The sequence below is a fragment of the Ziziphus jujuba genome, chromosome 3, assembly GCF_031755915.1.
Source record: "Ziziphus jujuba cultivar Dongzao chromosome 3, ASM3175591v1".
Taxonomy (NCBI): domain Eukaryota; kingdom Viridiplantae; phylum Streptophyta; class Magnoliopsida; order Rosales; family Rhamnaceae; genus Ziziphus; species Ziziphus jujuba.
In genome coordinates this window covers 33394774-33518547 of record NC_083381.1, presented here as the reverse complement: position 1 = coordinate 33518547, position 123774 = coordinate 33394774, and the positions used below count along the sequence as shown (strand labels likewise).

Sequence of the window (123774 nt, the reverse complement as noted above, 5' to 3'; positions counted from 1 at the left end):
AAAAAAAAAAAAAAAAAAATTCTAAGTTACGCTGGAAAACAGTAGAAAAGTTATAGATTAAAAAAATAAATAATACCAGAACAGAAATGAAGAAGACAGACACTGTACCCCCTTTTATATATATATGTATGTATATATATATATATATATATAATAAATACGTACGAAATATTTACAGTGAGTGAAGTTCCCCACCAAATGGTGGGTGACACCACCTCTTCACATGTAGAGGCATAAAAACCAAAAATTTTCTCAGTTTCTCACTCACTTCAACATTATTTTATATATGCTTATACATATATATGTATATGTATATGTATATATATATATATATATATATATATATAATTTCTGGTATGGGATATCTATAACAAATTTTATCCAGAACATTAATAAAGAAGATTGTTTTTTAAAAAATTGTCTTTTATTACATCTACAAAAGAAGAAGGTTTTTGAAAAAAAATCATCTTTATTATTATCCGGAACGAAATTTGTTTGGGATTTCCTCCATTTAAGAATTTTACTTATATATATATATATTGTAAATTTTTAATTTTCTCTCCTGCCATATGTGGTGAGACATGAGATGCTCATCATAAGGTAAATATACAAATATATTATAGAACTGTTTATATATAAAATGCATATGCATATATCAATACTTTGGAAACAAAAATATATTTTGAGGAAGCTAGGCATTGCACTGCATGGTATTTTGGTTTGATATAATAGATATATATATTGACAAACTATGCAAGCAGCCATAAATGCCACATCGCCAAAGCTACAAATATACCTGCCTATATCCTGCATGATTGGCATTTTACATAGGATTATATGTAATTTGATAATATGTAAGCTGGTTGCCTGTTTTTTATAGTACTTACATGATTCAAGAGAATGTATTTAAGGAAGCTTTCTGAATCTAAATTTTTTTGTAATGATTTTTTTTTTTTGTTTCAATAAATTTTCAGTTTCAAAAAAAAAAAAATAAATAATTTGATAATATATTTTATGAATTATATAAAATTGGGACAAATACTTACCATAATGTCACCCATCATAATAATACTGGAAATATACTTATGTAGTGTAAATTTTATCTCTCTCTCTCTCTCTCTCTCTCTCTCTATATATATATATATATATATATATATATATATATATATATACACTCCATCCTGTGGCATGTGATCGACACAAATAGAAGCCATGCATGAAGCAATGGCTACCCAACATTTATTTATTATTTTTAAATCAGGACAGATTTGTTGGGGGGCCGACTTGTATGCATGAAAGGAAGCTTTGCCATGTCAAAAATGTTTCCAGTCAGATCCAGATTTATAGGAATTTGAGACAAAAGGTACTTTGAATGACTAGCTAGCTACTGTAATCTTTATCATATTTCCACTTAATTATTGTTTGTTATGACAAAAATAATGCTCTCTGATACCAAAAGTAACTCATCTTCGTAAAAGCATAACATCAAATAATATTGTTCTTTCTCATGGTGGCATTCAAAGTCATTGAATTCCAAACACATCAGAAATATGTAAATATATAACGCTGTTTTTATATACAGTTCATAACTCTCTCTCTCTCTCTCTCTCTCTCTCTCTCTCTCTCTCTCTCTCTCTCTCTGTATCTATATATATATATATATCTACATGTAGTGAATACTAGTGTTAAAGGACCGTGAGAATTCTTGTTTATAAGTAGCTGAGGAACTTAAGATGATGGAACAATCACTATATTTTTAAAAGCTTTCCTGGTGATCAAGTTAAGACCTAAATTCAATTTTCATTTTTTTTTTAACAAACCATAAATCTAGCTAATTGGAATTCCACTACTATACAATGTGAAATAAATCACCAAAGAATATATGCTATATATATTCAACAAATTATAAATTAATCTACATGACCCTCCCTCTTTTTTAATTGTATATATTGTTCTCTATCTGTAAGCAAATCCCTTCTCTCTCTCTCTCTCTCTATACACACACACACACACACACACACACACACACACACACATAATTGAAGCAAACCAAAATGATCATATATATATATATATATATATATAAAGCCTCCAATATTAATGGCCACAACCGAAAACTGATGGTCGAAGTTGTGAAAGCTCGAAACCTTTTGCCCAAAGGCCGGCGTAGAACCTCCAGCCCATATTTTCGGGTGGACCGGTGCAGACAGCAAAAGCGAACCCGCACCGCAGTCCGGAACCCGGGGCCCAATGTGGAACCAGGTATTGGAGTTCAACATATGGTTAAAGCCTTCCAATGTTGTAAAGCTGCACCATGCATGGCAGAGTTAGCATTTTTATATATAAATGGGGCTAACCCCACTTGAGAAACAATCAGTTGGTTAAAGAAAGGCAAGGAAGCTCTGATTTATTTTCGTTTGGAGAGGAAGAGCCTTTTCAGTTGAATTAAAGGTGATATCGGTTTGAAAAGTTTAATTTAGATTGATCTGAGCCACAGTTTAAAAAAAAAAAAAAAAAAAAAAAAAAAAAAAAAAAAAAAAAGAGGACCAAAGGCCATGCAACGTTAGCAAATATTTATCAAATAGAACCAAGAAGCCCCAAAACTAAAGAGCTTAACTAAGCTTTTCCTTCTTGTACTTGATTAACCTTTTCAAATCTTCTATAATTTTTCAAACACACACACACACACACACACACACACACACACACACACACACACACACACACACATATATATATATATATAAAATAAACCAATTTTATGTATCTAATAGTGGATTTGAGAATTGGAAAAATGTCTTCATTTAATCATTTTAGTGCACGCCAAAAGTCATAGATTTTCATCTTTTGAAATTGACACGGAAAAGGCTTTATAACAGAACTTTGAAAATGAGGCTCTAAGAAAATTATTAAAAATTTGATAGCTAGAAATTTGTGTTTGAAAAGATTGAGTAAAAAACAAAGTCTTGTAGCTTTTTGTTTTTTTGTTAATTAGGTTTAGTTTTTGAGCGAAAATACCATGGTCTTGGGGTTGTGTGGTTCGCACTCACAATAATAAATGATAACAGCATATGAGACTCATGGATCCCACTTATTTTTGTAAATGAGGGTCATACGATTCCGGAATCATATAATTTTTGGTATTAGTTTTTGGGACTTATCGACCAAGGACTTGGTGTGTACTGTGAATGATAAATGATGAATTCCAGCTGGCATAATAAGGAGTAAACCAATTGACTTGGCCTGCGGCAGGGATACATATAGTTGTATCGATGAGATTGAATTTTAATTTAAAACCATCATATACTATTAATTTGTTTAACTTGGCAAATTTTAATTAATTTCTTTGCCTACCAACTAGGCCCGAATTTGATCACATATAAAAGCTACTTTTTAATTTATCTCTAATGGCAGTTTAAAAGAAAACCTTCAAAGGCAAAAATATAATGGAGCAAAAAACCATCAATAAGGTAAATAACAAGTCTGATAAAATTAAAATGCTGAAAAATTTATTTCAAGGAGTGAGACTTTGATTGGTATTCTTGTCATCACAAGAAATATTGACAAACAATTGGCTCGTACATCATGGGGATGGACATTTCCATAAATTTGGACATCCTCACAGCTAGAGCCACAGAATATATATGGTTAAATTCTTTTATTTATTTTTTCCATATGTGCTATCATATACATATATATACATTCATCCATAAATACATAAGGATGTAATTGCCGAGTTGGCAAATGTCATACTTCTTTATCTTTTTCTGTTTAGATTTGAACTTGTAATAAATCGACGATGCCATTAATTACCAAAAAAATTCATCCATAAATACATAAATACATACATCCATTATTCCATACTAATAATGATTGATCACGCGGCATGTGATATTCAGAAATTAAAGAAGCCATGCATATGTAATGAAATAATGGCTCTAAACACAAAAACACATACATATGTATGACATACATATTTACCCGTTTAGGCGAGTATTACCACAGTTTTTTAAATTAAAGATAAATAAACTTAATCATCTAAAATCAATAAATTATATATTACACCAAATTTATCCTATTAAATACATAAATTTAAAAATTTTAAATAATTAAGATTACTTACTCTCAAATTTAAAGGTTACATATATATATATATATATATTCTCATTAGTTCATACTGAACAGTTGTGGAGTGGAGGGCCATCTTGGTGCATGGAAGCTGTGCCGTATCAAAAAATGTTGTAGTCAGATCCGGAGATTTATCGAAATGTGAGAAAAAGGTAATGTTGAAGATTTAAATACTGTACATGGCTAGCAGAGCCATGTCTCTGTCAAATTTCCATCTTAATTATTGCCGTGTATGACAGAAAATCCGTGGTCGGTGACTCAAAAGTAACTTATCTTTAGAAAAAGCATACCAATCTCTCTTCGATCTGTTCGGTGGCAAACACATAAACTATATTAAAAATAAATAAATACTATTTTCACACATAAATAAATATATAAATATATATATATATATATATATATATATATAGAGAGAGAGAGAGAGAGAGAGAGAGAGATTGGAGTGTTGGAAGGGGTCGGCAAAAAAGCAATTAAAGAAACCGCGACTGTGAGAATCTTCAGTGTGAAAGGAAAGTATTATCCTTAGAATTTAGAAAGCAAAGCAAAGCAAAGCTGATGACATTGATGATGGCCTCTATAGCTTAAGATGATCATCACCATTCACTACCCCTCATTAAGTTTTCTAAAAAGCTTAATTCTTGCTCTTCAAGTTAAGCACCTTTAGTTTTCCCTTTTTCCCTTACCATGCTTACAACTAGGACTTCCACTCCACCACTGCTTTTCTTTTTTCTTCTCTGATTTAATTAAATTCCCATTTTTTACTACTTCATAGTATAAACAAATGAATACACAACAAACTATACAAAAACAAAAATATACATACATATCTTCACATCAAATTAAAGCAAAGCCCTTTCTCTCTCTTTCTTTCTGTGTCAAATTGCTTTAATTCAACAACCCTCCATGTGATTCTTCCACTGCATGCATATGTACTGAGAGAGCTTAATTAACCATGGCCACCACCCGAAAACTTATAGTGGAAGTTGTGGACGCTCGAAACCTTTTGCCAAAAGACGGCCATGGATCCTCCAGCCCATACGTTCAGGTGGACTACTACGGCCAGCGAAAACGGACCAACACTGTCCCCCGGGACATCAACCCAACGTGGAACGAGGTTTTGGAATTCAACGTTGGGAAGCCTTCGAATGTGTTCGAGGATATTGTGGAGCTGCATGTTTACCATGACAAGAATTATGGTCCCACCAGAAGGAACAACTTTCTCGGCCAAATCAGGTTGAGTTCCTCCCAGTTCGTCCATAAAGGCGAGGAGGCTTTGATTTATTTCCCTTTGGAGAAGAAGTACTTGCTCAGTTGGATCTCCGGCGATATTGGCCTCAAAGTTTATTATGTCGATGCAGTTGTGCCTCCTCCTGCACCTCCTGCGCCGCCAGCACCAGCACCACCTCAAGTAGTGGAGGAGGCTAAGCCTTCAGTGCCGCCGGAGACACAGAAGCCTAGTGAGTCTGAGTCGAAGCCGGCAGAGGATGTGTCTAAGGAGGTGGAAAAGGCTGATCAGGAGCCGAAGCCCGAAGAAGCTGCACCGGCAGAACCACCGCCGTCTGAGGGTGAGAAGGCAAGTGAAGAGCCACCCGCTCCGGCGACTGCGGAGACAGAATTACCTTTGCCCAAAGAAACTGAGCCGACTTCAACTGCTGCTGCTGCTGAAGAGACTGAAGAAGCTGTTCTTGAACCCAAAGATAGGATTGAGACAATGTCTGCTGCTGCTTCGGTTTCTAAGCCGTTGCCGGATGTTAGGTTCGCCGGAATCAATGGTCCGCAGCCCATCAAAAGAGGTTTGAGCTTTGCATCTGACGTATCATCGGAAAGTATGACAATCGAAAGGTCCTCGTTTGATCTGGTGGAGAAGATGCACTACCTCTTCGTCCGAGTGGTCAAAGCTCGGGGTCTTCCAACCAATGGCCGTCCAGTTGTCAAAATTTCGGTGTCCAACTACCACGTCAGATCCAAACCCGCAAGGAAGACGGCTTTTTTCGAATGGGACCAGACCTTCGCCTTCAACCGCGAGTCACCGGATTCTTCCTCCATTCTAGAAGTCTCCGTTTGGGACCCACCCAATCAAGATCCCGCATCCGACGTGGCCGGCCTGAACTTCTTGGGCGGGATCTGTTTCGACGTGACTGAAATACCACTTCGGGACCCACCAGACAGCCCTTTGGCCCCACAGTGGTACAGGCTGGAGGAAGGTGGAGCACATAACGGCCACCTCATGCTTGCCACGTGGTTGGGCACCCAAGCCGACGAATCGTTCCCCGACGCGTGGAAGACTGACACTGCGGGAAATCCCAAGTCCAAATCCAAAGTCTACCAGTCCCCGAAACTATGGTATCTCCGAGCAACGGTGGTCGAAGCCCAAGACGTCCTCCCCATTACGACGTCGTTGAAGGAAGTCACTTTCCAAGTCAAAGCCCAGCTCGGGACCCAAATTTTCAAGACTAAAACCTCAGTTACCGGAACAGGCACTCCCTCATGGAACGAAGACTTGCTGTTCGTTGCTGCCGAACCGTTCTCCGACCAGCTGATCTTCACCGTCGATATCCGACAACCCAAGGGCCCACTTTCAATCGGGTTGGCCAGGATACCACTCACTGCCATTGAAAGACGGGTTGACGACCGGAAAGTTGCTTCCCGGTGGGTCAGCTTGGACGATCCGAACGAAAAAAAGAGAGCCTACAGGGGTAGATTACACCTCCAGCTTTGCTTCGATGGTGGATATCACGTGATGGACGAGGCGGCCCATTTGTGCAGTGACTACAGGCCCACAGCCCGACAGCTCTGGAAGCCGCCGGTTGGCACCGTGGAGCTCGGCATTATAGGTTGTAAGAACTTGATACCGCTTAAAACGGTCAACGGTAAAGGGTGTACCGACGCCTACTGCGTCGCCAAATACGGTCCGAAGTGGGTCCGTACGCGCACGGTTACGGACCGTATGGATCCCAAGTGGAACGAGCAGTACACTTTCAAGGTATACGATCCCTGCACGGTGCTGACCATCGGGGTCTTTGATAGCTCCGACGTATTCGAAACGGACGGTTCCAAAGGCGCCACGCATTCTGATCTCAGAATTGGAAAGGTACGGATTCGTATATCTACTCTGGCTACGGGGAAAGTGTACAGAAACACGTATCCGTTGTTTATGCTGTCCAATATGGGTATGAAGAAGATGGGTGAGGTGGAGATTGCTATACGGTTTGTCCGTATGAGTCCCACATTAGATTTGCTCCACGTGTACTCTCAGTCTCTGTTGCCGTTGATGCACCATGTCAAGCCGCTTGGGATGGCCCAACAGGATGTGCTAAGAAAGACGACGGTGAACATCGTAGCCGCACACTTGTCACGATCAGAACCGCCGCTTCGTCGGGAGGTCGTACTTTACATGCTGGATGCGGACTCACAGTCATTCAGTATGCGGAAAGTGCGTGCCAATTGGTGTAGGATCATAAACGTGATCGCCGGTGTGATCGACATCGCACGGTGGGTAGACAATACAAGATCGTGGAAGAATCCAACGGCTACGATCCTCGTTCACGCATTGCTGGTTATGCTTGTGTGGTTTCCGGATCTGATAGTCCCGAGTCTAGCGTTTTATGTGTTTGTGATCGGTGCGTGGAACTACAGGTTTCGATCGAGGGACCCACTTCCGCATTTTGATCCGAAACTCTCTTTGGCGGACACCGTTGATCGAGAAGAGCTTGATGAGGAATTTGATACGGTGCCGAGCAGCAGATCAGCGGATGTGGTGAAGATGAGGTATGACAAGCTACGGGCAGTTGGAATGAGGGTGCAGACAATGCTGGGGTATTTTGCCACGCAAGGCGAGAGGGTGCAGGCGTTGGTGACGTGGCGTGATCCACGTGCGACGGGGATATTCGTTGGATTGTGTTTCATCGTAGCGATGATATTGTACTTGGTCCCATCGAAGATGGTGGCGATGGCATTTGGATTTTATTATCTCCGCCATCCGATCTTCCGAGATCGAATGCCTTCCCCTGCGTTGAATTTCTTCAGAAGACTTCCTTCTCTCACTGACCGTATCATGTAGATTTGAATAATGGAAAGCAAGCAATGCATCAATTCGAATGTTTAAAATTTTTGTTCTTTAATTTTGTAATGGCTTTTTAGTAATTTATCTGCCAAAGATGTAATATTATTTACAAGATAGTTTGCGCTATTATGCAATGACATTGTATATTTTCTCCAATTATCGACCATAGTTTTCTTGGACCATGAAGAAATTGTGCGTTTTAATAATCATATGTTACTGAACCATGTGATAGATCACCAGAAATTGACGATGCTGTGATTTTGCACTTACGAGTTACGACAGGTTTTATTTGTCTGCATCTGCTGCAATTATCGTGAAGATGCTGTTTCGAAGGTGAATCACAACAAGAAAAAAAAAAAAAAAAAAAGAAATTTAGAATGGAATTTTTACATGTGAGAACGATTCAAAACCAATTTTTTAATATGTATTGGCCGAAAAAGTTGGGCAGATTACAATAAGCCCACAACATAGTTTTTATATGTGAACTTGAAAGTACCGAGTCAATAATCAAGGGCTTCAAGGCTGCATCTACACTCTAGTGTTGTCTATGATGATTTAAACGTATAAATTTAAAAAAATTAATCATTTTGGAGAAAAATATCAATATTCAAGAAATTTAATAATCATACAAGGCTTTAGTAGATGACCTTTCTTAAAAGTTAAGTTAATTTTAATTTTTAACGAATACATCAATTTGAATGAGATTTGTGGATAGTCTACTTTTTGGTTTTTACTTAGGAAATTTTCGGCATTGGACGTCAATCACATTGGACAGTATAATTTCCTTCTGCATTATTATATGCAGTAAACCATGACACAATAGCGTATGTATATAGACGTGAAAACGCGTTGAGTTGTATTTATGTTGTGAAATTTAACAAATTTAAATACAATATATTAAGTTTTTTGTGTGAAAATTTATAAAATTTAAATTTATTTGTTAAATTATGCCTAATTTATTATCCAACTTATCAATTCATTAAAAATACATATAAATTTAAAAAATTAAATTTTACTTATGTTTAAATAGTAAAATAATTTTTAATCTTGTAAATAGATTTGGTTGTTTTTAAAATTTTAAAAAAAATCAATTAAAAGAGAATAAATTAATATATGTATAAATAATAAGTATTATAAAACTTATATAATTGCAAAAATATTTCCGTAATGTGTGTATTGTTTGTTACTGTATTGTATATCATGTATTACATATTTTATTCGTTAAAATATGTTAACTTATTAAGTTTTATTGGATAAGATTAATATAGGACTAAAATGAAATGATATCTGTGAAATTTTGTCATATTTATTAGCATTATAAGAACATTAGTTTAGTAAAATTAAAGTATCATGGTACGTCGTCCTTCCCTGAAATGTAACTTTCATGCTGGAGCAAGAACTAGCATGAAAGTCGATCTATTACGACCAGCGCGGTTGTTCGTATTTCATTTTCTTCTTCCAAGCCTTAGAAAGCACTCATTGAGTTACTTACGGAAAATAAAATATCTTTCGACGCCGAGAATTTTTTATGTGTCCAGCTTCTTCGTGAATCTCCGCTATTTGAATATGGAACATCATAACAACGAAAAGGAATGAAACGGCTATAGCTCCTATATGAACTACTGGGAAGATCCAACTAGCGGAGACTCTTGGAACAGCTGGAGTAAGAGGTCCCCAAGTGAGCGTATTATGGGGGACCGTCAAGCACATCCGGTAAGGTTCGATCGCGAAAACAAAGTCGCCGATCTCATCTGCGAATTTCGGAAAGAAGATGGATTGCGACTTCCTGCTGCACACAGATCCGATAGATAGCAACTACCTAACGCGCTTTTAAGCCCTTCACCAATCACGGTCTTTCATCTAGTAAGTCCTAGTATTATGTTCGAACTTCTCAGCCCGCCCGCTTCCATAGAACAATATCGTGGCAACGTAGACCTAAGTGGTCAAATCCTGGTAGCAATCCTGTCTGTGAGAAAGCCAGTCTTGAAGTTCCCAGTGAGAGTGAGGCAAGACAGTATATCACCTCGCTACTGTCAATTTTTTGAATTTCTTTTTATACACTAGCGCAGATGATTGCACCTAAGGCACCGATGGACCAACGCCTTCGTCTATCACCCTCCTTCCTTTCCTACTAGACTCGATCATGACCTGTCGACACACAGGCTGACGCATTGGCTAATAACCGCTCTCACGATCCCTTTTTGAAGGAAAGTAAAGGTGGTCGTGGAAGAAAGGCTTGTTCTTCCACCGATACTCGAACTCCTGCCAGAAAGAGTTGAGGTGATCGTAACACAGTATATAAGACTGAACGTTCCAAGTGCATCTAGCAGGAATCGAACCTACGAATTTGCCCGGTTGGTATAGGTTGGGCGCTTTAACCATTCAGCCATGGATGCAAAGATACTCCGCGAGTGAACTAGGTTTTGGTATTCCTTCTCGAGCTTCTATTTCTTCCGTTAAAGGAGATTCGGGAAAAGATGGAATTTGGGATTGAAATTCTTGGTAGTAGATATTGATGTTTCATCATGAGTAGAACTTTCAGCTTATGGGGTTCTTGCATGACATAGACTCTCATTGGATTGAGTTCCTTCACCAAAATTGTTAGAGGATAATGTGTTTACTTGAGTAGGATTTTTATTGGATGATATTCCTACATGAGATGGAGTTTTCTTGGATGGGGTTCTTGTACCAAAATTGTTAGGGGATGATGTTTCTGTTTGAGTAGGAATTTTACTAGATGATATTTCAGCACAAGAGTTGTTAGTGTAGCAATTAACAATAATAGATGGCAGAGTGTTATTAGAAAAGACAAATGTGACAGTCCAGACCACCCGTGTAACATCCCGTCCCGAAATACATCGGAAATTTCTAAAATTGGGCCAAGGTTGACCATGTTTGACCGTCGTTGACCGAGAAGGGATCAAATGTTGATTTTTTGCTCCTGATGGAATTTCACATTGACCGAGGTACCATTAAAAAGTACACGTTGTCATGAGTCCATAAACTAGTAGCAAGTTGAAAACGGAGCTACAGATTGAAAGTTATGGGCAAAACAAGTTGAGGTCCAAACTGTCCAAGGGGTGCCAGAGTTGATTTTTTGTTCATGGAAAGTTGAGCTTTGACTCATATATGGTTGTGAAGTACTCGTCGATATGAGTTCATAGACTAGCGGTATGTCCGATTTGGACATATGGTTTGAAAGTTATGGACATGCAAAGTTTTCCAAATACCGTAATATTTTAATCGGATAACTCCCAAATGGGTACCCGGGGAGCGAACACAAACGACAACCAAAATTTACGAGTAATATACTGAATCGAAGCTTGTGAAATGAGGATTGCGAATCTGGTCTTACTTTCTGGAAATCGGACCCGAGGTGGTCGGAATCTTGCCGGAAAGCTCTCGGATTTTAGGCCTTCGATTCTCACAATCCGTTAAGAATTGAGAAAGTGGACACCAGATTTGGGTTCAGAGGGTCGGAATTAGTGGGAAATGATGGGCGGTGCAACTAGAAACTCGCCGGAAAGTCGATTTCCCTGCAAGTCGCCGTGGTCATTGGAACCCGTCACCGCCAGCGGCCTGTCCGGTGGCCACTGGTCGTGATTTTTGGTGGAAAGGTAGATCGGGGACTAGGTGACTCAACGGGACCGGCGGTGAGACAAACAGAGGCCGAAATAGGGAGAAATCTGGGTTTGAAGAAATCGGCGCCACCATCGGAAAAAGTCTCGATTCGGGCCCGTTTGGGTCGGTTGGCCTGATTTTTGGCTGGCCGGCCAGTTTTCAAGTGGAATTCAAGGTAGGGTGGCCCGTGTACGAAAAGGGTGGCCAGAAAATGGCAAATCGGCGGTGGCCGATTGGGTTTCTCTCTCTAGCTTTCTCTCTCTCTCTCCTCCCCTCTTTCTCTCTCTTCCCCCGGCTCACATGTTTTGGCCAAAATAAAAGCCACCCGTGGGTGACACTGTTCACTCATGGGATTGGCTGAAAATATGACATGTGGCACATACTATTCACTCAAGTCAAAATATATTAAAATATTATGGTATTTGGAAAACTTTGCATGTCCATAACTTTCAAACCACATGTCCAAATCGGATGTACCACTAATCTATGAACTCGTATCGACGAGTACTTCACAACCATGCATGAGTCAAAGCTCAACTTTGTGTGAACAAAAAGTCAACTCCGGCACCCCTTGGACAGTTTGGACCTCAACTTGTTTTACCCATAACTTTCAATCTATAGCTCCGTTTTCAACGTGCTACTAGTCTATGGTCTCGTAACAACGTGTAATTTTTAACAGTACCTTGGTCAATGTGAAATTCCATCAGGAGCAAAAAGTCAACATTTGACTCCTTCTCGGTTAACGACGGTCAAACCCCATCAACCTTGGTCAAATTTTAGAAATTTCTAATGTACTTCGGGACGGGATGTTACAATCTTTCCCCCTTACAAAATTTCATCCGTGAAATTTTATACGTCACAGAAACGCATAAAAATATTGGTTGCGGATTTGTGCTTCAAACTTCTACGTCGCTTTCTCGACTAGATTAATTCACCACGAGACTTTTGACTTGAGAAAATAGTCTTATTGACCCATACGCATTCTTCATGACTTAAAATCTGAACTGGTCGCTCCTTACATGACAGGTCTTCGATGTCTTTCGCTAATCTTGTAGAAACCAAGATAACAACAACTTAGCTCTCTCTGTCAACCAAAGCATACGACTCTTTTCTACGGAGATAATTTCAAAAAACTCAATCTCGGACTTCAAATTCAAGATCTTTTCCATGCACGTCGGCTTAACTCATTTGTCGATCTTGAGCGGCTTTCAAACTCTCTCGGATGACCTTCACCTTATTCATAGTCATCCATAGGTGTTCGCATCCAATTCATGTTGGTCGTCGTATGGTGCTTCTCCTCACCTACTTCACTGCAATATAGTGGGGTTCGACACTGCCTTCCATATATAATCTTATACGAAAACACCTCGATGCTCGCTTGGTAGCTAATATTACAACGGACCTTATCAACGATAATTACTCATCCCAGCTTCTTTCAACATTGCATAATGCATGGTCTTAGTGTATTTTCCCAAAGTATGAATTATTGCGCTCCACTCGTACAATCTTAGAACCTAGAAGTTTCCTTTCATCCTTCGCATTCCAACATAATGGAGTCCAATATTATTTCTAATACAATGCCTCGTATAAACCTTTAGATTATCATCACCAAGGAGAAGGAATATATATAAGGTCAAGTTTGAATCCTTTCAACATCCTAAATATCATTCTTGAGACAATCTAAATTTTTCCAATTTCAACAGACTCCAAGAATCCATACCTTAAGCAATAAAAAATTTAAACTTAATTCTAATATCACAACCAATACTATGAACTAATTACTAGATCCTTAACCATAGGAAAACATTCAACGCCTTCTTATATTCTAACTGTAACACCCCGTCCCGAAGTACATCAGAAATTTCTAAAATTTGACCAAGGTTGACCGTGTTTGACCGTCGTTGACCGAGAATGGGTCAAATGTTGACTTTTTTCTCCTGATGGAATTTCACATTGACCGAAGTACCGTTAAAAAGTACACATTGTCACGAGTTCATAGACTAGTAACACGTCAAAAAAGGAGCTACGGTTTGAAAGTTATGAGCAAAACAAATTGAGGTCCAAACTGTCCAAGGGGTGCCAAAGTTGACTTTGTGTTCATGCAAAGTTGAGCTTTGACTCATGCATGGTTAAGAAGTACTCATCGATACGAGTTCATAGACTAGCGGCACGCTTAAATTGGACATCTGGTTAAAAAGTTATGGACATGCAAAGTTTTTCGAATACCGTAATATTTTAATATATTTTGACTTGAGTGAAGGTTGTGTGCCACATGTCATATTTTAAGCCAATCCCATGAGTGAATAGTGTCACCCATGGGTGGCTTTTATTTTGGCAAAAACACATGAGTCAGGGGGAAGAGAAAGAGAGGGGAGGAGAGAGAGAGAGAGCTAGAGAGAGAAACCCAACTGGCCAACCGCCATTCACCCATTTCCGACCACTAGAATAGTACACGTGCCAGCCTAGCTTGAAGCCCACCTGAAAACCAGCCGGCCAGCCAAAAATCACGACCAACCGACTACCAACCCGCCCGGATCGAGACTTTTTTCGGCGGCGGCGCCGATTACTTCAAACCCAGATTTCTCTTCATTCTGACCTTCGTTTGCCTCAACGCCAGTCCCGTTGAGTCACCCATTTCCTGATCTACCTTTCCACCAAAAATCACGACCAGTGGCCACTGGACGGGCCGCCGGCGGTGGTGAATTCCGGTGACCACGGCAGCTCATCGGGAAATCGACTTTCCTGCAAGTTTCCAGTTGCACCGCCCATCCTTTCCCACTAATTCCAACCCTCTGAACCCAAATCTGATGTCCACTTTTCTTAATTCTTAACGGATTGTGAGAATCGAAGGCCTAAAATCCGAGAGCTTTCCGGCGAGATTCCGGCCACCTCTGGTCCGATCTCCGGGAAGTAAGACCAGATTCATAATCCTCATTCCACAAGCTTCATTTCGGTATATTACTTGTAAATTTTGGTTAACGTTTGTGTTAAACCCCCCCGTACCGGATATTATTTACCCGAATAAAATATTAATTTATTTGAGTTGTGTAATATTGTTGTTCTAGGAGCACGTATACGTCGTGGAATTGATCCTATAGAAGATCTTTGGGTTAATTGCGTGTTCAAGGTGAGTGACCTACTTTCAAATTAATTTCGGGAATTAAATTTGTGAATATTTTGTGTGAATTGAATACTTGAAATTTGTATTTTATGTGTCAAATATTTAGTGGATTTATATGTGGAAATTTGATGCCCAATTGAGTGAATCAAAATATTTATATATTAAGAAATATTTTGATTTAAAGAATTTTATGAAATTGAAATTGAAATTATTAATTATTAAATTAATTTGTTGGAATATTTCATAATTGAATATTTCAAAAATATGTTTATGTGTTCGATATTATGAGAATTTCTATCTAGAATTGTATTGCCAATTTATAATGTTTTTAATATATGTTTTGGTGCCAAAAGAATATATTTGGGAATTGAAAGAAATTGTGGTTTTGATTTATTTTAATTATTGCTATGGTTATTATTCAATTATTGTGCACAATTATATGAATTAATTATATATGGAATTTATATGGTATTCATATTATTGATTTAAATTGATTTTTGAGAAATTGAGAAAAATATGAATTTAAATTATTATGTTTCAAAAATATTTACGCATTGAAATATTAATGGCTTGACCTTATGCTATTGAAAAATTTGTATATTCAAATTGATGGATTTGAAATTGGTGGAATTTATGCGATGAATTTATGACGATGATTTATAAAGGAATTATGGAAAATTTACGGGTTTAATTGGATGGAATAAACCCGATAATATTTATGGAATTTTGTGATTTTAAAAAAATATTGATTTATGATTTACGTGTTTTTAGATGCACTATACATGTACTGGTGTTCTTTATACATGGATATGATTAGCTCGCATGTGGATGTGGTGAGTGCGCATATGGGTGTGAGTAGAGCACAGGTGATTATGGGATTATCCTGTGGTTGCCATCAGATGAGGGTAGGCCGCCCCTCCATGGCCGGGATGCCTGTTTATAGTGGCTTGGTGGGATGCCATGCGACCGTATGCCGGTTTCTCTCTTTAACCTCCTGTCTGGCGGTACCTTAGGATGCTGGGTACCATTGGCGTCACTGGTATATAGTGGGTGCATCAAGTGATTTTTGGATCATGGATTTCAAAATAAATATTTTGAAATTATATTTAAATTAATAATATATTTAATGTTATTTTTATTATTTATTTCAAATGGAGGTTTTAATTTGATTTAATTTTTCTTTGCTTAATTATTCAATAAATTGATTTATTTTAATTATTTAATTATTTCATGAATTGTTTTAATGTGAGTTTTATTCATATTTCGGTATTAATTGTTATGACATGCATTAATTATTTAGTCATTGTTATAAGTTATTTTTATTTCAATTTATTTCATTATAAATTTGGATTCTTGAATTATCGTATTTTAGTAGAAAACTATTGATTAATTGTTTTCCTTGGTTTTCGGGGCATACAAATAGCGGGTTTTGTAAAACGTTTTAAAAGAAAAACTTTTTCAGCTGAGTGAATTGTGAGGGTTTTGAGAGAAAATATTATTTCCGATTAATTATTATTTATTTATTCTTAATTAATCAAGTGTACTATAATTATTATTATTATAATTGTCTAGTAGATTGGGTTACTCACTGAGATGATTAGCATCTCATATTTTTAAATTTCGTTCCCTTAGGTCCAAGTTAGTCGACGTTGATCGTCTGGGACAAACTCGATGTCTCAGTTCATTGCCGAAAGTCCAAGAAGCATTTCCTTCCTTTTTTCCTCTCCATCTTGTATTGCTTCATCTGTCATTATATTAATTTCATAATTATTTGTATAATGCTCTGCATACTGATTGGACACATATTTATTGAATCATATATTGATTCCCTATTATTATTTTGGAGTGCTGTAAATTTGTGGAATTAAATTGTAGTAATGTGGGAGGAATAAGGGGTGTATATAGAAGTGTATTCTCAGTGCAAGAAAATTGTGGTAAGTCCAACCCTTAGGGGAGGTTCTATCGGATTTTTCATTGGAGGGTCCAGTAAGGTTTCCTTGGGATCAGGGCTTGTCTAGGGTTCCGATGAGGAATTTTGGACGGGTCTTGACACTAACTATGCCCCAAAAATATATTCCATATGACGTTAAGTTATTACCAAGCATATTAATCACCTCAGATCTATAAATCACTGGCAATATAAAATCTTTAATCTCCAAGAAAATGAATATCAAAATCTTAATTCTATGAAATGAAAATAACTACGCTTGAACATCTGATTAGGTCCAAAGAATCCTCTTCTTCACACTTTCGAGGTGTATTGTATACATCAAATCGCGTGTCTCCCTTAGGATCTCCTGTTTGGATGCAACAACATCCAACCCTGGGATCCTCAATTGCGATACCTAAACCTTAAGTCAATCTGGGAAAAAAACCATAACATAAAAAAAATAATAAATATATTTTTTAAATATCCTACCAACATAAAATATATACAATTCATCAACCCAAATTAAATTTTCAAATTTCCTCAACAATCAAAATATAATTTATAAAATTTACTAACTAAATCAATGAAATAATAAATAATAAGAGAATTATTTTAATCAGTTTAAAATACCTTAACTTAGTTACTAAAATTCCACATTGAAACAAAAATAAAAACATGAATAAATGCATTTTAATAATCATTTTAAAATAAGTAAAATGAATCGATTAAATAATAAAAAAATATTTAAATCCATTTGAAACATATATTTAAAATAAGAGTAACAATATAATAAAATTTATTTTAAATCATCCAATCAATTTAAATAATAACATCATAGTAAAATGCACTTTAAAACATTAATTGAATAAATGATAAAAACACATTTTATGTAATCTCTCATAATTAAGATAAATTATAAAAACATGTCAAAATATATTTTAAATCACAATTTTTAAATAAATAATAAAATCAATGTAAATGAAATTCATGCTAAAACATCGATTTAAATAAATAATAAAAACATGAATAAAATACCTTTAATTTCAAATATCACTTTGAAAAGCATTTAATTTTTGATAATCGATCGGAAAAATATCTTGACACCTTGAGGTTGATCGACACACATCCATACTCGACAACAAGTATCGATTATGGGTGGTGACCTTGTTAAGTTGTTGGTAGCCAATACACACCTTTAGGTAATCATCATTCTTCTCCATGAACGAAACGAATGTCATTTACGATGATATGATTGATCTAGCGAAACCTTTATTCACCAAATCTTGCAGCTGAGCCTTTCAGTCCTTTAACTTTGATGGAGTCGCACGGTATGGCGGTACTAAAATAGATCGATGTCCAAAGCCAATTTAATGGTAATTTGATATCCTTTTTACGGTCATAATCCAGGTAACTTGCTAGGAAAACACTTTCGAATTGCTTCCCACTATGAGCACTTCCAACACTCACCATCTACTCGGGCATCAACCACATGGGTCAAATACCCTTGAGAACCATTCTCCGATAGCTCCTTGGAGACGAGGATAGAAATTAACCATGGTAAAGGCCCCCTAACTCCTCCATGAAGCACCACTTCAGGTAAGCTGAAACACTCTAATTTTACTCCTTTATGGTAGCGGTCCATAAACATAAGATTCATAACTACTCAATCCATATCTAGGACCACTTCGGATCTCAAAAAGATTCATAGAATTGGATCTGCCCCCATTACTTGACCTTCGATAAAGAAAAGGCAATCCTCGACCATTGACTAGGCCATAGGAATTTCCCCAAAGGAGAGGCACTTTCTAATTAGCACTTTCGAATATTAGAGTTATCTCAATTTGAGCAACAAATTTGCTTTGAGACAAAGGAAATCACTCTTCAAAACGGTTCAAACAAGACCATAAACGCGGATGGGATGCATAACAATGCACAGTCCTTTAGGAATTCTAGAACTTAGAGCTCTGATACCAACTGTCAGGACCCATTCCAGATCCCTCACAGGAACCCTAGACAAGTCCTGATTCCAGGGAAACCCTACAGGACCTTCCAATGGAAAATCCGGCAGAACCTCCCCTAAGGGTTGGACTTATCCCAAATTTCCTGCACTGATAGCACACTTTTATATACACCATCTTATTCCTCCCACATTACTACAATTTTATTCCACAAATTTGCAGCACTTCAAATGAATAATAGGAAATCAGTGCATAATTAATAAATAAATGTCCAAGACAATATACAGAGCTTCATAGAGTATAATTAAGTATGGAAGTTATACAACAATGATGAAAGAAATATTACAATAGAAATAAATGAAAATAAAGAGAACTCCTCGAAATACGACAACAACGAAGATTAAGCTCGCTCTGGACGAACGTCTACCAATCCTTGTACCTAGGGAAACAGAATTTAAAGATATGAGATGCTAATCATCTCAGTGAGTAACCCTATCTACTGTACAATTATAATAGTAACGATAATTATAGTATATTTGATTAATTAAGAATAAATAAGTAAATAAATAATAATTAGTTGAAAATAATATTTTCTCTTAAAACCCTTATTATTCACTCCGTTGGAAAGGTTCACCTTTTAAAACATTTTCGCAAAACCCAATCTTTTATGCCCCAAAAATAAAGAAATAATTAATTTAATAAATAATTAAATATTCCACATGCGAATAAAATACAATAAAATATAATAAAATAAATTTAAAATACTTGCATTAAAGAAATATAACATAAAATTGAAATTCAATATATAATTCATACAATTTGATTTAATAAACTAAAATAAACGGTGCCAAAAATATATTGGATGGGTCCTGATAACTCGTATGCGATATTGTCCTCTTTGGGCCTGGGAAATCCTCTTACAACCCAGTCCTTAAGGTTTTAAAGGGTCTCGCAAGGGAAAAGTATCCACACCCACTTATAAGGAGTGTTTCGTTCCCCTTTCCAACCGATGTGGGGCTTCACAATCCTCCCTCCTTGGGACCCAGTGTTCTCGCTGGCACACCGATTTAGGTCCGGCTTTGATACCATCTGTGACAGTCCAAAGCACCTGCATGCGATATTGTCCTCTTTGGGCCTGGGGAATCCTCTTACAACCCAGCCCTCAAGGTTTTAAAAGGTCTCGCAAGGGAAATGTATCCACACTCACTTATAAGGAGTATTTCGTTCCTCTTTCCAACCGATGTGGGACTTCATACAAACTTATTTGGAGGGATAGAAGATTACATGGAATGGCTTCCAGCCCAATTATGGATGTTTGGAATCCGTGAGCTTTAATGTGTGGTTCTCGTGTGAGGGCTTTTCTTAATGGGCTTATGGAAGAAATTCCTCATCAAAGACGACATGATGAGATATATATACTCTGTTAATGGATGGATAAAGATATCAATACCCTTTATGAAGAAGAATATATCCGATAAATACATGCAGATATATATATATATATATATATATTTAATAAATTTATTTTGATTTTGATGCTTGAGTGGTGGGAAATTCTTGCATCCAAACACTTGCAAGCCTTTTAATCTTGATGAGTTTAAAAGAGTTTGAAATATGGTGTATTATTTCCTGTCGATAAAGAAGGCAACCTATTTATAGGAAATACTATAGTAGAAAAAGCATCAACCCAATATCTTAAAAATAGATTGGCATGAAATATCATAGTAACACTTATCTCAACGATGTGGCAATGTTTTAATACCTGTTTCAACGATATAGCAATGTTTTCTTTCAGCCGTATTGTTATATTCTGGAGTACTGGGGCAAGACATCTGTTTTTTGATTCGACAAGCATGCATATGTGAGATAAAGACATTAGAATTGAACTTGCTGCCACCATCACATTGAAAGAGTTTGGTTTTTCAATCAAGCTAATTTTCTACTAGGTTTTGAAATTGAATAAAGCAACTTAAAAATTCAGATTTCTTTTTCAAAAGATACAACCATGAATATTGAGAGCAATCATTAATAAATAAGGCAAAATAACAAAAGTTTTGATAAGAAGAAACTGGTGTCTGTCCTTCAAGATCATAGTGAATTTTATCAAGAGAAAATTTTGAAGCTTTATTAGATAGTTCAAATGGTAATTTACTACTTTTACCAATTTCGTAACTAGCAGATATAGAAGGTTTGGAAATCCAATAAGTAATATTAATGTTTTTCTTCGCTTAAGTGTGTAAAATTTTGAGATTGAGATGTCCCAATTATTGATGCCAAATCATAGAAAAAACTTCAGTGCCTATGTGCTATTATCGAGTTGTCTTAATCCTTAACAATAAAACTAGAAAAGGTAAATTCAAAAGTACACATATTATCAGAAGTTAATTTTCCCATAGACAATAAGTTTTCTTAAGATTAGGAACAATTAGGACATCTCTTTACCATGGTCTATTGATAAATAAGTATCTTCAGTATGCAACATTTGTAATCCTTCTCTATTACTAAAATATATGACATCAGATCCTTTATAAGTTTGAGGGTTTGAGATCTTACAAGCATCATCTGTCATATAGGTGGTTGCATCGAAGTCCATATAGAAGGTGTTATTAGGGGATTTGTTGAGAGAGAGTAACAAGAGCATGTGAAGTGTTTTCAGGTTGGTATAAATGATCAAACTTGTTTCAACACTCAAGAGGAGAACAAATTTGGCATTGTACCTTGTTTTGTTCATGTGGAGGATATTGAGTTTCTTTTTCCTATGAGTTGAAGTTGGTTGTTTGTATGGAGATTGCTATGGTGATGAATTGTTTCCTTTACCAACAGTAGGTGTAAAACCTTTTCCACATGAATTAAATCCACCACGTCCACCCTTATTGTTTCTCCCTCATTCTCTTTGCCCAAAAAAGGCTTATGCATGATCAATGTAATGCTTTTCTTCTTCTTTTTGTCGTTGCGATGATTGCTCATGGTTTTAGAGTGGAAAAATGAGCTCACTGAAGGTAGGATAAGGAGGCTTAGTTAGCATGGTGAGATGGAAGTCTTGATAGGCTATTCTTAAACCACAAGCCATTTGAAAAACTTTGTCGATATCTGATATTGGATGTCCAATGGCTACAAGGTTGTTGCAAATGTTTTTGAACTTGCGAATATAATCCTCCAAAGATGTTGATCCTCTTTTGGTAAGCATCAATATATTTAGCTGTTCCTTTTTTTCCTTTGTAGCAAGCAATAATTGTTCTTTTAGCAATGTCCATACTTGTCTTGCAGTTTAAGCCCTAATGGTTAAATTTAGTATTATTTGGTCATGTTTCCTCGAAGCCATGTGATGAGAAGATCGTCATTATGGATTTAGTCCTCATTGTAGGCGGTTTTTTTATACCATCATCAAGTTTTTCCTCCTCAGGTTTTCTAGCATCTGTTAAGTTTCAAGACTCCTAAGCAAAAGAAGAATTTGCGATCACCATAGGAGGAAGTTGGATGTGGAGAGTTTGATTGATATCGAACTTCAACATTGGTGAAAAGACTATATGGTTAGGATAGGCCTTTTTAGATTGAAATAGAAGGGGAAAACATGATTTTTTTTTGCTTGCAGGTATGGTAGCTTTGATACCATAAATAGGTTTTTGATCGCAAATTGAATCGTGATTTTGTTTATTCATCAAAACATCTTTTCATACAAGAATTGGGAAGCTTAATGTTAACATAGGAATAACAATTACTTGTACAAATTGATAAAGGAAAAAGAGTAATGGAATAAATATTTTCCAATAATGCCAGTTGATTGAATTGCTATTTAGGTATGATTTCTTGATATTTGCCTTGTTTGTGAAGATGTGCTTGTCCATTGATGCTTATGATGAAAAGGAGTACAAATACTTAACCATGGTATATAAGTCCTTCCAACTTCCTGTAAGCAATTAATGCTTGTGCTTGCACACACACACATATATATATATATATATATATATTTATACAATTTTGATATAGTGAAAAACTTATGGAGATGGATAGTAAGCCACAACTGCTAGACCATGTAGATTATACAGATCTAATAACTGTGGATACTGTACCTCACGGCCCTTTTTCATAAGTTTTTAATTATATCAAAACTGTATATATATTATATTTTATTTTCTGTATGCTTGTTGAGCATCTTTATGAAGTGGAAAAAGGAATGGGGAATTGCATAATTACTTCCGCTCGATATGTTTATAAGCCTTTGATTTAGATATCTTGTTAACAAGTCATATGTCTTTGGATTGGATATTTTTGTTATGAACTACACCCGAAATTGAGGATCTATGTCCCTAGAGGCAAATAGTGGCACTTTCACTTTAAAAATAAAAAACTTCTTCAAAAAAAATAAACTTCTCCTACAAAATCAAAATTTTGAATAATCTAAAAGTTGAAAAACCAAAATTTGATGTTGAAGGAATAATTTGTTATGCTTTCTACTGACTTTTCTTCTTAATCTCTCTTTATTTTCTTTTTTGCTTTGTTTTAATTCAGTCTTATGACACAGATAATGACAATTTTTTTCCTTTCTTTCTTTCAATATGTTTCAGGAGGCTATGGATTCGTACAAATGAAGGCAAAACTGTGAAGAACAAATCATTCTCACTTTACTTAGGAGTGGCAGATTGCGGAAGTTAACCAATTATGGAACTACATACAGAATACAATAAAAAGTATTGGACCAAGTCAATGGTAAACATGAAGGGATCAGGTGAACGCAATTTTTCTTTCCTCTTAGATTTTGAAACGTTTATATTTTGATATTATTTTACCAATCAGTTTTTATTCTGATTTCCTATTACAGTTATCTTCTCGTTCAAGGAAGCAGACCTTGATCCAGGGTTATGAAACGTACGTTTGCATCACAGGGGATTCTTCATGACCCTTCTAAAGGGTTCATTGTGAAAACACTCTGATTGTTGAAGTTGTCTTCCATGTCATTTATCTGACTAAGGTTTGGTCAAAGATAGAACATGGTCAAAAAGGCTATTTGTTTCTTGGAAAGAAGTTGAGGTTGGATATGATAAACTTTGCGGTTAATTGCTTTTTATTTTTTGGGAAATGAAGTTGAAGTTGGAAAGGATAAAGTTTCGCAGTTGTTGCATTTTATATTATATATATATATATATAGCTAATTAGAGATTGATTAAATTATCATGGATGCAGAGATGAGAATATTTTATTGTTAAATTATTACTTAAAACTATTTGTTCATAAACATTGGTAATTCCATTATTCAGGTACTTACGCATGGATGGTTTTGAAGTTCTTTCCTTTCTGTGTGAGAATTTTGTTGCTAAACGATTAATTTTTTTTTCCATTGCAAGGAATATAGATGTGGCTTTCTATTATTGTACTCTACAAGAAGTTCCCACAAAATGAAGTGTTCGGTAAACATATATATATATATATATATATATATATATATATATATATATATAAAATTTAGATTGGAGATGGAATCTAAAAAGGAACCAAAAGCTTTATAGATTATCCTTTTAGCAGAATTTTAATATTAAAATTACTGCTATAGCCTTGCTGAATACCACACCTAGTACTATCGTCTATAACATAATAAAATATTTTTCAGTTTCCCAAATTCAAACCTAAGACAAGGTTGCTAGAGTTGGCTGAAATATGACAAAATAATCGACGAATGGAAAGTTCGCAACTGATAAACAAAAACTTGATCCCGACAGGTCATTAGTCTTCAAGTTGTGAAATTTCATAGGTTTGACGAAAATTCCATGGCCAATTTACTAGGCTAGGCATGTAAGCTCATTTGGCTGGATTAGTGATCGCTTTTAGTGTTTTCCGTGGTGAGGCAATTGCTAGGTCGGGTCCAACAGTCACATATGGGTTGCAGGTTTCACAAGTTTTTCAGATGTTCTATGGACTTTTTGGGTATTTTGTAAATTGTTTCATCCATGGCACATCTTACAAGGTATAAATAGGCTTTTGGATCACTAACATACAAAAATTTTGACTGTTTTACACATAAATGAAATACTGATGTTAAAAATTTCACAGAACCATAACTTTTTTACTGTAACTTAGAATCAGGCATTCCACTAGTCCACAAACTTGTATTGATAAGCTTTACGTATGGTATACCGATCAAAGCCAAAATCCATCTCTCACAAAAAAATCAAACTTGGTCATTATAAAACTCCAATTTGGTCAAATTTGATCAAATAGCCAAAAAATTCAAATTCGGACGTCTTCTCATGGTGGGTCATTACACATATTATGCATATACTAATCACAATATGTGAAATAAATACATGCTTTGTGTTTTATGTGTACCAAAATGAGGATTTCATACAAAATAAAAACTTAAAATTCTATAGTATGTAAATTACACTTCAAAAGGTCAATTAAATAATATATGTGTCACTTTCACAAATAATATATATTAATTGGTATATTTGTTTAGAGGATAAAATAATTTTTTAAGGACTTTTCAAAACTGAAAGAAATTTATTAAAAAATATAATATACTTATATTGAAGACAATAATTTGAAAATTAAAAATTAGAAATATATACTAAAAAAATGTCAAGAATAAAAAATAATTAAAAAATCTTAAGTCAGAAAGTAATAGTGGATTACAATAACATACAAAAGTAAATACCATTAGAGAATTAAAATTAGTATGGTGTATTATACCACTTGAATTAGTGTTTTTGAAAAAATCATAATTTTTTTTTTATAATTGCATATGGTGATTACAATAATATTTGTAATACATACATTATAATTTTATTACAATAATATTTCATATTGTGATTACATGTTAATTACATAACTTTATGTGACCAACATATTAAAATATGACAAATTTAAGAAAGAAAATAATAATTGAAAGAACTTTTGAGTTTGAAGGGATTTTATATAAATACCAAGTATTATAGTAATATAAAAAACGACAATCTTAAATGATTAAAATTTAACAGCGTACAAGGCCAAAAACTAAAGTAATAAGTATGTAAGAAAATTAAGTTTAGTATAATATAAATTAGTCATAAGTTAGGAAATAATATTAGTATTCTACATTGTTTATAGCACAATAGATATTTGCTTTTGGAAAAATATGGAGAAGTGCCATATAACCTTTCATGTGATGATCTTGGCAATTTTTATGATATATGCATTCCGAATAACAATAGATCAATGAATAAGAACTTATAACTAAGACATAATGATCACAAGTTTAGATTGTTGACAATATAGTATTTATATGACGTTCACAATAAGTATATGATTTAGTTGCCAAAAGCCAAAAAAGTAAGACAATTGAAAAAACTTTGAATTTTAAAGGTAAATTTTACAATATCATGCATAAAACTTATATATAAGATCATGATTGAAATTAAAAAATTCCTAATCATGAAAAAAAAATTTATAAATAAAATTACAAAATAAATATAATATGATAACAATATAATCGTAAGTTAGAAAGCACTACTCAATTATAATAGCATTGATAAATGTAGTGTATTAATTTATTTAATAAATTGGTAGGATCTGATACTTACATAGAAAATCACAATTGCAAATGATTAAAATCTAATGATATATCATAAAAGATAAACTAATATAAAAAATGCAAAACAATATAATATGACATAAACTAGTCTTGAGATATGATATAATATTAAATTACGTAAGTATATATTGTTTATATCACAAAAGTTATGTTTTTTAAAAAATATGAAGAAATGTCATATAAAATTTAATGTAGTGATCTTGACAACCTTTGTGATAGATACATTTCGAATGAATATTGATCGCTATATGAGAATTTACAACCAAAAAAGTTGACAATCTCATTTTAAGTTGTTAATAACAAAGTAACCATATTACAATTATGCTAAATATATGTTCCATTTGTCAAAAGCCAAAAAAATAGGGGTAGTTCGAGTTTATATCAAAGTTAAGGGGACAAATTAGTTAAAAACAAAGTGCAGGGGCAAATTGTATACAAGTGTAAAATTTATTGGAGATGATTTGTAATTTGTCCAAAGAATTTAATTTGTATATATCGATCTTTAGATTAGGGCTGAGAAAATTGAATACTTCATCTTCTTCTCCCTGTTCCTTTCCTCTTCTTTTATCTTTTGTATATTTTGATCTGAATTTATATTCACAAGATTAAAAAAAATTCCAAGTAAGTCAAAACTATAGAAATCTTAGAAATTTCATTTTGAAAATTTACAAAATATGTTATGTGATTGCAAATTTAATATGCGATCACAAAAGTGTTTGTTGCTTCTATACAAAAAGATATTCACATTTAAAATATGATTCAACAATAAAATACGTGAATGTCACATTTAGCAATATCAATTAAGTACTCTATCTCTAATGATCACACTTTCTTTCAGAAAATCAAATATATTCATCAATTGTTATGCATATATAATCGATATTATACATATGTGATCACATTACTTTTATGCAACCGTTGTTTTCTATATGCAACAATTATTATACATATGTGACAATTTTTTTCTATCTGATTGTTGTTACTTGTAAATAGTTGTTATTACACATATATGCCTATTTGTTATATATACAATCATTCGTTACGTAATATGACTGTTTTATATTATCTGTGATCATTATTATATATATGTGATTTGTTACACGTATGTGCATATCTGTTACATATATTTAACCATCTTAAATATACATGACCATTTGTTATGCATGTATAATCATCGTTACTCATCTATGACTGTTGTTTTGTATATGTTGCCATGTTATCTCTACATGATTGTTGTTATGCGTATGTAGACGTTATTATATATATGTACTCATTTGTTACACATATATGACCGTGTTACTTATATGTAGCTGTTGTTACACATTTGTAATCATTAGTACACATCTGTTGCTATGTTATCTCTATGTGACCATTGTCATATGCATGTGGCTTTTGTTACATATATGTGTGACCATGTTATATAAATGTGATCATTCATTATATATATGTGGCCGTTGTTATGCATCTGTAACTATTGTTATGTATATATGACTACCGTTACACATATATTGCTATATTAACGTTATGTGACCGTTGTTATGCTCATTTGGTCATTGTTACATATATATGCTCATTTGCTATATATATATGATCATGTTATATCAATGTGACCATTCATTAGGCATATTTGACTATTGTTATGCATTTTGACCACATTATATATATGTGACAATTCATTATACATATGTGAGAGTATATACCCATTTATTACAAATATGTGGTCGTATTATATAAATATAAATATTCGTTATATATATATATATATGACCATTATTACGGATCTGTAATTATTATTATCCATACGTGATTATCTTATTTTTAGGTGGTCATCATTACATATATATGACATTTGTTACACATATATAAATATGTTATGCATACATTTTTGCATTATAAATTATGCGATCAATAGTTTTGTATGCTAATCGCACTTAAAATTATGACCACCCTTTCATTTCTTTAATATACACCAAATTAAATTCAATGACATATTACTTTTTGGAATCATTTTTTTTTTCTTTTCTCCTTTTGTTAATATGTATTTTTACTATTTTATACATCGATCACAAATTATAAATTACTTTTCAAATCATTTTTTGTATTTAAATTAGTTTATATTTTCTATATTTTTTTATGTTGATAACATATTACAGTAGCGATCATTATAACGACTTTGTAATTTTTAAATATTAACTTGTTCAACTAATAATGGATAAAATACTTTAAATAATCCAAAATTTTTGTTTCTATTTTTTATAACTTCAACGGCTGAGATAGTTACGTACGGATACAGATTGCATATGATGGTAGCTCCCGGGCTCTCTTTTCTTTTTCCTCTCTTCAATCAAAATATACTGTTAAGATTAGAAATTGAACTAGTTAGATATATTTGATTATGTTTTAACTTTTTATATTCAGATTGTAATATTATAAAGTGAACATTTACCTTACAAATTTAATCGACATCTGACGGACAAATAGCAATTTTCTATTTGAAGATGTAAAAATATAAATCACTTTTATCATATACATTATAAACAAATTTTAATACTTTTATTGTGTAAAAGAAAAATCAACAGCACAAACTAATATCCGAAAAAGAAAAAAACTATAGGAGTGTTTGCAACTATAAAATACATATAATTTTTATCGTATGGCACATAAAAATTTAATTATTTGCATTCTGAAAAAATTTTAAAAAAAGAAAAAACCGTTAGCCCAAACTAGAGTAGTCGTTTGTCCTAAAAATTAACCCATAGGTGTTGGTTTCTAGTAGAAGAATAGATTGTTACTGTGTACTAAGAGAGTTGGGCCGAGCCCACACTAGATGGATATTAGAAGCGGCCTATAAATTGTTGCTTCGCCTTCAAGTTATCGGTTGTCTGTGGAAACATTTAGCTTCTCTCTCTTCCCCGTCTCACTGGGCACCCTGTATTTGGCGACCAAACAATGAATTCGACGAAAGGTACATCCTTTCCCACTCTCTAACAAATCTTTAACTTTTGAATACTTAAATTTTTGGTTATGTTACAAGCGTCTGAAGTGTGATTTAAGAAATATATGTAATATATTTCACCTTTCGTTTCTACTTTTTCTTTTCCATTTGGATTTCCTTGTACTACTTTTACTAAATCATTATCTTTTTGTTTTTTGTTTCGTTTTTTCCTCCTTCTTTTTTTCCTCTTTTTTTTTTTTTTTTTTTTTTTTTTTTTTTTTTGTCGTTCTGATAACTATGTCATATAATATGGGTACTTCCAAGATATTTCTTAAAATTTATTATATAAAATGGAGTTAGGTTTTAGTGTTAGATTTTTACAGGACAGCGGGACAACCTTAATTTTGAATCCTTCTGACATTGGTTTTTTAACTTTCTGATTATTAATAAAAATTTAAACCCAGGCCAATATACTTCTCTTTATGTGGGGACTGAATATCTAAAAACAAAAGGAGCCAAATTTTTTGCAAATTTGTTTTACAATATGGTAGATATCAGACATATTAGCGATTCGGATTCATCTTGACTGAACATGCCTCTCCACCTTCACATTATTTAGGGCTATTACCAGATTTATTAATAATTCCATACAGCATCTTCAATAGTAAATGTGGTAGCATAAAATTAACATTATTTAAATCTAAGTTGCATAAATTTATAGCCCTTTCTAAAACTGTTCTCCAATGATAATATATATAAGACTATTTACAACTATTAATTAAATGCATATGTTTTATTATTTTATTGAAAAAAATTGACTTTCCCTCAAAAAGTAAATGGTCACGCTAGCAATGTCTATTTACTATATCAACTTGACTAGAGAGTTTTTATTTTTTAATTTAAGTGGCTGTCTAATTTTTTTATGTGGAAAAAAAATCTAGCAATAGATACAACCATTGTAAACGCTCGTAAATCAAAGATGAACAATTGACAATTACTAAGCCAAAAATAAATATTTGTTTCGCCAAGTGGCTTCCAGAACTAGAATGTTTTAACATGGAACATATGGCATAATCCAGAATTGTAGAATGTTCTACTGTTCGTTTGTCCTCCATAAGGTGATCATCTCCCATACAATTTGTTTGAAAACATATTTTATACAGTCAAGAAACCTATATTTTACTCACTGCCTCAGTCTATTATCTGCATTTATTTTGATCATTAATAATGATTTGCAGAGATTTTAAAATACAAAATAGATTTTCCACCTGCTGATTACTCACTAAAAGTAGACTCATACACCTTGCTTTTGGAATCTATTGCTAGATTGTTGAAGTTTTGTAATATTTATCTTTTTCTCTGAACTATTGGTTTATACTATTTTTAATTAACAGATAACTACGTATGGTTTGGAAGCTTGTATCACTTGATTCGTCTCTTAAATTGTATAATCCATAAATTAAGATTTTTCTTCTTACTTCTTTTAGCATCTTATTTAGGATTTTAATTTTAGTCACTATAGTTGTACCTTTTCATATTTTATTTTTTATTTTCATTTTTGCAGGAGATTGTCGTTTTACCCAAATGGAGACATGAAGAATAATGTGAAGGGTTACATATCCCTCTACTTGATAATTGCTGAGACAGACAGTTATGCTCCTGGTTGGGAGGTCAATGTTAATTTCAAATTTCTTGTTTATGACCAAATGGAGGACAAATATTTAACAATCCAAGGTAAATCCCTCCAGTTTGCTTATAAGTAAAGGCTTGCATATACCACAAACATGCATATAGCAACATTCTGCTAGGCCTAATAGCCTATGTTATGCTGGGCATTGCAATCTTTCGATGTCGATAAATTGCCCAGCATAATCTGGATGACTACTCCTAATAGAACAAGATTTTATACATCGATGTTATTTTTATATGTGTTGGTACTGTACCTTTAATATTTTGATTTGTATAGATGTTAATGGAGCTGTCAGACGATTTCGTGCAACGAAGAAAGAATGGGGAATTGCACAATTACTTTCGCTTGAAAGGTTTAAAGACCCTTCTTGTGGATATCTTGTTAATGACTCATGTGAATTCGGGGTGGATGTAGTTGTTATGAACTACACTGGAAACTGGGAATCTATATCCCTGGTTAAGAAGCCTAGGAATGGCACTTTCACTTGGAAAATTGATAACTTCTCCAACTTAAATCAAGCTACATATTTCTCTAAAGTGTTTAATGTTGAAGGAATAAATTGGTATGCACTTCTACTGACTTTTCTTCTTATTTGTTTAATGAAACTCGCTCTCTTTTCTTTTTGGTTGGTTATAGTGCAACCTTATGAGCTAGACTATAATGACTTTTTTTTTTCCCCCCAATGATTTCAGGACGTTATTGGTTTACCCAAATGGATACCTTCAACCGAAGGACAAATCATTCTCAATTTTCTTAGAACTGGCAGATATATGCAGAATACAATCTTAGAGTACTGGACCAAGTCAACGGTAGACATGTTGAGAAGAAAGGTGATGGCAATTTTATTCTTTCTCCCCCAAGATTTACAAATGTTTATACATATTATTATTTTTGGCAAAAAGAGTTCTGAATAATACTCTGCAATATTTTGCATAATGCCTTTATTTGACTCAGTTTTGCTGCTATTTTTCTCTTACAGTTGACGGCTGGTTCAAGGGAGATGCACTTTGCAGGGGCTGCGCAACTCTTGTGTCATGGAGTGATCTTCGTGATGCTTCTAATGGGTTCATCGTGAAGGATACTCTGATTGTTGAAGTTGTCTTCCATGTCATTTCTTATAGTAAGGTTTCTTCAAAGACAAAATACGATCAAAATGGCTCAAAGGTTTCCAATCTTGGAAAACAACTTGAAGTTTCGCGCTGTACCATTTTATTGTATATAGATTAGAGTAAACGCCTTGCGTGTAGAAATGAGATTTTTTTTGTTGCTAATGAATTAACTAAAGGCATCCAAGCCATGATTTGGCCGAGAAAAAGTTGGATTTGCAGTGAAAAGTATAGTATCAGTTGCGGACTTAGGATTTCTTTTTTTTTTTAATTATTATTATTATTATTTTTTTTGGCGCACAAGGCACCGTTAGATAGTATGATGACCCTTATTGTTTCCTTCAATAATATATATACATACATAATGTGACTTTTTTTTGTATATAGTCAACCTAATTTATTATTCGCTAAATTAAGTATCATTAAACTAGAAAAAAAAAATGACAAAAATAATCACCCATTCAAGCCAAAGTTGGCAACTCAATAATTAAAGCAAAAAATAGTAATTAAGTAAGTATTATTTTATAATCAATAAGTTACATATTTCTCTTTATCAAATAATTGTACTATTAACTTATTATATTAGAAAATATTAATTAAATAAATATTATATTTTTAAAAATCTAGGTGGATAAATATTATAACTATATCAAATAATTATGATTTTATAGAAATGAAAAAGGAATAAATATTATATTTAATAATTAACACAAAAATATATAAAAACAAAAAAAAAATTGTAAATTACTGTATTAGATTGTGGTAGTAAAACAAAAACTATTAAAAAAAAAAATTCTTGCATTTTCGCATGAAAAATAATCTCATACCATTTATAATAATTTTTATTATACGGGTGTATCAAACTCATGACCTTCTACGATACATGTGTATTACTTACCAACTGAGCCAACCTTACTTGATAATCTCTTACTATTTTATGTCCCTTTATTTGACTGTCTAGTTTTGATATCATTTTTCTCTTGCCGTGAAGAATTGATTAAAGTCAAAAGGATCACTATAAACCCTGCAAAGGTGGGGTTCATTGTGAACCACACTCTAATCATTGAAGTTGTCTAACTTATCACTAACGTGAGTTCTTCAAATTAAGATAGAACATGATCAAAACGATTTCTAATCTTGAAAAACAAGTTGAAGCTAAAATTGAAAAGATTAATGAAGTTCAAGACTAAACCATTTCATAGTATATTGTATACGAGAGAGATATGAGAATGTTCCTCTATCACAACTCTATGTTTTCTACTGACGTCTCCATCTTTGTTTAATGCATACAAAAGAAGCTTAGATGCTGGTGCACCAACTTGAATTGATACAATACAAAATAAAATGAGAAAGAAATAAGAATTATGATAAAAGCTTAGAAGATTATTATTAAACTCTTTTTAAAAGAATAGTAATTAATGAAACATTTATCTCATAATTTTAAAAGTGATTTTTTATCTATACTAAAAAATGCAAAGAAAGAAGTCTACCAGGCCACCGTTAACATCTACAATCTCTATAACACCCCGTATCATAAGGTACCGAAATATTTTGTATTTTGGTCAAGTTTGATCTAAATTGACAAAGGTTGATATATGAGACTTATAGTTGACTTTTCTGATACAGATGGAATTTCTTTTTGACTAGGGTGCCATTGTGAAGCACGTATCATTACGAGTTTGTAGACTAGTAGCTTGCTAGAATTGAAGTTGAGATCAAAAAATTATGGTCAGAAAAATTTGGGGTTCAGATTGATCAAGCAAGGACAATGTAGACTTTTTATTTGTATAAATTATGGCTTTGATTTTTTCACCATTGCATAATACTTGTCGATGTGAATTTGTAGACTAATGACACATTAAATTTGGATTTATGGTTAAAAAGTTATCGATTTGTTAAGTTACAACTATTTTTCTTGAATTGACTTCGTCTCACATTTTTAGAAAACACCTGTAAAATGTCACGTGTAAAATGTGGGATTAAAAACACTAAGCAACTGACATGTGCCACATGTCAACATGGGAATGACTCCTCGAGGTTGCATAGTTACACCATGGAGAGCGTTTATTAGGTCATGTACACCCACAAGAGAGGAGAAAGAAAGAATGAGTAGCCACCTTTTTTGGGGCCAAAACACCCACCTTTAACTGTCTTTCTACATCATGCGCCACCCCTCTAGAAAGCCATTTGGCGGTGCAACGGCTTGCAAAATTTCATGGTGAATAGACCAGCAACCCACCTGGATTAGTGCAATTTCTCCAATAGCCACGTAGGTGCTTCTCAGGCCAAATTGACTTGTTTCTAGTTGCCATTCTTTCTCACTACCCTCATATTTTCTTACCACACCTTCAAATCGAATGGCCACCAAATTTTCACCGGCAGTGGGCCACTGATTAGCAGGGATCAAAGTCTTTTTTCAACGACGGCAACGGCTCATCGATCCCCTAATTTCAGTAAGTTTCAGGCCGATCCACCACTCTTTTCCACCATCTTCGACTTTTCTAAACCCAAATTTGAGGTCCTTTTGGTTCCGTTCGAGCTAGGTTGTGAGATCCGAGACCATAAAATGATCAAGTCTTTCCGATGAGATTTCAATCACCACCTGCTGAATTTCCAATGGTTAAGACTAGATTCATGACCTCTTTTTATTTTTATTTTTTATTTTTGGAGACTTTATGTATTTTAGTTGACTTTTTTTTTTTTTAAAATTGAATATAAGTTGACTATATTTTAGTTGGTTTTTTTTTTTTTTTTGTTTTTTTAAATTGAAATTTTAGTTGACTATCGATTGAAAACAAATTTATCAACTTTAATCCTAGGAATTTTAATGGGTAGAATAATATAAGATATTCTACTAAAGGATTTCCCAAGTAATAGAACAAATAAAATTTGTAACCAAATCCATATATGAAATAATGTCAGGACCTATCTAAGATCCCTTACCGAAATCCTAGACAAGTCCTGATCCCAAGGAAATCCTACCGAATATTCCAAAGGAAAATCCGACAAAATTTTCCCTACATATTGGACTTACCTTAAAATTCCCTGCGGAAAATACACTTCCAATAAAATCTTCTTATTCCTTCCATCTTACTATAATTTATTATACAAATTCCAGCACTTCAAATAATAAACAGGAAATAAGTGCAATATTAATAAATAAATTGCAAATAATTTAAATCTTATAATATAACCTTGAGGAAAACTTAATAACAAATAATTGAATTTATAATAAAAATATCATAAGATGAAATAAAGTCACCAATAAATAATAGAATATATAGTAGAAGAATTTAGTAACACGATTAAACTCAATATATAATATAAAATTTGTAAAATTTATTAATTACATCAATGAAATAATAAATAATAAAAGAATTATTTTAATTAGTTTAAAATACCTCAATTTTGCATAGGAAATAAAATACAATAAATTTCATACTAAAATCTGACATTGAAACAATAATGAAAACATGAATAAATGCATTTAAATAAGTAGAATAAATCAACCAAATAATAAAAAGAATATTTAAATCAATTTAAAGTATCCATTTGAAATAAATGGTAAAAATATAATAGAATTTATTTTAAAACACCAAATCAATTTAAATAGTAAAATCAAGGTAAAATGCATTTTAAAACATTAATATGAATAGATAATAAAAACATAATAAAAATCCATAAAATTTATGTTAAGATTTCAAATTTAAATAAATAATAAAAACACTATTAAATACATTTTAATTTTTAAATACTCTATAAAAAAACATTATTATTTTGGAAATCGTATCGGCAAACCATTTGATGCACCAAACTATATACCAGTGGCATCTGACTGTATTCAGCATCCCAAGCACCACCTGACAGGGAGGTTAAAAAGAGAAACCGGCATATGGTTGCATAGGTCTTGCAGCACCGCTGCTAATAGTCATCCTGACCATGGAGGGGGACAACTGATGCTCATTGTGCATTATACCCTGCCTACCCTCGATCCGATGGCAACCACAGAACAACCCTATAAATAAACCGGACCTGGGAGACCCGGGCCAGTGGGACTGGCAGGTGAAGGGGTAGGACCCCTAAACCATTGAGAGGCCTTTTAAAACCTTGAGAGGTGGGTTGTAAGAGGATTCTCCAGGTCCAAAGAGGACAATATCGCATGTAGGTGGTCTAGGTTGTTACAGAAGTCTATATGTATAGGCTACGATTAGTAAAAACGCTATGAAGATTTTGTGATAGGAATATCTTATATGGCATACCATGTTGTTGATTTTGATCTATCAAATTTTAAAAAAATACTCAATCAACTCTAATAAAAATTATTGTTGGATCCGATGCAAATATGATAGATTATTACTTTTCAATTTAAGATTTATTTAAAAAGAAATTCAAAACATATACACGATGTGATATTATTGATAAGTTTTGTCTTTTGTTTGATTTTTGTATTTTGCCACATCAAAAAAATAAATAGCCAATTAAAAAAAAAAAAGAAAAAAAAATCTTTAATAGGTTCATTTAAATACATTGTTAAGCTGATATGATAAGAAAAGAAATTGACATTGTCAAAATGACCATCTATTTCTATAGTAACAAGACACCTTAAAAAATCTTCTAGGAATTTCAGATGGTTCTATTTAAAAAAGTCTCATTGAGCAATTCTTAGGGAAATATATTCAAACATTGTCAAAAATTAACAAACAATATACCAAGAGAAAGCCCATGATATGGGGGATTATATTGGTATACTCATCTTAATCTAAAAATCTAATTAGTTTTTAGAAAACTCATTGGAAACTTTGGTCAAATTTGAAGTTTATGAATCTCTAAAACCACTAAGAATCTTAAGGAATGGAGCTTAAGAATGGGTTCAGCAAGTCCAAAATAGAAAAAGGAAGGAGGAGGAAGGGAATGTATGTAACAGCCCAGTACCACCCCATCAAGATATTGTCCTCTTTGACCCAGGGTTCACTCCCTCTCTACCCCCGGCCTCAAGATTTTGTCAAAACGCATCTTAATGGTTAGAGGTTCCACCTCTTTAACCTGCCAGTCCCACTGGCCCGGGCCTCCCAGGCCCAATCAAGATATTCTCCGCTTTGGGGTATTCCAGGCCGTAGCCCCCCTCACGGTTTTACTTTCCCTCCCAGGAACGCGTCTTGAAGGGAGAGGTATCCACAGCCTTATAAAGACCGCTTCGTGCCCCTCTCAAACCGATGTGGGATGTTACAATCCTCCCCCCTTGGGGCCCAGCGTCCTCGCTGGCACACCGATCCGAGTCCGGCTTTGATACCATTCTAACAGCCCAGTACCACCCGCATCTAGATATTGTCCTCTTTGGCCCATGGTTCACTCCCTCTCTCCCCCATGGCCTCAAGGTTTTACTTTCCCTCCCAGGAACGCGTCTTGAAGGGAGAGGTATCCACAGCCTTATAAAGACCTCTTCGTGCCCCTCTCCAACCGATGTGGGATGTTACAATCCTCCCCCCTTGGGGCCCAGCGTCCTCGCTGGCACACCGATCCGGGTCCGACTCTGATACCACTGTAACAGCCCAGTACCACCCACATCAAGATATTGTCCTCTTTGGCCCAGGATTCACTCCCTCTCTCCCCCCTGGCCTCAAGGTTTTGTCAAAACGCGTCTTGAAGGGAGAGGTATCCACAGCTTTGTAAAGACCGCTTCGTGCCCCTTTCCAACCAATGTGGGATGTTATAATCCTCCCCCCTTGGGGCCCAGTGTCCTCGCTGGCACACCGATTCGGGTCCGGCTCTGATACCATTGTAACAGCCCAGTACCACCCGCATCAAAATGGGAGGGAAAGTAAAACCGTGAGGGGGGCTACGACCTGGAATACCCCAAAGCGGAGAATATCTTGATTGGGCCTGGGAGGCCCGGGCCAGTGGGACTGGCAGGTTAAGAAGTGGGACCTCTAACCATTAAGACGAGTTTTGACAAAACTTTGAGGCCAAGGGGGAGAGAGGGAGTGAACCCTAGGCCAAAGAGGACAATATCTTGATGCGGGTGGTACTGGGCTGTTACAATGTATGGGTTAGATTGAAATGACCGAAAAGGCTGGTTTTTTACCAATCCAATTGGACCACTAGCCGCCGGCTTCCCTAGTCAGATATAGGGGCATTCGATGGCAAATCATCCAAAGATTTAAGGGCTTTGGTGGTAGGAGGATGGCTTGCAGAGGGTCAGGCACATGGCAGCTGTCGATGGTCAAAATTATGATGACTTGAAAGCTACTACATGTTCTCCCCTTGCCTTTGAACGATGGAAGAGCTACTTATCTTCTCGGTCGATCGGTTTGCATCTATGGTCAATCAATAGGTCCACGAATCTATTATTCTATATGATAAATTTCCATCTCATGGAAAATCACGTACCACTTGAATTGGCGAAGAATCGAACCCTTGGGAGCTTCTTCAACCTCAGGATGTGATGAGTCAACATCGAGGTGCCAAAAGACTTCATCCTTAAGAGCTTATGGGTCACTTAGTTCGGGTTTACGGGTCTATGGAGGGTTTCAAGGACTTGTTAGGTATTTTAAAGTTTTTTACTTTTCAGCACACTCTACGATGTATAAACAAGTCCTTATTTTGCTAATAGATAAAAATTCGGGACTCATTTGGACATTGATATTTTATTAATATTCAAAATTTCTCATAACCATAATTTTATAATAATCATAACTTGGAATTTGGCATGAGACCAGTTTATAAACTTGTATCAACGATCTCTATACAATGGTATTTCGATCAAACTAAAATCTTGACTGTTCAAAAAGTTGAACATAGGACAAACATACGATTCATTTGGTCGTACTCAGTCAAATATGAATAGCATGGATATTTTGGTATAGGTTGTTACATTAATACCAAATGACCTGTAGTACCAACTTTTTACTAAAATGCAAAATTTTAAAATTAGTTTTAATTTTTTTGCACTTTGCTATCTTTTAATTTGAAAGATGATATAGTTTAATACAAGTCACAACTTTCTTTCTCTATCTTTAAAAGAGTAAGCGTGAAAACGGTTGTTAAACCCTATAGTTAAAAGTCAAACAAGACTCTAATTACAATAAATTTAAAAATTAGAGGCCTGAGTCGAAAAGATGAAGGCCTAGATTGCCAAATCTTAAAATATGAATTTGTTTCTACATGATTCATTGCTAATATTGTACATAGGTTTGAGTTAGTCGTGATCAACTCGAATTCAGTTCAATTTAGCTCGTTCAAACTCAATTCGTAAAGAAAACGAGCCGATCTTGAACAAGAAACAAAGCTATTGAGTCAATTTTGAATAATAAATCAAATTCGTGAATAGTTTGAATTTGCAGTTTAACCAAAAGATAAAATAAAATGCTTGGTCACTAACTGTCCTCATCCCTTATAAACAACTCCTCCAAGTTATATATTTTTAATATGTGAAATATATGGCCACTCAGTAATTGTGAAATTAAATGGAGAAACTAAATATTTTTTTTTAAGACTTTGACATTTTGATACATTTAATTTCAGACAAAACAAGATTTGTTAAATTTACCCAAATAAATAAATAAATAAATAAATAAATAAACAATTGGCACATCACAAACTAAAGCGAATTTGGCCCAGCCCATATTAGAACCGGCCTATTAGTTGCCGCTTCGTCTTCAAGTCATTCATAGTTCACAGGGCTCTCTTTGTCTCTTCGGCCGCAACAACGAAGACGGGTACGTTCTTTTTCTTTCTAATCCTTACCTATGAGTGTATTATAAGGGTGTAGACTTGGTTTAAGAAATATATTACTTTTAGTTTCTAATTTTTCTTCTTAGTCGATATTGTCCTATATATATTTATGAAATAAATTAAAAAAATTGGCACAAATTATAGGAGTTCGGAATTGTTGCTTCCCCTTCAAGTAATTGAGTTGTTCATTGTTTGTACAAGCATTCGGTCTCTCTCTCTCTCTCTCTCTCTCCATTCTGTCGCTGAGCTCTCCTTGGCAACCTATAATGAAGAAAGGTACATTCTTTCCCATACTCTAAGTAACGGTTTTGAGCGTGGATTCTATTTTAGTTCCTGATTTTTTATTTTTTATTTATTTATTTTAATTTATGTTTTTTTATTGAGACTGTCTTGTTCAATATATATATGGAAAATAGACTAACTATTATTACTTTTTTTCTCCCCCTTTTTTTCTTGTTCCGATAGCATATATAACGTGGCTCTTCCTAGCTCTTTAAAAAGAAGTTTTTAGTATTAGACAAACTTGATGTTGAATCCCTCTGAACATATATATTTTTTTCTCGTTTTGATTATTCAAACTTTTCTCTCTTGTTAGTGGGTTCTTTCGTCTTCTTTTACAGTAGTAGTTTATTTATTTTTCCCATCATTTTGTAATGTTGTGTGAGAGTGTGATTTTTGCAATCAAAATTTACCACTAAGCACCACCACATATATAATTATATATATATATATATATATATTTTCAATTTTTGGCTGTGCTAAGATATTTTTAAAGCCATGGTTCGATCCATGACTGACCATACATACACCAAGGCATTTCATAATAAGTATATGTAAATCTACTGTTTAAAATAGGATTAGAAGAATTTATCTTTGGTTTTTCTCTGTGTGATGCTGAGAATCTAAGAATAAAGGAAGCAAATAGCGTACAAATTTTTCGTTCTCCAGTATATCGAGATAAATGCTCATTGATTTGCTTACACAAAGTTATTGCAAATTTGTTTTTCGACATGGTAAATATCATAGGGAAGTATTAGCAATTCGAGTTTCATTACTCTAAAGAGAGACAACGCCTGCAACACGTTGACAAAGCATGTCTCTGTGCCATTACATTATTTTGAGTCAATTACCAGATTAATTCTATGTCTCCTATAGAACTTCATGTTATGTTTTTTAGGAAGAAAAATAATAGAAACAAAAAAGAAGAAAAAAATAAAGCACTTTAGTTTTGCTAATATATAGTTATGAAAAAATTATGAATAAAGTGATATTAGAAACAAGAATAAAATCTATTTGGATTCTAAAATAATGACATTTAAGTTATTGATCAAAAAGAAGTAACAACTACCAAGCTAAAAACAAATATTTGTTTGGCAAACTAGCTTCCAAGGGCTAAAATGTTGAACATAGAACATATGCATAATCCAGTGAAGAACCTATTGTTTGTCCTCCATAACCACCTCCCATATAATTTGTTTGAAAACAGTATTGGTGAAAGAATATATATTATGTATTTAAGAAACTTATATTTACTCACTGCCTCAGTTTATAATTTTATTATCTGCATTTTTTTTGGATCATTAACAGAGATTTTAAAATACAAAAGAGATTTTCCACCAGTTGATTATTCACTGAAGGTAAACTCATACACTTTGCTTTCGGAGTCAAAGACAGAAAAATATGATACCAATGTCTTTGAAGCTGGAGGCCATAAATGGTACTTTTTATATTTCTCTAGTACTATTGGTTTATAATAGTTCACTTTGGAAGTTGAATTAACTTGATTAGCTTCTTGAATTGTTTCTACTTCTTAATTTTTAGCAATTAATTATTACATTATTTTATTATTATTATTATTATTATTACAAATATTTTTGCAGGAGATTATCTTTTTACCCAAATGGAGACTTGAAAAATAATGGGAATGGTTACATCTCCCTCTATTTGGAAATTGTTGAGACAAACACTAAAGCGCTTAATTGGGAGGTCACCGCTAACTTTAAATTTCTTGTTTATGACCAAATGGAGGACAACTATTTAACCATCCAAGGTAAATTTCTCTAATTTGCTATAAGAGAAGTCGTGCTTGCACGCGCTCACTCTCACACACACACACACGTATGTAATTTTTATATATATATGACTCTACCTTTTATATTTTGATTTGCGTAGTTGCTAATGGAGTTGTTAGGCGTTTTCATGCAATGAAGAAAGAATGGGGAATTGCACAGTTACTTCCACTTGAAACGTTTAAAAATCCTTCTTTAGGATATCTCCTTAATGACTCATGTGTATTTGGTGTGGACGTTGGTGTTGTAAACTGTAGTGGAAATTGGGAATCTATATCCATGACTAAGCAGCCAAAGAAAGGCACTTACACTTGGAAAATCGAAAACTTCTGTAGCTTAAATAAACCTTTTTGCTCTGAAGTGTTTAATGTCGAAGGATTAAATTGGTATGCACTTTCTTCTGACTTTTCTTCCTAATTTGTCTCTCTGGCTTTCTTCTTTTTGATTGGTTATAATGATTTTCAATATATATATATTTTTTTCAATGTTCTCAGGAAGTTATTCATTTACCCAAAAGGAGACAGTTCTCATTATGGTGTGAAGGACAAGTCATGCTCATTTTACTTAGAACTGGTAGATTGGGGAAGTCGTCAAATGAAGAAAGCAGTTTATGCAGAATACAATCTAAAAGTGTTGCACCAAGTCGATGATGATCAACATGTTGAACGAAAAGGTAATGGCAATTTTTCTTTCGACCCAGAAATTTAAAAATTGTTCGTATTTTTCTAATTTTCAATTTTATGGCAAAGGGAGCTCTGAATAATATAACATTCTGCAATTTTGAGGTAATGCCTTGGTCTCATTCAGTTTTGTTACTATTTTTCTCCTACAGCTAGCCACTGGTTTAAGGACCATAGTCTCAATTGGGGTTATGCAAGCTTTATGCCTTTGAAGAATCTCCGTGATGAGTCTAAAGGATTCATTGTGAAGGATACTCTATTTGTCCAAGTTGTCTTCCTTGTTATTTCTGTGGCTGATGGTTTTTCAAGTAAAAACAAAGACAAAATTAAATAGATTATTAGAAATTCATCTTGGAAGCCCTTTTAATTTATCAAAAAAAGACTATCCCAACTTTTCATGGAACTAAAAAATTCCTTTCCATCGGGTTTCCCAAAAGACTTAAGATACTAATTCTCTGTTTTTGTTTCATTAATGTGCTCATGTACCTAGCTATCATGGGCCAGTTATACACTTTGCTTCGGAAACTCTACTTTGATCAGCTAGTAATGACTTCTATATATTTTCAAATTTAATATATATCTTGGTAATATGTTCCGATTTCAAGGTATTAATCTGTTGACATGTTATGTGTGTTAAATGTTGTAACACTTTTGCAGTGCTTGTACTTAGGTCCCAAGCAATTCTTTTTTTTTATTATTATTATTCTTTCGCATTTTTGTCCCTAAATTCCATTTTGAATAGCACCCTTTTGCCCCAAATTTTACGTAAAAAAAATTGCTACGTAGAGTATCCAAAGTGAAATTCCGGTATAATTTAGGTATAGAGATGATAATAATAATAAAAATGGAAAGCAAAATCTTTTTTCTCCCAAAATAAGAGTTCAATTTTAAAAATCTTTACGAATGATAAAAATCTAAAAATTATATTTTTCATACAAATCCATATTTTGAAATAGAATAAAGTATTAAAGATTTTTTGCGATAGACTTAAAGACAATTTGAATTGAAAAAGCAATATACGAAAATAAAAATACGTTAGTAATTTTTTTCCAGAAATAAAAATAAATAATTTTGTATCAATAAATAAATGAAGTAAAAAATAATTTATATATATATATTTCAAATTTTCATTTTTTTAATAGAAGTTCAAAAGATTTTAGTACTTGTGTAATTATTTTGTTCTCGTGATTTTTATATGTAAACAAAAATATTTTTTAAATAATTTTGTAGTTTTTTTAATATTTTCTTTAACTTCTTTTTTTCTAGGAAATATACATTTATGCATGATCCTTAAAACTATGTTAAAATTATATTTTCGTTAACTTTTTTTTTTCTAGTAAATATATATACATTTATACGCATGATCCTTAAAACTAGGTCAAAATTGTACTTTGGTCGTCTCTTACAGTAGCAGGTTTTTGGTTGGGAATGAGGGTATTCATCGGTTTCAAACCAACCTATTTTGACAACTGTAATATTAAATCTAATCTAAACTGATTTCATTATTAAATCTAATTGATAATGGTTGATTTAAATTAGATTTGACACTTGGTTCAGGATTGGGTTTGGACATGGTTTTGTAAACATTAGATTTTATTAGATACAGGCAGTTGAAACTTTGAATTTTGGCCATTTTTACTTAATGTAAAATATCCAATTTTTTTTTTATATTAAAATCTCTCAAAATATTGAAAAATGAAAATATTTATTTTTTTTGGAATAAGATAAATAAAACAAAATTAGTTTAAATAATATATCAATTACATCTATTTTTAACTCAATAATGCAAATCAGTATAAATATTAAATAAAATAAAAACAACAATAATCGATTAACTATTTTGAAGATACATATTTTTTAGTTATTTATATTTTCAATTGGTTTGTCTTGGATCAATTTTATTGCTTGTTGTCCTTTGAAATTGATAAAAACTAAATTGACTATTGTTTTAAATTTTTTAATTTGATTTAATCCAATTATTATGAAGTAATTGATCCAAACAAGTTAAATTGAATTAGATTGATTGGTTTAATCAGTTAAATTTTATTGCAGCCTATTATTCATTGTTTGTAAAAGCATTCAGTTTCCATCTATCTCTACACTATTGGTCACAGAGCTCTCCTTGGTGACCAACAATGAAGTTAGGTATTTTCTAACAATATTCCCTTATTCCTCCCACCTTACTACAAATTATTCCATAAGTTTGCAGTACTTAATAATAATAAATAGGGAATCAGTCCAGTATTAATTAAATACATCCAACACAGTATATAAAACATTTATAGAATTTCTAAATGTAAAAGTTATTACAACATGAGATAGCAAAAAATATTACGAGATGGTAAAAAAGAAAAGAAAGCTTCTTGGACTTTCAGCAACGAGCAAAGAAATCAAGCTCTCCCCGAATAATCAACATCTACTAACCTAAGCCTAGGGGAAATGTGACAACCCGGACCATCCGCATACGATATTGTCCTCTTTGGGCCTAGGGAATCCTCTTACAACCCCTAGCTACCAGTCCCACTGGCACGGGCTTTCAGAACCAATCACGATATTGTCCGCTTTGGGCCCAGCCTGCATGGTTTTACATTCCCTCATGGGAAGGCCTCTTAAGGAAAAGGTATCCACACCCACTTATATGGGGTGTTTCGTTCCCCTTTCCAATAGATGCGAGACTTCACAATCCTCTCCCCTTGGGGCCCAGTGTCCTCGCTGGCACACCGATCCGGGTCCGGCTCTGATACCATCCGTAACAGCCCAGACCACCCGCATGTGATATTGTCCTCTTTGGGCCTAGGAAATCCTCTTACAATCCAGCCCTCAAGGTTTTAAAAGGCCTCACAATGGTTATGGGGAATCCTCTTACAACCCCTACCTATCAGTCCCACTGGCACGGGCATCCCAGGCCCAATCACAATATTGTCTGCTTTGAGCCCAGCTCGCATGGTTTTATGTTCCCTCATGGGTAGGCCTCTCAATGGTTAGGGGGAATCCTCTTACAACCCTGTAACACCCCGTCCCAAATCACATCGGAATTCGTGCACATTGACCGAGGTTGACCGTTGACCGAGTGGGTCAAAAGTTGACTTTTTGTTCCAATTGAAATTTATAGTTGACCAGGGTACTGTGGCAAAGTGCATGATGCCCCGAGTTCGTAGACTAGTAGCACGTCAAAAACGGAGCTACAGTTTGAAAGTTATGGGCAAAACAAGTCAAGGTGCAAACTGTCCAAAAGGTACCGGAAGTTGACTTTTTGTTGTTATGTAATTTTGTTTTGATTTTTGTATGGTTGTAAAGTACTCGTGGATACGATTTCATAGACTAGCGGCACGCTTAAATTGGACATCTGGTTCAAAAGTTATGGATGTTTGAAGTTCGCCAGATACCATAATATTTTATTATATCTGGCTTACGTGCACAGTGATGCCATGTGTCATCACCTGATTGGTCCACGTTGATGAACAGTGTCACCCACGATGGCTTTTATTTGGCAAAAACGTCGGGGAGGAGAGAGAGAGAAACGACCGGCCGTCGAAAATCGTCCAATTTTCCAGCCGATCCTTGCTACACGCGCCGGCCAGATGGGAGTGCCTTCCCATTTCCGGCCGAACCCTGAAATTTCATGACCGTCGGTCGCCGGACGTGCCCAGACCTAGCCGGCGAAGCTCGGCGGTGATTTTTTCCCTCCACATCCGTTTGACCCCTTTCCGGCCATTTTCAGGCCACACGCGCCAGCCACCCCTTACCACCTCCTCATTTCCGACCAGCCCACCAAATTTCACGGCCACCGGACCTCCGACGTGCCGGGATTGGAGCATTTTCCGGCGAGGCGCCGAAAATCTTCAAACCTCGATCTCTTCTCCATCCAGCCTCCATTTGCCTCACTGCCGGTCCCATTGGAATCCTCTCCCCTCGATCTACAAAAACCCCAAAAATCTCAGCCAATGGCCACCGCACGCGCCGCCGCCGGCGACGATTGCCGGTGACCGCGGCGGCTCGTCGGAAGTCACTGTTTCGGCGAGTACCCAGTTGCACCGCCGGTCCCTGTCCACTAATTCCGACTTCCTGAATCCAAATCTGGCATCCTTTTCCTCCAATTCGCGATGGTTTGGGAGAATTGAGGAGTCGAACCTCGAAAGCTTTCCGGAGAGATTACGGCCACCTCGGGTCCGATCTCCGAAAAGTAAGACCGAATCCATGATCCTCATCACTCAAGCTTCGATTCGGTATATAACTCGTAATTTTTAGTTGTCGTTTGTGTTCGCTCCCCAGGTACCCATTTGGGAGTTACCCGATTAAAATATTAATATATTTGGTTGGTGTACTATGAATGTTTTAGGTGCGCGTGCGAGTAGTGGAGTTGATCTTGTGGAGGATCTTAGCTGATATACGCGCTTAAGGTGAGTGACCCACCTTGAAACTATTTTGGGCAATTAATTATATTTAATTGGTGTTTAATTGATATTTGAATTTATGCTCATGTGGTGTATTTTAAATATAATCGGGAAAAAAAATATTATTTTATATATACTTACCCATTGGTGCTAAACGGAAATTTGGGGTCATTAAGAAATTTCCGATTATTATTTTATTATGATTTAATTTTATTTATTATGCATGAGCAAGGTATATTTCAGTAATAATCGTATGTGGTTTTAAATATTATTTTTGGGCATAATTGGTTTAAATATTTTATGAAAATATTTGTTTAAATTGGTGGTTTAACTTATAATTATGCCCACCGTATTTTATTTGTTGAACCTCGTATTACGAGAAAAATTATTGTTTTATTGGTTATCGATGTTTTCGTACTGGGTTGTTAAATGAAAATATGTGGGATGGTAAATGTGAAAATTGGTATATTTCCCATGCTAATTTTGGCAAACGGTACGGTTGATTTAATAATTATTTTAGACGCATTCATACAGTATTGGTGTTCTGGTGTATGTATATGTGGTTAGCGCGCAAGTATTATGTCTCCCGTGAGTTGCCATTGGACCGTGGGCAGGCAAGTTTGATATTGGCCACAGCCGCCCCCCTCCTTGGCCGGGATGACAATTTCAGCAGCCGTACTGTCGGGACACCGAAGTGCCGTTTGCAAGTTTCTCTCTTTAATCTCCCCGCCAGTCGGTGCTCGGGACGTTGGGTATCGGATGGCATCACCGGTATATGGTGTGGTGCGTCAAGTGTAAATTTTCAAACAAAATTTCAAACCCCAAAGTGTTCAAAAATTATTTGTTATATTTATTTACACTTTAATTACATTGGGGTATTTATTTATTTATTGTGTATTAAATTGTTTGATCCCTTGGTTTTCGGGAAATAAGAATATCGGGTTTTGTGAAAATGTTTTAAAAAGGGAACATTTCCAACGGAGTGATTAGTGAGAGTTTTGAGAGAAATTATTATTTTCAACTGTTATTATTTGCCGGTATTAATTACATTCCTTTATTTGTTATATTATTATTATTATTAAAAGTGTTCAGTAGCTAGGGTCGCTCACTGAGATGATTAGCATCTCACGTTTTTAAATTTCGTTCCCTTATTTGCAAGGGGTGGTAGACGTTCTTCCGGAGCGAACCAATTCTCCGACGCTATCGTATCTCGAGAAGTACTTTTGTACTCGTTCATTTCAGTTGTAATATTTCTTTCATCTTTGTTGTATTTTCTATTGAATAACACTTCATGAAGCTCTATATACTATTCTGGACACCTATGTTTTATTTATGCACTGGTTTGCTGTTATTGTTGTGAAGTGCTGTAAAATTATGGAATCAATTTGTAGTATTGTGGGAGGAATAAGGGGATAAATATAGAAGTGTGTTTTCAGTGCAGGTAATTTTTGGCAATTCCTACCCTTAGGGGAGGTGCTGCCGGATTTTCCGTTGGAAGGTTCGGTTGTATTTCCTTGGGATCAGGGCTTGTCTAAGGTTCCGGGGAGGAATTCTGGACGGGTCCTGACAACCCCCACCTACCAGTACCACTGGCATGGGCTTCTAGGCCCAATCAAGATATTTTCCGCTTTAGACCCAGCCCTCACGGTTTTACGTTCCCTCATATGAAGGTCTCTCGATGGTTAAGGGGAATCCTCTTACAACCCCTACCTACCAGTTCCACTAGCACCAGCTTCCAGGCCCAATCACGATATTGTCCACTTTGGGTCCAGCCTGCACGGTTTTACGTTCCCTCATGGAAAGGCCTCTCAAAGGAAAGGTATCCACACCCACTTATATGGAGTGTTTCGTTCTCCTTTCCAACCAATGTGGGACTTCACAGGAACGAATTTAAAAATATAAGATTCTAATCATCTCAGTGAGTGTCCCAATCTACTATACAATAATAATAATCATAATCATAATAATAATATAACACTAGATTAATCAATAATAAATAAATAATTAGTTGAAAATTATGTTTTCCCTCAAAACCCTCACAATTCACTCAATTAGAAAGGTTCCCTCTTTAAAACATTTTCACAAAACCCATCATTTTATACCCCAAAATCCATGAAGTAAATCTTACAATAGAACCTTGAGGATAATTTAATAACAAATAATTGAATTTATAATAAAATATCATAAGATAAAATAAAGTCACAAGTAAATAATAGAATTTGTATTAGAAGAATTTAGTACAAAAGCAAATTAACCAAACAGAATTAAATTCAATATATTGTTTATAAAATTTGACTACCTAAATCAATGAAATAATAAATAATAAAAGGAATATTTAAATTATTTTAAAACCTCAATTTGCATAGGCAATAAAATACAATAAATTTCATGTTAAAATCCGACATTGAAACAATAATGAAAACATGAATAAATGCATTTAAATAATCAATTTAAATAAGTAGAACAAATCAATTAAACAATAGAATAAATATTTAAATCAATTTAAAACATCCATTTGAAATAAATGGTAAAAATATAATAGAATTTATTTTAACACCAAATCAGTTTAAATAGTAAAATTATGGTAAAATGCATTTTTAAAACATTAAACTGAGTAAATGATAAAAACATAATTAAATATATTTTAATTTTAAATACGCTTTTAAAATATTTTATTTTGGAAATCGTATCGAGACAACCACTTGATACACCAAACTACATACCAGTTATGTCCGATGTTATGCAACGTGTTAGGACCCGTCCAAAATTTCTCACCGGAGCTCTAGACAAGCCCTGATCCCAGAGAAACCCTACCGGATGCTCCAATGGAAAATCCGGCAGAACCTCCCCTAAGGGTTGGACTTACCACAATTTTCCTGCACTGAAAATACACTTATATATACACCACCTTATTCCTCCCACATTACTACAATTTAAGTTCCACAACTGCCAACACTTCGATAACAAATTATATAAAAGGCATATAATGGAATTAATTTAGTAAATAACCAATTAAGATATACCATCATAGATTCTCGTCCGCCCACACCACCCACTTAGTGCTACACGTGTCAAATACACTTTAAATATCGTTTTACAAATATGCCAACGCATAACATAGAAAGAAAGGTAAACTACATCACATTAACAATCAAAAACTATAACAAACGTTTTAATGATGATGGTATTGATGTAACTTGCCTGAGGGCTATTATATTCCCACACATGTATTAATGCAACTTGCCTGAGGGCTATCTCACATGCCCAGAGGCTACCACTTGTCTAAGGACTATTATACTTGCCCGATGGCTATGATACTTATCCGAAGGTACCATATGGTAGTAATCTAATAAAAAACAATAACAAAATTAAAATTAAAGACCTCATAATAATGTTAATAAAAATAAAAATCAATAATAACAACTATAATTATAATAATGATAATAATAGAAACTGGAATTATAATAAAAATAATCATTATAAATAATAATAACAATCTCGATAACAGTGACAATAATGATTAAATAAATAGTTAAATACAATTAATAGTAATAAGAATATAATAATATCGATTAAGAATATTAGTAAGAAATTAAATCACAAATAGATAACATAACATAAATACGTAAAATCATATCTTAGAATCCATAGCATAAAATGAAATATGCATGCTCGTAATGGAGATACGTACGATACCTTCTAGCATGCTACGTGATCCATGATTCCAGCTGTCGCCGGCACTCTGCTACCAATACAAACCAGGGTGGTTGCCTATATTGGCCGTCCGATCCCCTAGACTCGTAGGCAATATGATTATGGGGCTAGCTCTATATGGACCACATTGGTTCGCCGCCTCCGTATGGTGCAGTATATGCAATATAATATCAAACAATATAACATACAAATACATGTACGAACATAAAAAAAAAAAATACTTGATGCACCATACTATATATCAGTGGTGCCTGAAGGTACCCAGCGTCCCGAGCACCGACTAAAGGGAGGTCAAAGAGAGAAACTTGCATACGGTCGCTTCGGCATCCCGACAGCGCCGCTGCTTAAACCGTCATCCCGGCCATGGAGGGGGGTGGCTTATGGCCAATATCAAACTTGTCTACCCTCGGTCCAATGACAACTCACGGGAGACATTATAACTTACGCGCTCATCTACATATACAGTACAGAACACCGGTACGTGTATGGGTGCATCTAAAATAAATAACCATATTTATTATTAAAATACGCAATTTTTCCAAAATTCACCGTGGGAATTATACCATTTTTCGAATTCACCATCCCACATTTTTCTTTAATAACACCAGCATAAATCCACCGATAATAATATACAATTAATTTTTCCCCAAATCATAAAATCAATCAAATCATAGTCCAAGGGCATAATTATATGATTTGAAACCACCAAACTTAAACCAATATTTTCCTCGAAATATTTAAAATCAAATCATACCAAGAACAATATTAAAACCACATAAATTTCATATATAATTTAATTCCACAAATCCTCAATACCATAAAATAATTTCTACCATGCATAAATTTATATAAATGCATTTTTTATTAATCAAAATAAATTCAGAAATAAATTCCGTAATAAATCAAATAATATTACTTTTACAATTCCTTTAAATGTCAAATTGTCATAAAATCTAGAATTCCTTAATAACCAAATTTCCGTTTAGCATCAATAAACATAATAAAATTTAAATCATAATTTCATAAAATTAGTCTCTTCCACAATAATTCAATTCAACACAATTTGGCATCTTCAATATAAATAATAACTTAGTTAAATATCCAACACATAAAATTCATTTATGAAATATTTAATTAACACAAAATATACTTAATTTAACAACCCAAAATATAAATATGAGGCAATATATATACTAAATCAACATAACTTAGCATCATAAATTTAAATAGCAGTTTCTTAAATATTAAACACATTTAAAAAATATATATACAAGGTAAAATCTTTAACAACCAATTTAACAAGCGCAATGTCCAGATACATATGTATAATACATTTTGATATGTAGAATCAAAGGCTTCAACAATACATATTTATACACGTATATATGTATATATATACACCCACTCACACATCTCAATATATATTCACATATCACCATGTATTTATATACATCACCACACATGTATATATATATATATATATAATGCCTGTAATTATCAATACTTTCATACACATGTATACAGAAAATGCACACACACACACATATATATATATATAATATACAATTTAATTTAATAATTTAATCAAAAATACCAACCTCTCAAATACACATCCATAATTTACAAACAAGATATCAATGCGAAGCTAAGGATATGGAGAATGAAATTCTGACCTTCGATTGGCTTGAAACCGCCGGCGGTGGCCGAAATTTTCATCGAAAGCCGCTGCCGACTTGCCCCTCTTTTGTACGCCATGAAGGAGCTCAAATTGGAGCAAACGAAGGTCACCATTAGCTTTAGAGGATCCAAATTAAGGGAAAGGGACCGAGAAGATGATCGGAAACGGCGAGAATCCAGTGAACGGATGGGCTGCTGCCGCCGGCTTCCATGGCGGTTTCCCGGTGCGTCAACAGCTTCCCCGGTGACCAGAGCACACTCCGACGAAGCTCACATAATGGGCTGCCAGTCAGTGTGGTCGGTGCAGCTTGGGTGCGCCGGAACACGGCGGATTCGGCTGGAGAGAGAGAGACGGCTGCCGCCGCTTCCACCACTCGATCGGGGTGCGTCACCACCTGATCGGCCACCAAATTTAGCAGACAAGCTCACCGGCGGCTGGGCTATGTCTATGGCCCGGGCGTCTGAGCAATGGGTGGCTGGAAATGGTGAAGGCCGATGGACCCGAGGGAGAGAAGAAGAAAAGAGAAGAAAGAAGAAGAAGGAAGAAGAAGATGGTTCGGGTGGGGGCTCTCCCTTTTTCCCCACGTGGGGAGAAGAAAAAAAAGAAAAAAGAAAAAGAAATAAAAAGGAATAAAATTAAATAATTAAATAATATTAAAATAATATTTTTGTATAGAATAATAATAAAATAATATGGTATTTAACCATAGTTGACATGTGGCATCTCACCGTTGTGACACATGACACCTTTTATTAAGTCATACATGGTACACTGTTCATATATTTAAAAATAATATTAAAATAATACTGTATTTGAAAAACTCTACAAGTCCATAACTTTCAAACCACATGTCCAAATTGGACGTGCCGCTAGTCTATGAACTCGTATCGATAAGTACTTCACAACCATGCATGAGTCAAAGCTCAACTTTGCATGAACAAAAAGTCAACTCCGGCACCTCTTGGACAGTTTAGACCTCAACTTGTCTTGCTCATAACTTTCAAACCGTAGCTCCGTTTTCAACGTGCTACTAGTCTATGAACTTGTGACAACGTGTACTTTTTAACGATACCTTGGTCAATGTAAAATTTCATCACGAGCAAAAAGTCAACATTTGACCCCTTCTCGGTCAACGACGGTCAAACTCGGTCAACCTTGGTCAAATTTGAGAAATTTTCAGTGTACTTCGGGACAAGGTGTTACACAACGTCTCAAGCACTGCCTGACAGAAAGATTAAAGAGAGAAACTTGCATCCGGCCGCTTTGGCGTCCCAACAACACTGATGCTTATAGCTACCATCCCGGCCATGGTAGGGGACGGCTACAGCCAATATCTCAAACTTGCCTGCACTTGGGTCCATAGCATCTCACGGAAGAGCATACAACTTTGCGTGCTTATCACAATTAAATAAACAATACAGAACACCAGTACTGTATGGTGCATCTAAAACCAATAAATCATAAATTTCACATGTATCCAAATCTCATAATTTATCGATTTTAGTACCTTTTTTCAAATTCACAAACCAACATTTTCTTTTAGACCATCATCATAATTTCATCACTTAAAATCCATCAATGTAAATCCATCAATTTAAATCACATCAGTACAAATACACTAATTTTTCGACACCATAAAAGCCAGATCCAAAAATATTTAAATGCATAAATATATTTTTGAAGCATAATAATTTAAAACAATATTTCCTCAAATCCTCGAAATTCAATATAAATAAAATCACATAAAAGTCCACAAATGTAGAAATTCATATAAATGCATTTTTATAAATCATGAGTAATTAGAATTTAAATTCAACAATAATTTAATAAAATTAATTTCATAATTTCTTAAAATCGAAATTGTGATCTCTATGCACAAAAAATTCCGTTTCACCCCAAATTTGGTATGAAATTTCCAAATAGAAATTTGTCGAATATTCAACACATAAAATATAATTTCCAGATATTCAATTATCACAAAATATATATAATTTAACACCTGAAAATAAATTTGAAGGTGGATCACTCACCTCAAGCACGCATATCAATCTTGATCCTCAACATGATCGGTCCCACGACTCACGTGCCCTAAAAATATCAACATTACACAAAACCGATTAAATTAATTCTTTAGTCGAATAAATTATACATGGTTACATGAGAGCGCTAACAGAAACGGTATCCAAAATTCATAAATGATATACCGAAACGAAGCTTACAACACGAGGATTAAGAATTGAGTCTTACCTTTCGGAGATCGGACCGATGGCAGCCGAAATCTTGCCTACTTAATATCCTTGGATCTCACAAACCATGAAGAATTGAAGGAAACCGACCTCGTATTTGGATTTAAGGAGGAAATTAGTGGGAAAAGGTAGGTGGAATCATCAAGAACTCACCAAAATTGGGTTTTCTGGCTAGCCGCCATGTCCACCAGAAACGCTCATCGCCGATAGGGCGTACGGTGGCCCATGGCCGTGATTTTTTGTGGAGAGGTAGACCGGAGGATGGGTAACTCAACGGGACTAGCAATGTCAAAAATTGGTGGCTGGTTTAGGAGAAATCAATCGAAGAAGGAAACGGCACCACCGACAGAAAATGCCTCAATCCAGGCACGTTCTATGGTTGGTTGGCGATGAAATTTGGGTGGCCGATCCGAAATGGAAGGGTGACAGTGGCGGTTATGTGCATGTACTATTTTGGTGATCAAAAAATGGGTAACATCGATTGGCCAATTCTCACTCTCTCTCCTCACTCTCTCACCTTTTTCTCTCTCTTTCCTCTCGCTCCCACCTCTCATTTCATCCAATGAAAAAAGCCCGTAGGTGCCACTGTGTACCCGTGGGTTGGCCCAAAAATGTGACACATGGTCCATTGTTATTGGGCACTGTGCACACACTTAGATCAATGCACCTTAAACGTTGTTTCAAAAAAATTTTGCAGGTCTATAACTTTCTAATCAAATATCCAAATAAAGCGTGCTGTTAGTCTATGAACTCATATCAATGAGTACTTTATAACCATACATGAGTCAAAGATAAATTTCACAAAAATAAAAAGTTAAACTTGGCACCATTGGACAATTCAGACTGCAAATTGTTTTGTTCATAACTTCCAAATGGTAGCTCTTTTTTCGATGTGCTACTAGTCTACAAACTCGAGACGACACATACTTCACAACGGTGCCTTGATTAATGCAGAATTCCATTCGAAATAAAAAGTCAAAATTTACCCATTCTCAATTAATGGCAATCAAACCCGGTCAACATGAAAAAAAATTCCTATGTACTTTGGGACAAAGTGCTACAATTTTATTCCTATATTTATTCTACAAATCAAACATGCCTAGTTACTGATTTTTCCTTTTCATTGAGATTTGTTCATTTACCTGTACAATATATATGGAAAGTAGACTATAACTTTTATTATTCTCTCACAATTGTTTTTTTTTTCTTTGGTTATTATTATTATTATTATTATTATTATTATTATTATGGTCCAGTGGATCAGGTTAAATGATGTTCAATATAATATTGGCTGAAAATTTAGTATATATTAAATATATCTCAATTTTATAAGTTAATCTCAATATAAGGTAATATTGTCAGAACCCTAGACAAATCCTGATTCCAGAGAAATCCTATATTGGACCCTCCAATTGAAAATCCGACAGCATTTTCCTTAAAGGTTGGACTTACCACAAAATTCTCTGTACAGATAACACACTTCTAATAATATCCGCTTATTCCTCCCACCTTGCTAAAAATACTCTACAAGTTTGCAACGCTTCAAAATTATAATCAAGGAATCAGTGTAATATTATATAAATAAATGTCCCATATAGTGTACAGAACATTTTACGGTTACAAATAAGTATGGAATTTAACACAACAAAAGATAAAAAAAAAATATTATAAGATAGGAAGGAAAAGAAGGAAAGAACTTCTCGAAATACAACAGCGAATCAAACAGGTCAACCTCACCCTGGACGGTCAACATCGACCACTCTGAGCCTAGGGGAATCGATTTAAAAATGCAAAATGCTAATCATCTCAGTGAGTGACCCAATTTACTATATAATAGTAGTAATAGTAATCATAATATAATACACTTGATTAATTAATAATAAATAATCAAATAAATAATAAATAGTTGAACATAACATTTTCTCTCAAAACCCTCACGATTCACTCAGTTAGAAAGGTTCCCCCTTTAAAAATATTTTTACAAAACCCCATAATTGTATACCCCAAAATTAAGAAATAATTAAGGAAATATTTTAATTAATTTTAAACCTCACTTTGAAATAGATTATAAATTACAATAAAATTCATGTTAAAATCTCAAATTTAAATAAATAATAAGTACACGAAAAAACTCATTTAAACGATCAATCTAAAATAAAATAGAATAACTCAATTAATTAATGAAAGAAATATTTAAATCAATTTAAAACTTCTACTTGAAATAAATGGCAAAGATATAATAAAATGCTTTTTCAAACATCAAATTAATTTAAATAATAAAATTATGGTATAATGCATTTTTAAAAAATTAATCTGAATAAATGATAAAAACATAATTAAATATATTTTAATTTTTAGATGCTCTTTAAAAACATATTTTGTTTGAAAATTCCTGTTGAAAATATCCTGACGCACCATACTATATACCAGTGATGCCTGACGATACCTAGCGTCCCAAGCACCGCCTAATGAGGAGGTTAAAAAAAGAACATGTATTCGGTCGTTGTGGCATTCCAAAGGTGCCAATTCTATCAACAGTCATCCTAGCCATGGAGGGGATGACTGATGCTCACTGTGTATTATGCCCTGCCAACCCTCAGGTCCAATGGCATCCACAGAACAATCTTATAAACATATGCGCTAATCATATCCACATATACATTATAGAATACGAGTACTATATGGGTGCGTCCAAAACCAATAAAATCATATATTTTTCCCAAATATCGAAATATCATAAATATCACTGGATTAAATAACTCTTTTTAAATCCATATAATCCACATTTCTTTTTTACCATCACCACAAATTCATTACTTAAAATCCATTAATTTCAAATCCGTTAACTTTCAAATCCATCAATTTAAATATACCAAATTTCCAATGGCATAAAGTCAAACCTTTAATATTTCAATGCATAAATATTTTTTAAACATAATAATTCAAAACAATATTTTTCTCTAATTCTCAAAATCAATTTAAATAAAAAATATCCTTAAAACCATGAAAAATTCATGCATAGTTAAATTCCACAATTCATCAATGCATAATAAATTTAAAGTAAATAATTTCTTTCAAATCCTTAAAATCAATCCATACTAAAAATAATATTAAAACCACATGAAATTATATGTTATTAAAATCATATAAATACATTTATTATGAATCGAAAATTCAACACTAAACTTAACAATAATTAATAAGAATTTAAAACCATAATCCCTTTAAATTCCCAAATAGATTTTTGACAACAATACATATATTAAAAATTATCATAAATTGACAATATAAATTTAGATAACAATTTTATTAAATCTCCAACACAAAAAATGTAACACCCCATCCCAAACTACATCGGAATTCTTGCACGTTGACCGAGGTTGACCGCTGACCGAATGGGTCAAAAGTTGACTTTTGTTCTAGTTGAAATTTCTAGTTGACCGTGGTGCCGTGGCAAAGTACATGATGTCCTGAGTTCATAGACTAGTAGCACGTCAAAAACGGAGCTACGGTTTGAAAGTTATGGGTAAAACAAGTCGAGATTCAAACTGTCCAAAAGGTGCCGGGAGTTGACTTTTTATGGTTGTAAAATTTTGTTTTGACTTTCATATGGTTGTAAAGTACTCGTCGATATGAGTTCATAGACTAGCGGCACGCTTAAATTGGATATTTGGTTAAAAAATTATGGACATGTGAAGTTTTCCGAATACCGTAATATTTTATTATATCTGGCTTAAGTGAATAGTGATGCCACATGTCGACATCTGAGAGGTCCACATGGGTGAACAGTGTCACCCACGGTGGCTTTTATTTTGGCAAAACGGCGGGGAAGGAGAGAGAGAGGGAGAGAGAAAACCACCGGCCACCAGAGTTGTCAAATTTTCCGGCCGAATCTTGCCACACGCGTTGGCCAGACAGGAGCGCCTCTCCATTCCCGGTGAAACCCCAAAATTTCACGGCCAACCGACCGGCGACGAGCCCGGATCGAGGCTTTTTCCAACAGTGGCGCTGATTCCTTCAATCGCCGAGATCTCCACATTCCGGCCTCCATTTTTGTCACCGCCGTCCCGTTGAGACCCTCTCCCTTCGATCTAAAAAACCCCCAAAAATCTCAGCCACCAGCCACCGCACGCGCTACCGTAATGGCTCACCGGGGAAATCACTATTCCGATGAGTACCCAGTTACACTGCCGGTCCCTCCCCACTAATTCCGACCCCCTGAGTCCAAATCCGGTGTCCTTTTCCTCCAATTCACGATGGTTTGAGAGGATCGAAGAGTTGAATCCCGAAAGCTTTCCAGCGAGATTCCGGCCACCTCAGGTCCGATCTCCGGGAAGTAAGACCGGATTCGTAATCCTCGTCACTGAAGCTTCGATTTGGTATATTACTCGTCAATTTTGGGTTGTCGTTTGTGTTCGCTCCCTGGGTACCCATTTGGGTGTTACCCGATTAAAATATTAATATAATTGGTTTGGTGTATTGTGGATGTTTTAGGTTCACGTGTGGATAGTAGAGTTGATCCTGCGGAGGATCTTGATTGATATACGTGCTTAAGGTGAGTGACCCACCTTAAAAACTATTTTCGGGTGATGATTTATATTATTTTGGTGATATTTGAATATTTGGAAAATATATGTATGTGGTTAGAATTTTATGAAAATTGGATATTTATTTTATAATGTCAAATTTCGGATGTTTGGTTATATGCATACATATATATATTTTGATGCCATGATTGAATATTGGAGAAATTCAAAGAATTTATGATTTAAATTCTGGATTTGTTATTATTATTATTTTTACCGAGAATTTTCATGTACAATCAAGGGCTTATGAAGAGAAAATATATTTAAATATTTTTATGAGCCTTATATATTATTTTGGAGGAAAAAAATTGATTTAAAGGATTTGAAGAAAAATATTGGTATGATGGTACTATATGTTTTAAAAAGGTTATTATGCATTTATAATGCGAGGTGGTTGATTTTATGGTTTTGAGTAAACCATATTTCTTTTCTATATTGATGATTGGAATGTGGGATTGGAGATTTTTATAACTCCCACGGTAAATTTCGGAAATTTTGGGTAATAAGAAGAATGGGCTATTGGTATTTATTTTATTTTAATTATTTTGGACGCACTTATGCAGTACCGATGTTCTGTACTGTACATGAGATTGTGATTAGCGCGGAGGTTTTAGTCTCCCGTGAGTTATCTATGGACCTGAGGGCAGGCTGGTTTAGTATAGTGCACATAACCGCCCTCCTCCTAGGCCGGGATGACAGTCTTCCGTGAGTTACCTACGGACTTGAGGGCAGGCCGGTTTAGTGTAGTACACATAACCGCCCTCCTCCTAGGCCGGGATGACAGGTTTTAGCAGCAGCGCTGTCGGGACGCCGAAGCGACCGTATGCCGGTTCTCTCTTTAACCCCCGCCTAAGAGTGCTCGGGACGCTGAGTACCGTAGGGCATCACTGGTATATAGTGTGGTGTGTCAGGCTATTTTCAATTTGAATTTTCAAGCTTATTATTTGGAAATACTATTCAAATAAAATGGTTAATTTATTTAAGTTTTACCGTTTATTTCAAACAAATAATTTTTGTGGTATTTTTCTGTATGATTTATTAATTGTTATTCAAAATTTACTTTATTCCGGATTATTTTTCTGAGTGCATTGAATTCCAAAAAGTTGTTGCATTTTATTGGTAATTATTGATTAAATATTTTCATATAAATTGTGGAGCTCTATATCATTATTTGCATGATTTTGTATTTTAAATGTTGACATTCCATTTATTTATTATTTAATTAATTATTTATTGGCTACCTTGATTTTGGGGAAATATAATTGCTAGGTTTTGTGAAATGTTTTTAAAAGTGGAACTTTTCCAACCGAGTGAACCGTGAGGATTTTGAGAGAAATTATTATTTGCAATTAATTATTATTTATTTACTCATTTATTGTTAATTATTCATAGATGCTATAATTTTTGTTACTATTATAATTGTACGGTAGATAGGGTCACTCACTGAGATGATTAGCATCTCACGTTTTTAAATTTCGTTCCCTTAGGTTCGGGCTGGTAGACGACATCAGAATCAACTCGACGTTTGTTGCTGTTGAGTTTCAAGAGTTATGCTTCCTTGTATTCTATTGTATTATTGTTTCCAATTTTATGTTGTATAACTTTCACACTCATCTGTAACTTATGATGCTCTGTATATTTAGTGGACCTATTGTATCAATACTGCATGAATTTCCTGTTTATTTTATCGGAGTGCTGAAAGTTGTGGATTAAATTGTAGTAATGTGGGAGGAATAAGGGGATGTTTCTAGAAGTGTGTTTTCAGTGCAGGAAAATTGTGGTAAGTCCAACCCTTAGGGGAGGTTCTGCCGGATTTTCCATTGGAAGGTCCGGTAGGGTTTCCCTGGGATCAGGGCTTGTCTAGGGTTCCAGTGAGGAATTTTAGACGGGTCCTGATAGTTGAAGACAGCCCAGTACCACCCGCATCAAGATATTGTCTTCTTTGGCTCAGGGTTCACTCCTTCTCTCCCCCCTGGCCTCAAGGTTTTGTCAAAACGCGTCCTGAAGGGAGAGGTATCCACAGCCTTATAAAGACCTCTTCGTGCCCCTCTCCAACCAATGTTGGATGTTAAAATCTTCCCCCCTTAGGGCCCAGCATCCTCGCTGGCACACCGATCCGGGTTCGGCTCTGATACCACTGTAATAGTCCAGTACCACCCGCATCAAAATATTGTCCTCTTTGGCCCAGAGTTCACTCCCTCTCTCCCCCCTGGCTTCAAGATTTTGTCAAAATGCGTCTTGAAGGGAGAGGTATCCACAGCCTTATAAAGACCGCTTCGTGCTCCTCTCCAACCGATGTGGGATGTTACAAAAAACATATTTTTCCAAATACTTAATTAACACAAAATATACATAATTTAATAACCCAAAATAAATTTGAAGGTGGGTCACTCACCTCAAGCAAGCGTATCAATCCAAATCCTCAGTGGTATTGGTGCCACGACTCACACATGCCCCTAAAATATCAACAGTACACAAGATCAAATAAATTAATATTTTATTCGAGTATTTCGCACATGGGTATCTAGGAGAGCTAATACAAACGGTATCCAAAATTCACAAATAATATACCAGAAAGAAGGTTACAACGTGAGGATTAAGAATTGAGTCTCACCTTCTGGAGATCGGATCCATGGTGGTCGGATTCTCATTGGAAAGCTCTCGGACTTAATGTCCTCAAATCTCTCAAAGCGTCATGAATTAAAGGAAACCAACCTCGGATTTGGATTCAGGGAGGTTGAATTAGTGGGAAAGTGTAACACCCCGTCCCGAATCGCACCGGAATCCGTGCACGTTGACCGAGGTTGACCGTTGACCGTTGACCGAAGGGGTCAAAAGTTGACTTTTTGACTCGGTGAGAATTTTGAGTTGACTAGGGTACCGTGGTGAAGTGCACGATGCCACGAGTTCGTAGACTGGTAGCACGTCGAAAATGGAGCTACGGTTTGAAAGTTATGGACGAAACAAGTTGCGGTCCAAAGTGTCCAAGGGGTGCCGGAGTTGACTTTTTGTTTATGGGGAATTGAGCTTTGACTCATGCATGGTTGTGAAGTGCTCGTCGATACGAGTTCACAGACTAGCGGCACGCTCAAAACGGACATCCGGTTAAAAAGTTATGGACGTTTGAAGTTTACCGGATACCGTATTATTTTAATATTTTTTTTGGGTCTGTGAACAGTGAAACGCCACGTGTCAGTTTCTGATTGGTCCACGTGGCATGAACAGTGTCACACAGGGGTTTTATTTGTTAAAACACTCGGGGAAGAGAGAGAAAGAGAGAGAAGAGAGAGAAAGAGAGAGAGGAGAGAGAAAGAGAGAGAGAGAGAGCCACCGCCGGCCACCGGATTTTGCCACTGTTCCGGCCGAGTTACTGTACATGCGCCGGACAGAAAGCTTGCCCACCTCATTTCCGGCAAAACCTCCAAGTTTCACGGCGAACGGCCGCCGGACGCGCCCGGATCGGACGTCCGAAGTTTGGCGGCGATTTTTCCCCCTCCACCGCCGGCCACCGCGAATCGGCACTATTCCGGCAGATATACAGTACACGCGCCATACACCCATCATCCTCTCCTCAAGTCCGGCCTACCCACCAAAAATCACGGCCATCGGACCACCGACGCGCCGGGATCGGAGCGTTTTCCGGCGAGGGGTCGAAAATCTTCAAACGGTGATTTCTCCGCCGTCCGACCTCCGTTTTGCTCACCGTCGGTCCCGTTGGATTGCTCTCCTCATGATCTACAAATCTGCAAAATTTCACAGCAAACGGCCACCGCCGGAAAATACTGTTCCGGCGACGGTTGCCGGTGACGTGGCGGCCCGCCGGAAATTACTGTTCCGGCGAGTACCCGAAAATTCCGGCCAGCTCCAGTCCGCAGTGTTCGACCTCCTGAACCCAAATCCGACTTCCGTTTCCGCCAATTCGCGACGGTTTGGGAGAATTGCGGAGCCAAAACCCGAAAAGCTTCCCGACGAAATTCAAACCCCGTCGGGTACGATCATCGAAAATTAAGACCGGATCTGTGATTAGCATCACTCGAGCTTCGATTCGGTATATAACTCGTAAATTCTAGATATCGTTTGTGTTTTGACCCCCCGGGTACCGGGTATTATTTACCCGAATAAAATATTAATTTATTTGACTGTCTGTGAATTTTGTTCTAGGAGCACCGGTGAGTCGTAGAATTGATCCCGTAGTGGATCATGGGTTAATTGCGTGCTCCAGGTGAGTGACCCACCTTCAAATTAATTTTGGGAAATTTAATTGATGAATATATTATGTGTGAATTAAATATTTGGAATTTAATTTCTATGTGCCAAATATTTATTGGATTTATTGTAGAATTATTTATGAATTTATTGGATTTAAGAAAATGCGAATTCTACAAATTAATGCCGTGTGGAATTATTTTATGGTTTTGAGGATTTTGAAATTGGTGTGGTTTTAATGGTAAATTGGGCACGATTTGATTTTCAAATATTTCAAGGAAAATATTTGGTTATGTTGGTGATTTCAATTTTTATGAAATATGCCCATAAAATATTATGGGATTTGATTATGATATTTCGAGAAATTATTTATGCTTGGAAAAAATGTGGATATTTGAATTGATGGATTTGGGAGTTGGTGGATTTGAAAATCATGGAATTTATGGTATGGATTATAAGGAAATTGTGGAGAATTTCCCGGTTCAAGCGGATGGATTATGCCCGCTATGCTTATGAAAAATGTGAAATTTGTTTTATGATTTAAATTTATGGATTTTATAATTTTTAGATGCACCGTGCACGTACTGGTGTTCTGATTATGTGATATGGTATATGTGATATGGTTAGTGTGCACACGGTTGTGATTAGCGCGCAGGTGGGTGTGAGTAGCGCGCGGTTGATATTATGAGGGTGTCCTGTGCATGCCATCGGAGAGGGCGGCCACCCCCCTTTGGCCGGGACACCAGGTTAGCAGCGGCGCTGTGGGACGCCACGCGACCGTATGCCGGTTTCTTTCTATAACCTCCTGTCTGGCGGTACCTTGGGACGCTGGGTACTGTTGGCGCCACTGGTATATAGTGGGTGCATCAAATGATTTTCAGAACTGTGTTTTAAGAATAAAATGTTTGGAAACTGAATTGGAATTAAAAATATAATTGTTACCGCTTCTGGTATTTAATTGATGTCTTGGTTTTCGGGGAATATGGATAAAGGGTTTTGTGAAATTGTTTTAAAAGGGGAACCTTTCCAACTGAGAGAATTGTAAGGGTTTTGAGAGAAAATATTATTTCCAAATAATTATTATTTATACTTATTACTGTGATATTATATGGTATAGTAGTAGGGTCGCTCACTGAGATGATTAGCATCTCACACTCTTAAATTCCGTTCCTCTAGGTACCAGGTTGTCGGTGTTCACTCGGAGCGGACTTGATCTTCCTTGCTGTTTTAGTTCGGCAGTACCCTGTTATTCTTTTATTGCAGTTGTAATATTTCTTTCACTCTTGTTGTATTTATTTTGCACTGGATTACTGTATTTATTTTTTTAAGTGCTGCAATTTGTGGAATCGATTTGTAGTACTGTGGGAGGAATAAGGGGATAATTTTAGAAGTGTGTTTTCAGTGCAGGGAATTTTGTGGTAAGTAAATCCCTTAGGGGAGGCTCTGCCGGATTTTCCGTTGGAAGGTTCGGTAGGGTTTCCCTGGGATCAGGGCTGTCTAGGGTTCCGGGGAAGGAATTCTGGACGGGTCCTGACAGAAAGGGTAGGTGAGATCACTGGGAACTCTCCAGAATGAGATTTCACGGCAAGCTGCCGTGCCCACAGGAGAAACTCGCTGTCGGTGGTGCGTCCAGTATCGAAGGATAGAGAATAGGCGATGTCAAAAAAAGGTGGCTGGTTTGAGAGAAATCAACCGGAGAAGGAAACGGCATAGTTGTAAGAAAATGCCTCAATCTAGGTTTGTCGTCGGCGATCTGGCCGTGAAATTTGGGTGCTAGGATGGTTTTCAAGTGGCCATCACGGTGGTCCTGCGTGTGTAGCTTAGTGATGGCCGGAAAACGATGAACGACGATGGTCCCGTTTCTCTCTCCTCCCTCCTCTTTCTCTCTCCTCTTTCTTCTTCTCTTTCCTCTCTTCCCCCTTCTCACCCAATCAAAATGCCTCCTATGTGTGCCACTGTGCACTCACTGGTTGGCCAGATTTTGACACGTGGCGACACTGTACAACACTAATACAGATCGATGAATAGTAAATATTGTCTCAAAAAACTTCACAAGCTCGTAACTTTCACACCATATGTCCAAATCAAGCGTACCACTAGTCTATGAACTCATATCGACGAATATTTTACAACCATATAGGAGTCAAACCTAAATTTTATAAGAATAAAACGTCAACTAAGGCACCCTTGGACAATTCAGACCTCTAATTTTTTTGCTCATGACTTTCAAACCGTAGCTCTATTTTCAACATGCTACTAGTTTACGAACTTAGGTCAATGCATACTTCGCAACGGTGCCTCGGTCAACCTAGAATTCTATCCGAATCAAAAAGTCAAGTTGACCCGATCAACTTGAAAAAATTTCGATGTATTTTGGGATGGGATGTTACAAATATAGAGTTACATTATTCGTTATGTATTAAATATACATATAAATATATATATATATATATATATATATATATATATATATGTATATGTATTTGCCATGTCCATATATTCGGAAGAGCTTGCAAAGATAAACAAGTATGGATACAATGTTTATCACTTTTTAATAACGAAGTATAATTTAATAAAAATGTATATAATTTTTATAATATATCATATACTATTTTTACTATTTTTGTGTTCTCATAAAATTGTTTTGATATATATTGTTAAATTCATTCTTAAATTTTAAAAATATATAAAATTGGTTTTCCATTTTCATTCTACATGAATGTTCTAGTTTTATATTACAATACTGTTCTACAAAAGTTATGTTTTACAAAATGTTGTTGAACGGACTTTTAATTTTTTTTTTAAACTACTTTATTTACATGGTTAACACCAAAAAAAAAAAAAAAAAAAAAAAAAAAAACATAATTTGTAGTAGACGATTAGACTGTTAGCGACAAAATCGGGCCCAGCCCATCGTAGATGCTCATTAATTTAGAACCGAGGGGCTGATAAATTTTTTCTTCCCCTCCATGTTATTTCGTTGGTTGTGAAAACATTCAGTTTCTATGATTTTACCTTTATCCACTGTTGGTCACATAGCTCTCTTTTTTTTCTTTTTCTTTTTTTACTATTATTATTATTATTATTTTCCTTCTAGCTGACAAATTAACTATTTTATATAATATATATGGTCAGTATAAAGTTAATATTGGTGCTATTAGATCGAATGTGGAAGAATTATCAGTCACCAAGCTAAAAAATATATACACATATATATATATTTGTTTGGCCAAATAGCATCAATCCAGAACTAACGTATTCCTTCTAACTGACAAATTAACTATTTCTTCTTTTTTTTTTTTTTGTGTTTGTTACATATATATATATATATATATATATATTTCACAAACTCTATAATAGGAAATACTTTGTAGGTTTGGAACTTATACTACTCACACCAAAATCGTTTTCCATATTCATTTACCAAATAATATGATAAACAATATGTCAATATGTTATGAACAATACTTATGTAATAAAATAAATATATCAAAATGTGTATATATGTGAATACTTATATTCATCTTTTTCAAAAATTTACCTATAAATAAATAAGCCCATAAATAAAAAATAAGAAAAAAAAAGTAAAATGAAAAAAATCTTTTTGATACACATTTTTTTTTTATGTTGTTGTAATATAATAAAAAAACTAAAATTATTTATATTTTTTAACACGCTTTAAATTTTTTGCTTAAAAAACTGTATATTTGAAATCAATATAGAAACTAAATTTTTTTTTTCAAAAATAAGTATGTACACGTATTATAGGCATATTATTCACAAATTTACTAATTAAAATAAAAACTTTTAAATAGATAAGTGAATTGCAATATCATTTGTAATGTTTGAAAATATTAGTTTGGCATGCATTTCTAAGAGTTTGGAAATATAGATATTTAAAAATACATAAAATCATGTTCAACATTTTCAACGTTGAAATATTTTATTTAATAAAAATATATTTAATCTTTTTTATACATTATATATGATTTTTACTATTTTACGCTCATAACATTGTTTTGAAATATTTAAATGTTAAAAATACAAAATTCGATTTTCATTTTTCCATCTTACAAAACTATTAAAGTTTTCATTTTACAAAAATATATATTCTATAAAAAATGAAAAATAAAAAACGCTGTTTTGCAAAATGTTAGTTTAATTTTTTTGATCTTATTTACATGATTTATAAATGAAAAATAAAAAAAACTATAGGTGTTGGTTTCGTAGTGAAGGATTAATAAACACAAGACTAATTAAGGCCCTTATTGAATTTGCATTGATTCTATTGTATATAGACACGACAGAAGGCATTACTCTACATCTCTTTACTTCCCATATCTTTTTTCCATTCCAAGCTCTTTGGTCTTCGTTATTCAGGTCTTCATATGCAGTCATAAAAGAGCGATTCCGATGATGTTCAAGTTGTTCAAATTAATTCAGTATTTTTTTTTTTACCATTTTTTTTTAATTGCAGATAGAAATTGAAAGTGTTTTCTTGATTGGTGGTTTGAAACAGGAAGAAGAAGAAAATCGATTGTGTAAAATAAAGGGGAAAAAAGTTAATGGGGTTTTAGTAAACTTTTTTTCAATTTTTTGAAAAAAGAGTTTTTAGTAAACTTTTTTTTTTTTAAAGTGTGTTTTTAGTAAACTTATCTAAGAAGTATGTGCATCGAATTCCGTTACTTTTTAGTAATTTTCTATTATTTTTTTTAAAAAAAGGTTTTTAGTAAACTTTTGCGAAAAATATGTGCATGTATGAAGAAAAAGAAAAATTAATGGGTTTTTAGTTAACTTTTTTTTTCTTTTTTTCTTTTTCTTGAAAAAAGAGTTTTTAGTAAACTTTTTTTTTTTTTTAAAAAAAAGGGCTTTTAGTAAACTTATGCAAGAAATATGTGCATGTATGAAGAAAAAGGAAAGTTAATTTGGTTTTTAGTAAACTTTTTTTTTATTTTTTGAAAAAAGAGTTTTTAGTGTACCTTTTCTTTTCTTTTCTTTTTTTTTTTTTTTTTTTGAAAGTGGGTTTTCAGTAAACTTATCTAAGAAGTATGTGCATCTAGAAATTTTCCGTGACTTTTTATTTATTTTTTTTTGAAAAAAGAGTTTTTAGTAAACTTGTCCAAGAAATATGTGCATGCAGAAATTTTCCTGGTTGGGCCCAGCATATGGATAATAGAACCGCCTAATCAACTATAAATTGTTAGCTTCCCCTTTGAGTTATTCATCTTTTGTGAAAGCATTCAGCTACTCTTTCTCTCTTTCTCTCTCTCTCTCTCTCTCTCTCTCTCTCCCTCTCCATTCTGTCGCTGATCTCTCTTTGGCAACCTATAATGAAGAAAGGTATTTTCTTTCCCATACTCTAAGCAAGGGTTTTGAGCGCGGTTTCTATTTTAGTTTCTGAAATTTTTTTTTATTTTTTATTTTTTTATATCGAGACTGTCCTGTTCAATATATATATATATATATATTATATGGAAAATAGACTAACTATTATTACTTTTTTTTTTTTCTTTTTTCTTGTTCTGATAGCATATATAACATGGCTCGTCCTAGCTCTTTAAAAAGACGCTGTTTTTAGTATTAGACAAACTTGATGTTGAATCCCTCTAAACATATATATATTTTTTTCTCCTTTTTGATTATTCAAACTTTTCTCTCATGTTAGTGGGTTATTTCATCTTCTTTTACAGTAGTAATTGATTTATTTTTCTCATCATTTTGTAATGTTGTGTGAGAGCGTGATTTTTGTAATCAAACTTTACCATTAAGCTCCACTATATATACATATATATATATATGTATATATATATATATATATATATTTTTTTTTCAATTTTTGGCTGTGCTAAGATTTTTTTAAAGCCATGGTTCGATCCATGACTGACCATCCAAACACCAAGGCATTTCATAATAAACATATGTAAATCTACTGTTTAAAATAGGATTAGAAGAATTTATCTTTGATTTTTCTCTGTGTGAGTCTGAGAATCTAAGAATAAAGGAAGCAAAAAGTGTACAAATATATCGTGCTCCAGTATATCAAGATAAATGCTCATGGATTTGCTTATACAAAGTTGTTGCAAATCTGTTTTTTGACATGGTAAATATCATAGGGAAGTATTAGCTATTCGAATTTCATTACACTAAAGAGAGACAACGCCAGCAACACGTTGACAAAGCATGTCTCTATGCCTTTACATTATTTTGAGTCAATTACCAGATTAATTCCATGTCTCCTAGAGAACTTTATGCTATGTTTTTTAGGAAGAAAAATAATGAAAACAAAAAAGAAGAAAAAAATAAAGCACTTTAGTTTTGCTAATATTTAGTTATGAAAAAATTATGAATAAAATGATATTAGAAACAAGAATAAAATGTATTTGGATTCTAAAATAATGACATTTAAGTTATTGATAAAAAAGAATTAACAACTACCAAGCTAAAAACAAATATTTGTTTGGCAAACTAGCTTCCCAGAGTTAAAATGTTGAACATAGAACATACGCATAATCCAGTGAAGAACCTATTGTTTGTCCTCCATAACCACCCCCCATATAATTTGTTTGAAAAAAGTATTGGTGAAAGATCATATATATGTATTTAAGAAACTTATATTTACTCACTGCCTCAGTTTATAATTTTATTATCTGCATTTGTTTTTGGATCATTAACATAGATTTTAAATTACAAAAGAGATTTTCCACCTGTTGATTATTCACTGAAGGTAAACTCATACACTTTGCTTTCGGAGTCAGAGACAGAAAAATATGATACCAAGGTCTTTGAAGCTGGAGGCCATAAATGGTACTTTTTATATTTCTCTACTACTATTAGTTTATAATAGTTCACTTTGGAAGTTGAATTAACTTGATTCGTTTCTTGAATTGTTTCTACTTCTTAATTTTTAGCAATTAATTATTGCATTATTTTATTATTATTATTATTACAAATATTTTTGCAGGAGATTATCTTTTTACCCAAATGGAGACTTGAAAAATAATGGGAATGGTTACATCTCCCTCTATTTGGAAATTGTTGAGACAAACACTTATGCGCTTAATTGGGAGGTCACCGCTAACTTTAAATTTCTTGTTTATGACCAAATGGAGGACAACTATTTAACCATCCAAGGTAAATTTCTCTAATTTGCTATAAGAGAAGTCGTGCTTGCACGCGCTCACTCTCTCACACACACACACACACATATGTAATTTTTATATATATATGACTCTACCTTTTATATTTTGATTTGCGTAGTTGCTAATGGAGTTGTTAGGCGTTTTCATGCAATGAAGAAAGAATGGGGAATTGCACAGTTACTTCCACTTGAAACGTTTAAAAATCCTTCTTTAGGATATCTCGTTAATGACTCATGTGTATTTGGTGTGGACGTTGGTGTTGTAAACTGTAGTGGAAATTGGGAATCTATATCCATGACTAAGCAGCCAAAGAAAGGCACTTACACTTGGAAAATCGAAAACTTCTGTAGCTTAAATAAACCTTTTTGCTCTGAAGTGTTTAATGTCGAAGGATTAAATTGGTATGCACTTTCTTCTGACTCTTCTTCCTACTTTGTCTCTCTAGCTATCTTCTTTTTGATCGGTTATAATGATTTTCAATATATATATATATATATTTTCAATGTTTTCAGGAAGTTATTGATTCACCCAAACGGAGACAGTTCTCATCATGGTGTCAAGAACAAGTCATTCTCATTTTACTTAGAACTGGTAGATTGGGGAAGTCGTCAAATGAAGAAAGCAGTTTATGCAGAATACAATCTAAAAGTGTTGCACCAAGTCGATGATGATCAACATGTTGAACGAAAAGGTAATGGCAACTTTTCTTTCGCCCCAAAAATTTAAAAATTGTTAGTATTTTTCTAATTGTCAATTTTATGGCAAAAGGAGCTCTGAATAATATAACATTCTGCAATTTTGCGGTAATGCGTTGGTCTCACTCAGTTTTGTTACTATTTTTCTCTTACAGTTAGCCACTGGTTTAAGGACGATATTCTCAATTGGGGTTTTGCATGGTTTATGCCTTTGAAGAATCTCCGTGATGAGTCTAAAGGATCATTGTGAACGATACTCTCTGTGTCCAAGTTGTCTTCCTTGTTATTTCTGTGGCTGATGTTTTTTCAAGTAAAAACAAAGACAAAATTAAATAGATTATTAGAAATTCATCTTGGAAGCCCTCTTAATTTATCAAAGAAAGACTATCCCAACTTTTCATGGAATTAAAAAATTTCTTTCCATCAGTAAAGCGTTTCCCAAAAGACTTAAAAACCACACCCTCTTGCTGTTCAACTTTTGCTCATGGTTGTACACATTGCTTCGGAAACTCTATTTTGACCAACTAGTAAAGACTTCTATATATTTTCGAATTTAATATATATCTTTGTAATATGTTCCGATTTCATGTTATTAATCTATTGACATGTTATGTGTGTTAAATGTTCTAACACTTTTGCAGTGTTTGTACTTAGGTACCAAGCATTTTTTTTTTTTTTTAGTAGCATTTTTGTCCCTAAATTCCATTTTGAATGGCACCCCTTTGCCCCAAATTTTTACGTCAAAAAATCGGCTACATAGAATATCCAAAGTGCAATTCCGGTATAATTTGGGTATATGGATGATAATAATAAAAAAATGAAAAGCAATATTTTTTTCCCAAAGTAAGATTTCAAATTTAAAAATCCTTGCAACTAATAAAAATCTAAAAAAATTATATTTTTCATACAAAACAATATTTAAAAATAGAATAAAGTATTAAAGATTGTTTTGAAAAACTTAAAGACAACTTGAATTGAAAATTCACAATACAAAAATTAAAAACGTTAGTAACTTTTTTCCAGACATAATAAGAAAATAATTTTGTATCAATAAATAAATTAAGTGAGTAAAATATAATTTATATATATATATATATATATATATATATATATATATTTTTTTTTTTTTCAAATTTTCATTTTTTAATAGAAGTTCAAAAGATTTTAGTACCTGCGTTTTTTCGTTTCCTCATGATTTTTATATGAAATCTGTAATCTCTTTTTTTCAAATAATTATTAGCCCACACAAATATTTTTAATTTTTAATTTTTTTTTTTTTTAGTTTTGTAATATTCTCTTTAACATAGTTTTTTTTTTTTTTTGGTATTATTACATTTATATGTACTGTCCCTAAACTATATCGAAATTATACCTGAGTCGTTTCTTATAATAGTAAGTTTTTGGATGGGAATAAAGGTGATTTTCGGCTTGAAACCAACCTATTTTGACAATGGTAATTTTAAATCTAATCCAGACTAATTTTCATATTAAATTCAATTTGATAATAGTTAATTCAGATTGGATTTAATAGTCTGTTTACGATTGGGTTAAGACATAGGTTTGCAAACTTTAGATTTTAAAATTTTATATATATACATAATTGAAACTTCGAATTTTGGCCCTTATTACTTATGTAAAATCACCAAAAAATTTTATTAAAATCTTTCAAGATATTGAAAAATAAAAATAATTGTTTTTTAAAATGAGATAAATAAAACAAAAATAATTTAAATAATATATCAATTACAACTATTTATTAACTCAATAATGCAAATCAATATAAATATTTAACAAATACAGCAACAATAATTTATTAACTATTTTAAAATATATGCTTTTTAGTTATTTATATTTTTAATTAGTTTGTTTTAGATCGATTTTATTGCTTGTTATTTTTTGTAATTGATAAGAACTTAATCGGCTATTGGATTTACATTTTTTAATCTAAACCAATCCAATTACTATGAAATAACTTATCCAAACAAGTTAAATTAAATTGCATCAATTGGCTTACTTGGTTAGTTGTATTGCATGTCTCATAAAATTGTTTTGAAATATTTTGTTAAATTCATTCTTAAATTTTAAAAATATACAAAATTGAATTTTCCATTTTCATTCTACATGAATGTTCTAGTTTTGATTTCACAAAACTGTTCTACAAAAGTTATGTTTTACAAAATGTTATTAAACGGACTTGCAAAGTTTTTCTTTTTTGGACTAATTTATTTACATGATTAAAAAAAAAAAAAACAAACATACACGATTTTTAGTACACGAATAGATTGTTAGTGACAGAGTAGGGCCCAGCACTTAATTTAGAACCGCGAGGTTGATAAATTGTTGCTTCCCCTCTAAGTTATTTTGTTGTTTGTGAAAACATTTAGTTTCTATGATTTTATCTTTATCCACTGTTGGTCACAGGTCTCTCTTTGGCGATCAACAATGAAGTCATCAGGTATTTAAAACAAAAAACTATCCAACATTACAAATAAAAGAATTGTTATTTGTTATAAAACGAATAGTTGTAACTAAATTCTTAATACATAATTTTATTAACATCTATTAATTAAATAAATTTAGATTTTCTTTTGTATAAAATTTAGTTTATGATTTAGAAATACTTGCAAAAGATAATAAAAAAATAGAAAAGATAAACATTTGATTAGAGGGGCTAATTATCTATTTCAAAAGATTTTTTATTTGAAAATTACAATATGTAACTTAAAAAAATTAAAAAGCTTAGGGACCATGCCCCCAAATTACATTATGTACCTTAAAAGCTTAGAGGCGCCATGCTCCCCCCACCTATAAGGTGGCTCCGCCACTGACCTGGAGGAGATAAATTTTACTTTTGTAGTTCTGTTTAATGTTAAAGGAGTGAATTAGTATGAACTTTCTAGAGAGTTCTTCTTTCTCTTATTCCTTTCTATGTTATTATTACCATTAAATAGAGTGCAATCTTGTTAGCTAGATAATAAACTATTTCTTTCTTATTTTAATTATCATTATTATTTTTTTAGTTAATTAATTGAACGTAGTAAGTCCTAGATTATAGTTGCAACGAAATTTTATAATACATTGGAAATTCTTTTATTCAGCTACTTACAAATGAAAGATTTAGAAGTTCTTTCATTGTTGCTTGACATTATCGTTGCCAGATTATTAACTTGTTAATTTCATTTTTTTTTCTTTTTTCTTAAGTGTTCGTTATATATATTTCACAAACTCTTAATAGGAAAGACGTTGTAGGTTTATAATTTATATTTCTCACACCAAAATCATTTAGCTTATTCATCTTCAAATGATGTGATATAAAATATATCAATTTGTTATTAACAATACTAATGTTATAAAATAAATATATTAAAATGTATATATATACATATATATTTGATTGGTTTATATTTAATTATATTCATCTTTTTAAAAATTTACTGATAGGATCCTAAATAAAAATTAAGAATAAAAGAGTAAAATATAAAATATAAAAAAATGTTGTTTCCTAACATAAAAAAAAAATTATTTATATTTTTAATGTGCTTTAAATTTTTTGCTTTAAAAACTGTACATTTTAAATCAATATGGAAAATAATTTGTTTTTCGAAAATACATTTATACATGTATTAAATGCATATTATACACGAATTTGTGAATTAAAATATAAATCTTTAAATAAATAAATAAATTCCAATATCGTTTTTTATATTTAAAAATGTTAAAAATACAAAATTCGATTTTCCTTTTCCGTTTTACAAAACTATATATTTCAATTAAAGATTAAATTTTTTTTTAAAAAAAAGCCTGTTTTGCAAAATGTTATTTTAATTTTTTGATTTTATTTAAATGATTTATAAATGAAAAAAAAAAAACTATAGGCGTTGGTGTCGTAGTGAAGGACTAATAAACACAAGACTAAAATAATTAAGGCCGTTATTGAATTAGCATTTATTCAATTGTATATATACACCACAGTGGGTATTACTCTATTCAATCAAAATTTCTAGTTGCACATACTTCTCACGTATTTTTTTTTTTTTTAGTTTGCTACACAATCGATCTTCTTCTTTCTAGGACTTTATTTTTCCAGAATAACAGACCAGCCATTAACTCAGCACCCATTGCTGGGATCGCCACCAGCAGCCCATTCAAGTTGGTGCACACCGGAACCTCCACCAATACGACATCGTCTTTACTTCCCATATCATTTTTCCACTCCAAGCTCTTTGGTCTTCGTTATTCAGGTCTTCATATGCAGTCATGCCAGAGTGACCCCGATGATGCTCAAGTTGCTCAAATTAATTCAGTATTTTTATTTTTTATTTTTGTTTACCAATTTTTTTTTAATCGAAGATATAAATTAAAAGTGTTTTCTTGATTGGTGGTTTGAAACAGGAAGAAGAAGAAAATCGATTGTGTAAAATGAAGGGGGGGAAAAACCTATGAAGTGGAATCCGTCTGTCTTGTCTTCCACCTCATAAGGGAGTTGCACGATTACTTAACAGGGGGATTCACTACAATTACTAGCTTGGCTCATTATTGCCGAGATAATGGTCTACTTCTTCACATCCACCGTGCAATGCATGCAGTTATTGATAGACAGAAAAATCATGGTATGCACTTTCGTGTACTAGCTAAAGCGTTACGTCTGTCTGGTGGAGATCATATTCACGCTGGTACTATAGTAGGTAAACTTGAAGGGGAAAGGAATCTAATGAAATTATTAGTTGCGGAAAGGGTGGAAGATACTTTGTATACATACTCATGAACGTCTTTGAGTATTCCGGGATTCATTCAATATTAATTAGATTGAATGGATAATTGGCTTTGACTTATTTATATATGTATTTATTATATATATATTTATTTGAATATATTATGTATTTGTTTATGTATTTATTTGAATATATAAAAAATATATAAATATTTTTCCATATTTTACTTATATTGAACTTATAATTTCTATTTATAAATTTATATTATAAATAAAAATTATAAATAAAATACAAAAAGAAATTCTTACTTTAATCTCTAATATTTTTACTTGAATCTCTAATCAAGAATGTGTAATAGGACGTCTTCGATTGTTTCATAGAGCCAATCGGAGATGTAGATCAAATGGGAAAGGTGGGAAAGAAAGAAATAAGGGTATGAGGTAGATAGTGATCTATCTTGATTCTATATTTTTATACTTTTTATTTAATAAAAAATAAAATGAAGGGCACCAAAAGAAAGAATAGGTTTTATTATTACTACATGTTAGTAACAGCCCTTTGCTACTTCAATCAAAGGACTGTCCTGTGTATTTTGCTAGTGCTTAATGTTTTCCGATTATACCACAAATCTTAAAAAAAAGTTAATGGGGTTTTAGTAAACTTTTTTTCTTTTTTTTTGAATGAAGAGTTTTTAGTAAATTTTTTTTTTTTTTAAAGTGTGTTTTTAGTAAACTTATCTAAGAAGTATGTGCATCTAGAATTCCGTTACGTTTTAGTAAATGTTTTTTTTTTTTTTTTTGATAAAAGGGTCTTTAGTAAACTTTTCCAAGAAATATGTGCATGTATGAAGAAAAGGAAAAGTTAAATGGGTTTTTAGTAAACTTTCTTTCCTTTTTTAAAAGAGCTATTAGTAAACCTTTTTTTTTTTTTTGAAAGAAGGGTTTTTAGTAAACTTATCCAAGAAATATGTGCATGTATGAAGAAAAAAGAAAGTTAATGGTTTTCAGTAAACCTTTTTTTTTTTTTTTTTGAAAAAAGAGTTTTTAGTAAACTTTTTTTTTTTTTTTAAAAAGTGGGTTTACAGTAAACTTATCTAAGAAGTATATGCATCTAGAAATTTTCCGTTACTTTTCAGTAAATTTTTTTTTTTTTTTTGAAAAAAGGGTTTTTAGTAAACTTATCCAAGAAATATGTGCATGTATGAAGAAAAAGGAAAGTTAATGGGTTTTTAGTAAACTTTTTTTTCCTTTTTATCTTTTTTTTGTAAAAAGAGTTTTTAGTAAACCTTTTTTTTTTTTTTTTTTGAAAGTGGGTTTTCAGTAAACTTATCTTGCAAGTATGTGCATCTAGAAATTTTCCGTGACTTTTTAGCGAACTTTTTTTCTTTTTTTTTTTTTTTTGTTTTGTGAAAAAGGGGCTTTTAGTAAAATTGTCCAAGAAAGGTGTGCATGTAGAAATTTTCCGTTACTTTTAGTAATATAGTTGGGCCCAGCCCATATTAGATGGATAATAGGACCTTCTAATCAACTATAAATTGTTGGCTTCACCTTTGAGTTATTCATCTTTTGTAAAAGCATTCAGCTACTCTCTCTCTCTCTTCTTTCTCTCTCTCTCTCTCTCTCTCTCTCTCTCTCTCTCTCTCTCTCTCTATATCTATATATATATATATATACTGTGTCGCGGAGCTCTCTCGGGCGACCAACAATGCAGACAGGTATTTTATTACAAGGTTTGTGTATTAAAAAAAATTGATGAATAAATTTTACTTTTTAGTTTCTGATTTTTATTTTCTTTTTTCCATCGAAATTGTCCTATGCAATATGTATGTAGATATATGGAAAATAGACCAACTATTATTACTTCTTCATTATAAAGTTCTATTTTTTTTTTTAACCGTTCTGATAACTTTGTTATTTAATATGGGTATGCCTAGCTCTTCTTTAAGATTTATTATTTTAAAAAAGAGGCTTTTTTTAGTTTTAGAATTTTATAGGACAGACAAACTTGATGCTGAGTCCCTCCGACAGTCTGACCTTGTTGTTTGTTTGTTTTTGTTTTTTTTTTTTTTTTTTTCTCTTTTAATTTCTGGTTATTCAAACTTTTGGTTCACGTTTATTGGCTTTTTTATTATTATTATTATTATTATCTATTTTTACAGTTATTTATATGTTTTTCTTACCATATTTTAATGTTTTGTACGTGTGTGTGTGATTATTGTAAACAAAATTACAAAATTTATCATTAAGTTTAAACCCAGACTAAGGACAAATATATATATATATATATATAGCAGTTCCGTTCAAATAATAATATCTTTAACTTAAAAAGTCAAACATCAATAAACTTAATTATTTAGAATTATTAAATTGCATGTTACATCAAATATTTTAATCCAACGGATTTCAAATAATTCAGTCAATTTGTTATCAATTTAAAAGTTGATATCCTCACCCAAGTATCATTGTGTATATATATATATATATTTTGGATCAAGATAAAATGCTCATCGATTTGCTTGCAGAAAATTATTGCAAATTTTGTTTTTATAATATGGTGGATATTACGGAGAAGTATTAGTGATCCAAATTCGTTGCACTATAGAGCAATGTCATCAACATATTGATTACGTCTCTCTGTTTTACATTATTCAGGATCAATTACCAGTTTAATTCAGAGTATGGTTTTAGGAGAATAATAGGAAAAATATTAAAGAAAATGAACATTTTAGTTTTGTTAGCATTTGGATTTGAGAAAATTATGAACAAATGATATTAAAAAAAAGAACAAAACATATTTAGATTCTAATAAACATTAAGTTATTGATATCCAAAAAGAGATAAGCTATTAGATCAAAAGTGGAAGAATTAACAACTAGCAAGCTAAAAGTAAATATTTGTTTAGTCAAGTAGTTTCCATTAACTAAAATTTTGAACTTGAAATTCGATACCTTATTAAAAGGTTAAAACACATGCACAGTCCACTGAAGAACCCGTAGTTTGTCATGCATAGGGGCATCATAGCCCATAGGATTTGTTTGAAAATATTGGTGAAATAATGTACAATGCTGGTGTAGAAAAACCTATATTTCGTCATTGGCTTGGTTTATTATTTTATTATCTGCATTTGTTTTTTAATCTTTAATGTTTTGCAGAGATTTTAAAATACAAAAGAGATTTTCCGCCAGCTGATTATTCACTGAAGGTGGACTCATACACTTTGCTTTCGGAATCAAAGACGGAAAAATATGATACCAATGTCTTTGAAGTTGGAGGCTATAAATGGTATTGACTCTGTGCTGTGCATCTTTCTTGGAGCTAATGGTCTATACTAGTTTAACTTTAAACTAAGTTTAACTTTAAACTAATAAATAAACATTGTTTGGAAGTTTCTTCCTCTTGATTTGTCTCTTATATTGTATAACAATCCATTTAAGGTTCTGCTCCTTACTTTTTTTAGCATCTTATTTAGATCTACAAATTTAGCCAGTCATTATAATAATAATGGTACTCTAACAAAAAAAACAAAAAACAATTTACAGGAGATTGTCCTTTTACCCTAATGGAGACAAGAAGAATAATGGGAGTGGTTATATCTCCCTCTACTTGGTAATTGCTGAAACAGACACTTATGCTCCTGGTTGGAAAGTCAATGTTAACTTTAAATTTTTTGTTTATGACCAAATGGAGGACAAATATTTAACCTTGCAAGGTAAATCCCTCCAATTTGCTATAAGTAAAGACGTGCTTGCATATATACACACATAGACACGTGCATGCACTCATATATGTTATTTTTAATGTATTATAGTCCTTTTAATTTTTGATTTGCATAGATGCTAATGGAGCTGTCAGGCGTTTTCACGCAATGAAGAAAGAATGGGGAATTGCACAATTACTTCCACTTGAAACGTTTAAAGACCCTGCTTTTGGATATCTTGTTAATGACTCATGTGTGTTTGGAGTGGAGGTTTTTGTTATCAACTACACTGGAAATTGGGAATCTATATCCCTGGTTAAGAAGCCAAACAACGGCACTTTCACTTGGAAAATCGAAAACTTCTCCAACTTAGATAAACCTGACTATTGGTCTGAAGTGTTTAATGTAGAAGGAATTAATTGGTATACACTTTCTACTGAATTTTCTTCTTCTTTATGTTTAATGAACCTCTCTCTCTTTTATATTTGATTGGTTATGGTGCAACCTTATAAGATAGATAATGACACTATGTTTTTTTTGGTTTTTGTTTTTTTTTTTTTTGGTTACTTTCATTAATATTGTTTTCAGGAAGTTAAATGTTTCCGCAAATGGAGACAGTAAAGCGAAGGACAAATCATTCTCATTTTATTTAGCACTGGAAAATTGGGGAAGTCATCCAATGAAGAAAGCAGTATATGCAGAATACAATTTAAGAGTATTCAACCAATTGGATGATGATCAACATGTTGAAAAAAAAGGTAATGGCAATTTTTGTTTCCCCTTGAAATTTACAAATGTTTCTATATTATGATATTTTTCACTTTTTCGGCCAAAAGAGCTTTCAATAATATTCTACATTTTTCATGCCATTGTTCGACTCAGTTTTGCTGCTATTTTTCACTTGCAGCTTCCAACTGGTTCAAATACGAAATTGGCTGGGGTTTTCGAAATTTTATGTCATTGAGGGATCTTCGTGATGCTTCTAAAGGGTTCATTGTGAAGGACACCCTGATTGTCGAAGTTGTCTTCCTTGTTATTTCTGTGGCTGATGTTTCTTCTGTTAGAAAATCACTGTTTCCACTCAAAAAGAATCCCTTCATTAGTTCACGTCCGTCGACACCATCCACTTAGTATTGTATTATAATTCAATTGCATTTTAAATATTGTTTTACAAATATTCCAATGTGTATTATACAGGAAGAAAGACACCAAACAACCACCACATTCGCATTAATAACAATAATCATTTTAATAGTAATAATAGTATTAATATAACATATCTGAAAGCTTCTATACTTGTCCAGAGACTTACCGATTTGCCCAAAGACTTTCATACTTTTTCGAAAGTTTATACACTTACCCTAAGGTTTTTGTATAATAAAAAAATAATCATTGACAATAATAATAAAAATAAAAATAATAATGATTGATAATAATAATAATAATAAAAATAATAGTAATACTGATGATAATAATAATAATAATAATAATAACAATAATCATAATAAAAATAATAATAACAATGATAATAATAATAATAATAATAACAAATATAATTTATTAAAACCTCAACAATTAATAATAGCAGTTATGATAATACTTGATAATAATTTTATTAATAAATGCAATGATAATAATAAACAAAAATAGCAACAACTATAATTACAATAATTATGATTAATAATAAAAAGAATGATGACAAAATAATCATAATAAATAATGGTATTACAACAGCAACAACAATAACAATATCAATGATAGTGATACTAATAATAATAATAATGACTAAATAAATAGTTAAATATAATTAATAATAATAAGAATATATAATAAAATCAATCAAAAGTATTAGTAATAAACCAAATCATGAATAGATGAGCCAGTATAGGATAATATAATATTTTGAAATTCATAACATATTATGAACTATGCTCACTCGTATTGGAGGTACAAACGATATCTTCCAACATACTGTGCGATCCATAATTCCAGCTGTTACCAGCACTCTGCTACCAATATAGTCCGGGGGTGATTGCCCAAATTAGCCACCCAATCTCCTGGATTCGTAGGCAATATAGTTATAAGGCTAACTCTACATGGACCACATTGGATCGTCGCCTCCGTACGGTATGGTATATACAAACATAATATCATATAATATAACATATATACATATATATATATATATATATATATATATATATATATATGTATATATAAAAGATACTTTATGCACCATATTATATACTATTGATGTTCGACAGTACCCGACGTCCCAAGCATTGCCTGACGGTAGGTTAAAGAGAGAAACTTGCATACAATCGCTTTAGCATCCCAACAGCGCCACTATTACAACTTGCCATGACTAAACGATCGACCATATGGGTAGCTTATGCTCACTGTGCACAATACTTGTCATACGTTGGACCTACAGCTCCCACAAGATAGCCATACATATATGCACATATTCACATATTTATAAATTCATACATTTAAATATATAAATGCAACTTTTAATAAACGAATTAAGAAGTATAATATTCCCATATATATATATATATATACATTTTGATATATATATATATATATACAATGCCTTTAACATGTACATATTTATAGATATATATATCTATACATATTCACACCTCATAATACATAGTCACACATTGCCATATATACACATCACCATATATGTGTATATATATATATATATTAAAAGCATATATTGACAACATAACCATACACTTGTACACATAAAACTCATATACATATACAATTTAATTTAAATTTTCATTTTTCCACATTTAATATAATAATTATCCAAAAATGGCAATTTTTTAAATATACCATAAAAATTCACAAATAAAGTACTAATGGAAAGCTAAAGAGACGAGAAATACGTTACCAATCTCCGTTGGGCTCAAGCCGACTAGTAGTGGTCGAAAAATAAATGGAAAACTTCGCCTGAAGTTCAACTCGTCATACCTCCCAAATGGTAAGGAATTAAGTTGAGTGGATGTAACACCCCGTCCCAAACCACATCGGAATTCGTGCACGTTGACCGAGGTTGACCGTTGACCGAGTGGGTCAAAAGTTGACTTTTTGTTCCAGTTGAAATTTCTAGTTGACCATGGTACCGTGGTGAAGTGCATGATGCTCCGAGTTCGTAGACTAGTAGCACGTCAAAAACGAAACTACGGTTTGAAAGTTATGGGCAAAACAAGTCGAGGTGCAAACTGTCCAAAAGGTGCCGGGAGTTGACTTTTTATTGTTGTGTAATTTTATTTTGACTTTTGTATGGACATCTGGTTAAAAGGTTATGGACGTGTGAAGTTCGCCGGATATCGTAATATTTTATTATATTTGGTTTAAGTACACAGTAATGCCACGTGTCGTCACCTGATTGGTCCATGTGGGTGAACAGTGTCACCCACGGTGGCTTTTATTTGGCAAAAACGCCCGGGAGGAGAGAGAAAGAGAGAGAGGAGAGAGAGAGAGAGAGAGAGAAATGACCGGCCGCCGAAAATCGTCCAATTTTCCAGCCGATCCTTGCTACACGCGCCGGCCAGACGGGAGCGCCTTTCCATTTCCTGCCGAACCCTGAAATTTCACGACCGTCGGTCGCCGGATGCACCCAGACCGAGCCGGCGAAGCTCGAGGGCGATTTTTCCCCTCCACCGCCGGCCACCGCCGTTGACCTGTTTTCGGCCACTTTTAAGCCACACAGGCCTAACCGGTCCCTCACCTGTGGCAATTCCGGCCTACCCACTAAATTTCACGGCCACCGAACCTCTGACGCGCTGGGATGGGAGCATTTTCCGGCGAGGCACCGAAAATCTTCAAACCCCGATCTCTTCGCCGTCTGGCCTCCGTTTGCCTCACCGCCGGTCCCGTTGGAATCCTCTCCCCTCGATCTACAAAACTCCCAAAACTCTCAGCCAACGGCCATCGCACGCGCCGTCGCCGGCGACGGTTGCCGGTGACCGCAGCGGCTCGCCAGAAGTCACTGTTCCGGCGAGTACCCAGTTGCACTGCCGGTCCCTGTCCACTAATTCCGACCTCCTGAATCCAAATCCGGCGTCCTTTTCCTCCAATTCAAGATGGTTTAGGAGAATTGAGGAGTCAAATCCCGAAAGCTTTCCGGCGAGATTCAGGCCACCTTGGGTCCGATCTCCGGGAAGTAAGACCGAATCCGTGATCCTCATCACTCAAGCTTCGATTCGGTATATCACTCATAATTTTTAGTTGTCGTTTGTGTTCGCTCCCTGGGTACCCATTTGAGAGTTACCCGATTAAAATATTAATATATTTGGTTGGTGTACTGTGGCTGTTTTAGGTGCGTGTGCAAGTAGTGGAGTTGATCCTGCAGAGGATCTTAGCTGATATACGCACTTAAGGTGAGTGACCCACCTTTAAAAAAATATTTTTGGGAAATTAATTATATTTAATTGGTGTTTAATTGATATTTGAATTCTGCTCATGTGGTGCAATTTAATTATGATTTTATTGTGATTTAATTTTAATTATTATGCATGAGCAAGGTATTTTCAGTAACAAATTGTATGTGGTTTTAATATTATTTTTGGGCATAATTGGTTTAAATATTTTATGAAAATATTTGTTTAAATTGATGGTTTAATTTTTATAATTATGCCCACGGTATTTTATTTGTTGAACCTCATGTTATGAGAAAAATTATTTGTTTATTCGTTACTGATGTTTTCATACCGGGTTGTTAAATGAAAATATGTGGGATGGTAAATATGAAAATTGGTATATTTCCCACGGTAATTTTAGAAAGAACGGTACGGTTATAATTGATTTAATAATTATTTCAGACGCATTCATACAGTATTGGTGTTCTGGTGTATGTATATGGTTAGCGCGTAAGTATTATGTCTCCCGTGAGTTGCCATTGGTCCGTGGGCAGGCAAGTTTGATATTGACCACAGCCGCCCCCCTCCTTGGCCGGGATGACGGTTTCAGCAGCGATACAGTCGGGACGCCGAAGTGCCGTTTGCAAGTTTCTCTCTTTAATCTCCCCGCCAGTCGGTGCTCAGGACGCTGGGTATCGGAGGGCATCACTGGTATATGGTGTGGTGCATTAAGTGTAAATTTTTAGATAAAATTTCAAACCCCAAAAGTGTTCAAAAGTTATTTATTATAATTTATTACATTTTAATTATATTGGGGTATTTATTTATTTATTGTTCATTAAATTGTTTGATCCCTTGGTTTTCGGGAAATACGATCATCGGGTTTTGTGAAATTGTTTTAAAAAGGGAACATTTCCAACGGAGTGATTAGTGAGCATTTTGAGAGAAATTATTATTTTCAACTATTATTATTTATTTACCTATTTAATTGCCGGTATTAATTAAATTCCCTTATTTGTTATATTATTATTAAAAGTGTTCAGTAGCTAGGGTCGCTCACTGAGATGATTAGCATCTCACGTTTTTAAATTCCGTTCCCTTAGGTACAAAGGGTAGTAGGCGTTCTTCCGCAGCGAACCAATTCTCCGCCGATATCGTAGTTCGAGAAGTACCTTTGTACTCGTTAATTCTGTTGTAATATTTCTTTCATCTTTGTTGTATTTTTCTATTGAATAGCACTTCATGAAGCTCTGTATACTAGTTTGGACACCTATGTTTTACTTATGCACTGGATTGCTGTTATTCTTGTGAAGTACTATAAAATTTGTGGAATCAATTTGTAGTTTTATGGGAAGAATAAGGGGATGAATATAGAAGTGTGTTTTCAGTGCAGGTAATTTTTGGTAAGTCCTACCCTTAGGGGAGGTGCTGCCGGATTTTTCCGTTGGAAGGTTTGGTGGTATTTCCTTGGGATTAGGGCTTGTCTAGGGTTCCGAGGAGGAATTCTAGATGGGTCCTGACAATGGATCTCAAAATTGAGCTTACAAGGTCCAAAAATGGTGGAAAAGGGCATAAATTCAATTGGAAAGTGGCTGGATCACCGAAAGACCGCCCTTGCCTTCGCCGGCAATGAAGGCCTGATCTGGGTGAGTCCGATGACGGTCGGCCATGATATTCTAGTGGCCGGCTGGACTCCTCAAGTCCTTCATTCCCATCTGGCACATGCAGCATGCTGGCGGCCGGAGCTGTCAAAGTAGGCAAGGCAGCGGAGGGAGGAAGGGAGAGAAAGAGAGGAAGGAAGAAGAAAGAAGAAGGCTCGGGAAGGGGTGAGGGTGGCTGTGTGTTTTTCCCATAAGTGGGGAAAAGAAAAGAAAGAAAAAAGAAAAAGAAAAATAAATAAATAAATGAATAAAATAAAATAATATTAAAATAATCAAATGATAATGTAATAATATAATATTTAATTAATATGACGCGTGGCAGTTTCCCATCATGACATATGACTTTCTTTAACCATGATACATGGCCACTTTCTAGTAGTGACATATGGCGCAACTATAGGATTCCCTTAAACATCTACCCAGTAAAACTTAGTCTTGGAAAGTACGGATACAACTTTACAGACTTATAACTTTTAAACCATAGCTTCATTTTCGACGTACTACTAGTTTACAAACTCGGACTGATGTGTACTCCGCAATGGTGCCTTGGTTAGTGCAACACTTTATCCAGACCAAAAAGTCAACATTTTGACCCATTTGGTCAATGGTCAATTTGGTCAACCTCGATCAACGTAAAAATTTTCAATGATTTGGGATTGGATGTTACAATCTTCCCCCTTATAAAAATTTTGTCCTTGAAATTTCACACATCACTGGAATAGATATGAGTACTGCTCATGCATCTGTGCCTCAAGTTCCCATGTTGCCTCCTCAACTCGGTGATTCCACCACAAGACTTTGACTGGAGGAATTGTCTTGTTATGCAGTACTCGCTCCTCACGATCTAGGATCTGCACTGATAATTCCATGTATGATAGTCCTCTCTCAATTGGATGTCGGGAGTCTCGAGCACATGTTATGGATCTACTATGTACTCTCGCAGCATTTAAACATGAAACACATTGTGTACTCGAGCTAACTCCTTTGGAAATGCTAGTCTGTATGTCATCGATCCAATCTTCTCAATTATCTCATAAAGACTTATATAACGAGGGCTTCGCTTTCCTCATTGGCCCAAGCACACGATTCCTTTCCATGGAGACAACTTCAAGAATACCCAGTCTCCGACTTCAAATTCTAGGTCCTTTTTACGCATATTGGTGTAATTTTCTATCGATCTTGGGTAGCTTATAACCTTTCTCGGATGACCTTCACCTTGTCAATAGTCATCCATAGGTACTCAGATCCAGTGACATTGTCTACCATGAGGAGTCTCTCTTCTCCCACTTCGACATGGGAATAGACAAGGGTTAGAGTAGCCCTGAAGGTTTTTCTGCCTTCATTTGTTGGCAGATTAGGCATTTTAATATAAAGTCTGCTACTTCCCTCTTCATGTCAATCCACCCATGGTACTTAATGAGTGTTTGGTACATCTTCCTACTCCTAAGGTGCATGGAATACATAGAACTATGTGCCTCTGTTTCTTTAGAGCAACACAACTGTAGCAAACTCTAAGTCATGTGTGGAGTAGTTCTGCTCATGTTGTTTCAACTGTCTCAAAGCATATGCTACCACCCCTTGATTCTGCATTAATACACATCCTAACCTTTGATGGAATACATCATAATAGACCTTGAAACCTTCATTCTCATCAGGTAAAATTAGAATAGATGTAGTTGTCAACCTCTCATTTAAATTCTTGGAAACTTTGCTCACACCTCTCCATCCAATTAAACAAAACTCCTTTCCGAGTTAGGTTGTGGAGTGGTTATATTATCCTTGAAAACTCTTCTATGAATCGAAGGTAGTATCCAGCTAAACCAAGGAAATTCTAAACCTCTGTTACAGTAGTAGGACGTTCCCAATTCAATACGACCTTCACCTTCTTGGGATCCATATAAATACCTTCAACCGACACAATATGCCTAAGAAACCTTACTTACTTCAACCAAAACTCACATTTGTCAAATTTGGCATAAAGTTGATGCTACCTTAAAGCCTAAAGCACTCTCCTTAAATGCTTCACATGCTCCCTTTAGCTCTTTGAATAGACCAAAATGTCATCTATGAGTATGATGATGAAGTGATCTAAATACGAATGAAACACCCAATTCATCAAATCCATAAAGGCTGCTGAAGCATTGGTAAGCCCAAACAACATCACTAAGAACTCGTAGTGCCCGTACCTTGTCCTAAAACAATCTTAGGGACATCTGACTCTCGGATTCTCAATTGACGATACTCAGACCTTCAGTTGATCTTGAAAAATATCTTGACACCTTGGAGTTGATCGAACAAGTCATCTATTCTCAACAACGGGTGATGATTAGGGATGATCACCTTGTTAGGTTGCCAGTAGTCGATGCCCAACTTTAAGCTACCATTCTTCTTCTTCTTCACAACAAACAGGTGCACCCCAAGGCGATATGCTTGATTTGATGAAACCTTTATCTACCAATCTTGTAACTAAACCTTTAGTGATACGAACCTAGGACGACCTGCTCTTAAATCTATATTATATTAGCCCAGATCTAATTATGTTAAGTTTTAATGGTCACCTTGACTCCTAACCAACTTGTGATTAGAAATCTTGATATATAATGAAAATGCCACAATAGGTGATGGATGTCTTATTAATAAGTCAAAACTAAAACACTCATTCATTAGTGGTGTTTTAGGTGTTCAAAGAGAATAAAGAAAATTCTATCTCACAAATATTTTTCTATATAAAATCAAGGTTGTATTCTTATTGAAAATAAGTCTTTAAATAGGCTTTGAAAGAACAAAACAAACCCTAAAAAGGCTAGGTAAAACCGGCCATACAATAAGGATACTTAATGTGACCGAAATTTCACCTCATTTCCTAATATAATTTGGATTAATTAATTCCCTTAATTTGAAATAGGAATTAATTAATTTACAATTGAAATAATAAAATAATAACTTTCCTACGTTACTTTTTCCAGCGAATAAACAAATAAAAACCAAATAAAAGACTATTTTCCAAAACTAAAAGTTAAGTTCAAATTAGGAAACTAGTTGACTAGTTCGACTACAAAGGTATCTTTTATCAATTTCTAGCTTGTAAAAGCTCTAAATCAGCTCCCATATACCATGTAGGATGCCAAATAAGATTAATGATGATTCTCACACATTTCTCTTGCTTGGAACAAAAAGAAAATGTCAATTCAATAAAATACAGTAATCCCAGCAACCAATACAGCATTTTCAGCCAAAATTGATATGTTGTTCATACAAGATGATTTTAGTTGCTTTTAATTCTGCCTTGGCTTGAATCCATGATCTCTTAGTGATATTCATTGAATCCGTAAAGTGTTAGATCTATTCCTTGTTACTTGGAGTCTAAAAATGAACCAAAACAGCTACCCAGGTTCATAACGGCTTCCACCACTTAGATGTTTAAAACAGGCTTTGTATCTTTGGGTATGGATAAGCCCTTTTGAGAATAGATTACTCCCTGTATAAAATCAGCTAGGTTGTCCTTAAATTTCTTAGACTGAGCCCTAGTAATTGGCTCAGACTTCATCCGTATTGGATTAGCACTCCAACGGGTAGTCGATTGTGCAGGCACAGGCAGATTCTCATCAGTTAGCTCCTTCAACTATGTTAGAGCCATATGGAATCACAATAAGGAAATAGGTTGGTGTCCGAAGCCAATTCAATGCCAAAGTCAATCTCTTTTTCTATTAGTAGCCAGGTAACTTGTCGAGAAACATATTCAAACAGTCTCTCACTACGTGTACTTCTTACAACATTTCACTATCTACTCAGACTACTCGATCACAACATCCACAGACCATAACCACATAGTGGTGACTAACCATCCGAGGTACACTACCACACACCTTCCAGCAGCTCCCAAGGGTATCGGAACCTAGAACTTTTATACCACTCTCTCAGCACTCGTCCAGGATCCCTTCCCAAAACCCTAAACAAACCTTGATCCTAAAAAAACCCTACCGAACCATCCTATGAAAAATCCAGCAGCATCTCTCCTAAGGGTAGAACATGCCCCAAAAATTATCTACATGAAAATACACTCGCATCTTATCCCTCCCATCTTACTATAATAATTTTCACAATTTGCAACATTTTCGATATTAAACTAAATACAACATGTACACAATGAAAATAATGTAGTAAATAAACAACAAAATATACCATCAAATGCTCACATCCGCCCACACCACCCACTTAGTACTGTATTATATTTTAATTGCATTTCAAATATTGTTTTACAAATATTACAATGCGTATTATATAGGAAGAAAGATAACAAACAACCACCACATTCACATTAATAACAATAATCTTTTTAATGGTAATAATAGTGTTAATATAACTTACCCAAAAGCTTCCATACTTACCCGGAGGCTTATTGACTTGCCCAAAGGTTTTCATACTTGCTCGAAAGTTTATACACTTACCCGAAGGTTTTTGTATAATAATAAAAATAATTATTGACAATAATAATAAAAATAAAAATAATAATGATTGATAATAATAATAATAATAAAAATAATAGTGATACTAATGATAATAATAATAATAATAATAACAATAATCATAATGAAAATAACAATAATAACAAATATTATTTATTAAAATCTCAACAATTAATAATAGCAGTTATGATAATACTTGATAATAATTTTATTAATAAATGCAATGATAATAATAAACAAAAATAGCAACAATTATAATTACAATAATGATGATTAATAATAAAAAGAATGATGACAAAATAATCAAAATAAATAATGGTATTACAACAACAACAACAACAATAATAAAAACAATAACAATGTCAATGATAGTGATACTAATAATAATAATGCTGATTAAATAAATAGTTAAATATAATTAATAATAGTAAGAATATATAATAAAATCAATCAAGACTGTTAGTAATAAATCAAATCATGAATAGATGAGGCAATATAAGATAAGATAATATTTTTAAATTCATAACATATTATGAACTATTCTCACTTGTATCAGAGGTACAAATGATACCTTCCAACATTGTGCACAATCCATAAATCCAGCTGTCACCAGCACTCTGCTACCAATACAGTCCGGCGGGGTTGCCTAGATTGGTTGTCCAATCTCCTGGACTCGTAAGCAATACAGTTATAAGGCTAACTTTATATGAACCACATTGGATCGTTGCCTCCGTACGGTGTGGTATATACAAACATAATATCATATAATATAACATACATACATATATATGTATATATAAAAAATACTTGATGCACCATACTATATACTAGTGATGCTCGATGGTATCCGACGTCCTAAGCACCGTCTGACGAGAGGCTAAAAGGAGAAACTTGCATACAGTCGCTTTGGTGTCTCGATAGTGCCGCTGCTTATAACTTGCCGTGTCTAAATGGTCGACCATGGGGGTGGCTTATGCTCAATGTGCACAATACTTGCCATACCTCGAACTCATAGCTCCCGGGGATGGCCATAATAACCACCTAGATATATATAAACATCTCTAGTCATTTACCTTATCTGAGATTTAGTCTTCATACTTTGGCACTGACTAAGACAGATACTTGCCAACTCAATGTTTTGACTCTTGAAAATTTTTCAACATACAAAAATTGATTCAACGTATATATATATATATATAGATTTATGGATGGAATCAAATATGCAGTATTTACAGACAAAAGTATTTGATTATTGTTGAAAAATCAATATACTTCTAATGTCGAATCAGGATCAACTAGGACAGAAATAAAGCATTGGGTCGAACTCTACTTTGGTGTCAAGGTAATAGCTATGAATAGTCATCGACTCCCAGGAAAGGGTAGAAGAATGGGACCTATTATAGGACATACAATGCATTACAGACGTATGATCATTACGCTTCAACCGAGTTATTCTATTCCACCTGTTAGAAAGAAAAGAACTTAAATAAAAATACTTAATAGCATGGCGATACATTTATACAAAACTTCTACCCCGAGCACACATAAAGGAGACATAGACAGTCAAGTGAAATCCAATCCATGAAATAATTTGATCTATGGGTAGCATCGTTGTGGTAAAGGTCGTAATGCCAGAGGAATCATTACCGCAGGGCATAGAGGGGGAGGTCATAACTAGAACCCCTTTTTTTCTAGATCCATCTCACATCAATAACTCGACCTCTACCACCGATAGGTAACTTTAGACAAGTTTCCTTTGAAGTGGATGAAATAGGAAAAACACCATGTGCACTTTATGATTATTGTCTTTATTTGAATTGATGACTTTTTGGATTTGAAAGTATTCTTATAAGATTATTAAGCAGTGGAAAGGTTCGTATAGCACCGGTTATAAAGAATTCGGATCAACCTTCAGGCAGATGTATTAGCATTTTGGACATGTACTTCAATCTCCAGTTCAGGTAGGTGTATTAGCCTTCAGGTAGGTGTATTAGCCGTCGGGCATATGTATCAACCTTCGAGCATGTGTATTAACTTATGGGAAGGTTTCAAATCCTTTAAAAGACTATACACATATTCATATTTATGTATATGGCTATGAAGAAAATATGTATTTACTTTGGTTCTGAATAGTTGTAATGTTATTAGATTTATTATCACGATCTTAGCTTTTCAATTTAAAGTACTACTTCTATATATGTATTTTAATATAATTTAGTTTATTTAAGGATATCTTACATTTTATTGTTTGTTAACAAAATAAACTCGTATCTTCATATTTCCTAAATGTTTAAACGTGGGTTGCATGACTTAGGGTCTGGGATTCAAGTTGTCTTCATTTGTTATTATTATTATTATTATTATTATGAATGCTATTACAGTTGTATCCCTTATTGCTAAATATGTTATGGAATTTGGATGATCCGTATTATTATCATTATCTTTTCATTTACATTTATGTTCTGATATAATTATGAAGTGTTATAGAATTATGGAACTTTAGTAAGTTGAGGTATGAGGTGACTATGAATTTATAGAAGTATATATTTTTTGTGTTGAGTTAAAACTTGAGTAGAGTCAATTCTATCGTGAGATCTAGATAGTAAATTTTGAAGGGGTCATGACACATAAAAAAATAGTTATGAATTATTATGTATTATTTATATTTATATTTTTATGCTGTTATTATCGAAGTCTCGCAAATTTATAAAAATTTGCAAAAAATGAAGTCGTAAGGTGGATATATACTTTTGGAAAGAGTTTTCTATGTAGAGAATATTCAAAAAAATCAAATTTATAGAAGATATGCTATAGAATTTTCGATTGGGTTTTCCTTGATAAGGATAATCGTGGAATTTGGATAGATAACTTGGAAGGATTCTGATGACTTAATTCTTAATACATAATTGTATCAATATGTATTAATTAATTAAATTTAGCTTTTCTTTTGAATAATATTTAGTTTATGTTTTAGAGATACTTGCAAAAGATAATAGAAAATAAAGAAAAGATGAATACTTGATTAGATGGGCTAATTATCTATTTCAAAAGATATTTTCTTTTTTGTTTTTTAAATTACAATATGTATCTAAAAAAAAATAAAACGCTTAGGGGAGGCCCCCCTCCTGTAACATGGCTCCGCTATTGAGCTGGAGAACATAAATGGTACTTTTGTAGTTCTGGATCCCAATTATCTATTTAAAATGATATTTTCTTATTTTTATGGAAGTTACAATATGTATCTAAAATAAAAATTAATAAGCTTAGCGGGGCCATGCTCCCCCACACTATTAGGTAGCTCCGCCACTGAGCTGGAGGACATACATGGTACTTTTGTAGTTCTGTTTAATGTTAAAGAATTGGTATGAACTTTCTAGAGCGTTTTTCTCTCTTATTCCTTTCCAAGTTATTATTACTATTAAGTATAGTGCAATCTTGTTAGCTAGATAATAAACTGTTTCTATCTTATTTTAATTAATATTGTTATTATTTTTATGTAGTTGATTAATTGAAAGTAGTAGGTCCTAAATTATAGTTGCAAGGAAATATTTATAATATATTGGAAATTCCCTTATTCAGCTACTTACAAATGAAAGACTTTGAACTTGTTTCGTTGCTGTTTGACATTATCGTTGCTAGATTAATAATGTCAGGACCCGTCCAAAATTCCTCACCGGAACCCTAGACAAGCCCTGATCCCACGGAAACCCTACCGGACCCTCCAATGGAAAATCCGGCAGAACCTCCCCTAAGGGTTGGACTTACCACAAATTTTCTGCACTGAAAACACACTTCTATATTCATCCCTTTATTCCTCCCACATTACTACAAGTTGATTTCAAAAATTTACAGCACTCCAAAAGAATAACAGGTAATCAATGCAGTATTTAATAAAATGCGTCCAATACAGTGTACAGAGCATTATAACAATAAATGTGAAATTAATACAATGACAGATAAGGAAGCAATACAAGATGAAGAGGAAAAAGGGAAGAAATGCTTCTTGGACTTTCGGCAATGAACTGAGACGTCGGGCTCGCCCCGGACGATCAACGTCTCCCAACCTGGACCTAGGGGAACGGAATTTAAAAATATGAGATGCTAATCATCTCAGTGAGTGACCCTATCTACTGCATAAATATAATAGTAACGATAATCACAGTACGTTTGATTAATTAAGAATAAATAAATAATAATAATAATTAATTGGAAGTAATACTTTCTTTTAAAACCCTCACTATTCACTCTGTTGGAAATGTTCCCTTTTTAAAACATTTTCACAAAACCCGATATTCGTATTTCCCGAAAACCAAGGGATCAATTAATTTAATAAACAATAAATAAATACCTCAAATATAAATAAAATGTAATAAAATATGATAAATAATTTTTGAACACTTTGGGGTTTGAATTTTCTTTCCGAAATTTTACACTTGACGCACCACATCATATACCAGTAATGCCCTCCGATACCCAGCATCCCGAGCACCAACTGGCGGGGAGATTAAAAAGAGAAACTTACATACGGCACTTCGGCGTCCTGACAGTACCGCTGCTGAAACCGTCATCCCGGCGACAGAGGGGGGCGGCTGATGCGTAATATATAAGACTTGCCTGCCCTCGGTCCAATGGCAACTCACGAGAGACATAATAATTTGCGCGCTAACCACATATACACCGGAACACCAATACTGTATGAGTGCGTCTAAAATAATTATTAAATTAATTATTACCGTACCGATTTTCCAAAAATCACCGTGGAAAATATACCAGTTTTCAAATTCACCATCCCACATTTTCCTTTAACATTTCCGGTACGAAACCATCGATAACAATATTGCACGGGCATAATTATAAAATTCGAAACCACCAATTTAAACAAATATTTTCCTTAAAATATTTAAACCAATCATGCCCAAAAAAATAATATAAAAATCCAGATACAATTTAATTAATGAAAATACCTTGCTCATGTGTAATAAATACAATTAAACCACAATAATGATCAAAAATTCATTAATAAACCAAATTTTCATTTAGCAGCAATAAACATGTACGTACTTATAAAATAATATTTTTGCACAATTATAATTAAATTTCCATCACATGAGCATAATTCTAAATACCAAATTAACACCAAATAAACATAATTAATCACCCCAAAATAGTTTTAAAGGTGAGTCACTCACTTGGAGCACGCAATTAACCTAAAATCCTCCATGGGATCAATTCCACGACGCACACGTGCTCCTAGAACACAATTCACACACAGTCAAATAAATTAATATTTTATTCGGATAAATAATATCCGGTATCCGGGGGGGGGTTAAACACAAAAGTTAACAAAAATTGACAAATTATATGTCTATCGAAAGCTTGTGAGATGAGGATCACATTACCGACCTCCATTGAGCTCAATTCAACCGCCGGTGGCTGGAATTTGGCCGTAAAGCTTCGGCCGAATTTAAACTTGAGGGATCTCTCAAACGATGGGGATTTTGGAAAATCTAACCCCGGAAATGGACTCAGAGGGGTCGAAAATGGTGGGATAGAGGTATAGGGTGAGCTGGGTTGGTCGGAAACGGCGAGAATCGCTGGAAAAACTTAACCCGCCGCCGCCGACTTCACCGGCCCGATCTGGGCGCATCCGGCGGCGTCTGGCCGGGAAAATTGGAGGTTGGGATCACGGGGAACTGGGCTTCATCGGTGGCCGGTGCGTGTGGCCGTCTGGCCACTGAAATCCGGCCAAAATGGTCGGTCAAAGAGAGAGGGGGAAGGAGTCAAAGGAGAGAGAGAGAGAGAGAGAGAGAGAATTCCTTGCTGGTGCTTGACGGGCTCGGGGAAGAAGGAGAAGGGAAGGAAAGGAAAAGAAAAGAGGAGAAAGGTTTTTTCCCATGTGGGGAAAAGGAAAAAAAAGAAAAGAGAAAAAGAAATAAAAAGAAAGTAAATCAAAAATAATTAAATAATATTAAAAATAATATTATTATATAAAATAACAATAATAAAATAATATGGTATTAAGCATGGTTGACATGTGATATCTCATCATGGTGACACATGGTCACATTTATTAAGTCACACGTGGCACATTGTTACACGTTTAAAAATAATATTAAAATAATACAGTATTTGAAAAACTCTACAGGTCCATAACTTTCAAACCACATGTCCAAATCGGACGTGCCGCTAGTCTACGGACTCGTATGGATGAGTACTTCACAATCATGCATGAGTCAAAGCTCAACTTTGCATGAATAAAAAGTCAACTCCGGCATCCCTTGGACAGTTTGGACCTCAACTTGTTTTGCTCATATTTTTCAAACCGTAGCTCTGTTTTCAATGTGCTACTAGTCTACGAACTCGTGCCAACGTGTACTTCTTAGCGGTACCTTAGTCAACCTAGAATTCCATCCGAGTCAAAAAGTCAACTTTTGACCCATTCGGTCAACAGTCAAAGTCAACGGTCAACGATCAACCTCGGTCAAAGTTGGAAAATTTCCGTTATACGTTGGGACGGGGTGTTACAAATAACTTATTAATTTTTTTTTTTGAAGTGTTTGTTATATATATTTCACAAAATCTATAATAGGATAGATGTTGTAGGTTCAGAATTTATACTGGCACCAAAATTGTTTACCACATTCATCTACAAAATGATGTTATAAAAAATATATCAATTTGTTATAAATAATACTATAAAATAAATATATTAAAATGTATATCAAATGTTATATATTAATATTTTATGAACTTATGTTTAGTTATATTCATCATTTTAAGGATTCATCCATAAATATAGGGCTGTAAATAAAAATCAACAAATATGAAATAACTGAAAAAATAAAAGAATAAAATTAAAAAATAATTTTTTTAATAAAAAAATTACTTATAAAAAATTAAAATTATTTAATTTTTCAAAAATACGGCAATATATTTAATACGTGTTTTTAATCTTTTGCTTCAAAAAACTGTACATTTGAAATCAATATGGATAATAATTTTTTTAAAAAAAAAATACATACATACACAATACATATATGATTTACAAATTTATTAATTAGGACGTAAATCTTTATATAGGTATGTAATCCAATATTATATATTTAAAAATATAAGTTTGGCATGCATTTTTAAGAGTTTGGAAATAGAAATATTTAAAAATACAGAAAATAATATTTAACATTTTCAATATTAAAATATTTTATTAATAAAAATATATTTAATCTTTTTTATATATTATATACGATTTCTACTGTTTTTGAGCTCATAACATTGTTTTGAAATATTTAAACGTTAAAATACAAAATTCGATTTTCCTTTTCCATTTTACAAAACTATTCTAGTTTCCATTTTACGAAACTATACACTCTATAAAAAAAAATAAAAATAAAAATAAAAAGCCGTTTTGCACAATGTTATTTTAATATATATATATATATATATATATTTTGTTTTTTTGCTTGAAAAATGTTATTTTAATTTTATGATCTTATTTACATGATTTATAAATGAAAAATTAAAAACTATAGGTGTTGATTTCGTAGTGAAGGATTAATAAACACATGACTAAAATAATTAGGGTCGTTATCTAATTAGCATTGATTCAATCGTATGTGCACGACAGAGGGTATTACTCTACCCTTTACAGACTTGTCAGATACAATAGCTACTTATCTGCACGGACGTTTAGCTAAGAGCTTACCGGATGACACATCGGCAGAGGTATGTCCCTCATCTTTTTACACACTCAAAATTTCTAGTTGCACATACGTCTCACGTAATTTTTTTCAATTTTTTTATTTGACTACACAATCGATCTTCTTCTTTCTGGCACTTCATTCTCCACCCCCCACCACCATAAAAAAAAAAAAAAAAAAAAACGAAAACACAGAGCAGCCACTAACTCTGCAGGCGCCGGCGCTGCAATACCTCCACCAATACGACATCGTCTTTACTTCCCATATCATTTTCCCACTCCAAGCTCTTTGGTCTTCGTTATGCAGGTCTTCATATGCAGTCATGCCAGAGTTACTCCTATGATGTTCAACTTATTCAAATTAATTCAGTGTTTTTTATTTTTGTTTACCATTTTTTAAAAAAATATTGGAGATAGAAATTGAAGGTGTTTTCTTGATTGGTGGTTTGAAATAGGAAGAAGAAGAAAATCGGTTGTGTCAATGAAGGGTAAAAAAAGAAGAAGGTTTTAGTAAACATATATATATATATATATATATTTTTTTTTTTTGAAAGTGGGTTTTTAGTAAACTCATCTGAGAAGCATGTGCATGTAGAAAGTTTTCGTTACTTTTTAATAAACTTTATTTATTTATTTATTTATTTTTGGAAAAAAGGATTTTAGTAAACTTATCCATGAAATGTATATAGAAATTTAGTAATATAGTTGGGCCCAGCCCATATTAAATGGATGATAGAAGCTCCTAATAAACTATATATTGTTAGCTTCCCCTTTAAGCCATTCCATTGTATGTAAAAGCATTCAGCCACTCTCTCTCTCTCTCTACTGCGCCGCGGAGCTCTCTTTGCGACCAACAATGCATACAGGTGTTTAATTACAAGGGTTTTGTATAAAAAAAATAAAATAAAAATTGATGAATAAATTTTGCTGTTTAGTTTCTGATTTTTTTTCTTTTTTCATTGTGATTCTCCTGTACAATATGTATGTGTTTTTTTTTTTTGGTAAATACAATATGTATGTAGATATATGGAAAATAGACCAACTATTATCACTTTTTCATTATAATGGTTTTTTTTTTTTTTTTTCTTTTACCATTCTGATAACTTTGTTATTTAATATGGGTATTCCTAGCTCTTCCTTAAGATTTATTATTTTAAAAGAGAATTTTTTTAGTTTTAGAATTTTATATGACAGACAAATTGACGTTGAGTGCCTCTGACAGTTCGACCTCTGTTGTTGTTGTTTGTTTTTTTTTTTTTTTTTTTTTTTTTTTTTTTTAATTTCTGATTATTCGAATTTGTAGTTTACATTAATCGGCCGTTTTTTTTTCCTTTTTCCTTTTTTTTGGGGATCTGTTTTTACAGTTATTTATCTGTTTTTCTTGCATGTTCTACTGTTTTGTATGTGTGTTTGATTATTTAAAACAAAATTTATCACTAAGTTTAAACCCATGTAAGGAGTCGTAGACTAAAAACAAATATATATATATATATACATATATATATAAATAAATATATATATATATATATATATATGTATATAGCAGCCTCGTTCAAGTAATAATATCTTCAGCTTAAAAAGGTAAAGATATGTAAATTTAATGATATAGAACTATTGTATTGTATGTTACATTAAAAACTTTAATTCAATGGTTTCAAATAATTCAATCCACTTATTATCAACTTCAAAGTTGATATCCTCACCTAAGTATCATTGTGTGTGTGTGTGTGTGTATATATATATATATATATTTTGGATCAAGATAAATACTCATTGATTTGCTTACAGAAAATTATTGCAAATTTTGTTTTTATAATATGCTAGATGTGACTGAGAATTATTAGCAATCCAAATTCATTGCACCCTCGACACAAGGTCATCAACTTATTGATTGAACATGTCTCTCTGCTTTACATTATTCAGGACAAATTACCATTTTAATTCAGAGTTTCGTATTAGGAGAATAACAGGAAAAATATAAAAGAAATAAACATTTTAGTTTCGTTAGTGTTTGGATATGAGAAAAAATATGAACAAATCATACTATAAACAAGAATAAAACATATTCAGATTCTAATATAAACATAAAGTTATAGATATCCAAAAAGCTATAAGCTATTAGATCGAAGGTGGAAGAATTAACAACTACCAAGCCAAAAGTAAATATTTGTTTGGTCAAGTAGTTTTGAACAACTAAAATTTTGAACTTGAAATTCAATAGCTTATTAAAAGTTTAAAACACATGCATAGTACACTGAAGAACCCGTAGTTTGTCTTACACACGGGCATCATATCCCATAGGATTTGTTTGAAAATATTTTTGAAGTAATGTACAATGCAGCTGTAAAAAACCTATATCTCATTGTTGGCTCCGTTTATTATTTTATTATCTGCATTTGTTTTTTGATCATTAATGTTTTGCAGAGATTTTAAAATACAAAAGAGATTTTCCACCAGCTGATTATTCACTGAAGGTAGACTCATACACTTTGCTTTTGGAATCAAACACAGAAAAATATGATACCAACGTCTTTGAAGTTGGAGGCCATAAATGGTATTGGTTCTGTGCTGTGCATCTTTCTTGGAGCTACTGGTCTGTACTAGTTCTAACTTCAAACTAATAAATAAACATTGTTTGGAAGTTTCTTCCTCTTGATTTGTCTCTTATATTGTACAACAAACCATTTAAGGTTCCGCTTCTTACTTCTTTTAGCTTCTTATTTAGGTATACTAATTTAGCCAGTCATTATAATAATAATGGTACTTTAAAAAAAGACAAAAAAAGAAAAAAACTTTTACAGCAGATTGTCCTTTTACCATAATGGAGACGGGAAGAATAAGGGGAGTGGTTACATCTCCCTCTGCTTGGTAATTGCTGAAACAGACACTTATGCTCCTGGTTGGAAAGTCAATGTTAACTTTAAATTTTTTGTTTATGACCAAAGGGAGGACAAATATTTAACTGTCCAAGGTAAATCCCTCCAATTTGCTATAAGTAAAGACGTGCTTGCATATATACACACATAGACACGTGCACGCACTCATATATACATATATATGTGTGTGTGTGTGCGTGTTTGTGTGTGTGTTATTTTTATATGTATTACAGTCCCTTTAATATTTTGATTTGCATAGATGCTAGTGGAGCTGTCAGGCGTTTTCATGAAACGAAGAAAGAATGGGGAATTGCACAATTACTTTCACTTGAAACGTTTAAGAACCTTGCTTTTGGATATCTTGTTAATGACTCGTGTGTATGTGGAGTGGAGGTTTTTGTTATCAACAACACTGGAAACTGGGAATCTATATCCCTGGTTAAGGAGCCAGACAATGGCACTTTCACTTGGAAAATCGAAAACTTCTCCAACTTAAATGAAACTCACTATTACTCTGAAGTGTTTAATGTAGAAGGAATTAATTGGTATGCACTGTCTACTGACTTTTCTTCTTCTTTATGTCTAATGAGCCTCTCTCTCTTTTCTTTTTGGTTGGTTATGGTGCAATCTTATGAGATGGATAATGACACTCATTTTCTTTTTTTCTTTTTTTTTTTTTTTCCCGTCACTTTCATTAATATTGTTTTCAGGAAGTTGAGAGTTTACCCAAACGGAGACAGTAAAGGGAAGGACAAATCGTTCTCATTTTGTTTAACACTGGAAGATTGGGGAAGTCATCCAATGAAGAAAGCAATATATGCAGAATACAACTTAAGGTTATTCAACCAATTCGATGTTGGTCAACATGTTGAAAAAAAAGGTGATGGCAATTTTTGTTTCTCCCCGAAATTTACAAATGTTTCTGTATTATGATATTTTTCACTTTTGTGGCAAAAAGAGATTTTCAAGCTGGTGCACACCCGAACCTCCACCAATACGATATCGTCTTTACCTCCCATATCATTTTTCACTCCAAGTTCTTTGGTCTTCGTTACTCAGGTCTTCATATGCAGTCATGCCAGAGTGAATCCGATGACGTTCAAGTTATTCAAATTAATTCAGTATTTTTTTATTTTTGTTCTAATATGGTTCTAATAAGCTTTTTTTCTTTTTTTTTTCTTTTTTGGAAAAAGAATTTTTAGTAAACTTTTTTTTGGTTTTTTAAGTGGGTTTTTAGTAAACTTATCTAAGAAGTATGTGCATCTAGAAATTTTTGGTTACGTTTCAGTGAAGGCTTCCACCCACCCCCCGCCTCCCTCCTTCAAAAAAGGGTTTTTAATAAACTTGTCCAAGAAATATGTGCATGTATGAAGAAAAGTAAAGTTAATGGGTTTTTTGTAAACTTTTTTTTTCCTTTTTTCTTTTTTTTTTTGGAAAATGGGTTTCCAGTAAACTTATTTAAGAAGTATGTGAATCTGGAAATTTTCCGTTACTTTTTGTGAACTTTTTTTTTTTTTTTTGAAAAAAGTGTTTTTAGTGAACTTTTTTTTTTCTTTTTTTAAGGAAAACAAAAGAAATATTATTAATGACCATCAACAGTAGAGTACATATCAGCCTGAATTAAAGGATCTAGCCACGCAGGGCCTACTTCTAACCAAGACTCAAACGAGACTAAATGCACAGCATGTTTTGCAAGTGTATGTGCTACCATATTAGCAGTTCTGCCAACAAAAGTACATGAAAAAGTAAAATGATGTAAAAGCAAAGACTTATTTTCATCCACTAAAAAACAGTTCTCATCCAAACTATCAGTGGACTGTTGAACCAGCGTTGCTGCCATCATGGAATCACTTATGATATCCCCATTAAAGAAACCAAGACAAAAATAAATTCCTTGATGGATGGCCATCAGTTCTGCACAAAGAGCATTCCAGCAATTTGCTGCAGGCATAGCTAAAGCTCCCAATAATTCACCTCTACAATTTCGAACCACCACTTCAATCCCCATACGACCAGAACTACCCTGAGTTGCGGCATCCACATTCATCTTCAAGCGATTCCCAATTGGTGGAGTCCAGGATATTTTGCTGGCTGGCATAGCATGTGTTAGTGATAAACTATTAGCCTCCTTATATTCAGTCTGTAACATAATCACACCATCCAGAATGCTTTTATCACTTGTCAAAGTATTATCATGCACATGAGCGTTTACCCTATTCCATAGCCTCCATATGACCCATGCAAATTGTTCCTGCTGCACAGATGATAAACTAGAAAAAACAGAGGAGCAAAGAGAAACAAAAGAATTATCCAGGCTATTCTTCACGCAGTTATAGAAGTCTAGCTCCTTCCAAACTGTTTTAGCAGCAAAACAGCCCCCACAGAACATGAAGAACCGTTTCATCAATACTTGCACAGATGGGACATACAGATGAAACATTTGGAAGTCTCCTGGCAAGATTGTACATACCTGGTATGGCATCATTGCTAGCACGCCATAGACACAATTTGACCTTATTTGGAATAGATAAACGCCAAAGCTTAGACCACCGTTGTTGTGAACAAGAGTTACTCGAACTTCCCACTAGTCCTCCAACTCCTAATTCCTGGCAACCCAATAACCTGACTTAACTAAATAGATGCCCCTCGAATGATGATACCAAGCGAAACGATCTGGACACGCAGGACCCCCAATAGGTAAGTGTCCAATAATTGAAGCGTCCTCTGAATTAAACACAGATCGTAGTAATGGGATATTCCACGCTCCAATTGCTGTAAACAACTGATCCACTGTGGTGGCTTCAGGTAGGGACAGTGGAGAAAGGACATGCAAAGAGCCCTTTCTTGGAATCCAAGGATCCTTATACACCCGAATGGAGGCACCTTTGCCCACACGTCAGATGCCACCCAAATCTAAAACCTTCTTTCCCCAGACCAGACTCCTCCAGAGATGAGAAGGATTCCTTCCTAACTTTGCTGTCCATTAAGAGCCATCTGGAAAATACTTTCCTTTTACTACTCAAAAGATGCTTCCATTACTTTTAGTGAACTTATCCAAGAAATATGTGCATGTAGAAATTTCCGTTTCTTTTAGTTATATAGTTGGGCCCAGCCCATATTAGATGGATAATAGAACCGCCCAATCAACTATAAATTGTTAGCTCCCCTTTAAGTTATTCATCGTTTTGTAAAAGCATTCAATTACTCTCTCTCTCTGTCTTTCTCTCTATTGTGTCGAGGAGCTCTCTTTGGTGACCAACAATGCAGAAAGGTATTTTATTACAAGGGTTTTGTATTTTAAAAAAAAAAAAAAAATTCATGAATAAATTTTACTTTTTAGTTTCTGATTTTTATTTTCTTTTTCCATTGAGATTGTCCTTTGCAATAGGTATGTAGATATATGGAAAATAGACCAACTTTTATTACTTTTTCATTATAAAGTTCTTTTTTTTCTTTTTCTGTTTTTTGGTTTTTTACCATTCTGATAAATTTGTTATTTAATATCCTTCAGATTTATTATTTTAAAAAAGAGGCTTTTTTCTAGTTTTAGAATTTTACAGGACAGACAAACTTGATGTTGAGTCCCTGGCACTCTGACCTTGTTGTTGTTTGTTTGTTTTTTTTTTTTTTTTTTTTAATTCTAATTATTCAAACTTTTGGTTCACGTTTATTGGCTTTTTTTTTTTTCTTTCCCTTTTTTTAATCTGTTTTTATAGTTATTTATCTGTTTTTCTTATCATGTTTTAATGTTTTGTATGTGTGTGTGATTATTGTAAACAAAATCACAAAATTTATCATTCAGTTTAAACCCATATAAGGAGTCATAGACTAAGGATAAATATATAAATATATATATATATATATATGTAAGGTAATTCTATGGTACAGTCCATCCGCATATGGATCTATACCAAAGCCAACGTTTTTAAGAAAAAACATCAGTTTTGCTTTGTGTATGTAACAACAAAACCAACTTTTTTTTTTTAAAACATCGATTTTAATGCGGTCCATATGCGGATGATCTGCACCGTACCTCACCCTATATATGTATATAATAGTCCAGTTCAAATAATAATATCTTTAACTTAAAAAGTTAAAAGATAAGTAAACTTGATTATTTAGAGCTATTGGATTGCATGTTACATCAAATACTTTAATTCAACGGTTTCAAATAATTCAGTCTACTCATTATCAACTTAAAAGTTGATATCCTCTCGTAAGTGTTATTGTATACATATATTTTTTATCAAGATAAAATGCTCAGCGATTTGCTTGCAGAAAATTATTGCAAATTTTGTTTTCATAATATGGTGGATATTACCGAGAAGTATTAGCAATCTTAATTCATTGCACTATAGAACAATGTCATCAACATATTGATTGAACATGTCTCTCTGCTTTATATTATTCAGGATCAATTACCAGTTTAATTCAGAGTATGGTATTAGGAGAATAATAGGAAAAATATGAATGAAAAATGAACATTTTAGTTTTGTTAGTATTTGGATATGAGAAAGTTATGAACAAATGGGATTAAAAACAGGAATAAAACGTAATTTGATTCTAATAAGCATTAAGTTATTGATATCCAAAAACTATAAGCTATTAGATCGAAAGTGGAAGAATTAACAACTACCAAGCTAAAAGTAAATATTTATTTAGTCAAGTAGTTTCGATTAACTAAAATTTTGAACTTGAAATTCAATAACTTATTAAAAGTTTAAAACACGCATAGTCCCCTAGTTTGTCTTACCTAGGGGCATCATATCGCATAGGATTTGTTTGAAAATATTGGTGAAATAATGTACAATGCAGCTGTAAAAAAACCTGTATTTCGTCACTGGCTCGGTTTATGATTTTATTATCTACATTTGTTTTTTTAATCATTAATGTTTTGCAGACATTTTAAAATACAAAAGAGATTTTCCACCAGCTGATTATTCACTGAAGGTGGACTCATACACTTTGCTTTCGGAATCAAAGACAGAAAAATAGGATACCAATGTCTTTGAAGTTGGAGGCTATAAATGGTATTGGCTCTGTACTCTGCACCTTTCTTGAAGTTAGTGGTCTATACTAGTTCTAACTTCAAACTAATAAGTAAACACTGTCTGGAAGTTTCTTCCTCTTGATTTGTCGCTTATATTGTGTAACAAACCATTTAAGGTTCTGCTTCTTACTTCTTTTAGCTTCTTACTTAGATCTACTAATTTAGCCAGTCATTATAGTAATATGGTACTTAAAAAAAAAAAAAAAAACTTTTACAGGAGATTGTCTTTTTACCCTAATGGAGACAAGAAGAATAATGGGAGTGGTTACATCTCCCTCTACTTGGTAATTGCTGAAACAGACACTTATGCTCCTGGTTGGAAAGTCAATGTTGACTTTAAATTTCTTGTTTATGACCAAAGGGAGGACAAATATTTAACTGTCCAAGGTAAATCCCTCCAATTTGCTGTAAGTGAAGACGTGCTAGCATATATACACACATAAACACGTGCACGCACTCATATATATGTGTTATTTTTATATATATTACAGTCCCTTTAATATTTTGATTTGCATAGATGATAATGGAGCTGTCAGGCGTTTTCATGCAATGAAGAAAGAATGGGGAATTGCACAATTACTTCCACTTCAAACGTTTAAAAACCCTGCTTTTGGATATCTTGTTAATGACTCGTGTGTATTTGGAGTGGAGGTTTTAATTATCAGCTACACTGGAAATTGGGAATCTATATCCCTGGTTAAGGAGCCAAACAATGGCGCTTTCACTTGGAAAATCGAAAACTTCTCCAAATTAAATGAACTTTTCTATTACTCTAACGTGTTTAATGTAGAAGGAATTAATTGGTATAAACTTTCTACTGACTTTTCTTCTTCTTTATGTTTGATGAACCTTTCTCTCTTTTCTTTTTGGTTGGTTATGGTGCAATTTTATGAGATAGCTAATGACACTCTTTCTTTTTTTCTCTTTTTTCTTTATTTTCGGTTGCTTCCATTAATATTGTTATCAGGAAGTTACGTGTTTACCCAAAGGGAGACGGTAAAGCGAAGGACACATCATTCTCATTTTATTTAACACTGCAAGATTGGGGAAGTCGTCCGATGAAGAAAGCAGTATATGCAGAATACAATTTAAGAGTATTCAACCAATTGGATGATGATGAACATGTTGAAAAAAAAGGTAATGGCAATTTTTGTTTCCCCTTGAAATTTACAAATGTTTCTGTATTATTATATTTTTCATGCCATTGCTCGACTCAGTTTTGCTGCTATTTTTCACTTACAGGTTCCAACTGGTTCAAACACGAACCTGGCTGGGGTTTTCGAAGTTTTATGTCATTGAGAGATCTTCGTGATGCTTCTAAATGGTTCATTGTGAGGGATACTCTGATTGTCGACATTGTCTTCCTTGTTATTTCTGTGGCTGATGTTTCTTCAAGTAAGAAACCAAATATTGTATAGATTTCATAACATGTCATAGTTGTGTTTTGTAATAACGTGTCATAGTTTTTAAATATTAATCGAACAATAATCAATATAGTTAATAACTCAAACCAAAAAAAAAAAAAAAAAAAAAAACAAACTTTCATTTGAAGATATATATGTACATTCTGCTGAGAAAAGAAAAAAAGAAAATTATTTTTTATTTATTTATTTATTTAATTTTTTTTTTTTTGCCACCACTATTGGCTATCAGGCAATCCATAGTTACATGTTAATTACTAGTTAAATGTATTTTCAAAAGTTTTTACTTTTTAAAACTAATATAGAAAAATGAACTCTTAGCATAGATCTGTTAGTTATTGTCATTTAAGCATGGATGTTATTAGTGATAATCACTAATGGTTATGACTAATTATATATATATATATATATATATATTATTTTATTATGTGAATGGGTAAAATCAAACTTAAAATCCTCACTTAACTTATTTGAAGTTGTCCTTGTGGAAATAACCTAAGTAAAAGGGATGTCAGGCATTCCTAGCCACCAAGATAGTGGGTGACTGATGCAATGGCCTTAAGACCATGCCATCCCCACCATTGCTCCTAAAAACGATACATGTGGATCCATCTTCAGGGTCTTCCTCCCAAAGGCTTCATTCCTAAAAGCTTGTCACAATAAAACCTAGAGTACCTACTGAATTCATGAAACAAAATATTATGGGGCGTTTGAAACAGGTAGGAAATCTGGGATTTTTTCTCTAAGTAAGAAAGTATAGATCTGAGACACTCACTGTGAAACAATTAGTGCACTACGCCAAAATTGATATTTAGCGACACTCACTTAGCGACGCTATGAAACACACACGTCTGAAAAAACAAAACCGCGACTCTGAGGTTAATGCGTCAGTAAAAATTCAATAAATATACGACGTAATATATAGATTGTGCGTCGCGTGTTCTCTCCTCCCTTTTTTTTTTTAGTTATTTTAATTAATCTAATCTTAATTCAACAAAAAATAACCCATAAAAATATTAGAGCAACATAACTGAGATTGTTTTTTTTTTTTTCTTTTTTGTTATACGTGTAACAGACGACGCACCAGTAAGATAAAAATATTAGAGCAACATAACTGAGATTGTTTTTTTTTTTCTTTTTTGTTATACGTGTAACAGGCGACGCACCAGTAAGATTGTGCATCGCCTGTTCTCTCTTCACTTTCTTTTTTTTTTAAGATCTTTTAATTAATCTAATTTTATTTTAATAATAACAATCAATAAAAATATTAGTGCACCAAAACTGAGGTTTTTTTATATATATATATAGATATATATAGATAACAGGCGACGCACCAATAAGACTGTGTGTTGCCTGTTCTCTTTTCACTTTTTTTTTTTTGATTTTTTAATAAAATCAAAATAGGATCATAACAAGAATTGAACCCAGAACCTCCTACACTCTCAAGAAATCACCACACCACCAAGTCAAATGACTTGTATGTATTAATGCAACAAAAACTGCTTAATATAGTGTTAGGCGACGAATTACTTGAAGAATGCGTCGCCAAATAGATGAACAAGCGACGCATTCTTCAACAAATGCATCGCCTAATTTTTTTTTTTCAATTTTTTTGTTCAAACATTTAAAAAAATATAAAATCAAAATAGAGCCATAAAAAGAATTGAACCCAAGACCTCCTATACTCTCAAGAAATCACTACACCACCAGGCCAAATAACTTATATGTATTGATACAGCAAAAACTGGTTAATATAATGTCAGGCGACACATTATGCTAGGAATGCGTCGCCAAATAGATGAACAGGCGACGCATTAAAATAAAAATAGGGGCATAATAAGAATTGAACCCAGGACTTCCTACACTCTCAAAAAATCACTACACCACCAGACCAAATGACTTATATGTATTGATACAGCAAAAATTGGTTAATATAGTGTTAGGCGACGCATTATTTAAACAATGCGTCGCCAAATACATGAATAGGCAACGCATTCTTCAACAAATGCGTCACCTGTTCTTTTTTTTTTTTCAATTTTTTTATTTAAACATTTAAAAAAAAATAAAATCAAAATAGGACCATAACAAGAATTAAACCCAGAACCTCCTACACTATCATGAAATCACCACACTACTAGGCCAAATGACTTATATGTACTGATACAGTAAAAATTGGTTAATATAGTGTTAGAATGCGTCGCCTATTCTTTTTTTTTTTTTCAATTTTTTTGTTTAAACATTTAAAAATAAATAAAATCAAAATAGGGCCATAACAAGAATTGAACCCAGGACCTCCTACACTTTCAAAAAATCACCACACCACCAAGCCAAATGACTTATATGTATTGATACAACAAAAATTGGTTAATATAGTGTTAGGCGATGCATTATTTAAACAATGCGTCGCCAAATACATGAACAGGCAACGCATTCTTCAACAAATGCGTCGCCTGTTCTTTTTTTTTTTCCTTTTTTTTTCCATTTTTTTATTTAAACATTTAAAAATAAATAAAATCAAAACAGGATCATAACAAGAATTAAACCCAGAACCTCCTACACTATCAAGAAATCACCACACCACCAGGCCAAATGACTTATATGTATTGATACAGCAAAAATTGGTTAATATAGTGTTAGAATGCGTCGCCTATTCTTTTTTTTTTTTCAATTTTTTTCTTTAAACATTTAAAAATAAATAAAATCAAAATAGGGCCATAACAAGAATTGAACCGAAGACCTCCTATACTATCAATAAATCACCACACCACCAGGCCAAATAACTTATACGTACTAATGCAACAAAACTAGCTAATATAGTGTTAGGCGACACCAAATAGATGAACAGGCGACGCATTCTGCGACAAATGCATCGCCTTTTTTATTTTTATGCATCGCCTTTTTTATTTTTTTATATTTTTTTGTTTAAACATTTGAAAAAAAAATTAAAATAGGGTCATAACATAAATTGAACCTAGGTCCTCCTATGCTCTCAAGAAATCACCACACCACCAAGCCAAATCACTTGGATGTAATAATACAATAAGAACTAGCTAGTATAGTTTTAGGCGATGCAGTCTTTTAAGAAAGAGTCGCTAAATAGACTAAAAAGCGACGCATTGGTAAACAACTGCGTCGCCATTTCACCCAACCCATTTTTAACTTTTTTTTCAATTTGAAAGTTATTTTTAGTAATTTTTTTGTTTTGCAAATGTGTTTTTTTTTTTTATTTGTAGCTGACCAATCAACAAAGCTAATTAAAGATTAAAAAAAGAAAATGGAATAGGCGACGTGTTTTAATGGAATTGCGTCGCCTGTTCCTTCAATTATTTTTTATTTTTTATTTAAAAAAAGCAATTTAATAGACTTTCAATTTTTAAAAACAAGTAAACTATCAATGACCACAAACACATGAAAGTTAAGCTCATTTAACATACTTATCTAGATAAATTGGTCAATAAATGCTTGTTGAACTAGAATTCTATATTCGGTACCCTATCTCAAATTAGGTCTTGAGATATTTTGTGTCTTGTCTATACACATATATGTATAACTGAGAAGAGCATTGACAAAACTATTTTCTATTTTTAGATAAATGGAATTTATGTTCATTGGATTGCTACATGAATATATTTGTAGATGAACAATTAAAAAATTATTTAAAGATTATAAAGAAAATATAAAAAAATGAAACAGGCGACGCTTTTCGACCATAATACATCGCTTGATCCCAAAATTCAAGAACAGGCGATCCTTCTTGAAGAGAATACATCGCCTATTCTCTCAATTAACAAAAACAAAAATTTTGAAAGACATGCAAATTTTATAAAGAATAAAGGTGTACTTGAAAAACAGAAAAATAAACAGCAATCTTCGATATTTTGCTTTGCATTTTTAAGAAATATTTTTAGTTTTTATTTGTAGTTGAAAAATAAAAAAATTAATCAAAGAAAAAAAATGCAATTGGGAGAAAAGGCGCGTTCTTGCGATTTTTTGAAAATTTTTGGCGCGTTTTAAAATTTTCACGCGCTTCTTTGAATCCATTTTTTCTTTTTTAAAACTACATCAAGTACACTACCTAATCGATATTAGATTTGGAAGCAATCTAAGAGAGACTTGAAGAGTGAGATATTTCAGGTTTCATTTTTCATTTGCCTACGTTGTCGTCGGCCGAGAAGCTAGATTTCTTTGTATCGCCCTCGTGATTTTTTGGTTTTCTTCTTTCTTTGTCTCCATTGTTTAGGTGAGTTTCTTTTTTCTTGACATGAGGTGGGTTGTTTTTTTTTTTTTTTTTTCATTTTAACTGCAGCTTAGGTTCATTAGGTTTTATTAATCTTGCTTTTGTAGAAATTATGTTTGTGATATTGCTTGACATTATTTTGCTAAGTTCAACAAGTATTTTATGTTGAAGATCAGCTTGAATCAAGATGGTCTATTGTTTTAACTTCACCACAACATCGTACTTTTGTTGAAGAAGATGTTCTTGGAGATACAAAGATGGCTCACAATCCATTTGTCATATAGTTGCCAAGTATCGATGAAAATGATAATGAGGATGAATGTGAGAGTGACTATGTTTGTAATGACTATGAGGGGAGAAATGTGCCTCGTCAAATCTTAAGAACAATGGTAATATTCTTTAAATTTTCATTTACTAAATTACAAATTTAATAATGATTAATATTTTATTTATTTTGCATAAGTGCTAATAACTTTTTTAATGTTTCCATATGCAGTATGAGGATGTAATATCGTCAACAAGAGGATGTCAACTTCCATCTCAATGAATATGCATTCATGGAAGTTTAATTAATATTAAATTTGTTATGAAAAATACAATAGCTTACAAATTATGTAAAAATATGTCAATGAGATGATATTTAATTTATTTGATAATTAATTTGTTATGACAAAATATTTATTTAAAATTTTTGTATTCTATTTATTTTGGATGAAGCTAGTTTTTTTTTTTTTAATTATTTTTATATTTTTACTATTTTAATCACTTTTCACAAAATTAAAAAAAAAAAAAAAGAAGGGGCGACACATTAACAAATAATATGTCGCTAAAAGTGTCGATGTGTCGTTAAATAGGCGACTCTATTAATGCATCGCTAAATAGGCTATTCTACTAATGCGTCGCTAAATAGTCAACTCTATTACTGCGTCGCTAAATAGGCGACTCTATTAATGCGTCGCTAAATAGTCACTTTATTAATGCGTCGCTAAATAGGCAACTCTACTAATGCATCGCTAAATAGTCAACTCTATTAATGCATCGCTAAATAGGCGACTCTATTAATGCGTCGCTAAAAGTAAATATGCATCGCTGAAAACTCAAAGATAGGCGACTCTCATACTGCATTGCTTGTTGTCTTATAGATTTAGCGACAGGATGTTAGGTGACACCGTGCGATATGTCGTTATTTATTTTGTGCGACGCATTTATTGCATCATTTATCAACGCGATTCTAGTAGTGTGAAAAAAAAAAATGAAGGAAGAGAGAATCAATCCATCATACGTAAGAGGTAATCAAAGATATAAATTATGGTCCAAAATCTATCAAGCTTCATATATCTTTATTAATGGTGAAATAAATATATTTGGAAATTTAGAACTCTCTTTCAACTTTTCTCTCTTAAATAAACCTAAGAAAAGATAGGTTTTAATGAAATCATGACTTTGTTCAAACAGCATAAGTGGTTGTTTGAACAAAGGAGTTAAAATCCAACCAGAAAATGACACATGGTAGAATATTGTCCAAACAACATATACACCTTGTTCAAACAATGTAGATCCACCATTGAATGTATGACACCTGATAGGATATTGTTCGATCAATGTAGATCTCCTACTCAGAGAATGACACATGGCAAACGTTGTTCAAATAAGGTAGAGACCTTGTTTGAATAACAAAAAAAAAAAGTGGTCTGACTATGTATTTTAACTTTCCCAAATGTGATAAAAATTATATCAAAACAAGTTCAAAATACCCAAAGTATAAAACTAGTAAAACTATAAAAATCAATGAAAAACAATAATAGTATGGAACAGTGTGTTCCTAACCACCTAGATGTATATAAACCTTTCTAAGTCATTTACCTTATCTGATATTTAGTCTTTATACTTTGGCACTGACTAAGACAGATGCCTGCCAAGTCAATGTTCTGCCTCTTGAAAATTTTTCAACATATAAAAATTGATTCAACACACACACACACACACATATATATATATTTTTGAAATAGGAAAAATGCCATGTGAACTTTATGGGAAACATTCAATTATGTGACAGGCCATCTTGCCATTCATACATGTTAATTGCCACATAAGATGCCATTTGGATTTTATGGTAAACGCATTAATTATGTGGCAAGCCATCTCATACATGTTGATTGCCACATAAAAAAATAAATTATCAATCAATTTTTTCAAAATATATATACATATATATTACTCTTGCTATGATGAGCATTTACCGCATCATAAAATGGGCATCGCCAATCTCTCAATGCCAAGAGTTTGATTTGTAACGTGTCCACATTATGGTTGGGCTGGACCTCTATTGCAGCAGTTAATATAATATATATATATATACACACAATCAGTTTCTCATTAGAATGCCCTAATAAATTTTCCATTAGAACCTTCTTTATTAGCTCTTGGATCTCTTTAAAAGCTAAAATTTAAAGATATTTTATGGTCTAAATGAGTTAGGTAATGTACTAAAATCCAAAAAGGGTAAAGTAAACCTTGATCAAGCTGATTTAAATCTTAAAAATAATTTTATATCTCAATCCTTGAAGCAATCCAAGGACTAAGAAGTAAGGTCTTGATAGAAAAACCATCAAGACATCCTTAAAGAAGAATTTTCCTATATATATATATATATATATATATATCAAGCAGTCTCAAATAAAGTTTACCCTACTTTATTAAACTTAGTAACATATAAAACCTTATTTAGGAAATATAAATCCCATTGTTAACTTTACTTAGGAAAAGTAAATCCTATCAAGATCTGTGATTAATAAATGTAATTTTAAATTTTAGATTTTGATGCAATCTAAAACTTAAAAAAAAAAAAAAAAAAAAGACAAAACACCCCGTATCAAAATTGTACCAAAGTTTTTCATTTGGGACCAAGTTTTATTTTTTGATCAGTATGGATACCAAAATTGACTTTTTATTTATATAATATATAACTTATATACATTGCATACTGCTCATCAATATGAGTCTATATACTAATAGCACACTTAAAACGAAGTGACTATTATAAAGTTATGGCTTTTTAAAGTTTATCGTGTGTTAGCATTTAGGTGATGGTCTTGTGTGAACAATGACTGTTTGATAAATTTAAAAAGAAAGGGAGGGGAGGCTGATGGTAGGGGGAGAGAGAGAGAGAGAGAGAGAGAGAGAGAGAGGGGTAGCCACCTTTCCGGCCATTTTTCTTTCTCACCATTAAATAGACTATTAACAACAAAGTTGCCAAGCCCATGGTAGATGTGTATTAATTTGGAACCGAGGGACTAATAAATTTTTGCTTCCCCTCCAAGTTGTTTCGTTGTTTGTGAAAACATTCAGTTTCTATGATTTTATCTTTATCCACTATTCTTCACAAAGCTTCTTTTGGCGACCAACAATCAAGTCATCACATACTGTGTTTGAAGGGTATGGCATCTTCTTCCTTTTACTTTCTAATTTTTCTTTTTCGTTGAGATTTGATTCATACAATTTACATGGAAAATAGACTTTTAACTATTATTACTTTTTCACTATCAATTTGTTTTGGTTTTTCCTTTTTTTTTTTTTAACTATTGTATTATTATTTTTCCCTTTCAGCTTTTTTTTGGTAATAAGTAACTGCATTAAGTACAAAAGAGGGGAGGAGAAGCTAGAGAAAAAAAACCAGTTTAAACCCCTAGTACAAAATAGATTTCTCCTCCGAGAGGATTTGAGCTAAAACAGAAGTAGGGCAGTTACAAAAGCTAGCGTAAGAACAGAAAAAAGATAAATTATCCTTTAAGGCCTCCTTGGCTGCTAGGTCAACACATTTGTTTGCTTGCTTTAGGGTCTAAGAAATCATCCAGTTGTTATCTTTTAGTTTAGTTTTGATACTTCTAACTAGCTCCCATGATTCCCATTTCCAAGGCTCAGAAGAGTCATTCAACTGATCAACCACCAATCAAGCATCGCAAAAAGATGCTTGGTATCTCTTACCAAAGCCACTTGGTTGAATTCATCTATGAGCGATTTCCATCTTGCCGTTGCCTGGGCTATGATATGTTGTTTTCAAAAACAAAGACATTCCGTAATTCCCAAATAATGTAGAGAAAGGTGGCTAGGACCAGAGAGGTGTATTCTTTGCCTCCTAGTTTCGAATAAAGCTGGTGGAAAGGATTCACACACCACCTAACCAAGTCCTGGGCATTGTTGGAGGCAAGCGAGTCTAGTTTTAGGCCCTAATTACCACCAAATACGACTGCTCTTGTTGCTGGGCACTCTAGGAAAAAGTGGGAGTTTCAGAATTGAACCTGCATAGAGGGCAGCTTGGGTCACCCATGCTGATTCTTTCATAGATGATGCCCTCCATGTGCAACACATCAGCAGCCAAAGAAACATTTTCAGTCTCTCGTGAATTTTGGTTGTCCATATTTCCTTCTAAAGGTTGTCATAAGGTTCCCCAGTACCAATAAGGATGTTGTAACAGCTTTTAACTGAGAAGATGTCATGCTGGTGCTTGTTCAGAAAAGTTTTTCTTCTATGTCGACTCCATGGATCTTAACTCTACTAAAGGCCTCAATGGTTTCTTAAGCATAAACCTCTTGTAACTTTGCTTCATCCTAGATGCGAGAAGAATGGTTTAGCAGATTTGCAACTTGCCTAACTTGGGTAGCATCACCTCCCTCTTTGATTTTGAGGACTTTTCTTTCAACTTCCGGAACCCAAGGGTCCTGCCAGGGATTGAGACTCCATCCATTTTCAACTTTATAGCAAGAGCCCTTTCAAGTTAGTTCTTTTGAACTAAGAATGCTTTTCCATACATATGAATTCCCGGCTTTGAACTTGCATCTGAAGAAAGTTTTATTTTTTAAATGTTTGGCTTTTAAAAGACGGGTCCATAAGTTGTCCTCCCCATTGGCTAATTTCCAAGCAAGCTTCGCTAGGAGAGCTATATTAAAGTCTTTCAACTTCCTGAATCCAAAGCCTCCGGCAGCTTTAGGTTTACATAAGCTTTCCCAGTTCTTGATCTCTAGGTAGTGTATGTTGTCTTCCTTTACTCCTTACCAGAAACGTTTGATCAGCGCATCCATCTCGTTGCAAATAGAATTTGAAACTTTGAAAGTAGACATTATGTAGATGGGGGTAGCCTAGGCGACGGATTTAATCAAAGTCGCCTTGCTTGCTTTTGAGAGGATCTTCCCTTGCCATCCCTCCAGAACGTTCTACAGTCTTTCATTAAGCTTAAAGAATTCTGTGTTTGGTCCTTCCTATAATGAGGGAATTTCGAAGGTAAATGGAGCTTGAATTTAGGAACTTGAAACCAAGTCTCTCTTTAATTGATTTCTTAGTCTTTCCGGGAGTGCTCTTGGAGAAGAAAATTCAGGACTTATAATAGTTTGGAGCTTAGCCGAACCAACTACTATAACAATTTAGCACCTTTTGGATTCCTTCCACATTCTATAAGTTGGCTCAGCATGCCATCAAAATGTCGTTTGCATAGAGGAGTTACAATATAGATGGTGCATCTCTATTAATTTTGATTCCTTGAATGTATTTATTTCTTTCCACCAGTCTTAAGAAGATTTCTGAGCAGAGGATGAAAAGAAATGGGGAAAGGGGGTCTCCTTGTTGAATTTCTCTTTCTGGGCCTATCAAATTCATTTTGCTATCATTAATAAGTAGGTCAAAGTCTACCGTGCTTATACAACTTAATATCAATCTTCTAAAGTCCCCTGAAAAGCCCCAGAGTTTCAAAACCTTGGTGATAAAAACCCATTCGAGCCTGTCATATGCTTTCCTCATGTCAATCTTTATAAACATTAAGCCATTTTTCCCCTTGTGATTCCGGACCTTATGAGCTACTTCCTGAGCTACAATCATATTTTCTGCTATCCATCTCCCCTCAATGAAAGCTCCTTGATTTGGAGAAATGATTTTGGGGAGCAAGGACCTTAACCTTGAGGCTATGATTTTGGCAACAATTTTGTACCTGAAGTTACAGAGACTAATTGAGCGAAATTAATTAAAGTCTGTGGCAATTTCGGTCTTTGGGATGAGAACCAGCATGGTTTTGTTGATTCCTCTTGTGATGGTTTTGGTTCTCACCTGGGATTTCACCGTATCCCAATAGGTTTTATAGAAAACTCCTAGGAATCCATCTAGACTGGGGGCCTTTAAACGGTGAAGTTCCCATACTGTTTTCCTTATCTCCTCCTCCGATGGTATTTCCATGAGTCTATTATTTTCTTCATCTATGATGTATCTTTCTCCCAACTCTTCTAGTGCATGAGTAAAAACGAGGTTGGAAGATGTAAATAAATCTGATTACCCATCCTTGAAGTCAAGCAATATTTGCTCCTTGTCCTGCAACCAAACATCTCCCTTCTTGATGAGGTCAATTATGTTTCTTCTACTTTTGATGAGAGTGCTAGTGTGAAATTTTTTTTTTATTTTAGTCCCCCTCTAGAAGCTAAGTTTCCTTTGATTTCTGTCTCTAAATACTCTCAAGCCTTGCTCCTTGTTCTCCTAGTTCCTCTTCTAAACTGAGTTGCTTAGGTCTTTCTTTCAAATTTCCAAACTAGACTTTTTCTAATTTTTTTTTTCATAGCTTTTATCTTTTCTTGAACAAAGCCAAAATGAGATTTGTTCCATTTTTCAAGAGCCAAGGTTGTGTTATTTAATCTTCTCATCAGTTTGTAAGCATCCACACCATTTCTTGGAATTTCTTCCCAAGCCTTCTTCACAGTGTCTAGGCTGGATAAGTCATTGGTCCAAGCTTTCAGAAATCTAAAAAGGCACCTTTTTCTATTCTCTTCCTCATGAGTGCATAGGAAGATTAGGGAGTGGTCTGATTGCTCCATGTTTAGATGTCTAAGTTTAGCTTCACTAAATAAAGATGACAAGTTTTGATTAGCCAAGCCTCTATCTAAACGTTCCTTGATGTATGCTCTTCCTTCCTACTTATTTTCCCAAGTGAATCTTTTTCTGTAAACCCAAGTTGATGGCTTCCACATTCTGAACTAAGGTTCTCAAATATGAGTGCGAACTTTGCCAAATCCTACCTCCAAACTCTTTGAGTCTTCTAAGATCTCATTTAAGTCTCCAATAATCAACCAGGGCAAGTTACAGTTTATAATGGTCCCTTCCAGCTGCTCCCAGAATATTGCTTTTTCCTTTCAGTATGGAGTGTTGTGGCATCCAAAAAAAACCCAATTTTCTTTACCATATGCTCCTTTGAAAACTCCATTTATCAGATAATCAAAGCTCCCTTTTAACTTGAAGTTGAGCTCTTCCTCCATGGGAAGCTAGGTGTCTCGCTAAATCGCTTGCTTCAACGATTTCAGAGTTATAAAATTTCAGCTGGTTACAAATTTTTGTCATCTTAGACTTGTTTGCTTTAGTCTCCATGAAGAAGATACAGTGCGGGTTATGTTTTTTAATCAAGTTACGAAGGACTCCAAAAGTAGCTCTACGAGATCAGTTTCATTGGTGAAGGAAGGGCATGATTTGGCCGCTTCCTCGACCAATTAAAAAACCTGATGGGAGGATCGTCCTCTTTCATTCTACCTTGTGGGTCACCCTTCTTGGTTTAATGTTGTCAAGTTACATTTATAGGTTGTATTTTATAATGGCACCAAAAAGGAATTTGCGATCTCAATCGAAGAAGGGAGTTAAGAAGATGCAAACTAAGAGATGCGGTGGCAGCATATCAGCACCCAACTCTAAGCGTCGACGAACTACTAGGCAACAATCCAAAGTTGAGAAAGAAACCACCAAACTTCCAGGGCACGTTCCACTCTCCTCTTCCTCATCTGAGATGGTAAGTTTTATATTCATTTATGTCGTTTGGTGCGGTAAGTGATAATACATCTGTTGGTATTTATTCATGAATGTTATATTGATGACATTTTATATTGTATCTATTTAATTATTTGGCAGTCATCCATCAAAGGCCGTTATCCCATATGGGAGGCATCTCGAAGCACATATTCATGTGATTCGACACTTCGTAGCTATGTGCGTGGGAAGTCACCCAAACTTAGTGTGCCGTGGTAGAGATGTGATTATGTAAGTCTATACATATATTTAAAAAAATTCTGACTAAGTTTCCCAATTTGTGGATAATGACGTTACGTTCTAATTTTTAGGTGTACATCCCTGTCAACAATGGAGACACCCATTGGTTGGCAGCATGTGTGGACTTAAAGGCTCGACATATTGATTTATACGATCCAAATATGGGAAATAAATATGTCCAAAATAAAGAGTTGGACAATACGAAATGCCTTAAGTATATGCTGCCTTACCTATTGAGGTATGGGGGATATTACGAGAAGAATCCGGAAGTGCTTCCCACTTTAGAGCCATTTACGATGACCATGATCAAAGATGCACCCCGCCAAGATAATGGGTATGAATGTGTTGTCATTTCCAACCACTTCTATTGCTGCTGTTTAATTGTGCTTACGTGTGGAAATTCACGTGGGTGGTTTTCATTAATGCTATTCTGTAGGGGTGATTGTGGCGTCTTCACTTTGAAATTTATTGAATACAAGAGCAGTGAGGAGAACCTTTTATTTGGCTTGGAAGACATTAGCTTGTTTAGAAAAAAATATGCTGTTGACTTGTACTTTAATAAATTTTCAATGTAGATCGTATGTTTAATATTATGACATCCTATATTAATGGTATCTTAATATGCAGAATCTAGCTTTAGTAATGATAACCGTTGTCAAAATAAGAGAAAAGAAGACCCTTGGTAGTGATAAAAATTCAAACAAAGATGATTACCGATACGCTTTCAATAACATCAATTCACATATTTTTTGACTCCAAAGAGTCCACTAATGCGTGTTTCCGACAACAACATGCAAAATATACATTCATCACTGACCCTAAACAGAAAAAACCCCAAAAGTTTGGAAAAAGTTCTCAAATTGGCAAAAAAATTTGATTACCGTAGGTTTCATCGATAATTACCGAAACCCCAGTGTTAATCGCATTTTATCAATTTTTTGGCCCCCAAAAGTCCCCTAATGAGTGTCAAATGCAACAACATGCAAAATATACGTTCTTCAATGATTCTAAGGAGAAAAAATCCCAAACGTTAGGAAAAAGTTCTCAAATTGGTAAAAAATACTTGATTACTGTAGGGCCTTCGGTAATTACGGATGAAACCTAAGGTAATCCGTTTAAACTGGCTACAAAATTTACCAAAGATTTCATCGGTAATTACCGAAGGCTCTACAGTAATCACATTTGACAACTTTTTTGGCCCCCACAAGTCTCCTAATGTGTGTTAAATGTAAAAACATGCAAAATATATATTCTTCAATGATTCTAAGGAGAAAAAACCCAAACGTTAGGAAAAAGTTTTCAAATTGGCAAAAAAACTTGATTACTGTAGGGCCTTCGGTAATTTTTCCCGCAAGTTTAAATTGATTACCGTAGGTTTCATCGGTAATTACCAAAGGCTCTATAGTAATTACATAACACATGCATACCGCATAACATGCCCCCATTGTCTTAATATAGCATAGAGTGATTTATGGTCCTTCAGTTGAATGGTGCTGATGGTTGGTAGTGCTATAAAGAGGTATTGGGGCTGAGCAAGATCGGTTGCTATGACCAATCTGTTTGCACCTCCCGCATCCATATTGATGATGCTCCTCTCCTTGAGATTGAATGTGGTAGTAGGCAGAGAAAAGAGATGGATAGAAGTTAATGAGGGTCGATGAGAAATGGGAGATGGTAAAACAATTTGTTTAAATATTTTCCACTTTATTCGACAGTTAATGAGAAATGAGAGATGGTTCCATTTATTTAACACTTTCATATCTATTTATTTAAATATTTTCCACAACTGCACAATTAATTCCCTCCTGGGAATAGTCAAAACATCTAAAACTAACTAGATTTCAATGCATACCATTCAAACAAGTTCAAATGGTCCCAAACTAGAGAACCAATATTTGAAAACTCAATTACCATTTAAATTCTTATCCTTCTTTTTTCTTGTTTTTCCACTTCTAAAAAAATATGGAAAATTTAATATGAAATTGAGTCCTTAAACTTTCTCTTGAAATGAGAATCATGTAGAAAAACTAAAAACTAAATCTGAATTAGTAAGAGAAAAATATACAAGTGTTTTATGAATACAAACCTATTTTTATTGAGTCGATGAAAATTACAAAATTTAGCACTTTCTTTCTTGGGGCAAGTTGTACACTTTGATCATTCTAATCCATATCAAATCCCTATGATAATTCCAATTTTTTGATTAATTCTAAGTTCTAAATATTAAACCTCGCTTAATAGCCAACAAAAGACAAAAGTTGACACCTAATAGGGTCGGCCAGGTCCTGTTCCAAATCTGGTGCGAAGGCTGTCATAAGTCCGTGAAACTTGTAGGAGCCATGGATCATCTTCTAGGAACTCGCGTCCCTGCAATTTCATAAACAAAAAAAAGTTCAGAAAATTTATCAAAAACGATGGAAAATTGGAAAAGAAAAAGAAATTGAGTCACGTGGATGTATATATATATATATATATATTATATACTTTAAATTAAAGTGAAACAATAAACGTCTCTAGCGAAGCAAGAGACTAACTTTTAAGCCATTGTAATATGCTTCCACAGCAGGAAGTGAAGGAGTAATCTTCCGAGCTTGCATCAAGTCCCAAATATAGTTAGCAGTAGTATACCCACTAGTCTGCAAATATCAAAAGGAGGTCTTGAATGAGAATATTTCCTCAAACGCAGAAACATAAAATTATCCATGAGGAACCACAAAAGACAATATACAATCACCCTTCTCATCCCTAAGCTAATAAAAAGGGATCAATGAAGCTCTTACAGCACCTTTTCGCCAGAGGCTATAAGGAGAATGTCAGGACCGGTCCAAAATTCCTCCCCGGAACCCTAGACAAGCCCTAATCCCAGGGAAATACCATCGAACCTTCCAACGGAAAATCCGGCAGCACCTCCCCTAAGGGTAGGACTAACCAAAAATTTTCTGCACTGAAAACACACTTCTATATTCATCTCCTTATTCCTTCCACAATACTACAAATTGATTCCACAAATTTACAGCACTTCAAATGAATAACAGGGAATCAATGCAGTATTTAATAAAATGCATCCAATACAGTATACAGAGCATTTTACAAATAAATATGGAATTAATACAATGACAGATAAAGAAGTAATACAAGATAGAGAGGAAAAAGGGAAGAAATACTTCTTGGACTTTCAGCAATGAACTGAGACGTCGGGCTTGCCCCGGACGATCAACGCCTCCCAACCTGGACCTAGGGGAACGGAATTTAAAAACGTGATATGCTAATCATCTCAGTCAGTAACCCTAGCTACTGTACACCTTTAATATTAATAATATAACAATGAAAGGAATTTAATTAATATCAACAATTAAATAAATAAATAATAGTAACAATTGAAGTAATATTTTCTCTCAAAACCTTCACTATTCACTCCGTTGGAAATGTTTCCCTCTTAAAACATTTTCACAAAACCCGATATTCGTAATTCCCGAAAACCAAGGGATCATTAATTTAATAAACAATAGATAAATACCCCAAATATAAATAAAATGTAATAAAATATAATAAATAATTTTTGAACACTTTGGGGTTTGAAAGTTTTATCCGAAAATTTATACTTGACGCACCACACCATATACAAGTGATGCCCTCCGATACCCAGCGACCCGAGCACCGACTGGCGGGGAGATTAAAGAGAGAAACTTGCATACGGCACTTCGGCGTCCCGACAGTACCGCTGCTGAAACCGTCATCCCGACCAAGGAGGGGGGCAGCTGATGCGCAATATATAAGACTTGCCTGCCCTCGGTCCAATGGCAACTCACGGGAGACATAATACTTGCGCGCTAACCACATATACACCAGAACACCAATACTGTATGAGTGCGTCTAAAATAATTATTAAATTAATTATTACCATACCGATTTTCCAAAAAATTACCGTGGAAAATATACCAAATTTCAAATTTACCATCCCACATATTTTCCTTTAACAAACCCAGTACGAAACCATCGATAACGATAAAACAATAATTTTTCTCGTAACACGAGGTCTAACAAATAATATTCCACGGGCATAATTATAAAAATTAAACCACCAATTAAACAAATATTTTCCTTACAATATTTAAACCAATTATGCCCAAAAACAATATAAAAATTCAGATACAATTAATTAATGAAAATACCTTGCTCATGCGTAATAAATACAATTAAATCACAATAATAAAAATCGGAGTTTCTGAATAACCCAAAATTCCGTTTAGCACCAATAAGCATAT

At 33.6% G+C, this 123774-nt stretch overlaps 6 protein-coding genes and 1 long non-coding RNA gene across 9 annotated transcripts in view; all 7 read left to right on the top strand.

Annotated features, from left to right (window-relative positions):
- Nucleotides 1–1422, top strand: part of LOC125423338 (uncharacterized) — a 3755-nt gene extending 2333 nt beyond the window's left edge. The window contains exon 2 of the long non-coding RNA XR_007241867.2: nucleotides 1267–1422. This is a non-coding gene — a long non-coding RNA (uncharacterized LOC125423338). The remainder of the gene's footprint in view (nucleotides 1–1266) is intronic.
- A 3156-nt stretch (nucleotides 1423–4578) lies between these two features.
- Nucleotides 4579–8347, top strand: LOC107433514 (multiple C2 domain and transmembrane region protein 16). Its single transcript, XM_025067070.3, has one exon. It carries the CDS (start codon nucleotides 5081–5083, stop codon nucleotides 8186–8188), a length of 3108 nt encoding a protein of 1035 aa, XP_024922838.3. The 5' UTR covers nucleotides 4579–5080; the 3' UTR covers nucleotides 8189–8347.
- Nucleotides 8348–40061: 31714 nt separating this feature from the next.
- On the top strand, nucleotides 40062–42930 carry LOC107433515 (MATH domain and coiled-coil domain-containing protein At3g58210). The gene is made up of 6 exons (XM_060815472.1): nucleotides 40062–40123; nucleotides 41435–41564; nucleotides 41728–41897; nucleotides 42020–42302; nucleotides 42411–42589; nucleotides 42749–42930. The coding sequence occupies exons 1-6, from the start codon at nucleotides 40114–40116 to the stop codon at nucleotides 42928–42930; spliced, it is 954 nt and encodes a 317-aa protein (XP_060671455.1). The 5' UTR covers nucleotides 40062–40113.
- A 9527-nt stretch (nucleotides 42931–52457) lies between these two features.
- On the top strand, nucleotides 52458–71884 carry LOC132803194 (uncharacterized). The gene is made up of 6 exons (XM_060815471.1): nucleotides 52458–52853; nucleotides 70097–70224; nucleotides 70382–70551; nucleotides 70678–70960; nucleotides 71072–71250; nucleotides 71410–71884. The coding sequence occupies exons 1-6, from the start codon at nucleotides 52458–52460 to the stop codon at nucleotides 71502–71504; spliced, it is 1251 nt and encodes a 416-aa protein (XP_060671454.1). The 3' UTR covers nucleotides 71505–71884.
- Nucleotides 68645–80941, top strand: LOC107433516 (uncharacterized). 3 transcript variants are annotated; one of them, XM_048476657.2, is made up of 7 exons: nucleotides 68645–68760; nucleotides 73676–73709; nucleotides 79118–79247; nucleotides 79505–79674; nucleotides 79799–80084; nucleotides 80251–80420; nucleotides 80570–80941. In XM_048476657.2, the coding sequence occupies exons 2-7, from the start codon at nucleotides 73697–73699 to the stop codon at nucleotides 80791–80793; spliced, it is 993 nt and encodes a 330-aa protein (XP_048332614.2). In that variant the 5' UTR covers nucleotides 68645–68760; nucleotides 73676–73696; the 3' UTR covers nucleotides 80794–80941. The 3 variants fall into 3 exon arrangements, with proteins under 3 accessions (XP_048332614.2, XP_060671219.1, XP_048332615.2); XM_060815236.1 differs by lacking the exons at nucleotides 68645–68760; nucleotides 73676–73709 and adding an exon at nucleotides 77372–77695; XM_048476658.2 differs by lacking the exons at nucleotides 68645–68760; nucleotides 73676–73709 and adding an exon at nucleotides 77373–77680.
- A 19437-nt stretch (nucleotides 80942–100378) lies between these two features.
- Nucleotides 100379–101824, top strand: LOC132803193 (uncharacterized). Its single transcript, XM_060815470.1, has 3 exons — nucleotides 100379–100454; nucleotides 100997–101282; nucleotides 101797–101824. The coding sequence occupies exons 1-3, from the start codon at nucleotides 100379–100381 to the stop codon at nucleotides 101822–101824; spliced, it is 390 nt and encodes a 129-aa protein (XP_060671453.1).
- A 2050-nt stretch (nucleotides 101825–103874) lies between these two features.
- LOC107433424 (ubiquitin C-terminal hydrolase 12-like) lies at nucleotides 103875–107240 on the top strand. Its single transcript, XM_016044711.4, has 6 exons — nucleotides 103875–104008; nucleotides 105638–105767; nucleotides 106005–106174; nucleotides 106305–106590; nucleotides 106755–106924; nucleotides 107030–107240. Exons 4-6 carry the CDS (start codon nucleotides 106337–106339, stop codon nucleotides 107203–107205), a joined length of 600 nt encoding a protein of 199 aa, XP_015900197.2. The 5' UTR covers nucleotides 103875–104008; nucleotides 105638–105767; nucleotides 106005–106174; nucleotides 106305–106336; the 3' UTR covers nucleotides 107206–107240.
- Nucleotides 107241–123774: the final 16534 nt, after the last annotated feature.

What these genes read in the sequence shown, in the direction of transcription:
- LOC107433515 (XM_060815472.1), top strand. An exon ending in AATGTCGAAGGATTAAATTG is followed by an intron (nt 42,303 to 42,410) that starts GTATGCACTTTC and finishes CAATGTTCTCAG; the next exon opens with GAAGTTATTCATTTACCCAA. An exon ending in TCAACATGTTGAACGAAAAG is followed by an intron (nt 42,590 to 42,748) that starts GTAATGGCAATT and finishes TTTCTCCTACAG; the next exon opens with CTAGCCACTGGTTTAAGGAC.
- LOC107433424 (XM_016044711.4), top strand. Translation starts at nt 106,337, where the DNA reads ATGAAGAAAGAATGGGGAATTGCACAATTACTTCCACTTCAAACGTTT. An exon ending in AATGTAGAAGGAATTAATTG is followed by an intron (nt 106,591 to 106,754) that starts GTATAAACTTTC and finishes TATTGTTATCAG; the next exon opens with GAAGTTACGTGTTTACCCAA. An exon ending in TGAACATGTTGAAAAAAAAG is followed by an intron (nt 106,925 to 107,029) that starts GTAATGGCAATT and finishes TTTCACTTACAG; the next exon opens with GTTCCAACTGGTTCAAACAC.
- LOC132803193 (XM_060815470.1), top strand. Translation starts at nt 100,379, where the DNA reads ATGATACCAACGTCTTTGAAGTTGGAGGCCATAAATGGTATTGGTTCT. An exon ending in CATCTTTCTTGGAGCTACTG is followed by an intron (nt 100,455 to 100,996) that starts GTCTGTACTAGT and finishes TGATTTGCATAG; the next exon opens with ATGCTAGTGGAGCTGTCAGG. An exon ending in AATGTAGAAGGAATTAATTG is followed by an intron (nt 101,283 to 101,796) that starts GTATGCACTGTC and finishes TTCGTTACTCAG; the next exon opens with GTCTTCATATGCAGTCATGC.
- LOC132803194 (XM_060815471.1), top strand. Translation starts at nt 52,458, where the DNA reads ATGAAGGAGCTCAAATTGGAGCAAACGAAGGTCACCATTAGCTTTAGA. An exon ending in GAAGCTGGAGGCCATAAATG is followed by an intron (nt 70,225 to 70,381) that starts GTACTTTTTATA and finishes ATATTTTTGCAG; the next exon opens with GAGATTATCTTTTTACCCAA. An exon ending in TCAACATGTTGAACGAAAAG is followed by an intron (nt 71,251 to 71,409) that starts GTAATGGCAACT and finishes TTTCTCTTACAG; the next exon opens with TTAGCCACTGGTTTAAGGAC.
- LOC107433516 (XM_060815236.1), top strand. Translation starts at nt 77,671, where the DNA reads ATGCAGACAGGTATTTTATTACAAG. An exon ending in GAAGTTGGAGGCTATAAATG is followed by an intron (nt 79,248 to 79,504) that starts GTATTGACTCTG and finishes AACAATTTACAG; the next exon opens with GAGATTGTCCTTTTACCCTA. An exon ending in CAAATATTTAACCTTGCAAG is followed by an intron (nt 79,675 to 79,798) that starts GTAAATCCCTCC and finishes TGATTTGCATAG; the next exon opens with ATGCTAATGGAGCTGTCAGG.
- LOC107433514 (XM_025067070.3), top strand. Translation starts at nt 5,081, where the DNA reads ATGGCCACCACCCGAAAACTTATAGTGGAAGTTGTGGACGCTCGAAAC.